General features: G+C 44.0%; 1 protein-coding gene across 1 annotated transcript; it reads right to left on the bottom strand.

Moving 5' to 3' along the window:
• Positions 1-25444: 25444 nt before the first annotated feature.
• LOC141120730 (5-hydroxytryptamine receptor 7) lies at positions 25445-139660 on the bottom strand. Its single transcript, XM_073611034.1, has 3 exons — positions 137975-139660; positions 135189-135754; positions 25445-26500 (listed from the first exon to the last, which is right to left on the bottom strand). The coding sequence occupies exons 2-3, from the start codon at positions 135695-135697 to the stop codon at positions 25729-25731; spliced, it is 1281 nt and encodes a 426-aa protein (XP_073467135.1). The 5' UTR covers positions 135698-135754; positions 137975-139660; the 3' UTR covers positions 25445-25728.
• Between the last annotated feature and the right edge of the window lie 4519 nt (positions 139661-144179).

Genomic DNA, 144179 nt, shown 5'->3' with positions numbered 1-144179 from the left:
TGGGCCGGGCCTTTTGGCTGAGACCGGAGGAATTTTTGATTCCTGGCCGAAGGGCCTGGTCATTGTTTTACACAATGACCACTTTTCACTCTCCTCCCCACTTCCTTCTCCTCACTTTTATTTAAGCCCTTGTTTGTCACTTTTTGTATTTTTATGTTTGTACACGGTTTTTGCACGTGTGACTGGTAGGGTGTAAGTCCTTGGGTTTTCAAAAAAAATAAAAAATTAATCAGAGGATCTATTTTTGGGTGTGGGGTTTGGAGTGCCTGGTACAAATGGTAATTTAGCTTGGTGATTTGTTCAAAATCTTTATTGGCTAAGAACTTCAACTCAATGAGTTTGCAGGAAATTACCCTAGCTGGTTCAGGGTAAAATGCTTATTTTGCAATTAAAAGATGTAATAGACAGGACTACCTGCCTTAACCTCCTGCCAACCATTTAACACATACATCAAATGACAAGAAAGGTAGGCTTTCACGCCCAACCACCACATGTACACTATATTGTCAAAAGTATAGGGACATCTGCCTTGACATGCACATGCCCTTTACCTAACTGTTGGTTTACAAAGATAAAATCTGTTACCAGCTTGCAGGTGGATTTTGAATATTTTTTTTCTGTGACGTTGCTGTTTATAGTAGGCTCATATCTGAATGTGTTTGGGCTGTAGACCTGAGAGTTGCACTTGAGGCGTGTAATATAGGTCTACCCTTTTACACATGGCACTAAATAATTTATTTTCTAGTAAAGCATGCTTAGGAGGGGGCCACACAAAAAGTAGCCTAGGGGTCCATGACCACCTTAATCCTCCACTGGGTGTGGCAGAATCACCACTAGTAGTATTTTGGAGGTGTGGTGGCAGAACAACCTCCAACACTACTGCACCCTGTCCTGCATCCTTCCCAGCTGCCAGCAGAGTCACCCATTGTGCGGTGAAAGATAGGTAACATCCTTGTCCATGCCTGCTGGACCATGAGTCAATGGTAATATGCATCTTACCGCTGAACGCCCTGTTCAGCGAGGCCAAGACATTGCCTTCCACATGCCGGTAGAGAACATTACCTTCTGTGAGAAAAAGTGGCGTTTGGGAACCTGCCACTGAAGAACCACACATTCCACAAACTCACGGAAGGGGGCAGAGTCTACCAAATGAAAAGGCAGCAGTTGAAGTCCTAGCAATTTAGCCAAGTTGGCATTCAACCGCTGGGCTTGTGGATGGCTGGGAGTGAACTTCTTTCGGCGGTGCAGCAGCTGGGGCAGGGAAATTTGCCTGGTACTATCTGATGTTGGTGTACTGATAGCAGATTGCCCCCAAGTACTTGGCTGTGACACACCTAATTCTATAGCTTCATTCCTCTCAGTGCAGGTCTCAGAGAGGACTGAACATATTGTGGGGTTGGAGATCCTAGCTGATGAGGAGCAAGGAGAGGTCCTCTTTATTCTTTGGTGTGGGACTTTTAGGTACGCTTGCCAACGAACTGCATGGCAGGTCAACATATGTCTGGTCAAGCATGTGGTGCCCAAGCGGGAGATGTTTTGGCCACGAGAGATACGCTTGAGACATATGTTGCAAATAGCAGTGGTGGGATCTGATGCACTCGTCTCAAAAAAGGCCCACACCAAAGAACTTTTGTAATAACACGCAGAGACAGCAGCGCCCTGCACATGCGGAGCTCTGTGGTGTGATGCAGTCGGAGTGCTGCCCTTAAGCTGGCCCCTGAAGGGCATCCTGCCTCATTGGTGATGTGCCTCCTCCTCCTCCTCTCTCCTATCAGGCACCCACGTGGAGTCAGTGACCTCATCATCCCCTCCCTCCTCATCACTGGAGCAAAGCTGTCAGTATGCTGCAGCTGGGGGAACATGACTGCCAGATTGCTGTCCTTCTTGGGCACCCCCTCTCTCTGGGCTCATGTTACTGCCTTCCTCTAGCTGGGTACCATCATCGGAGTCTTGAAAACGATGGGCATCCTCCTGGAGCATCTATCCAACACTGTGGTCAAACAGTTCAGGGGACTCCTTGGGAGGACATGGTGGGGCTAGGGAAGGAGTGACTGATGCCATTGAGCCAAGGGAAGAAGCCGTGTTGGCAGCTGCTTTGCCAGACAAAGTAGCCTGAGCCTGAGTGAGAGAGGATGAGGAGGATGAGGACGGCTTGGTCACCCACTCTACCAAGTCTTCCGCATGTTGCGGCTCAACACGGCCAGCTGCCGAAAAAAAGGACAAGTGTGTCCCACCGCCACGTGCTGATGAGGATGCACCGTCTCCACGACCAGCACTGTTGCCTCTAGACATAGAGCCTGCTTGCCCTCTTTTATTGGCTTGTGACTGTCTGCCTCTCCTTGTTGGCCTTCCAGGCATACTAATGGCCTGCAGTGAGATGTAGCTGCACAAAGCTGGGATGTATATATACTGTATACTGATACTGCAGCTAGCAGAATCAACTGCCTGCTTGTAATATTATTAGTATGAGAACACCAGCAATTGTCTTCAGGTAGCTTTAGGTGCACACTGTGCAGAGGACACAGTACACTAATGCCCCGTACACACGGTCGGATTTTCCGATGGAAAATGTCCGATCGGAGCGTGTTGTCGGAAATTCCGACCGTGTGTGGGCTCCATCGGACATTTTCCATCGGATTTTCCTACACACAAAGTTGGACAGCAGGAGATAAAATTTTCCGACAACAAAATCCGATCGCGTCAATTCCGACCGTGTGTGGCCTGTTCCGACGCACAAAGTGCCACGCATGCTCAGAAGAAATTCCGAGACGGGACAGCTCGTTCTGGTAAACTTAGCGTTTGCAATGGATACAGCACTTTCGTCACGCTGCAATGTTAAAAATGGTTTAATACAGCGCAATCTCTTCTTCTTTATAATGTGACAAGAATTAAGTAGTTTTGCTGCTCATATTCACACACACTTCTCACAAACTTATTTTGTTACAATTTATCGGGATTCCCTCAATATATTTTGATTTCTCACATCTGACAACATATTTTTGTATATTTTTTATTTATTTTTTGGCTTTAATGTAGAATCTTTTTTTGTGTTTCTATTTTTTTTTTTTTTTTTGCGATTTTGATTTGTACTCCAGAAAATATTTGTGTGTGTTTTTTGTGACAAGTTCCCACAACACCATTGATATGTTGTTCTATTTAATCTGTAGGAGATTGTTTGGTGTTGTTGTCCCTTGTTAATTTCACATTTTATGTTAGAAATGTACCTGAATCGTCACCAACAAACTGTCCTTTTTGGATGAAAACACACACAGGAGAGTAGAATTTACCCAAAAAATTTATTAAGGGGTCACAACTAAACAAAGAGGGAGGCAACGCTGGAGAAACTGCAGAAGTGGGTGAAGCCTTGTACCCCCAGGGCAGACATCAACTATTTAAAAGCCAAATTGGTGGCCTGAGGAGTCCTTATCTAAGGGAGGGCAGTGTGGTCCAGAAGTCCCAGAGATCCGGAAAGCAGCAGATGACATCTGTGTCCCCAGGCTGTGGTCATACAAGAGACTGCATCTTCTGTCAGACCAGACTGAACCCAGGGCCATCACTCTTTGGTCTTCCTTCCACGCTTCCTTCCACGCGGTGGCTCTGGTGGTGGAGTTGTGGCAGCAGGAGGAGGAGGATCGTCGATCTCAATGACATCCGTCTTGGGTGTTAGTTCCCCACTCAACCCCTTAACGTAGGACTTTATAAATCAGGTCCTCAGAGAGCCTGCGTTGACCCTCCTGCATGCCCTGCAATTTGGTGGCAGCCAGGCAGGCAAAGGCCTCTTCAGGACTGGGGAAGGCTCAGAGGGACGCAGAAGCCTCCTGGATCAGCCTGTACGCTGAATCCTGCACGGGACTCGGAGTGGCCTTCCTGGCCCTTTTGTATGGAAGGCGGAGGGGAGGGACCTGAGACTCAGTCAGGCTGCGACTGGTCCCAGGCTTCTCTTGGCTGCCACTTAGCCCCGCCTCCTCCTGGCTGCCACTAATCCCCGCCTCCTCCTGGCTGCCACTAATCCCCGCCTCCTCCTGACTGCCACATTCCACAACCTCCTCCTGGCTGAGATCTTCCTGTGTATGAAAAAGGGACATAGTTTTAGTATTTTATTCATCAATCGCACACAATTTTCACCTCCTGACTGCTGCAAATTGAATGTTAACAAATATAACAGACTATCCTTCTGAGCCCAGAATTTTTCATTCTTGTCCCAATTTTGGGTGCCCACTACTGTCTATTGATATGTAAAACACTTTTTTCAATCAGCAAATAGTGATAAATAATAACATCTAGTAAACATCATTTATTTATTGACCAGAAATCTGTAGAAGAATGCTATACCTGACTCCAGCTGGGCTCCTCCATTTCTTCCTGGCTGGAAGGCCCAGGTTGGACATCGGAAGCCTCAGCTGGGGTGGAAGGAAGCATGGAAGGAAGAGTAGAGAGGGATTCCCTGACTTCAGTGGGGTCTGACAGAAATCGCAGTCTCTCATAGTACCACATAGTACCACAGCCTGGGGACATAAACGTCATCTGCTGCAGCTCCGGACCTCTGGGAATCTGTGACCTTCTTGCGCTCCCTCCGATATGTGCTCCTCAGGCCACCAATTTTAGCTTTTAAATAGGGAATGGTTGCTGTGGGGACCACCGGCTTCACCAACTCCAGCAGTTTCTCCAGCGCTGCCTGCCTCTTCTGTTTGTGGTTATAGTGGGGGTGTCTGACCTGCCACAGACAGGGCAGCTCCCTGTACTTGTCTATGAACAGGGGCAGGAAATTGTAGGTTGAACCCATCCATTTTCTCTGCAAGACACAACACAAGACAAACCCTAATGTCAAGCCAAACTCCCCTAATCTTGTTACAATATAGGCTTCCATTTCGAAGTAGTATAGGCGCAAGTTTAGATCTTACCTTCGTTATCACGATCGGCATCTCCGATGCTCCTTCCTCCGCTCACAGATCGTACGTAAGACGCACGTGTGTTACGCTTTATACACACTGCGCATGCGTATAACTCCGCCCGCCCCTGACGTTCTTTCTAGTCTATTCCCCGCCCCTTTTCGTTCGGCGCAGTGGGGGAAGAGCACATGGCGGATAGACAGCAGGTGCGTGCTAATTGTAGCAACGAGGAGGAGGAGGGGGAGGAAAGGCCGGAGCCTGAAACGTCCCGATCCAGAAGTAGATTTAAGGACTCAAATATGTCCTTTGGGGAGATGTTGGAGATGGTGGACATCCTGAAGAAGGCCGACTATGATGGAAAGTATGGGCCTTACCCCAACCACAATCTCAGAAAGGCCAAGATCATGGCGAAAGTGGTCAGGAGTCTGCACCGGAAATTCGGGGTACGACGATCGAAAGATCAGCTCAGGAAGCGGTGGTCGGACCTGAAATTACGGGAACATGAGCAGTACAGAAAGATCCGGAGAGTGCTGCAAAAAAGTAAGTAGTTGTGCTGTGTTCCTATTCTTTTTGTGTTTATTATGTTCGTGCTGCTCCATGTGCTTTTAGGAACTGTTGTACAGTTTAAAATGGCAACTTTCATGTTCATGGGCACATTATTCGTTCGGATCAAACATTTTTCATTCCAAATATAAAATACCATTGTTTAGCCCATATGCATTTGTCCACCATTTTGACGCCCTATACTTGTCTTAAAAGAATTGGGTTGTGTAGATGGCTTTGTTACTAGAATGAAATGCAAACTAGATTGTGTGTAAGGAGAGGACACTGAGCAGCTGTTTACACATCTGGACACTGGAGCACTAGTGTGGGACACAAGAACCCCCTTTTTATTAGGAGGGGCACACAGGTGCTCCAGTGTATACTATAGGGGGGTCTCCATCTGTGAAGCTTGTACCAAACAGGTAAAGTATTGCAGCTTGACAAAGGGCATTAAAAAAGCTACATGTTGGAACTCTGCTAAAATAGATAATTGTACCCCACTTCCAAGCAATGTTTCATCTTTATAGTTCTGCCATTAAATATCTGTGTGCTAATTATACAATTTTTGTTTCACATAGGGGAGAAAAGACTCGGAGGATACCCCTCATCTGAGGAGACCAGAGCCCCCCCCCTCTGGAAGAAGGGGAAATCCACCCAACACAAGCTGAGCAGGAGGATGAAGACGTGGTGGAACTAGTCACCACAACAGGTGAGTGTCTGCAACCACAGGCTCAGATAAGAGATGGATGGCGGCATTTTTTTTAAACCAAATTTATTTTGGGGTTCCTCTCTTTTTAGGTGATCGTGAGGTTGTGGATGAAGATCCTTTCACATCCGAAAGTGCCCAGATCCTGATCGGGGAGATCATGGGGTGTAATTTACAATTGGAAATCATTAAGCAAAACATCAATGATGTTATTCCAAAATATAAAAACATCATTGATGTTTTGGGGCGAGTTTAAAACCCCTCCAAATCACTTTCTTCTTTTGTGTACTACAATGTGCTAAATGTTTTTGTGATTTTTCCAAAAGCCAAATTTGGAGGATGCACACAGTGTGTCAACATGTGCTATCTGCCATCACGGGAGATCAATGGACGCGTTTTGGGGGTGCAACCCCTTCCTCAATAATAAAGTAGCTGAGAGGAAGGGCTTGCTCCCCCAAAACACATCCCTTGATCCCCCGTGATGGCAGATAGCACATGTTGACATTGGGAAATTTGTGTGCATCTTCCAAATTTGGCTTTTCCAGGGGTGATTTCCCCCCATCTGAACGCAATATCAAACACAGTTCCTAAATACTCATGTCTGATATTGCCTTCAAGTTCTACCAAATGTGAACTTTGTAAGATCAAGATTTGTGTCTTTCTTGTTGGTTTTACACAGGCCTGTTTTCTATAAAAACATGTGATTGTGCAGGTATTAAAAAGATTGTTAATCAAGAATGTGTAGATTATTGTCTCAACGCTTCAACACTTTTGGGGTGATATAATTGTTTTATGAGAAAATGGGGGTTATTTCCTAAGGGCAAATCCACTTTGCACTACAAGTGCAGTTTCAGTGCAGTTGCAAGTGCACTTGTAGTGAAATGTGTTTTTGCATTTAGTAAATAACAGCCAACAGTGCTTTGTATAAGGTTACACAATCACGCCATTTTCTGCACTCAACACATTTCTGTCAGGGTCAGCTCAAACAAACACAAGCAGTAAATGTCCACAAAGATTTGTTTTTTTTTTTTATTTGAAAAAGGCTTCACATATTGTCTGGCATATTGATAGCCCCCCTACCCGCAAAGAACTCCAGGTAGCGTAACCGGACATCACGGGCACTCAGGGAGGGCAAGCCAGGGCGGCCACTTTCAAGCGCCGTCAGTGTGGTTTGATGTAGGATTCCGGCCTCAGGCCCAACTGAGCCAGCATAGCTGGCCGAATTTTTCCGTAAAAAGTTATGGAGAACACAGCACGCAAGTATTATATGGTTCAGTTTATACTCCGCCATATGGATAGGTGTCAGAAATAGGCGGAACTGGCTGGCCAGGATTCCAAATGTGTTCTCCACCACTCTTCGGGCTCTGGCCAGCCGGTAATAAAAAACCCTCTGTTCCAGGGTGAGGGTCCTCATCGGGAATGGCCGCATCAGGTGGTCCCCCAGCGCAAATGCTTCATCAGCAACGAACACAAATGGGAGTCCTTCCACATTGTCCTCTGGAGCTGGCAAGTCCAAGCTGCCATTCTGGAGACGCCTGTAGAACTCCGTCTGGGCGATGACTCCACCATCGGACATCCGGCCATTCTTCCCCACGTCCACATACAGGAAGTCGTAATTAGCCGACACCACCGCCAACATCACTATACTATTGAACCCCTTATAGTTGAAATAATACGACCCCGAGTTGGGTGGTGGGACGATGTGGACGTGTTTCCCATCAATTGCCCCTCCGCAGTTAGGAAAGTCCCACCGCTGGGCAAAGTGGGAGGCCACAGTCTGCCATTCCTGTGGCGTGGAAGGAAACTGTTGAGGAAAAAACAATAAACATTACTATTTTTACTCTGAAACATGGCAAGCAGATTAGACACAAACATTATGGGGCAACCTCCAGATAGCATTTAGTAAGAGGAATTTAACAACGCCAAAGTATAAGGTACACCTATCATATTCCCCCTCCCCCCCCCCTCTCATGGGCCATTTCTAACATTATAGGGGGTGTGTGTAAATCTTGGACAGGTAACCCTCTCCACTTCATTGAGAGATGAATGCCTAAATAATGGGTATTACTTTGAACAGCCCCTCCTTAGTTACACTATTGGCAGCCCACTGGACAGGTAAGAAGTGTCATAATACAAAGATATAAATACACATTGTACACATTTGAGGACATTTGGACATTCTGCTATTACCTATCAAGATAATAATAGGATACAAAAACTTTAAACAGTACCATTGGAAAGTATACAGGCAGGCCTTTGCACTACATGCTTTGGGGAATTCATCCATAAATCTCACCACTAAAGAGGTGGGTATAGTGTGTATGGGTTTGGCAAAGTCAGCAGATAGATAATTGAGGATAGATAGAGAATTGGAATCAGCTGACTTAGCAGTTGGGGGAGGTAGGGTTACTAAAAATTATTTGGGGACACCACAAAAAAAGCCTCTGGCACTCTGCCTGAATTTAAAACAAAAATAACATTACCAAACATTTTAGGGGTGTTTGGGGTAAAGCACTACTATGGAGCTGAAAAAATACATTGTTAAGTGACTACATGAGGTGAATATAGGGCAGGAGACACCATGCTGGGGAGGTTATTGAAGGGCAAATATGTATGAAGGACCTAAAATAATAATTACATAAAAATCCAGCATGCATGAGGACAAAGGGGACATTCACAGCATATTACAATCATGGTAATTAGGGAATGAGGAAAGAAATACAAGATATTATCAAACATTCAATACAATAAAATGTGATATAAAAGAATAAAAATCTTACCTTCATATACTCCTTCTGCAGGACCTGGATGATGGCAGAACAGGTCTCTGGGATAATGATCCCCAGAGCCTGGGGGGAGATGCCTGTCGAGAACTTGAGGTCCTACAGGCTTCTCCCTGTCGCCAAATACCGCAGGGTAGCGACCAACCTCTGCTCCGGAGTGATGGCTTGCCTCATGCAGGTATCCTGCCTGCTGATATAGGGGGTCAGCTGTAGCTGCCTGCCTGTGGTATTAATAGGATCTGCGGTACTGTACTAATAGGATCAGAAGAACACCACCAATTTTATTCAGGTAGCTTTAGGTGCACACTGTGCAGAGGACACAGTACACTAACTGTAAATACTGTAGCTGCCTGCCTGTGGTATAATTAGGAGCAGAACAACATCAATTTTCTTCAGGTAGCTTTAGGTGCACACTGTGCAGAGGACACAGTACACTAACTGTAAATACTGTAGCTGCCTGCCTGTGGTATTAATATAGGATCAGAAGAACAGCAATTGTCTCCAGGTAGCTTTAGGTGAACACTGTGCAGAGGACGCACTACACTAACTGTAAATACTGTAGCTGCCTGCCTGTGGTATTAATAAGATCAGAAGAACACCACTAATTTTCTTCAGGTAGCTTTAGGTGCACACTGTGCAGAGGACACAGTGCACTAACTGTAAATACTGTAGCCGCCTGCCTGTGGTATTAATAGGAGCAGAAAAACAGCAATTGTCTCCAGGTAGCTTTAGGTGCACACTGTGCAGAGGACGCACTACACTTACTGTAAATACTGTAGCTGCCTGCCTGTGGTATTAATAGGATCTGCGGTACTGTACTAATAGGATCAGAAGAACACCACCAATTTTATTCAGGTAGCTTTAGGTGCACACTGTGCAGAGGACGCACTACACTAACTGTAAATACTGTAGCTGCCTGCCTGTGGTATTAATAGGATCAGAAGAACACCACTAATTTTCTTCAGGTAGCTTTAGGTGCACACTGTGCAGAGGACACAGTGCACTAACTGTAAATACTGTATCTACCTGCCTGTGGTATTAATAGGAGCAGAACAACAGCAATTGTCTCCAGGTAGCTTTAGGTGCACACTGTGCAGAGGACGCACTACACTAACTGTAAATACTGTAGCTGCCTGCCTGTGGTATTAATAGGATCAGAAGCGCACCACAAATTTTATTCAGGTAGCTTTAGGTGCACACTGTGCAGATGACACAGTACACTAACTGTAAATACTGTAACTGCCTGCCTGTGGTATTAATAGGAGCAGAACAACAGCAATTGTCTTCAGGTAGCTTTAGGTGCACACTGTGAAGAGGACGCAGTACACTAACTGTAAATACTGTAGCTGCCTGCCTGTGGTATTAATAGGATCTGCGGTACTAAACTAATAGGATCAGAAGAACACCACCAATTTTATTCAGGTAGCTTTAGGTGCACACTGTGCAGAGGACACAGTACACTAACTGTAAATACTGTAGCTGCCTGCCTGTGGTATTAATAGGAGCAGAACAACATCAATTTTCTTCAGGTAGCTTTAGGTGCACACTGTGCAGAGGACACAGTACACTAACTGTAAATACTGTAGCTGCCTGCCTGTGGTATTAATATAGGATCAGAAGAACAGCAATTGTCTCCAGGTAGCTTTAGGTGCACACTGTGCAGATGACGCACTACACTAACTGTAAATACTGTAGCTGCCTGCCTGTGGTATTAATAAGATCAGAAGAACACCACTAATTTTCTTCAGGTAGCTTTAGGTGCACACTGTGCAGAGGACACAGTGCACTAACTGTAAATACTGTAGCTGCCTGCCTGTGGTATTAATAGGAGCAGAAAAATAGCAATTGTCTCCAGGTAGCTTTAGGTGCACACTGTGCAGAGGACGCAGTACACTAACTGTAAATACTGTAGCTTCCTGCCTGTGGTATTAATAGGATCAGAAGAACACCACTAATTTTCTTCAGGCAGCATTAGGTGCACACTGTGCAGAGGACACAGTGCACTAACTGTAAATACTGTAGCTGCCTGCCTGTGGTATTAATAGGAGCAGAACAACAGCAATTGTCTCCAGGTAGCTTTAGGTGCACACTGTGCAGAGGACGCACTACACTTACTGTAAATATTGTAGCTGCCTGCCTGTGGTATTAATAGGATCAGAAGAGCACCACTAATTTTCTTCAGGTAGCTTTAGGTGCACACTGTGCAGAGGACACAGTGCACTAACTGTAATTACTATAGTTGCCTGCCTGTGGTATTAATAGGAGCAGAACAACAGCAATTTTCTCTAGGTAGCTTTAGGTGCACACTGTGCAGAGGACGCACTATACTAATTGTAAATGCTGTAGCTGCCTGCCTGTGGTATTAATACGATCAGAAGAACACCACTAATTTTCTTCAGGTAGCTTTAGGTGCACACTGTGCAGAGGACACAGTACACTAACTGTAAATACTGTAGCTGCCTGCCAGCAGAACAACAGCAATTGTCTCCAGGTAGCTTTAGGTGCACACTGTGCAGAGGACGCACTACACTAACTGTAAATGCTGTAGCTGCCTGCCTCTGGTATTAATAGGATCAGAAGAACACCACTAATTTTCTTCAGGTAGCTTTAGGTGCACACTGTGCAGAGGACACACTACACTAACTGTAAACAATGTAGCTGCCTGCCTGTGGTATTAATAGGAGCAGAACAACAGCAATTGTCTCCAGGTAGCTTAAGGTGCACACTGTGCAGAGGACGCACTACACTAAATGTAAATACTGTAGCTGCCTGCCTCTGGTATTAATAGGATCAGAGGAACACCACTAATTTTCTTCAGGTAGCTTTAGGTGCACACTGTGCAGGGGACGCACTACACTATATTGTAAATACTGCAGCTGCCTCCGGTACTGTACTAATAGGATCAGAAGAACACCACTAATTTTCTTCAGGTAGCTTTAGGTGCACACTGTGCAGAGGACACACTACACTAACTTGTAAATACTACAGCTGCCTGTGGTACGGTACTAATAGGATCAGAAGAACACCACTAATTTTCTTCAGGTAGCTTTAGGTGCACACTGTGCAGAGGACGCACTACACTAACTTGTAAATACTGCAGCTGCCTGCGGTACTGTACTAATAGGATCAGAAGAACACTAATTTTCTTCAGGTAGTTTTAGGTGCACACTGTGCAGAGGACGCACTACACTAACTATAAATATTGTAGCTAATAGGACTAATAGGATCAGAAGAACACCAGCAATTTTCTTCAGGTAGCTGTAAATACTGTAAAAACACCTGTCTGCCTGTCAGTAGTAGGAAGAGAATAACAGGAACAGATCTAGCTAAACTGAATACAGTGTATATATATATATATATATATATATATATATATATATATATACAACACCTAGGATGTATATATATATACACAATACACTGTAAGTGCAGCTAACTGACTTGCCTGCCTACTCTATCTAACTTAAATCAAATGACACTGTCTCTCCGTCTATCTATCTCTCTCTCAACGCCGGAACACACTACACAGGGCCGCCGTGCAGGCGGCCTTATATAGTGTGGGGTGTGTACTAAACCACCTGAGCCATAATTAGCCAAAGCCAACCTGGCTTTGGCCAATTATGGCTCTCTGTACAGAAGGCGCTGTGATTGGCCAAGCATGCGGGTCATAGTGCATGCTTGGCCAATCATCAGCCAGCAATGCACTGCGATGCCGCAGTGAATTATGGGCCGTGACACGACACTCAAATTTGGCGCAAACGGCCCATATCATTCGGAATTCGGCGAATGACTGAACAGGCACGGTTCGAGTCGAACATGCGTTCGATTCGAACACAAAGCTCATCCCTAGTGTCCGCTGGTGTTCCATTGGGTAAGTGCCGATTCCGCACTTACCCCATCCACGGTCACGGCTTCCCATCTTTCTCGGTCACCCTGAAGTACATGCACAGCAGATGGACAAAGCAGTAGGAGAGCAGCCAGGTACGACATGCTCCAATGACAGACATTGCCATCTTTTTTCTCCCAGCTCAGGCTGCACTGCAACTCCGCCTCTGCTCATTGGCTGCTGCCAGCTCCCCCCACCTGCTCCTCCGCTCCTCTACTCCTCCTTTCTGCTGCGTATCCATTCCAAACTCCACCACACACATCACACAAGTGGGCGGGCTCGGATTGCAGAGCCCACCCTTTTTGAAGCCAATTAGAGCCTCAGGCTCTAATCGTGCTTCTAAAAAAAAACCAAAAAAAAAACACCCCATTGAAATCCATGAGTCCGGTGCCCTGAATGCAGATTAGGCGCCGGGCTCATGGATTAGGGGGGAGGTGCCCCTGCGTACCTAATAAGCGGGACACCACTGGTTAGAACTAAAGAATTTCTTTACAGCTGCTCTACAGAGACCTTTGCTTGTTGCATATGCTAAGAGATATCTGTCAAGGAACATTGCACCATTTTCTAGCCATCCTCCTAAAATGCACTATACATGCCTCCCAACTTTCAGAAATAGGAAAGAGGGACACCTATTAGGAAAAGTATGTAGGCATAGGACACGCCCCCTGCCAAGCCCCCCCTTAAAGGATAATTGTACAAAAAAATGATTGGTCGAACCCACAGGTGATTTTTTACCACTACTATTCACTTATAATGCTTATATGCATTGTTTATTGCTGACTTTGCTGATTCATGAGTTAATTCAACCACTCATGTAATCTAGACACCCCTTTAAGACAACATAGCTCAGGTCAAAGACGGCACTTTTCTTCAATACAACCAAACAACACAACATAACTATCTTCCCACTTCCAGGCTGTGAATGTTTAATGAAATACAAGCAGTAAACTGATAAAGTCATTCATCCCATTGCTCTATTGCATGGTCACACTGATGAATGACAACACTATTCAAAGCAGCAAAGCTCCTGGTTCTGTCCCTCCCTCTCCCAGTGTGATTGCTGCTGTACATGGGATTAAGACAGATTATAGATTATACTGTATGTAAAAGTACACTGAACTATTTATTTTTTAGTGGATACATAACTGGATTAATTTGTGTTTTAGTATAAGCATAGAGTTTAGTTTTTGAGGTTGAACTGTTGTGTATTTAATGCACATAACGCATCTGGACTGATGTTTATAATGAAGATGTAATCCCCATGTATTTATCCTTTTACTGAATTCTATATGGGTTTAGACATTGTATCCCATCAATGTGTCTGACTGCTGTACTGGTCTAGATTAGGGATTCCCGAGGACTACATTACATCACAGGGACATGACCTACATGGGCAGGCAAACAATTTCTAATCAGTTTACTACTCAAAAGCTTTGAGGAACATTTTTACTAGATATGGGTCTGGGGGTGCAGGGACCCCTGTCAATGTTATGTGCAACAGGATTCTTGGGTGGGTGAGAAGCAGGAGGAATTCTAACTCAGGTACTCTTTGGGATATTGGTCCACAACTGCAAGTCCAGGTTCCCCACACCAAACCTCCCAGTAGGTGCTGCCTTACCTGCAGAAGTAGAAGTGATTCTTCTTGCCTATTTGCAGTCCTCTTTACCTTTATGCTTCTCCTCTCCCCTCTCACAGCCTACTCAGGGTTTGACAGTTCACGTGTCTGTATCCTTGGGATGGTGGAACATACCTGCTAATGATCCTGAAACATACCTGCTAATGATCCTGAAACATACTTGCTGTTGATGCTGGAACATAACTGGTAATGACCTTTCAAGTTTTGACAGTTACTCATCTGTATTTTGATGATCATAGAACACACCTCCTGGAACATACTTGCTGGTGATCTTGGAACCTGAGCACCTAAGTGTGTTTAACACTATCAAGTAACAAAGCCCTCTAGATCAGTGGCTTTTGGGTCCTGTATGGGAAGAGGTTTCTTGAGGGGCTAGGGGAAACTGTGGGTAGAGGGTTCCCTGGAGGTTCCTGGAAATCCCTACAGGAGGCTGGGACTTTGCAGGGGCACTGTGGGAGACTGGAGGGTGCTGCAAGGGCGGGGGTACCCAGTGGGTGGTTGGGGGACATGTTTGGGACACTGTTGGAGGGGCACAATGAAGGGCTGGAAGTGGCTCTGTTCAAGGTTTGGGATCAAAAGAGAGGTTGGGGGGTACTGTAGGGGCTAGAGGACTCTGAATCCACTATGAAAGGCTGGGGAGGGGGCACTATGGGAGATAGGAGGCAGTGTGGGAGGTTAGAGGATCTGCAGTTCGCTAGAGGTCTGGTAGGAGGAAGGCCCCAGCCCGGCAGCAGGCCAAGGCCTTGTGGATGAGAACCACTGCTGTGCATGGTTATACAACTTTTAAAAAGAGGACTATGTTATTTGTTACTGTTATGCAGACTTGGCTAGCAGGAAGACAGTGGGGGAGATTTACTAAAACTGGTGCAGCTCTGCATAGAAACCAATCAGCTGCCAAAGCTTACAGTAATTTAACAAACTGAAGTTAGAAGCTGATTGGCTGCCATGCACAGCTGCACCAGATTCTGAGTGTTCCAGTTTTAGTAAATTTCCCCCAAAATGTGCTTTCCAGCTTTCAAATTTTTGTTGTCGGAAATTCCGACAACAAATGTCCGATGGAGCCTACACACGGTCGGAATTTCCGACAACAAGCTCACATCGAACATTTGTTGTCGGAAACTCCGACCGCGTGTACGCAGCATTAGGCTAGGTTCACACCTGTGTGGGTGATTGCCGGTGTGGGACCGCACCTGTTACCGCAGCTGCAACCACCCGCATGTAAAAACGTTCTGCCACTCAGGAGATGCATGGGGTGCCATTAATCCTATTGGCACCTCCACCCCCTGGAAACCACAGCGCAGCCTCCCGCACTTGGAACCACACTGCAATTGCGGTTTATGTGCGGACAGTGTTTTAACAATTGGAGCAGAGACCTTTTTGCTGCGTTTTCAGAGCCGCAAGTGTGAACCTAGCCTAAGGGCACAAGTATATTTATTTTCAAATAAAGGTTTAAAATTGACCTTGTTCCTGTAGCGAGAAGCATTTTTTCATATTACGTCCTGTGACATCATTACCAGGCCCATAAAAGTCTTGCTGGGGCAGCTGCTGGGTGGTCAGTTCCTATTATTGGAGGCATACCCCCAGAACAACATCTCTCAATAGCCTTTTCATTACATTCCTGTGAGTCAAAATATCAGTATTGATTTTTGGGGAAAGAAACCGATATCTGCACGTGAAGGACAGTGAGGGAGATCCGCAGAGTTCAGTAGTCCAGCAGGCAGGGCTGACAGTACTTGTTATGCCACGTACACACGAGCTGACTTTTCGACCGTACTGGTCTGACGGACTTTGGGCGGACATCCAACGGACTTTCCCAACGAACGCACTTGCCTACATACAATCACACCAAAGTCCGATGGATTTGTACGTGATGACGTACGACCGGACTAAAATAAAGAAGTTGATAGCCAGTAGCCAATAGTTGCCCTAGCGTTGGTTTTAGTCCGTCAGACTAGCAAACAGATGAGCAGACTTTTCTATAGGAACTGGGTCCGGTGGAGTTCCAACGTAAAGATTTGAAACATGTTCCAAATCTAAAGTCCATCAGATTGTCGACCGAAAAAGTCTGCTGCAGGTCCGATGAAGCCCACACACGGCCAAATTGTCCACCGGAGTCGGTCTGTCGGACCAGTCTGGTTGAAAAGTCCGCTCGTGTGTATGCGGCATTAGGATATCTTCCAGCAAATGCACTGTGTTGTCAGCCACAACAGGCATTTTTCTGTATTTGCAACATTTTTACAGGGATAAACTATGAGAAGACACGGGGAAATGTGCATACAGTCATGGGCAAAAATATTGGCACCGCTGCATTTCTGTCAGATAATACACCACTTCGCCCAGAAAATTGCTGCAATTACAAATGTTTAGGCATTCTCATGTTTATTTCTTTTGTTTGTTTTGGTGTGACACAAAAAAGTGGAGAAACAAAAAGCCAAATCTGACAGATTCCATGCAAAACTCCAAAAATGGACTGGACAAAATTATTGGCACCTTCTGATAATTGTAAAAAATAATCACATTCCAAGTTTGTGATGCTCCTCTAATTTGTATTTAAACTCACCTGTTAATTAGCAGGTGCTGACAATATAGAAATCACACCAGCAACCAGTTAAAATGGTGAAAAATTGACTCAACCTTTCTGTTGTGCGTCTCTGTGTACCACACAGAGCATGGAGAAAAGAAGGAGCAGCAAAAGAATTGTCTGAGGAATAGAGAACAAAAATTGTGGCAAAGCATGGACAATCTCAAAGTTACAAGTCCATCTCCAGAGATCTTAATGTTCCTGTGTCAACTGTGCACAACATTATCAAGAAGTTTACAGCCCACAGCACTGTAGCTAATCTCCCTGGACGTGGACAAAAGAGAAAATTGATCAAAGAGTTTGCCAAAACTTACCTGAGGAAGCCAAAATCGCGTTAGGAGAATGTATGGTGGACAGACGAAAAACAATTTTATAGCTTTTTGGTACAGCCCATCATTGTACTGTTTTCAGGAAAAGAAAAGAGGCCTTTAAAGAAAAAAATATAGTCCCTACAGTCAAACATGGTGGTGGTTCACTGATGTTTTGGGGTTGCTTTGCTGCTTAAGGCACTGGATGTCTTGACCGTGTTCATGGCATTATGAAATCTGAAAACGATTTTCTTCTGGGGTGTAGTGTCAGAAAGTTGGTTCTCTGTCAGAGGTCATGGGTCTTACAGCAGGACAATGACCCAAAGCACACGTCAAAAAGCACCCAGAAATTGTTTAAGACAAAGCGCTGAAGAGTACTGAACTGGCCAGCAATGAGTCCAGATCAAAATCCCATAGAGCACCTGTGGAGAAATCTCAAAACAGCAGTTGGGAAAAGGAACCCTTCCAATCTGAAAGACCTGGAGCAGTTGGTGAAAGAAGAGTGGTCCAAAATTCCAGTAGAGAGGTGTAAGAAACTCATTGATGGTTACAGAAGGAAATTGATTTCAGCTATTTTTTCCAAAGTGTGTGCTACCAAATATTAAATGAGGGTGCCAATCATTTTGTCCAGTCCATTTTTGGAGTTTTGCGTGGAATGTGTCAGTTTGGCTTTTGGCTTCTCCACTTTGTTGTGTCATACCAATACAAACAAAAAAAATAAACATGAGAATCAGTGGTGGCTGGTGGTATATTTTTTGGGGGAGGTGGCAAATTCCTCCATCGCCAGAAACCCCCGGTCAGTCGGGTCACAGACAGGCACACTCACCCCGGTCGATCACCAGCCCCACATTTATACCATCTAGTTCGCTGGCAGCGCTTCCTGTGGGCGATGGGCGGTGTCTCCTCCTCCTGGTGCTTCACAGTGGCTTCCCCTCCCTCCTCCTCCTCGGTGGCCACTTCTCCTATCGGACAATCGGGTGACGGGTCTCACGCCCCGCTTCCTGATTGGCTGGGAGGAGAATCAGGAAAACAATAGCGAATATTAATTTGCTATTGTCACATAACTGGTTGGGCTCGGGGTGCAGAGCTCACCCTTTTTTGAAGCCTATTAGAGCCTCTGGCTCTAATCACGGGCTTCTAAAAAAAAAAAATTGGAATCCTTGCACCCGGCACCCCGCATGTAGATTAGGGCCCCAGATGCATGGATTAGGGGGGGCGGCCCCCTGCACCCTGCATTACGGGACGCTACTGATGAGAATGCCTAAACATTTGTAATTGCAACAATTTTTGGGGTGAAGCTGTGTATTATCTGACAGAAATGCAGGGGTGCCAATATTTTTGGCCATGACTGTGTATTATAACGAGGTACTTAAAGCATTAGTAAACTCCACTAACATTACTTCTTTTTAGGGTGGGTTATGCCATAATATACTAGTATGCACAGCATATGAGCACATTATGGCACACTTACCTGTCAAACCGAGCCCTCCAGCGCTGTGCTCTGATTGATCCAGCAGGTCCCGGGTCTTCGCCCAGTTTTCCTTACGGGTTCCGTGCCTTTGACTGCTTGAATGGCGGGGCCGTGATGATGTCACTTCCGCGCATGCAGACGGGAGGCACATCGCAACTGTACAGATCAGGGCCATAATTGTTCGCAGAGCTGCGCATGTATGGCTCAGTGTATATGAAGGCTGACAGGCAGAAAAAAGCATTTATAAGAGAAAAGACCAATAGGGTCTCTTTTGTCATAAATATCCTGTCTGTCATAATTTTTTTAAAATACAAACTTTACTACCACTTTAGTATATTTTTTCTTTTTACCTAATTTTTGGTCTGACAGTCTCTCAAGTTATCCTCAGGCTTATTTAAAAAATGGGAAATATACAAAGTTTTTATTGGTCATTTTTGCAAAATAATAATAATAATTTTAAGAGTAAGTGCTCAGATTCTCCAACAAGCTAAGTTGTGTCCGCGTATAAAAATTAAATAGCTGAGCTCTATAGGGAATATAACGAGGAGTAGTTCCGTTTTTATTCACATATTTCTGTACTGCACCAACCTACCGAACTCCTTCTTGTCTTTAATTTGGTGATGGTAGAACATACCTGCTAATGATCCTGGAACATACTTGCTGGTTATTCTGAATAACACTGGCTGGTGATCCTGGAACCATCATAAAAGTGATACCGGAACACACTTGCTGGCAATCCTGGAACACATCTGCTGGGGATGCTGAAGCACACTAAGGTGTCTCACAGCAAACAATCAGATTTAAACCTGTTTTTGAAATTTAAATGGGATTCTTTATCACTGTGTGCCCTTATTGAGCCAAGCAGTGAGGGCTGTTGCTCAATATTTTGGTGGGGCGACAAACAAACCTCAACCCCTTACTCGCAATGCCGCCACCCCCCCCCCCCACATGTGAGATTTGCAGGAAGGCAACCTTACCTTAGGAGGTGACGAGGATCGGGGATGAGGGATAGAGGGAAGAACCGGGACTTCTCCTCCTAAACTCCCTGGCCAGTCGGGTCTCAGGACCCGCTTCCTAATTGGCCGGGAGGAGAATCAGGGAGACAATAGTGAATATTAATTTGCTTTTATCACACAACTGGGTGGGTTCAGGGCGCAGTGCTCTGCGCCCTGAGCCCACCCTTTTTTTGTAGCCAAATAGAGCCTCAGACTCTAATCATGTGCTTCCAAAAAAAAAAAAACACCCGTAAAATCCATGCGTCCCGGAATGCAGATTAGGGGCAGGGCGCATTGATTAGGGGGCGGCACCCCTGCGCCCCTTATGGAGCCCATTGTATTATGAATTGATTGTTTCCTTCACACCTAATGCTTTATCTAAGTCTTTAAATAAATAAGACTGGGGCCACATCAGAGAAGTGGGCAAAGCCTGTTTATTGAGTTCATAATGAAGGACAGACAGACAGACAGATCAATTAGATGGACCAAGTGCTCCTTCCATTAAGCAAAACACTTTGGAATAGAATACTAGCTTACCACGGTGATGGTGAATCTTGTTTTTTCGGTGACTGTGACATTTTTGCAAAATGTAATAAAAAAAATACATTTTCTGTTCAACCCAAAATGTTAAACTCCCATTATATACATCGTACCACAACTTGTCACCCACAGGACCATATAAATGGATCTTTAAAAAGTTGAGTAGCATTTCCTTTTTTTTTTTTTTTTTTCCAATTAAGCATACCTCACAAAACTGGAATATTACATGGAAACAAATATTTTTGACAGTTCTTTTTTTAGATATATAAATATGTAAATGTGATTGTAAATGTATAATGTTGACGATCTTACCAATGTGTTTTAATGTTTTAAAATGCTTTACTTGTATGGTCTTTAATTATTTATATATATACATGGGGGCAGTCATATTTGCTCATTACATTTATAAGCTTTTGTCCTCTTAGTATGGCCCAAGGACTGTACTCTGATGCTCCTCTTAGGAGTCATGTCTGACCTGTTAAAAAATAGACCATCTAGAACAGCCATTCTCAATCACGGTTGTGTGGAACCCTAGGGTACCTCCAGAGGTTGTTAGGGGTTCCTTGAGCTGTAGCTGACTGACCTCTCATTTTATGATACCTGCATAGTTCTGGGGCCAACGCCACTTGGCAGAGTCACCTGCATAACACCAATAATCCTATTAGCTGTCCTTAAGGGTGGTATTTGGACCACCACTGTAATGCCCCGTATACACGGTCGGACTTTGTTCGGACATTCCGACAACAAAATCCTAGGATTTTTTCCGACGGATGTTCGCTCAAACTTGTCTTGCATACACACGGTCACACAAAGTTGTCGGAAAATTCGATCATTCTGAACGCGGTGACGTAAAACACGTACGTCGGGACTATAAACGGGGCAGTAGCCAATAGCTTTCATCTCTTTATTTATTCTGAGCATGCGTGGCACTTTGTGCGTCCGATTTGTGTACACACGATCGGAAATTCCGACAACGGATTTTGTTGTCGGAAAATTTTATAGCCTGCTCTCAAACTTTGTGTGTCGGAAAATCCGATGGAAAATGTGTGATGGAGCCAACACACGGTCGGAATTTCCGACAACAAGGTCCTATCACACATTTTCCATCGGAAAATCCGACCGTGTGTACGGGGCATTAGAGTTTCATACTTCCAACTAACCACCAAGTCAAGGCCTTTTTTCCCCACTAACCCAAAATTAATTAGTTTTAGCCAGGGTTCACCAGGATTTTTTTAAGGGTTCCTCCATATGAAAATGGTTGATAAAGGCTGATCTACTGTATAGACTTAAAATATGAAATAAAAATATGAGTGTCTCTTTAAATATAACTTTCAGGAAAAGGTTGCATTAAGTCAAATTATGTTCTCACTTAAAATACACTGTAGTTCCCATTTAAAGCAGATCTCTAGGCATGAACACCCTTCCCCCTCCCAAAGCAATTGCTGCTATGTTAAAGTTCTAAAAGATCAAAACCTGTGCACCAGTATCTCCAGTGTTTAAATATAGTTTATTTGTACAATACAGAATAAAGACCACCACCATGTCTATTCTGTGTTCCTGGTGTCTCCAGCTATGTTCTTTTAGAACTTTATTGTGAGTGAGTGATAAATGTGGGTGAGTTCCGGACCTCAAGTGGATGCTGGACTTCAGAGCCAGGACAAGGGGTGGGCCGGAGAGGCTGCTGCCCTAGACACTGTGGTATATCCACAGGGAGATTGGGGGGAGGGGATTTGTGTTGGAAGGGGGAATTTTGGGGGTGGCAGGTGGTAAGTATTGTTCTTGGAGTGGAAATATGGGGGGGGGGATGCTAAGAGTGTTGATCTAGGAAGATGAGAGGGGTACTCAGAGAGAAAATTTTGGGGGCAGAGGATTTGTAAATCTTTTTTGGTGAATTTTTTTGGGGGGAGGCATTTGAGCTGGGAGGATTTGGGGGCAAAAATTTGAGCTGAGAGAGGGGATTTCAGCAGGGGGGCGGACTTGTACTGGGAGAAGGGAGAATTTATGCTAAAGGAGATACGCAGGCAGATTAGTGCTCACACATAATGCCCATACATCTTGGGGGGGGGGGGCAGTTTGGCATGTTCGCCCTGGGCTCTAGATGACCTAGTCCCAGGACTGCTGGGCACAACTTTGAGTGGTTCCTGTTGTTGGACTTTAGTAATCGCTATGCTAGCATGGAAAAAAATCCTAAGCTAAGAGCCTTTTTTACTTTCCTAAAACTGTGTTCATGTAACGTGCTGGATCTCAAGTCTTCCCTCGTCTTCACTGCAAAGGAGGAGAGTTCTGGAATCAGTGCTAGTTGTCCAGGGATGGGGTCCTCTCAGGCTCTAGAACAAGGGTCTCCAAACTTTCTAAACAAAGGGCCAGTTTACTGTCCTTCAGACTTTAAAGGGGGGGGGGGGGGCAGAGTGGCCAGTGGGAGTAAAAAAATGACATAGCGCCTGTAGTCAGTAGAAAGAGGAATAGTGTCCCATCATTGGTATTATTTGGGGGAATAGTGTCCCATCATTGGTATTAGTTGGGGGAATAGTGTCCCATCATTATTATTAGTTGGGGGAATAGTGTCCCATCATTGGTATTAGTTGGAAGAATAGTGTCTCATCACTGGTATTAGTTGGAGAAATAGTGTCCCATCATTGGTATTAGTTTGTGGAATAGTGTCCCATCATTGGTATTAGTTGGAGAAATAGTGTCCCATCATTGGTATTAGTTTGGGGAATAGTGTCCCATCATTGGTATTAGTTGGAGGAATAGTGTCCCATCATTGGTATTAGTTGGAGAAATAGTGCCTAACTGTTTATATCAGTGACAGGAATTATGCCCCATTGCTGGTATCAGTGGGAGGAATAGTGCCCCATCATTGGTATCAATGGAAGAAAAAATGCCCCATTGTTGGTGTCGGTGAGAGAAATGGTTCCCCAATGTTGGTGTCATTGGAAACAATGGTGTCTCCTTGCTGGTGAGAGGTGAGAGGAATGGGGCCTCGAAAACAAGATAAAGAGTAGCAAAAGGCCACATTCGGCCAACGGGCCACAGTTTGGAGACCACTGCTCTAGAAGATTGCACAGCATGATGTCATCACAAGAAGCAACCAATCGGACTGCAGTGCTGAATAAAAGATCTTCACTTGTGAAAGCAGCACTTGGTGAATAAAAACAGCTTCAGAAAGCTACTAAAACTTTTTGTGAATGGGTGGAAGGTGGGTGGGTAGAGTGGGTGGAGGGAGGATTGCATATGCTTGGAGATGGCCTTTAAAGTGTCAATAAACCCCAAAATTATCAATAAATGCTGTAATTTCCTCCCTTTTACATCTAAACAGTGAGTTACACATATGGGCGTATACACAGTGGTAAATGACAGCCCAATCCTTCCCTCCTCCTCCATGCCCACTAAACAGCTAAACACAATGGGGGGGGGATATTTCATCTGAATTGATAGAGGCTTCACCTCCTTTTTTTTTTAAGACACAGGCTGGAGGGGCGTGACACTGCCTGTGATGGGCAGAAATCCACCCACACCATTGCCAAACAATAATGAAGAATTAATTTCAAATATATATTTGTATGACAATTTAAAACAGTCTATTGATATTAATAATTTATTTTTACTCTGTATCCCAAAGGCTGTTTTTTTTTGAACATGTGACCAGCAGCTGAGGACTAGAAGCTCCTTCTGCCACTGTTTCCCTGCAGACAGGTAGGAAAAGAGCTGGGTCATGTGACAGCTGTACATCGATTAGTAAAAATGGTACTTAGATTTTTTTTAATTAAAATAATTACAGTGCCATCATCCATATACAGAAAAAGAAGGGACAATGTAAATTAACGGTTACCGACCAGTACGCGTCGATATACATCGGCACAATGGCACGGCTGCGCAAATGGGCGTACAGGTACGTCCCCTTTAAGATGTGGCAATGTGGGCGCCTCGTGTGACTCGATGTCCGTCTGTGTCTTGCGGTTGTGTCACGGAGAGGCAGAACGGGGTGATGCCTATGTAAACAAGTCATTTCCCCGTTCTGCCTAGCAACATGACAGAGATCTACTGCTCCCTGTCATCGGGAGCATTGATCGCTGTCATGTCCTAGGTAGCCCATCCCCCCCACAGTTAGAATCACTCCCTAGGACACACTTAACCCCTTGAACGCCACCTAGTGTTTGACCCCTTCCCTGCCAGTGTAATTTATACAGTAATCAGTGCATTTTTAAAGCACTGATCGCTGTATAAATGACAATGGTCCCACAATAGTGTCAAAATAGTGTCCGATGTGTCTGCCATAACCTTGCAATCACGATAAAAATTGGAGATCGTCGCCATTACTAATAAAAAAAAAAAATGAATTGAAAAAATGCCATAAATCTATCCCCTATTTTGTAGACGCTATAACTTTTGCGCAAACCAATCAATATACGCCTATTGCGATTTTTTTTTTTTTACCAAAAATATGTAGAAGAATACATATCGGCCTAAACTGAGGAAAAATTTTATTTTTTTATATATTTTTGAGGGATATTTATTATAGCAAAAAGTAAAAAAATATTGCTTTTTTTTTCAAATTGTCGCTTTTTTTGTTTATAGCGCAAAAAATAAAAACCACAGAAGTGATCAAATACCACCAAAAAAAAGCTCTCTTTGTGGGGAAAAAAGGATGTCAATTATGTTTGGGTACAACGTCGCACGACCGCGCAATTGTCAGTTAAAGCGACAAAGTGCCGATTCGCAACGAGTGCTCTGGTCGGGAAGGGGGGAAATTCTTCCGGGGCTGAAGTGGTTAAACAGTGTGTGTTTAGTATCACTTTTTCCCAAAGTCTGCCTACACTTGCCCCAAATTTCCTGTACTTGGGCTCACCACACCTACTAATATGAAGCCCCACTCCTCTAAAAAAAAAAAAAAACTGGCTCAAAACAGAGGTATGCTTTTAAATATTGATATTCAATATTTTTTTTTTTGCCATAACAACTAACACGAGGTACAAATTTTCATAAGTGCCAAACTATTACCAAAATAAATAATCTCACAATCTGGTGGCCATGGTCGAATTTGAAGCCTCAATGTGATATCGATTCTTATGTAAACCCTGGAAATTGAGGACATTGCACATTCAATATCAGTCATGTCGTCTTTCATATTTACTTAGATAATTGTGTAAATTTCTCAAATGCATTTTCCACCCAACAGTCTGTTCAAGTTTTTAGTTTTTTGTTTTTTTGTCTAATATGTTGGAAAGATGCCACAGGTCATCACAAAAGACTTAAATAAATATCCATTAAATATCACACACAATTCACAATAAAGCATCATCACTTGGAGTAGGCACTGTATAGCATGTCTTTTGGAGGTTTTCCTTCAAATGATGTCAAGTTCACCAAAAAGAAAGCCCACCAAATTGTTACAGAATGCCCTCATGTCTCTCCGTGACTTTCAGAGCTTCATGCATGCTAGCAGCTGACAGCCTCCGATTGATATTGGTGTATTTACACCTCAGCAAGTTCCAGAACGTAGTCCTTAAATCCCTGTTAAAGAAGGCATAGATCAATGGATTTATGAGCGAGTTAGTGTAGCCCAACCACAGAAGGGTCCTCTCCAGCCTGAGGGGCATGCAGCTGCAGCTAATGCCACAGATGAATGGCCGGGCTGTAGACAACAAGAAAAACGGGAGCCAGCATAACGTGAAGGCCCCAACTATGATTCCGAGAGTCCTTGCAGCTTTCTGTTCCCGCTTGAAGATGGAAATGTTCTTTCTGTCTTGACGTATTAGCTTCGACAAGGTGGCGAACTCTTCCACTGCTTTCTTTTTTTTGGAGTTCTTTTTAGGAGCCATTTTCTCCTCCAAAGTGTATATGCCTTCCTGCTCCATAAGTCTAGGGATGTTCACAAATTTGTGCTTCTCGGCACTGATTTTAGCCGCAATAAAAATCCTCTGGTACATTATGAGCATGACGGTCATAGGGATGTAGAAGGCCACTGCAGTAGAGTAGACAGTATAGCCAAAGTCTTGACTTATGAGACACGTTTTCTCCACAGTCACATTTTGGGCCCATCCAAAGAGAGGAGGGAGGGTTATGGAGGCAGAGAGGAGCCAGACGATAAACACCATCTTAGCCATGAGCTTGCCATTTTGTCGAGCAGGGTAGGTCAAGGGACGGGTTATTCCAAGGTACCTGAAAAACAAAATCAAATGTTCAGAACTTGTAGTCCTCACAGAAGAAAAATAAAGAATGAATCTCCTACATTTTTTTTTTTTTTTGGCAACGCTTGCACTTACTAACCCAACTTTTTTTATAGCATTTGTTATTTGTTTGGTATAAATAAGTACATTTTTTTTTCAGGATGTCCAGTTTCCTAAATCTATCTAAAGCCAACATTTTTAATTTTTTATTTCCATTAGAGCAGAGAATGGTTAACCACTTAGCCCCGGTTCACACAGGGGCGGCACGACTTGCAGGTCGCCTCACCGAGGCGACCTGCACACGACTTCCACGGCGACTTGCAAAACGACTCCTGTATAGAAGTCTATGCAAGTCGCCTCAAGTCGCCCCCAAAGTAGTACAGGAACCTTTTTCTAAGTCGGAGCGACTTGCGTCGCTCCTATTAGAACGGTTCCATTTTACAGAACGGGAGGCGACTTGTCAGGCAGCTAGGTCACCTGACAAGTCGCCCCTGTGTGAACCGGCACTTAAGGACCGAGCATCTTTCTGAGATTTGTTGTTTACAAGTTAAAAACAGTTTTTTTTTGCTAGAAAATTACTTAGAAGCCCCAAACATTATACATATTTTTTTCCTAACACCCTAGAGAATAAAATGGCGGTCGTTGCAATACTCTCTGTCACGCTGTATTCGCTCAGTGGTCTTACAAGCGCACTTTTTTTGGAAAAAATAATTTTTTTTTAAATTAAAAAATAAGACAACAGTAAAGTTAGCCCAATTTTTTTATATTGTGAAAGATAATGTTACGCTGAGTAAATTGATACCCAACATGTCACGCTTAAAAATTGCGCCCGCTCGTGGAATGGCGACAAACATTTACCCATAAAAATCTCCATAGGCGACGTTTAAAAAAATTCTACAAGTTGCATGTTTTGAGTTCCAGAGGAGGTCTAGGGCTAGAATTATTGCTCTCATTCTACCGATCGCGGCGATACCTCACATGTGTGGTTTGAACACAGTTTTCATATGCTGGCGCTACTCACGTATGTGTTCGCTTCTGCACGCGAGCTCGGCGGGACGGGGCGCGTTTAAAATTTTTTTTTTTCTTATTTATTTTACCTTTTATTTTTCATTTTTACATTGTTTTAAAAAAAATAAAAATTGTGTCACTTTTATTCCTATTACAAGGAATGTAAACATCCCTTGTAATAGAAAAAAGCATGACAGGACCTCCTAAATATGAGATCTGGGGCCAAAAAGACCTCAGATCTCATATTTACACTAAAATGCAATAAAAAAAAAAAAAAATTGTCATTTAAAAAAATCATATTAAAAAAATGGCCCTTTAAGTGTTGTGGGCGGAAGTGACGTTTTGACGTCGTTTCCGCCCAGCAATTGTATGGAAACGGGTGGGGGCCAACTTCCCCTCACTCATCTTCATACCAAGCAGAAGACAAGACGCGATCGCCTCCGCCGCTGCCGACGGCTCCGGTAAGTGACGGAGGGCACCTGATCGCGGCGAGAGGGGGGCCCTCTCCCGCCGCCGATAAAAGTGATCTTGCAAATGATCTGGCAAATCCACCGCAGACACCACTTTTATCTTGTAGCGGACCGCCCGCTGAAGAACACGAGACCCGGGGTTATGGTAGCTAGCTGCTGCCATAACAACAATATCCTCCTTCAAACAGCTGATGTAAAACTGCGGCGGGCGGTCCGTAAGTGGTTAAGTGCCGGTTCACACAAGGGCGAACTGTCAGACGACTTAGCCATCTGACAAATCGCGCTCCATGCATTACAATGGAACAGTTCTAATAAGAGTGACTCAAGTTGCTCCGACTTAGAAGAAGGTTCCTGTACTACTTCGGGGCGACTGTGAAAGTCGTTTTGCAAGCAGTGCTGAAGTCGCGCTGTACGGGGCAGCTTCAGAGTCGAACGTCTTTGAATCCGCCTCCCTGTGTAAGCCGGCACTAAAATGTCCAGTCAGTGTTCTGTAGACACAACAAAGTGGCAGTAAATCTCTCCAAAGTGTGGGCAAATTGCCTCCTAGACAGTAGACACACAATAGAAAATAAAGGATAGAATGGAAAGAAATAGAATAGAATAGAAAAGAATATAACAGAAAATAAAAGAATATAATATAATAGAGTAAAACAGAACAAAATAGGATAGAAAATAAAAGAACAGAATAGAATGGAATATAATAGAATAGAAAGGAATAGAATTAAATATAAGGATTATAACCATCTTCTGAAATTCGAATAGAATAGAAAAGAATAGAATTTAAAAAGACAATAGAATAGAATAGAAATAATATAACCATTTTCCAAAATTCAAATAGAATCAAATTTGAATAGAATAGAAAAGAATTGAGTAGAATAGAATAGTAAATAACACAATAGTACAGAAAAAACCCCAGAAAAGAATAGTATGAATATAACTTACTTCCTATTCTAATCTATTCTTGTCTATTCTATTCAAATGTGAGTTGATTCTATTTGAATTTTGGGAAATGGTTATATTCTATTCTATTCTTTTCTATTATATTAGTTTATTATCTATTCTATTCTAGTCTTTTCTACTCAAATTTATTCTATTCAAAATTCGAATTTCAGAAGATGGTTATATTATTTCTATGCTATTGTTTTTTCCTATACTATTCTGTTATTCTATTGTAACCTATTCTTTTCTATTCTATTTAAATTCAAATTGATTCTATTTGAATTTTGGGAAATGGTATATTCTTTCTATTCTATTGCTGTTTTTTTATTATTTTCTTTTATATTATAGTCTATGCTATTCTTTTTTTTCTATTCTATTCTATTCTATTCTTTTCTATTTAGAAAACGATTTGAATTAGAAAAGTACTGTATTTATTGGCGTATAACACTCACTTTTTCACCATGAAAATTGGGTGCAAATAGCATGTGCGTGTTATACGCCAATACTTAAATTTTAGCTGCCTCAGAGGGGACAGGGAGTGGGGCGGGACGAGCGCCGTCAGATTACATGCAGTGAGAATCTCCTGTTTACTTGGCGGCCTCTGTAATAGGAAGTCTCGTCTCCTGGGCCGCCATTGGACCACTGTTCTGTCTATCATAGGATTCTCACTGCATGTAATCTGTCAGCACTCATTCCGCCCCCCTCCCTGTCCCCTCTGGGCTGCAGATGGGCATCAATCAGGCTGCACTGATGGCAATGGTGAAGCTGCTGCATTGAAGGCAATGGTGAGGCTGCTGCATTGAAGGCAATGGTGAGGCTGCTGCATTGAAGGCAGTGGCAAGGCTGCTGCATTGATGGCAATGGCGAAGCTGTACTGATGGCACTTGTGAGGCTGCAGATGGGCATTGATCAGGCTGCATTGATGGCAATGGTGAGGCTGCAGATGGGCACTGACCCTTATTTTGCTTCAAAGTTCCTTATTTAAAATTTAAGTTTTTTTCCTGAAATTTCCCTCCTAAAATGAATGTGCGTGTTATACGCCTGTGCGTGTTATACGCCGATAAATACGGGTATTTGAAAACGATTCGAATTTCCTCCAAAAATTTTTTTCGTTATTTCGGATTTGTTTTAAATTCGGTACTATTGTCATTCGGAAATTCGTCTGAATTTCAATTTGAAACTAAACGCACATGTCTAGTCAGTAGGAGGAGGAATAGTACCCCATCATTGGTGTCAATGAGAGGAATAGTGCCCCATCATTGGTATCAGTGGGAGGAATAGTGTCCTATCGTTGTATGTGGGAGGAATAGTGCCCCATCATTGGTATCAGTGGGAGGAATAGTGCCCCATCATTGGTATCAGTGGGAGGTATAGTGCTCCATCGTTGGCATCAGTGGGAGGAATAGTGCCCCATTGTTGGTATCAGTGGAAGGAATAGTGCCCCATCATTGGTATCAGTAAAGGAATAGTGCCCCACCGTTGGTATCAGTGGGAGGAATAGTGTCCCATTATTGGTATCAGTGGGAGGAATAGTGCCCCATCATTGGTATCAGTGGGAGGAATAGTGTCCTATCGTTGCTGTATGTGGGAGGAATAGTGCCCCATCATTGGTATCAGTGGGAGGAATAGTGCCCCATCATTGGTATCAGTGGGAGGAATAGTGCCCCATCATTGGTATCAGTGGGAGGTATAGTGCTCCATCGTTGGCATCAGTGGGAGGAATAGTGCCCCATTGTTGGTATCAGTGGAAGGAATAGTGCCCCATCATTGGTATCAGTAAAGGAATAGTGCCCCACCGTTGGTATCAGTGGGAGGAATAGTGTCCCATTATTGGTATCAGTGGGAGGAATAGTGCCCCATCATTGGTATCAGTGGGAGGAATAGTGTCCTATCGTTGCTGTATGTGGGAGGAATAGTGCCCCATCATTGGTATCAGTGGGAGGAATAGTGCCCCATCATTGGTATCAGTGGGAGGAATAGTGCCCCATCATTGGTATCAGTGGGAGGAATAGTGCCTCATTATTGGTATCAGTGGGAGGTATAGTGCTCCATCGTTGGCAGCTTTGGGAGGAATAGTGCCCCATTGTTGATATCAGTGGGAGGAATAGTGCCCCATCATTGGTATCAGTAAAGGAATAGTGCCCCACTGTTGGTATCAGTGGGAGGAATAGTGCCACATTGTTGGTGTCATTGAGAGGAACAATGCGCCAAGGGCCAGATAGAAGCAAGCAAAGGGCCACATACGGTCATTAGTTTGGAGCCTACTGTTTTAAACAAATGACACTTTAGGGCTTTCTGACTTTAAGGTAGTCATAATGAATCAATATGGCGGTTAAACTTTTGGGCATTATCTGACCACATATTGATTGTTTTCCATCTTGTTCAATAGTATTAATTAAAAATGTTCAATTAACTGACAAACGATATTGAATTTTGACACATTTTTCCAAAGTACTGCACATTTGTATACAAGGAATGTATTCATATTACAATCATTAAACATGACCTAGGGGTCTAGTTATCAAAAATTTGGTGTGCAAACGCCTCAATCATTCACACAGCCAACACGAATAATCACCGTATTACCTATTAATGACCCATATGACCTTGTAATACTATAACATACAGTATTTGTGTCTGGTATTATCTGGTATATATACCAAGGATGAATGAATGGTGTAAGTGCCACCATCAATTCCTACATGATATTTAAAATACGATCTGATGGTATGGCTATTGTTGGAATGTTCGTATGGAAATCATGAAACTTAGAAAAAGCATGATTGGAGAGGTGGGTATAATCAGGATTGGCAGGCAGAGAAAAGAGATGAGGAGTAAGAGGGTGAAGGAGAAAGGGAAATAATTGTTACACTGAAAATTAATCCATTTAGATGTTGAAGAGCTAAATGGTGCTCTTGGATGAGATCTCCACACCTTCTTTGCCAAGTATGCCAAGTATGCATGCATTCTACTATCTTCCATGGGGAAAGGAGGACTCCTATACTCCCTGTATGAATTTCATCTACGGAGAATGCAGTGGGAAGTGTGGAATTATCAAAAGGTTGGTGATAATACATACAGTAAACCTACAAGGTGGACAGGCATAGAGATAGGATTCATAGTAAGGAGATCTTGCTAGAATCCCTTAAGGAAGTTATGAAGCCAGTAGAAGTTCACTAGATTTCACCAATAAAAGAGCTACCACAAAAGTAGCAACTATATGTGATGGGGCCCCATATTAAAACCACAAAGGTGTCCCCCACCTTTCTAATCTCCATCTCAAAGACCATTACTCTAGTAGTACCAGATAAAAATGGATTTCATAGCAATCAAATAGAGGTGTTTATGCATTTATTTGCCCACATGTATTTGCCTGTTACTATTGCTACTTCTATTGCATATCACCATGTAGACCTGCCCACTGGCCGTCCCACCAAATCCGCCCACTGGCCATCCCACCAAGTCCTTCAGTGCACCCACTTTTACAACTTAATGTGGTTGTAAACCCTTACAATCCACTTTTTGCTACAGGTAAGCCTATAATAAGGCTTACCTGTAGCTACCCCTGATATCTCCTAAACCTGCACGGTTCAGGAGATATCCCCTGTATCTGCATGTGCAGACATCATTGGCACATACGCACTGAAGCAATGGCACGTACGTTCCGCTGCTTCAGTGAGTGTGCCGTTACTGGCACACTCGGCGCGGGAGTGACGTCATCACGGCTCCGGCCAATCACAGCGCCGAAGCCCGCTATACCCAGAAGTAACTCTGGGAGCAATGTCTCCGTCTGGTGCTGTGTATGGACACCTCAGCAGGGGCTTTGTTGTCAGGTGAGTATTATTTAATGAGCTAGTAGGCTATGCCTACTAGCTCATTATGCCTTTGTCTTTCAGGTCTTTTTTTTTGTGGGTTTACAACCACTTTAATGTATGAAAATTAAAAGTGTATTCCAAGTCATCAGTGCTTGCATCCCCATATATTCAGCAAAGAGTTGGCCCAATCCAGCAAAGAGACATCCTCATATATTCAGCAAAGAGACAGCCCAATCCAGCAGAGAGACAGCACAATCGAGCAAAGAGACATCCCCATACAGCAAAGAGACAGCCCAGTCCAGGTAAGAGACATCCCAATCCAGCAGAGAGACATCCCCATATATTCAGCAAAGAGACAGCCCAATCCAACGAAGCGACGGCCCCATACAGCAAAGAGACAGCCAAGTCCAATGTCAGAGAAATACCAGAAGCCTGATTTGCCGCTTTCGGCGTTTCCCGCACGCATGCGTGATAGAATGGTGCTCCAGCACATGCGGGTGCGCAACCGGATGGCACGGGGGCATGCGCGGTGGAGCGCGCATTGCGTGAATCCCTTTGCTGGCCTATAAAAGGCTGCTCATTCCTCTGCTCAATTGCTGGATTCTCTTTCAGATTCCTGTGTCCCTGCTTCAGCATCCTGTTATCTAGTGTTTACCTGTTTGTGACCCGGATTGACCTTGACCTGCTCTAATCTCTCTCCAGTACTTTGACCTCGGCTTGCCTTAAGGATTCTGTTTACCCTGCCTGCTCCCTGTGTTTGACCCCGGCTTGTACTAAGGACTTTCTACTGCCTCTTCTGCCTTATCACCTGTGCATGACCTTGGCTAGTAATACGGACTTGCTTCTGCTTCTCTTACCTGATTACCAGTGTTTGATCCCAGCTCTCTCCAAGGACTCCTAGCGGCGATTTACCGCCAACGCACCCCCGCCTCAGTGTGAAAGTACCCTTAGGGCTGGTTCACACCACAATTTCTGCATTCCAGATGCGTTTCTCCATGTGCATTTTTTATGCGTTGCAATGTATTTTTTTATGCATTCCAGTGCGTTTTTTGACCGTTTTCTTCTTAATTTCAATTGAGGACAAGTGCGTTCCGGTGCGTTTTTGATGGGTTTTGCCATGATCCAGATGCGTTCCATACAGAAATAATGCAAGATGTGCTACTTTTGTTGACTGCACTGGAACACACTGCACTGGTGTGAACTAGGGCCATTGGAATCCATGCTAAACACTGTCCATGCGTTTCTTGATGCAAAAAAATGGGCTGCATTTGGTGTGAACCAACCCTTATAGAGTCCTAGATATACTGGCCATCCCCTGGTACCCCCAGGAAAGACTGCTTTGAGAAGATTAAAGATAAGCTGTCCTCTTATTTAGGGCTGTAACTAACGATTAGATTTATAATCGATTAGTTGGCCGATTATTGTTTCTATTAATCAGATAATATGGGAACGTGTCCCATAGGAAACCATGTTAAATGAACTGTAGTGTGCTTCCACAAAAAGCACCAAAAAATGCATAGGTGTGAACCAGGCCTAAGACGTTTAGTAACAGCAGCATGGTTTTTTTTGTATCACCTGTCATCATGGGGTTAAAAAAAAAACGTATATTAGCCCTTTATAGCACACAAAAAGCAGATAATCGCTACTATATGGGGTTCATTTATACTGTGAATCAGTGAAAGTAATATATATATATATATATATATATATATATATATATATATATATATATATATATATATATATATTATATACACACACACCCAGAAATAAGATATATGGGCATTTTAACTAGGAGTCAGACATGATGGGTGAAAGAAAGATATAAATCTCCCTAATTTTTTTAATGAATATGATCATTTTAAATATAATGCAAAATACTGGTAAAAGTTTACTTTAAATGTAATTGTATTGCCTTCTATTACCTTCAGTCTATCAGCCTCCACCTTCTCTGGGTTCAGATGCTGATCTTCCCTGCTCACAGTCTTTAAAGTGATTTTTTTTTTTAAACAAACATGTTATACTTACCTGCTCCATGCAATGGTTTGCACAGAGCAGCCCTGATTCTCCTCTTCTAGGGTCCCTCACCGACGCTTCTGGCTCCTCCTGCTTTCAGAGTGCCCAATAGCAAGCTGCAAATTATAGTATAGAGTGCCCCTATAGCAAGGTAAAAAAAACAACTTCTGCCTTTAGACCCACTCACTTCCTGCCCAGGACTACATGTCCCACGAGTCATTGCTCCTCACACATTCACAAGTTCTCAGGCACTTACTGACATGTACTGAGCTGTAAGTGTGCTGCACTGTATTTGCTGATATGTAAACAAGTAATGCATCCTGTATGCAGGCCAACTAATCGGCTGGCCAATTAATCGATTATGAAAATAGTTGACAACTATTTTCATGATCGATTAGTTGTCAATTAGTTGTTTCGGCCCTACTCTTATTATTTCATTTTTGGTTTGGAGTATCCTGATCCCTTCACCCCTCTCTTCTTCAAGTTATTCAGCAATAAATTCTAAAAAGCCCCCCCCCCCAGGCTAAGCCTATAACTCCCATCAGTTCATGTGCTGTGATCCCTCAATATAAAACAACATCCAAAAATGAATGGCAGACATTAGAGATGTCAGTGTGTGTTGTAGAATGTGGACGTATGTGACCTGAGATGTATGCTGGAGGAGACAGAAGTCTAAGATCGCATTTGCCTTCATTTTATGCTCTCTTGACTCCCCTCACTGATGATAAGAGACAATAATTAAATCTCATTTGCGTAATGACTTCAAAGTAAGAAATATAAGATCCATCCAAATAAGATAGCTACAGAGACATAATTAGAATTTGAAACAGAAGACTATCAAAATTGGACAAGTAAAATGAATGTAAAATAATATGGCGCAGGAAAGAAGCAGCAAATATAAGAAAAACATCAAATAGTTGATCTGAACCTTCAAGCAGTATTTTTCCATTTTACTTGGTAAATACTTCTTACTTTGTAAATGATCCTTTCTGAATATCTGTTATAAAATGTTAATAAAAGTATGCGAAGATAAAACAAAGGAGGAAATTATCCCAGCATTAATAGCTCTAAGCAATATACCTGAATATATACAGTGCAGTATATACACAGGATAAATAAATCATACATCAGTCCGTGTCAGAAAATATCCATAAGCAGTCTTTAAAGTAGAAGAGTAGAAGAGTGGCTTTGTGACCCATCAGAACCAAGAAAAAACCTTCAAAGCCTGAATACCATCACCGAGATAACACCTTGTGTACTAAAGAGCCTTGTTGGTAATGCACTCACCGGATACCGCCGATAAATGAGCCTTATATCTCCATACACCATTGAATAGATTCCTAAACTGGGATCCGATCCTTCATAAGCCAGCGCAGGTAAAAAACACTAAAAGCCTGGTGTTTCCTTAAAATGAGGGATGGACTCCCGTGCTTCCGTTCCTGCCACCGCAAACTGCAATAGAAGTGGAAAGTTGTCCTCCAACCCTGAGCTTCAGGGAGTGGCGCATGCATGGTGTGGCTTCTATTACAGTTTGCGGTGGCAGGAACAGAAGCACGGGAGTCATTCCCTCATTTTAAGGAAACACCAGGCTTTTAGCGTTTTTCACCTGCGCTGGCTTATGAAGGATCAGATCCCAGTTTAGGAATCTATTCAATGGTGTATGGAGATATAAGGCTCCTTTATCGCCGGTGTTCGGTGAGTGCAATACCAATGAGGCTCTTTAGTACACAAGGTGTTAACTCGGTGATGGTATTCAGGCTTTGAAGGTTTTTTCTTGGTTCTGATGGGTCACAAAGCAACTCTTCTACTTTAAAGACTGTTTATGGATATTTTCACACATGGAAACAGTCTTTAAAGTAGAAGAGTGGCTTTGTGACCCATTAGAACCAAGGGAAATCCCTCAAAGCCTGAATACCATCACAGAGATAACACCTTGTGTACTAAAGAGCGTCCTTGGTAATGCACTCACCAAACACCGGCGATAAATGAGCCTTATATCTCCATACACCATTGAATAGATTCCTAAACTGGGATCCGATCCTTCATAAGCCAGCGCAGGTGAAAACCACTAAAAGCCTGGTGTTTCCTTAAAATGAGGCATGGACTCCCATGCTTCCGTTCCTGCCACCGCAAACTGCAATAGAAGTGGAAAGTTGTCCTCCAACCCTGAGCTTCGGGGAGTGGCGCATGCATGGTGTGGCTTCTATTGCAGTTTGCGGTGGCAGGAACGGAAGCACGGGAGTCCATCCCTCATTTTAAGGAAACACCAGGCTTTTAGTGTTTTTCACCTGCGCTGGCTTATGAATGATCGGATCCCAGTTTCAGTCAACAAAAATATTTTTGTTAACTAAATTAACACTGCTTCCCTGATCCTCTGCTCCTTCCTGCAGCTAGACGAGGTGGGGGGGGGGGGGGGGGGGGGTAGGCGGTGGAGGTTGAAGGGGGGCGGCAAACAGTGCACCCGTCACCCTACGGTCGGGTCAGGTTGGTCGGTGCATTTATCTCTTCCATGGCGGGGAATTATGGGCGGCTTCCCCGACTCTCCTCCGCAGGCATCACGAGCAGCTTCTCCTGCCCCTGCTTGGCGGCTTCTGTCTCCTCCCTCCTCCTCGGCGGCCAATCAGAGCGCTTCTGCTTTCATCCAATGAGGAAACTTGTCTCAGACCCTCGCTTCTGGTTGGCGGAGAGGCAATTCAGTGTGAGAATAGTGAATATTCATATTCATTCGCTATTCTAACACATCTGGGTGAGCTCAGAGCGCAATGCTCTGCACCCAGAGTCCACCCTATTTTGAAGCCTCATAGAGCCTCTGGCTCTAATCGGTGCTTCAAAAAAACACCCCCCCGATTGTAATTCATGCGCCGAACATCCTGAAAGGGGCTGGACGCATTGATAAGGGGTGGCAGCAGGATAGGGGAGGCGGCGCCTGTGCACCCTTAATGGACGCGCTGCCCCTACCTAGATATGAAGATGGAGAGGAAGAGTCCACTGCTGGATCGTGCCACCAGACCCACTGATTGGCATCCCCTGTGTTCAGTCAGCGCACGATCGTGCCTCAGGCAGCATGCGCGCTCCCCCCAGTGTCTATTGCATGAAATTACGTACAGGTACGTTGTTTCGCGCAATAGAGCTGACCTGCCACAGTAAAAAGTGCGGTAGGTGGTAGGCAAGTGGTTAAGGAAAAATAGACTAAAATGAATTTATGTACACACAAACCCAATTTTTAAATATAACAGATGAGGTTGCGTTGAGTAAATAGATACCAAAACATGTCAGGATTAAAAATTGTGTGCACCCATGAAATGGCGACTAACTACGATACCTAAAATTTTCATAGGTGATGCTTTAAAAGCCTTTATAGCTTATCAGTGTAGAGTTAATCATAGATGATGACTGCTTATAATTACTGCTCTCACTCATACATTTGGCGGCAATACCTCACAGCCACTTGCTGACTGGACGTATATATCTGTATGGTGGCCAGCAAGTAGTTAACTAAATTTTAGATCCCAACTCCAGCTAAAATATTTTTCTTTTTATACCTCTGGATACAAGAAAGGAGTAAATCCTAATCCTAATACATCACTGATTACAACAAAGCCTTTAATTGCGTTGACCATGTTAAATTTAGAAATGAAGGTACATCTTGTTTTTTATGAAGAACTTCTACACCAGAGGTCTCCAAACTGTGGTCCGAGGAATGGAGGTCTCCAAACTGTGGTCCGAGGAATGTTTGATTGCATCTGGCTCTTTGGCCAGTATCTCATCCACTGACACTAATGGTGGAACACAATTCCCAGATAGCAAGCAATCAAATGGCAAGTTTAAAAATGACAGGCTTCACAAGTTTGTTGTACAATTGCAGCAAGTCCACATTGCATGAATCCAGATCAACTTTCTTTTCAAACATTCTGCAAATCTGCTACAAGTTCTGGTTCAGTTATGTTGTACAATAGTCATCCCACCACAGGGGGGTAGATTTGCAGAGTTCTTGCTGTAGGCTCACCACTGCAACTTCGCTCTTGCTAGAGACTTGCCACACAAATTTGCTTCAAATTGAAAAAGTGTCAATCAGAACTTGTGCTTCTGCAGGTGTACAACTTACCAGTGAAAATGTGCAGCAACAGGCTTACAATTTCACTGCCACAAATTTGTGGCAAGTTATCCTTGCTGTCTGGGTTCCTCCCAATGACATCAAAGAGCAAAATTCCTACTAATGACACAGTGATGGGCACGGTTCCCAAAGATGGGGCATTGTTTGCTCCAACCGATGCTGGGACATTTTTTACTCCTGATGGCCAAGGTCTGGCCCCCTAAGGTCTGAAGGACAGTAAACCCACCCTTTTTTTTTTTGAAAGTTTAGAGACCTCTGCTCTGCACCAATCAAGAACACCATGTTCATGGCAGAAAATGGAGACACAGACTGGTTTAAGCAAAGGAGACAAGGTTATGTACACCCATCCTACTTATTCAACTCATAAGCTGAATTATAAGAGAAGCAAGCATGAAGGAAGGTAGAGGTTTTGAAATATATGGAAGGTACAACAACAACCTTTGATATGCCGATGACACTACCATAGCTGCCAACTGTCCCGAATTTCCCGGGACATTCCCGGGACTTGGACTTCATTCCCGGATTTGTGGCGTCCCGGAAAATGTCCCGAAAAATTCGGTTCCGGTTTTTGAAACCGCCGCCGCCGCCGCTAGAGGTCGGCGGCCGGCGGAGACATTGTCTCCGCCGGCCGCCATTTTGTTGGAGTTCAGGAAGACGGCTGGGGGGGGGGGCTAGACGAAGCTTCTGCGTCGCCGCCCACCCCCTGCCCCGCTCCGCCTCGGCCCGCCCCGCTACGCCTCGGCCCGCCCCGCCTCGGCACGCTCCGCTCCGCCTCGCCCCGCCTCGGCCCGCCCCGCTCCGCCTCGCCCCGCCTACCCCCCGCCCCGCTGCCAGTCTGTTATGGAAAGGGGCGGGGGTTCTAGGTGGGGGCGCGCACCGCTGTGGGACACGATGTGAGTGGGGGGGGGGCACAGGGGACACCTGATGTGAGTGGGGGGGGGCATTGGGGACACCTGATGTGAGTGGGGGGGGCACTGGGGACACCTGATGTGAGGGGGGGGGCACTGGGGACACCTGATGTGAGGGGGGGACACCTGATGTGAGGGGGGGGGCACTGGGGACACCTGATGTGAGGGGGGGGGCATTGGGGACACCTGATGTGAGTGGGGGGGGCACTGGGGACATCTGATGTGAGGGGGGGGCACTGGGGACACCTGATGTGAGGGGGGGGCACTGGGGACACCTGATGTGAGGGGGGGACACCTGATGTGAGGGGGGGGCACTGGGGACACCTGATGTGAGGGGGGGGGCACTGGGGACACCTGATGTGAGGGGGGGACACCTGATGTGAGGGGGGGACACCTGATGTGAGGGGGGGGGCACTGGGGACACCTGATGTGAGGGGGGGGGGCACTGGGGACACCTGATGTGAGTGGGGGGGGCACTGGGGACACCTGATGTGAGTGGGGGGGGCACTGGGGACACCTGATGTGAGTGGGGGGGGCACTGGGGACACCTGATGTGAGTGGGGGGGGCACTGGGGACACCTGATGTGAGGGGGGGAGGGCACTGGGGACACCTGATGTGAGGGGGGGACACCTGATGTGAGTGGGGGGGGCACTGGGGACACCTGATGTGAGTGGGGGGGGCACTGGGGACACCTGATGTGAGTGGGGGACACCTGATGTGAGTGGGGGGGGCACTGGGGACACCTGATGTGAGTGGGGGGGGCACTGGGGACACCTGATGTGAGGGGGGGACACCTGATGTGAGTGGGGGGGGGCACTGGGGACACCTGATGTGAGTGGGGGGGGCATTGGGGACACCTGATGTGAGGGGGGGACACCTGATGTGAGTGGGGGGGCACTGGGGACACCTGATGTGAGGGGGGGGCACTGGGGACACCTGATGTGAGGGGGGGGGGCACTGGGGACACCTGATGTGAGGCGGGGGCACTGGGGACACCTGATGTGAGTGGGGGGGGGGCACTGGGGACACCTGATGTGAGTGGGGGGGGCACTGGGGACACCTGATGTGAGTGGGGGGGGCACTGGGGACACCTGATGTGAGGGGGAGCTCCGCCAGGGACTCCTGATGTGAGGGGGGCTCCGCCGGGGACTCCTGATGTGAGGGGGGGCTCCGCCGGGGACTCCTGATGTGAGGGGGGGCTCCGCCGGGGACTCCTGGTGTGAGGGGGGCTCCGCCGGGGACTCCTGGTGTGAGGGGGGCTCCGCTGGGGACTCCTGGTGTGAGGGGGGCTCCGCCGGGGACTCTTGATGTGAGGGGGGCTCCGCTGGGGACTCTTGATGTGAGGGGGGCTCCGCTGGGGACTCTTGATGTGAGGGGGGGCTCCGCTGGGGACTCTTGATGTGAGGGGGGGCTCCGCTGGGGACTTCTGATGTGAGGGGGGGCTCCGCCGGGGACTCCTGGTGTGAGGGGGGCTCCGCTGGGGGCACCTGATGCAAGGACGGACTCTGCTCGGACATCTGAAGCAAGGACGGACGGCTGGTGGCAGGCGACGTGGCAGGTGACACGCTCAGGGATCCCACTGATTCTGCATTATGGTGAGTTGAATGATTTCATTTTATATTACAATGTAATAATAGAAATAATGCGCTTCAATCATCCTGACACCATAACAACTATGGTGCCGGGATGATTGAAGCATTAACACCAGGTGTTTGGAGTATCTTTATCTGCTGATTGTTAAACTTTCTAGAATACACATATTTTTATTGTGTAGGATCTGGGGCTGCTGTCCCGTCATTTCCCTCTCTCTCCCCCTCTCCCCCCCTCTCCATCCCTCATTCATTTCAGACTCTAACCACACCCTCTAGAGCCACGCCCATGTAAGCCACGCCCACAATTTCGCGTAAACCACGCCCATTTTTCGGCGCGGCGCGCTTCGCGCGCCGCACTTGTCTGTTTTTGATAGGCCACGCCTGCTGGTGAATGCCCCGCCCCCTAATTATTGGACAGCTCCGCCTACAGCCACAAAAGTGTCCCACATTTTTTTTTTACAATGTTGGCAACTATGCACTACATCCATAGCTGAAAATGTGGACAACCTCAAAAGCCACCAATAATGAAAGAACAGAGTAAAAATATCAAAAATGGTTATGACAAGGAAGACATCACACTTCAGAGCTAATGGTGAAGATATAGCTGGCAGCTTCTACCTCCTTGGATCAATTATTAACAACAAAGGATCCAGCAGTCGAGAAACATGAAGTACAGTGGCTCTTGGAGGAGCAAGGATGAAAGGCCCAGAAAAGATTAAAAATATTGATGTGTCTAGAAGATCAAAGGTCGGATTTGTCCAGTCTTTGGTATTATCTGTCACTTTCTGCAGTAAAAGCTGGACAACGAAGAAGAAAATAATGGAAAAGTATAGATGCCTTTGAACGTTGGTGTTGGTGATGCATTTTATGATTTTTTTTTTTTAACAAAAAAATAAAACAAATGGATCCCTAAGTAGTTCAAGCCCAACTTTTCAGTAGAAGCCTAGGTGGCTTAGTTGAAGCTCTTATTTTGGACATTTTATTAAAATAGCCAACATACTGGAAACAACCATTATACTTGGATAAGTTGAAGAGGACAGCCAGCAACATGGTGGCTGTTTTCAGTCACAGAAAGTATGGGCATGCGCTTGCATAGACTTAAAACCCAAGCTGAAGACAGATCATGTGGTCACCAGGAGTTAATATTTCTAAAGAAAAAATTTGCGCTAGGTGTACAAACAATAACTTAGTGAATATCACCCGTGAAGGAAAATCCTGCAGCTATGCACTATACCTTGATAAGGGCACTACTAAATAGATATAACAAAAAGCACAGCGCTGGATATAAATGCAAAAATACAACAAAAATTGATATTACTATTAAAGCACCAACAACTTTCATATGTGATAAAAGAAAAAAATAGAAATGAACAATAACATGAATGCTTCACTATAGTGATATATATGCGTGACTATTCCCAGTTTTTTATCCACACATTTAGAAAAAGTCCAAAGATGCAAAAATTATGTCAAAACAAATGTCCAAAAAAGCAATTAAATGTGACTTTGAATAATAAATCCGTGACTGTCACCGTGTTGAAATCCCGTCACCTGGTATAGATTGAAGGCTTACCAGATAGCCTCTGATCAGAGGCATAGAGCTAACAGCTTGGGGTTTGCCCTCCACAGCGGCTGGAACTTTAGCTGGGATGATGGATGTAGATCCACAAACGATCGCCACAGGCTTCCAGACAGCGGTACAATCAGGGAAGAGAGCTCGCCTGATGATGTCATTTCTGACGAAACGGCCGTAGGATAGACACGCTCGTACCGACGGCGCATGCGCGGAGTTTTTGTTTTAAAGCTGTATTGGTTCCTTGCAAGGAAAAGTGTTTTTATGGATGCCAGTGAGGCGACTTTTTAATAAACAAGAGATAAAACGTTCTACACCATTGGAGTTTTCTCTTTTCTTTTAAACGCTTCCATATCGGTGAGAGCTCTCTTCCCTGATTGTACCGCTGTCTGGAAGCCTGTGGTGATCGTTTGTGGATCTACATCCATCATCCCAGCTAAAGTTCCAGCCGCTGTATATACTATAGTGAAGCATTCATGTTATTGTTTATGCATATATATCACTATAGCATTCATGTTATTGTTTATGCATATATATCACTATAGTGAAGCATTCATGTTATTGGTCACCAGGAGTTGACTGTCTTGACAGCACATATTAATAATAATAATAATAATAATAATAATAATAGTATTAAAGAGCCGGGAATGTTATAACTTGTCTGGTTTGCATTGCTGTTTATGTCATTCTATTCCACTATTTATATAGTAGTGTTGAAATACACAGCACAAAGGCCATAGACCTATCACATCAGTCCATTTTCTCCATGAGAAGCTCATAAGCTTATGACCTAACTACATAATATGTAAGGATGTCTATATGACCAGGAACCGACCTCTGTGGTACATTACCGCACACAGATTAGCATTCCTTATGTTGTGTGTTCTGCCTCAAATGCTTAATGCATTGACAAACCTCCTGTCCGTTTAGTATGGCCATTTGCTAACTTGGCACCGTCCACAGACAAGACACAGAAGTTGAATCCAGTACAATTTTACTTTAGATAATTGTTGTACAAAGGATGTTTTTTCCAGTCTTTTTGAAGTGTAAGGAAGACAGTGGCCTTCCTAAGCCCTATCCCTGTGAAGAACTAACACTGAATGATGGAACATTGAAGAAACAGGGAAGGGGATCCTATCTGCAGTAGGACAAGCCAAGTTCCAATGTACCACAATGGGCCTTTTAAAACACCTGCCCTTTTTTATTCATCACACTACAATACACAGATAGTTTACATCTGTGCACTGTAGTGTGCAAAAATGCACATCAGTTGTGGTGCATTAAGGATGTGTGTGGGGTGCCAATTAAAATATAGTTGTGAATCTGGCCATAAAGCCCAACACAGGGCAAAAAAAGGTTTTCCCTTGCAGTGGCAACCTCACGTCCAGAACAGGGCTTTGGAGACTGCTCTGGGCTTGATGACATCAGGGACAGTTCATTGCTCAAGACTGCTAGAGTGCAGGGGTACAACAGCTGTGGGGACCAGTCTTGTGTGTGAAGGATCAGAGGATCAAATAAGTATATCTCTCCTAGGCTAGGGGTCGCCAAACTTTCTAAACAAAGGGCCAGTTAAGTCGGACTGTGTCCAGTTGGAGTAAACAATGCTCCATCTTTGGTATTAGGGGGAGAAATAGTGCCCTATCGTTGGTATCAGTGAACGGAATTATGCCCCATTGTTGGTGTCAGTGGAAGGAATAATGCCACATTGCTGGTGTCTGTGGCAGGAATGATGCCTCAAGGATTGGACAAAGTTAAGCAAAGGGCCGCATCTGGCCCCTGGGCCACAGTTTGGAGATGTCTGCCTTAGACAAAAATGAGTATGATGGGGGCTGATAAGTATTGAGCCTTACCCAGAAAAAATCGAGGTAGGAAGCTGTAAATTGCAGGGTGTGGTGGCCAATTTGTTTATATTCAATGGTGCAAAAATCAACTACCTTATCTTTTTTTTCAGGTCCAAAGTGAACATGGTAGCACCTCCAGAAAAATTAAATGTAAAAGAGCATAGAACCATAATCAAGTTCCTGCTTCTCCAAGGGAAAGGTGCGAAGCAGATCCATGATGAAATGTCACAAATTTTGGGTGACAGTGGCCCTTCATATGCAACAGTTAAACGTTGGGTTGTCAATTTTAAAACTGGACATTTCGGTGTTGAAAGTGAGAAACCCAGTGGAAGGCCTGTTTCTGTCTCTGTGCCTGCAAATGTGAAGGCCATCCATGACATGATCATGGTGGACCAGCCAAAAGTATTGCTACATATCTGGGAATATCACATGAGAGAGTTGCTGCCATTACCCACGACTTGGAAATGAGAAAGCTTGCAGCAAAGTGGATCCCAAAATGTTTGACTTTTGCAGGCACAGAGACAGGAACAGGCCTTCCACTGGGTTTCTCACTTTCAACACCAAAATGACCAGTTTTAAAATTGACAACCAACTGTTGCATATGAAGGGCCACTGTCACCCAAAGTTTGTGACATTTCATCATGGATCTGCTTCGCACCTTTCCCTTGGAGAAACAGGAATTTGATCATGGTCCTATGCTCTTCCACATTGAATTTTTCTGGAGGTGCTGCCATGTTCACTTTGGACTTGAAAAAGAAAGATAAGTTAAAATCACAGGTAGTTGATTTTTGCACCATTGAATATAGACAAATTGGCCGGTACACCTTGCAATTTATTGCTTCCTAGCTCGATTTTTTCTGGGTAAGGCTCAATACTTATCCGCACCCCCTCGTAATTAACTCTTGCAGTGTGGGCACAGCACAGGGAAAACGTTCCAGCTTTAACCTTAACAAAAATAAAGCATTGCTCCAGGTCAGTCCACACAGTACCCGTTCCAAGAACCCTTACATTGAGGTGCTTGCAACCAAGGAGACTTCAATAGAACAAATTGATGGCCACATACTGTAGTAAGGACACTCCAAAAATACTTTATTGAAGCAAAATCGCAATAAGAACATCACAGCAACAGAATCCATGAAGATATGTTGATGTTTCATGCTCAAATCGCATACTTATTATGAGTAAGCACCTTTGAGCACGAAACGCGCCAACATACTTATCTCCCTGGATCCTGGGGGTGTGATGTTTCTGTTGTGAATTTGCCTCAATCCAGTATTTCAGAGTGTCCTTACTACAGGATGCGGCCATCCACTTGTTCTATTTCAGCTTTATTTTCTGGGAACAAGTTCAAACACAAGGAGAACAGGCATACAGTACTTCATGCAGGTGGGATGTAAGCCCAGAACCTCAGCACTACAAAGGTGCTCACCACTTACCACCAACATAATACCTTCATTAGTCTTTACTTGAGTCAGGCAATGAATGATAAAAGTGTTAGTTATATGAATACCTAATTGACTTCCTTCTAATTAGACACACAAGATACGCGTTTACCGGACAATATGTAAATCTTCTATGCAATTACCCATAATTATTCCCTGGATTACTATATCTGAGGATGTTATTGCTTTAGGGATAAAATATAAAGGAACAATTCATAATCATGGTCTGGGAAGAAAGAAACGTTTTACATCCATCTTTATTTAATTGGTTTTATTGAAGATATAGATTTTTCCAAAGAGTTTAAAGCAATAGAGCATAGAATGGTATTGCGTTTAAACCTGCAGTCAGAGCATTGTGTGGGAGGGGCCACTGTGGGAACAAAGTGCATTGTGTGTAACGGCTAGTGAGATGACATTGATCATGTTACCCCTCCCCGTAGAATACATTTTTCCATTGTTTTTTTTTCAATAAATTCAACTTTAAGAGATTTTGTAAAATGTAAATGCTTTTTGGTAAGCTCTTTAACCACTTGACCTCCCGAAGATTTACTCCCCCCCCCCCCCCCCCTTCATAACCTGGCCATATTTTGCTATACGGCACTGCGTTAATTTAACTGACAATTGCGCAGTCATGCAATGCTGCACATAAATAAACAGTATGTCATTTCCCCCCACAAATAGAGCTTTCTTTTGGTGGTATTTGATCACCACTGAGTTTTTAATTTTTTGTGCTATAAAAAAAAACAAACAATTTTCTCATCAATTTAGGGCAGTATGTATTCTGCTACATATTTTTGGGAAAAAAATCCCAATAAGCGCATATTAATTGGTTTTCACAAAAGTTATAGCGTCTACAAACTATTGTATATATACTGGAATTTTTTTTTTTTTTTTTACACCAGTAATGGCGGCGATCAGCGACTTATAGCGGGACTGTGATATTGCGGTGGACAGTCTGACACTAAGTGCCGGTTCACACTACTGCGCTCTACGAGATTGCATGTGATTCACACAGCACTTGGTCCTTGCGATTTCAGCCATACAAATAGTATGGCTGATATCGCATCGCATTCGGACCAAACTTGCACAGGACCCTTTTTTGGTCTACACCAGAATCGTATCGCAGGGGTGTTCACACCCAGGGGATCCGGTTCATGCCTGAAGTGACAGTTCACAGTGCGATGTGCAAGCTGAAATGGGGGTGTCATTAACCACTTCATTAACTGGCAGAATTTATCCCCTTCCTGACCAGAGCGTTTTTTGCGATTCGGATTTGCGTCACTTTAACTGACAATTGCGCGGTCGTGCGACATGGCTCCCAAACAAAATTGACATCCTTTTTTTCCCACAAATAGAGCTTTCTTTTGGTGGTATTTGATCACCTCTGCGCTTTTTATTTTTTGCGCTATAAACAAAAAAATAGCGACAATTTTGAAAAAAACGCATTATTTTTTACTTTTTGTTATAATAAATATCCCCAAAAAATATTTAAAAAAACATTTTTTCTCCTCAGTTTAGGCCGATACATATTCTTCTACATATTTTTGGTTAAAAAAAAATCTCAATAAGCATTTATTGATTGGTTTGCGCAAAAGTTATAGCGTTTACAAAATAGGGGGCATTTTTATTATAATTTTTTTTTTTTACTAGTAATGCCGGCGATCAGCGATTTTTATCGTGACTGCAACATTATGGCAGACACATCAGACATTTTTGACACATTTTTGGGACCATTGTCATTTATACAGCAATCAGTGCTATACAAATGCACTGATTCCTGTGTAAATGACACTGGCAGTGAAGGGGTTAACTACTAGGGGGCTAGGGAGGGGTTAAGTATGTCCTGGGGAGTGTTACTAACTGTGGGGGGGCGTGGCTACATGTGACACGTCACTGATCTCTGCTCCCGATGACAGGGAGCAGAGATCAGTGACACTGTTACTAGGCAGAACGGGGAGATGCTTGTTTACATCAGCATCTCCCCGTTCGTCCTCTTCGTGAGGCGATCGCGGGTATCCCCGTGGCGATCGAGTCCGAAACCCAAAACACGGAGCTCCCGGCCAGTGTGCACGCAATGGCACGCCGGCAAATTCAAAGGGACGTACAGGTACGCCCATTTGCCCAACCGTGCCATTCTGCCGACGTACATCGGCGTGCGCCGGTCGGGACATGGTTAACAATGTATTGACACTCCCGGCAGTTCACATATGGCAGTGTGAACTGCCGTGCGAGTTGGGTGCGATGCGGGAGCCCGCAGTGGATTTGCATGGTTCCCGCATTGCACAAGTGTGAACCGAGCCTTACTGACACTTTTGACACTCTGTGGCAACCAGTGACACTAATACAGTGATCAGTGCTAAAAATATGCTCCGTCACTGTACTTATGACACTGGCTGGGAAGGGGTTAAACATCTAGGGCGATCAAAAGGTTAACTGTGCGCCTAACCAGCGTTTTTGTGTACTTCGTGTTCTGTTTTTATTAACCAGTTGCCGACCGCCGCACGACGATGTACGTCGACAGAGCGGCACGGGCAGGCAAAAGGACTTACAGGTACGTCCTTGCCTGCCCGCGGGTGGGGGATCCGATCGGACCCCCCCCCCGGTGCCAGCGGCGGTCGGATCGAGGTCAGGGTCGATCAAAGGTGAGGGGGAGGCCACTCATTCGTGGCCCCCCCCTCGCGATCGCTCCTGGCCAATGACAAGCTTCCTCGGCTTCTGTGAATGTAAACAGAAGCAGAGGAAGTGATGTCATCTCTCCTCGAGCCGGTCTTTTCGTCCGGCGCCGAGGAGAGAAGACATCCAAGTAAGTGCACCAACACTACACATACAGTAGAACACGCAGGCACACTTGTCACCCCCCTGTCACCCCCGATCACCCCCTGATCACCCTCCTGTACCCCCTGTCACTCTGACACCAATAGCAGGTTTTTTTTTTTTTCTGATTTATTGCATTGGTGTCAGTTTGTGTCAGTTACAAGTGTTAGGGCAGTTAGGTTAGCCCCCTTTAGGTCTAGGGTACCCCCCTTTAGGTCCAGGGTACCCCCCTAACCCCCCTAATAAAGTTTTAACCCCGTGATCACCCCCCGTCGCCAGTGTCACTAAGCGATCGTTTTTCTGATCGCTGTATTAGTGACACAGGTGACGCTAGTTAGGGAGGTAAGTATATAGGTTCGCTGTTAGTGTTTTATAGCGACAGGGACCCCCATATACTACCTACTAAAGGTTTTAACCCCTTGATTGCCCCCTAGTTAACCCTTTCACCAGCGATCACCATATAATTGTTACAGGTGACGCTGGTTAGTTGGTTTGTTTTTTGTAGTTTATTGTAGTTTATTACAGTTTTAGGGCACCCGCCGTTTATTACCTTATAAAGGTTTAACCCCCTAATTGCCCGGCGGTGATAGAAGTTACGTTTTTAGGGTCAGATAAGGTCTGCGTCGCCCCAGGCAGCGTCAGGTTAGCGCCAGTACCGCTAAAACCCACGCACGCAGCATACACCTCCCTTAGTGCTATAGTATCTGAACGGATCGATATCTGATCCAATCAGATCTATACTCCCCAGCAGTTTAGGGTCCCCCAAAAAAACGCAGTGTTAGCGGGATCAGCCCAGATACCTGCTAGCACCTGCGTTTTGCTCCTCGGCCCAGCCCAGCCCAGCCCACCCAAGTGCAGTATCGATCGATAACTGTCACAAAACACTAAACACACATAACTGTAGCGTTTGCAGAGTCAGGCCTGATCCCTGCGATCGCTAGCAGTTTTTTGGTAGCGCTTTGAATCAGTCGCTGACAGTCAGGAGCTTTTTTGCCTGTGAGTCTCACTAGTGTACCCCTAAATTTAGAGCCCAAAATGGCAAATCGAAGGTACACTAGTGAAGAGGCCTACACGTTTCTGAGCATGACAGATAGTGAAGAGGAAGTCACTCATCTGTCAAGTTCAGGCTCAGAATACGAACCTGTAGAGGACAGCGGCTCCATGACAGATAGCTCTGACGACGGAGTTGTGGTCCCTGCTAGGGTCAGGCGTACCAGACCCCGATCTTCTTCTTCTGTCCTTGAAGTGCAAGAACCGCAGGGCTCTCGTAGGGAGCAGAGAGGTACTAGTGCCGCTACTCCTTCTGGTGAACTGGCAAGCACCAGCGGCCTAGTACACCCTGGTCGTACATCCAGCACTGCAGTATCACGTGGTGACGTGGCGAGTCCCATAAGTGCATTTCAAGCTGGCGAGGTGGCAAGCACAACTAGTGTCCCGCTGCCACCAATAAGACAAAGACAGGCCCGTCGTGCCCATAGTGCCCTTCCTGCTGCATTCGCCAATCCGAAGTGGTTGGGTACCCACCACTTCTGCAGCACCCGTACTTCCCCCTTTCACTGGCCAACCCGGAATTCAGGTGGAAACAGTTGACTTTATGCCACTGGATTTTTATTCACTGTTTTTCATCGAAGATCTCTATAGATCTATTGTGGACCAAAGCAATTTGTACGCTGGTCAACACATCGCCGCTAATCCCCAGTCCTCCCTTGCCAGAGATTGGAGACCAATTACGGTCTCCGAATTTAAGATCTTTCTGGGCCTTTCCCTCAACATGGGCATAACCAAAAAGAGTGAGTTGCGGTCATATTGGTCCACTGACCCAATTCACCATATGCCCGTGTTCTCTGCCTCCATGACCAGGGCACGATACGAGCAGATTTTGCGGTTCATGCACTTCAACGACAATGAACTCTGTCGTCCTCGTGGAGACCCTGCATACGATCGGCTCTACAAAATTCGGCCCCTCGTAAACCACTTCAACCAACGTTTTGCAGACTTGTTTACCCCCCATCAAGTTGTCTGCGTTGATGAGTCCCTGATTAAGTTTTCTGGCCGCTTGTCCTTCAAACAGTACCTTCCCAGCAAGCGTGCCAGATACGGGGTCAAGATGTATAAGCTCTGTGACAGGGCCACAGGCTATACATGTAGATTTATGGTTTACGAGGGCAAAGATAGTCACGTAGAGCCAATAAACTGCCCTGACTACATAGGAAGCGCTGGCAAGATAGTGTGGGACTTGGTGTCACCCTTATTCGGAAAGGGGTACCACTTGTACGTGGACAATTATTATACGAGCGTGCCACTTTTTAGTCACTTGTTTGATCAGCAGATTGGAGCATGTGGCACCGTGCGACCTAATCGCCGGGGCTTTCCCCAGCGGCTTGTAGAGTCCCGTCTTAGGCTGGGGGAGAGAGCCTGCTTGAAGTATAATAATTTGCTCGCTATGAAGTGGAGGGATAAGAAGAATGTTTTCGTTCTTACCTCCCTTCATGCAGACACGACGACCCAAATTACTACGGCGACTGATGTTGTGGAGAAACCCCTCTGTGTCCACGAATACAACCTTAATATGGGAGGGGTGGACCTCAACGACCAGTTGTTGGTGCCGTACCTAATTGCCCGTAAGGCCAGACGCTGGTACAAAAAAGTGTCTGTTTATTTATTTCAATTGGCTTTGCTGAACGCTCATGTGCTATACAGAGCTTCAGGACGGACTGGATCCTTCCTTAAATTCCAGGAAGAGATCGTCAGAGCCCTTCTGTTTCCAGACGGTGCTCCACCTCACCTTCCCAATCCAAATGCAGTAGGCCGGCTGCATGAGAGGCATTTTCCTTATGTCCTCCAGAGTACCCCTACCCAACGAGCCCCCCCAAAGAAAATGTCGTGTCTGCAGAAAGCGCGGATTTAGGCGTGACACCCGGTATTATTGTCCCTCCTGTCCTGGCAATCCTGGTCTTTGCATTGGTGAATGTTTTGAACGCTACCATACACTAGTTGAGTATTAGCGTAGGGTACAGCACTGCACAGACTAGGACACACTTCCACAGGGTCTCCCAAGATGCCATCGCATTTTGAGAGACCCAAACCTGGAACCGTTACAGTTTTAAAAGTTACAGTTATAAAAAAAAAAAAAGTAAAAAAAAAAAAAATACACAAAAAAAATATAAAATAAAAAAACCAAAAATAGTTGTCGTTTTATTGTTCTCTCTCTCTCTATTTTCTCTCTATTGTTCTGCTCTTTTTTACTGTATTCTATTCTGCATTGTTTTATTGTTATGTTTTATCATGTTTGCTTTTCAGGTATGTAATTTTTTTATAGTTTACTGTGATTTAAACATTTTTTTGTTTTCAGGTACGCCATTCAGCTGCAGCGCGGATTTATTTATCTTGACAGCAACAGCGTTTGCTCCCACGATACATAAAGCCGTGACTCCAGCGCTGTCGGAGGTGATTTCAGCACCACAGTTACATACTTCAGCATATATGCCGAAGCGTGGGGGCAGAAGTGGGTGGAGGAGCGATTTGCTCCTGCCTTTTGCGGGAGGATGCCCCCATGCTTCGGCATATATATATTTTAGGTAGGCACAGGTTGCGTTAAATGTTTTATTTTTTACTATGTTTTTTTTTTGTATTTGCTTTGCAGGTATGGTAAGTATTACTGTTATACTGTAATGTTACTTTGTTTTTTGTTAACCATCATTTGCTTAGCAGGTACGCCATTCAGTTGCAGCGCGGATTTATTTATCTTGACAGCAACAGCGTTTGCTCCCACGATACATAAAGCCGTGACTCCAGCGCTGTCGGAGGTGATTTCACCACCACAGTTACATACTTCAGCATATATGCCGAAGCGTGGGGGCAGTGGGTGGAGGAGCAATTTGCTCCTGCCTTTTGCGGGAGGATGCCCCCATGCTTCGGCATATATAAATGGTGCATGTATGCCCATCATTAGAAGTGGGTGGATGAAGGGAGGTATTCTAATGGTGGGCATACCCACCGATCAATATCTTTTTTTCGTTCAGCCCACAGGCTGCATGAAAAAAAAGTTTACAATATATGCCCAACAAGGACCAGCAACGTACTGGTATGTTGCTGGACTTTGAGTGGTTATACCAGAATGATGCCTGCAGGTTTAGGTATCATCTTGGTATCATTCTTTTCAGCCAGCGGTCGGCTTTCATGTAAAAGCAATCCTAGCGGCTAATTAGCCTCTAGACTGCTTTTACAAGCAGTGGGAGGAAATGCCCCCCCCCCACCGTCTTCCATGTTTTTCTCTGGCTCTCCTGTCCCAACAGGGAACCTGAGAATGCAGCCAGTGATTCGGCCAGCTGACCATAGAGCTGATCAGAGACCAGAATGGCTCCAAACATCTCTATGGCCTAAGAATCCGGAAGCTACGAGCATTTCATGACTTAGATTTCGCCAGATGTAAACAGCGCCATTGGGAAATTGGGAAAGCATTTTATCACACCGATCTTGGTGTGGTCAGATGCTTTGAGGGCAGAGGAGAGATCTAGGGTCTAATAGACCCCAATTTTTTCAAAAAAGAGTACCTGTCACTACCTATTGCTATCATAGGGGATATTTACATTCCCTGAGATAACAATAAAAATGATTTAAAAAAAATAAAAATGAAAGGAACAGTTTAAAAATAAGATAAAAAATCAAAAAATTAATTAAAAAAAAAAAAAAGCACCCCTGTCCCCCCTGCTCTCGCGCAAAGGCGAACGCAAGCGTTGGTCTGGCGTCAAATGTAAACAGCAATTGCACCATGCATGTGAGGTATCACCGCGAAGGTCAGATCGAGGGCAGTAATTTTAGCAGTAGACCTCCTCTGTAAATCTAAAGTGGTAACCTGTAAAGGCTTTTAAAGGCTTTTAAAAATGTATTTAGTTTGTCGCCACTGCACGTTTGTGCGCAATTTTAAAACATGTCATGTTTGGTATCCATGTACTCGGCCTAAGATCATCTTTTTTATTTCATCAAACATTTGGGCAATATAGTGTGTTTTAGTGCATTAAAATTTTAAAAAGTGTGTTTTTTCCCCAAAAAATGCGTTTGAAAAATCGCTGCGCAAATACTGTGTGAAAAAAAAAAATGAAACACCTACCATTTTAATCTGTAGGGCATTTGCTTTAAAAAAATATATAATGTTTGGGGGTTCAAAGTAATTTTCTTGCAAAAAAAAATAATTTTTTCATGTAAACAAAAAGTGTCAGAAAGGGCTTTGTCTTCCAGTGGTTAGAAGAGTGGGTGATGTGTGACATAAGCTTCTAAATGTTGTGCATAAAATGCCAGGACAGTTCAAAACCCCCCCAAATGACCCCATTTTGGAAAGTAGACACCCCAAGCTATTTGCTGACCCCATTTGGAAAGTAGACACCCCAAGCTATTTGCTGAGAGGCATGTCGAGTCCATGGAATATTTTATATTGTGACACAAGTTGCGGGAAAAAGACAAATTATTATTTTTTTTTTTTTTTTTTGCACAAAGTTGTCACTAAATGATATATTGCTCAAACATGCCATGGGAATATGTGAAATTACACCCCAAAATACATTCTGTTGCCTCTCCTGAGTACGGGGATACCACATGTGTGAGACTTTTTGGGAGCCTAACTGCATAGGGGACCCCGAAAACCAAGCACCGCCTTCAGGCTTTCTAAGGGCGTAAATTTTTGATTTCACTCTTCACTGCCTATCACAGTTTCGGAGGCCATGTAATGCCCAGATGGCACAAACCCCCCCCCAAATGACCCCATTTTGGAAAATAGACACCCAAAGCTATTTGCTGAGAGGTATAGTGAGTATTTTGCAGACCTCACTTTTTGTCACAAACTTTTGAAAATTGAAAAAAGAAAAAAAAAATACGTTTTTCTTGTCTTTCTTCATTTTCAAAAACAAATGAGAGCTGCAAAATACTCACCATGCCTCTCAGCAAATAGCTTGGGGTGTCTACTTTCCAAAATGGGGTCATTTTGGGGCGGTTTTGTGCTATCTTGGCATTTTATGGCCTTCAAAACTGTGATGGGTAGTAAGGAGTGAAATCAAAAATTAACGCTCTTAGAAATCCTGAAGGCGGTGATTGGATTTCGGGGGGCCCCGTATGACGTTAGGCTCCCAAAAAGTGCCACTCATGTGGTATCCCCGTACTCAGGAGAAGCAGCAGAATGTATTTTGGGGTGTAATTCCACATATGCCCATGGCATGTTTGAGCAATATATCATTTAGTGACAACTTTGTGCAAAAAAAAAAAAAAAAAAATTGTCACTTTCCCGCAACTTGTGTCAAAATATAAAATATTCCATGTACTCATCATGCCTCTCAGCAAATAGCTTGGGGTGTCTTCTTTCCAAAATGGGGTCATTTGGGGGGGTTTTGTGCCATCTGGGCATTTTATGGCCTTCAAAAATGTGATAGGTAGTGAGGAGTGAAATCACAACTTTACGCCCTTAGAAATCCTGAAGGCGGTGCTGGGTTTTCGGGGCCCCGTACGCGGCTAGGCTCCCAAAAAGTCCCACACATGTGGTATCCCCATACTCAGGAGAATCAGCAGAATGTATTTTGGGGTGCAATTCCACATAAGCCCATGGCCTGTGTGAGCAATATATCATTTAGTGACAACTTTGTGCAAAAAAAAAAAAAAAAATTGTCACTTTCCCGCAACTTGTGTCAAAAAATAAAATATTCCATGGACTCAACATGCCTCTCAGCAAATAGCTTGGGGTGTCTACTTTCCAAAATGGGGTCATTTGGGGGGGGGTTTGTGCCATCTTGGCATTTTATGGCCTTCAAAACTGTGATAGGTAGTGAGGAGTAAAATCAAAAATTTATGCCCTTAGAAATCCTGAAGGCGGTGCTTGGTTTTTGGGGCCCCGTACGCGGCTAGGCTCCCAAAAAGTCCCACACATGTGGTATCCCCGTACTCAGGAGAAGCAGCAGAATGTATTTTGGGGTGTAATTCCACATATGCCCATGGCATGTTTGAGCAGTATATCATTTAGTGACAACTTTGTGCAAAAAAAAAAAAAAAAAAATTGTCACTTTCCCGCAACTTGTGTCCAAATATAAAATATTCCATGGACTCAACATGCCTCTCAGCAAATAGCTTGGGGTGTCTACTTTCCAAAATGGGGTCATTTGGGGGGGGTTTGTGCCATCTTGGCATTTTATGGCCTTCAAAACTGTGATAGGTAGTGGGGAGTAAAATCAAAAATTTATGCCCTTTGAAATCCTGAAGGCGGTGCTTGGTTTTCGGGGCCCCGTACGCGGCTAGGCTCCCAAAAAGTCCCACACATGTGGTATCCCCGTACTCAGGAGAAGCAGCAGAATGTATTTTGGGGTGTAATTCCACATATGCCCATGGCATGTTTGAGCAATATATCATTTAGTGACAACTTTGTGAAAAAAAAAAAAAAATTGTCACTTTCCCGCAACTTGTGTCCAAATATAAAATATTCCATGGACTTAACATGCCTCTCAGCAAATAGCTTGGGGTGTCTACTTTCCAAAATGGGGTCATTTGGGGGGGGTTTGTGCCATCCTGGCATTTTATGGCCTTCAAAACTGTGATAGGTAGTGAGGAGTAAAATCAAAAATGTATGCCCTTTGAAATCCTGAAGGCGGTGCTTGGTTTTCGGGGCCCCGTACGCGGCTGGGCTCCCAAAAAGTCCCACACATTTGGTATCCCCGTACTCAGGAGAAGCAGCTGAATGTATTTTGGGGTGCAATTCCACATATGCCCATGGCCTGTGTGAGCAATATATCATTTAGTGACAACTTTTTGTAATTTTTTTTTTTTTTTTTGTCATTATTCAATCACTTGGGACAAAAAAAAAATATTCAATGGGTTCAACATGCCTCTCAGCAATTTCCTTGGGGTGTCTACTTTCCAAAATGGGGTCATTTGGGGGGGTTTTGTACTGCCCTGCCATTTTAGCACCTCATGAAATGACATAGACAGTCATAAACTAAAAGCTGTGTAAATTCCAGAAAATGTACCCTAGTTTGTAGGCGCTATAACTTTTGCGCAAACCAATAAATATACGCTTATTGACATTTTTTTTACCAAAGACATGTGGCCGAATACATTTTGGCCTAAATGTATGACTAAAATTGATTTTAATGGATTTTTTTTATAACAAAAAGTAGAAAATATCATTTTTTTCAAAATTTTCGGTCTTTTTCCGTTTATAGCGCAAAAAATAAAAGCGGCAGAGGTGATCAAATACCATTAAAATAAAGCTCTATTTGTGGGAAGAAAAGGACGCAAATTTCATTTGGGTACAGCATTGCATGACCGCGCAATTAGCAGTTAAAGCGACGCAGTGCCAAATTGTAAAAAGTGCTCTGGTCAGGAAGGGGGTAAATCCTTCCGGGGCTGAAGTGGTTAAGGAATGTAATAGATTTTCTTTCCCTGCTTTGCAGGGAAAGAAAATCTATCACATCCCCCCTTACAGAACAGAGCTCTGCCTTGTTTACATGTCTCTCCTCGCTGATCAGTGGGTGTCGGTGTTCTGTCGAAATAGCCAACTCGTCAAAATCTCCAACTACGTCACTTCCGCTAACTCTCCAGCAGCAGACTTCTATGAGTTGGCTCTACTGCCCATGCACGCGTGTGCAACCAGCAGAATAGCAGAGACCCCCAGAAGCTGTTGGAGAACTTGACGAGTTTTCAAAAAAAAGGTAAATGACGTACCTTGCAAATTCATACAGTAGCCATTGGTAGGTCAGAAGAAAACTAGTCGAGTTTTCCAACAGCTGCAGGGGGTTTCTGTTATTCTATGTAAAACTTATGTGTAGCACTAAAAGTTCAACGTAAAATTATGTCTGACCAATGATAAAGGATATCAAAGAAAACATAAAGAAAGTCCCCAGTGTATATAAAACTCATAAAAGGTTGATGTATTTCCAGTGACTTCGTGCAAGGAACATATCAAATGAGTGACATCCGGGGTGAACACAGAAGGGACGCACCACCACTAGGGATGAGCCGAACACCCCCCGGTTCGGTTCGCACCAGAACCTACGAACGGACCTAAAGTTCGCACGAACGTTAGAACCCCATTGACGTCTATGGGACTCGAACGTTCGAAATCAAAAGTGCTCACTTTAAAGGCTAATTTGCATGGTATTGTCCTAAAAAGGGTTTGGGGACCCGGGTCCTACCCCAGGGGACATGTATCAATGCAAAAAAAACTTTTAAAAATGGCCGTTTTTTCGGGAGCAGTGATTTTAATGATGCTTAAAGTAAAAAAAAAAAAAAAGTGAAATATTCCTTTAAATATCGTACCTGGGGGGTGTCTATAGTATGCCTGTAAAGTGGCGCGTGTTTCCCGTGTTTAGAACAGTCCCTGCACCAAATGTCATTTTTTAAGGAAAAAATCTCATTTAAAACTGCTTGCGGGTTTAATGTAATGTCCAGTCCTGGCAATATGGATGAAAATCAGTGAGACAAACACCATGGGTACCCCCCAGTCCATTACCAGGCCTTTTGGGTCTTGTATGGATATTAAGGGGAACCCCGCACCCAAATTAAAATAAGGAAAGGTGTGGGGCCACCAGGCCCTATATACTCTGAACAGCAGTATACAGGCGGTGCAAACAAGACAGGGACTGTAGGTTTGTTGTTAAGTAGAATCTGTTTGTCATTTTGAACGGGTACATTTTTAACGTGTTTAGCTCCAGCCAAAAAATCTTTTTTAAGCTTTTTGGAAAACATAGGGAAGGGTTATCACCCCTGTGACATTTGTTTTGCTGTCTTTCCTCCTCTTTAAAAGATTTCACCTCACTTTTTGTCCCAATGACAAATGCTTTTTGAGAATTTGGGGTTTTTTTGTGGAACAAGGATTGGAAAGCATCAGTGGAAAGGAGAAATGTTTTTCCCATATTAACTCTTACAGGAGAGAATTTCCCTTCCTAGGGGTAGATTTCATCTCACTTCCTGTTGTCTCCTTCCGTTTGCAAGTAGGAGTCGTTTGTAAGTTAGATGTTTGAAAGTAGGGGCCTGCCCTATATACTCAGCAGAAATTTGGGCCTTAGGTGTTGTTGTGGCCACAACACTGTAAGCCCTCACAGGGCCCTGCTGTGAAATATTAGATCAAGAATTGTAATTACATGCCCCTGTTGAACAGGGGCAGAAAAACTGGGCCTTTGGTGGTGGTGGTGCTGGTGCCACAACACTGTAAGTCCTCACTCGCTCTTGGTGGGTGCAGAAATGGGCCCTGCTGTGAAATATTAGATCAAGAATTGTAATTACATGCCCCTGTTGAACAGGGGCAGAAAAATTGGGCCTTTGGTGGTGGTGGTGGTGGTGGTGCTGGTGCCACAACACTGCAACCCCTCACAGACACTCTAGTTGGAACGCAGGAACGAGCCCTGCTGCAAAGTATTGCATCAAAAATTGTAATTACACGCCCCTGTTAAACAGGGGCAGAAAAATCGGGCCTTAGGCACTGGTGCTGGTTCCACAACACTGCAACCCCTCACAGACACTCTAGTTGGAACGCAGGAACGAGCCCTGCTGCAAAGTATTGCATCAAAAATTGTAATTACACGCCCCTGTTAAACAGGGGCAGAAAAATTGGGCCTTAGGCACTGGTGCTAGTGCCACAACACTGCAACCCCTCACAGACACTCTAGTTGGAACGCAGGAACGAGCCCTGCTGCAAAGTATTGCATCAAAAATTGTAATTACACGCCCCTGTTAAACAGGGGCTGAAAAATTGTTCCTTAGGCACTGGTGGTGGCGCCCAGAACCAAAAATGTTCTTACAAGCTATCAGAGTGATGATTGAGGAGGAAGAGGATAATTACTCAGGGATAGTCACTCAGCATCAGCATAGGCAGTCTTTGAAGGGATCTGAGATTTCAAAAAAAATTATTCGGTTACATCAGCATCAGGTGCTTGGTAGCTGGTGGTGATCCAAGACTGATTCATTTTTATGAAGGTCAGTCGATCGACCGAGTCGGTGGACAGACGCACCCTGTGATCGGTTACCACGCCTCCAGCAGCACTGAATGTGCGTTCCGAAAGAACGCTGGATGCAGGACAGGCCAGTAGCTCAATTGCATACTGTGCAAGCTCTGGCCAGTGATCCATCCTCAAGACCCAGTAACCCAGAGGATTTTCGGTGGAAAAGGTGTCCAAGTCTGATCTTGCCCCTAGGTATTCCTGCACCATGTAAAACAGACGCTGGCGATGGTTGCTGGAACCGATCATACCTTGGGACCAAAAAATTGTCTGAACACATCGGTCAGACGGCCACCTTCTCCACCGCTCCTTCTTTGACTGACCGAAGCCTCAGCAACACGTTGTCCAGAAACAGGAGTTTGTAACCTTCCAGTCTCTGGGAACGCATTGCACAGACCTTTCTGCAAGGCAGGAAATGGAGGTCCGAGAGCCGAGAGCCAACCGGAGGCAGGTGGGTCCCTCAGGATGATGTTGAAAAGCAAATGGCCATATGATGTAATGAGAAGGAGAGAAGCCACATAGTGTGATTCCGTAAAAAATATCAAATTTATTAAAAAATTAGGGTACACTCACATGAAGTTCTAAAATCAGCGCTGCGAAAAGAATGGCGGCCTGTTATTCTGCCGGTTCACGCGCACGCATGGGCAGTAGAGTTAACTCGTAAAAATCTGCTGCTGTAGAGTCACAGGAAGAGTTGGCTATTTCAACGGAACCCTGGCGGACATCCATTGGCCGGCACCTGCTGATAGGCTTGTGCTCTGTCTGATCACAGCACAGCCGTGACACCGGCAGCGCGCTCACCCCCTACCCGAAACTGCTGGATCACGTACTGTACCTAGTGATCTGGCAGGAGAGCCAGTCTGCCACCGTATAACTAAGTTATGCGGTCGGCAAACGGTTAAAGAACACGCATGGGCGTGCGCACGCGCATCCCTGTTGGTGCCAGGCGGGCTATTTAAACCTGCCTGTCACACTCAGTCCCCGCTGTCTGCTATACAGCGTTCTGTGTGTTTAACCTGATCTGATCTGAGACTACCTGTTATAGACCCGGCCATCTGTTTGTGACCAACCCAGCTATCTGCCTGCATCTGACCTCCGGCTTGCCCAGACTATCCTCCTGTTTGATCCCTGGTACCTCTGCTGTCCGCCTGATACCGACCACTGGCCCGTCTGATGATCCTTCTGCCTGATACCTGATATCAGCCTACCTGCCTGCTGTTGTTCCTGGTTCCAGTCCAGCATCCGGTCTCCAGTCTACTTGCCTGCTGTTGTTCCTGGCTCCAGTCAGCGTTCCAGTCTCCAGTCTACTTGCCTGCTGTGTTCCTGGTTCCAGTCCAGCATCCAGTCTCCAGTCTACTTGCCTGCTGTGTTCCTGGTTCCAGTCCAGCATCCAGTCTCCAGCCTACTTGCCTGCTGTGTTCCTGGTTCCAGTCCAGCATCCAGTCTCCATTCTACTTGCCTGCTGTGTTCCTGGTTCCAGTCCAGCACTCCAGTCTTCTGCCTGCTTGCCTGCTGTTGTTCCTGGTTCCAGTCCAGCATCCAGTCTCCAGTCTACTTGCCTGCTGTTGTTCCTGGCTCCAGTCAGCATTCCAGTCTCCAGTCTTCTCTCCAGTTCCAGTCTCCTGGTTCCTAACCCTTCCTGGACTTCTGGACGGACTGTTGATCCTGCCAGGCACTCATACCACTCCTCACTCACTCCTCGCCTGCCCTCTGTCTCCATTCCAGGGGGCTGTGAGTGGGAGCCGTAGGGGAGGCCTCTCTCTGCTGTTCGGGCTCAAACCCACCAGGTACGTGACAGATTACTACACAGACCTCCAGTCGATTGAGAGGTTTACAGAACTTGGGGCCTTCTTGCCTCATGGGCTATGCTTTTGTAATAAAGTTATTGATTTTTTTTCCAGTTTTGTGAATATGGTTGCCCGCTCCAGCCGGGGAAGTGGATGGATGGATGAACCCCTTTTTAAGATTATCGTCAATATAGTCCTTTAATGCAACAAGTTCTAGTTCAGTCAAAGGGAAGATTCTCCTGAAGGGAACTTTGACCCCTGGCAGGAGATCGTTTGGGCAGCCATAGAGGCGATGGTGAGAGAGAGTCTCTGCCTCTTTTTTGCTGAACACATCCAGGAAGTCATTATAAACTGCTGGTACAGATTGACAAGCTTCAGGGTCAGAGTCTAGGCACAGCAGGGATGGTGGATCACAAGAGGCTTCCTGTAAACAGTGTTGGAGACATTAGGGAGAGTGAAACTTGATCTTCTTGGTGGCCCAATTGATATGTGGGTTATGTGCTTTTAACCATGGCATGCCAAGTATGACTGGAAACAGAGGTGAGGTGATGGTGTCCAGGCATAGCAGTTCTTGATGGTTTCTGGCCATGGTGGTGGATAATGGAACTGTTTCCTGAGTGACTAGCCCAGATTTAATGGCACACCCGCCAGCTAAATGTACTGAAAGTCCCTGAGCTTTAGGTTGCAACAGAATATGATGTTCAGAAGCAAAGGATAAGTCTATGAAACAGCTGGAGGCTCCGGAGTCAATTATGAAGGTGACCAGGGTAGTTCTTCCTGGAAGCTGCAGCAGAATAGGAACAGCAAAATGAGACTTGCTTGGCAAGGTTGGTGTAGAAACAGAAGTGACTGAGAGGCATTTACAGAGTTTAGACATGACCTCACATAGTGTCCTGGTTCTACACATTACAGGCAGAGGTTTGCTCTTCAATAGTATGCAAGGGGCGTAGTAGGCTAAGCTGCATTGGCTCTGGTGCATCAAGAACGGATGCTGCGTGCACTTTGGTAGCAGTGTTGAAGGAACTGGGAACCTGTAGTAGCATCCATAATGGACGAGACTGTCCTGTGGTTCTTTCAGACCTTCGTTTTCTTAGGCGCAGATCAATTTGAATGGATAAGTTAATGAGAGCATCCATAGAAAGGGGAACTCCAACCCAGGTCAATTCATCTTTCAGAGGTTCAGAAAGGCCCATGCGGAACTGGTAGTGCAGGGCTACACCGTTCCAGTTGTTATCGGAACTCCAGCACCTGCACTCAGCTACATAATTTTCGGCCGCTCAGCAAAATTGCTGAAGTGAGTGTAGGGCTGCTTCTGTGGTGGCAGTTTGCTGAGGGTCTTCATACAACTGAGCCATGGCATTGAAGAAGGTGGCCAAGTCTGTTAAGGATGCAGCCTTCTGTTCTAGTAAACGGTGTGCCCAGGCTTTAGGCTCGCCTTGCAGCAGGGAGATGACAAAGCCAACCTTAGTTGCTTCCAGGGAGAAGGTGCGTGGCTGCAGCGCAAAATACAGTTCACAAGCATTGCGGACCGCTATGAATTTGCAGCTTTCTCAAAGAAACCTTTCCGGGGTCCGAACCCTGGGCTTGGGAGGTAGCATTACAACTGCAGGTGCAGTGGCAGTTCCTGGTGAGATGGAGGATGGTTGTGTAAATCCCTGAGGAACAGTAGAAGAGGATAAGGCCCGTGCACGTTCCTTCAGTCGGGTGTAGCCTTCTTGAAGGTACTTAACAACCTGCGTAAGGCCTGCTAGATGCTGGCAAAGTTCATCTATCAGAGAGGGTCTTTGCACAGGCTCAGACATGGCTGTCTGGTACTGTCACGTACCTGGTTGTAGAGCCTGATATGCAGAGGACAGCCTCTCTTACACCTCTGACTTGAGGCCCCTGATAGAGTAGACAGGAGGTGCGGCAATGCAGAGTCACACAAGTGCCTGACAGGGTTGCTAGCAGCGGTGCTGGAACTTCTGGCAGAGGTGGTTGGGTATGGTTTAGAATTTGAGAGAAACCGCATGCTGTTTTTATTTTTTTTCCATCAATACCAGACCCACATCAAGGATTCTCTCTAAACGACTCTGGAGATACCTGGGGATACAAAGGATGACATCTGCCTACAAGAGTTGGGTTTCATGTAAAATTTTTGTCTAACCCTTGATCCAGTACTCCATCAACACATCCTTTGTCATTTCCAATGCATTACAAAGAATCTTTCCTCATATGCCCTCCATATCTCTTGTTATCAGATAACAATATTTCCTGTATTTTTTGTATTTTTGTTTTACGCAAACAAACAAAACCAAAAATGTCCAATGGTACAATTAGCAAATTAAAAGGGAGCAAATAAGAGAAATTCATTGTTAGGGTGTATATACACTTTAGCCGCTTGCCGACCGACCTATAGCAGATTTACTGCTACAGGGCAGCCGACATGATCCGGCACTTCCGGGTAGGGGGCACGCCAATGGACTGGCACCCGCTGATCAGCGAGGAGAAAAGCTGGACGGATATCTGCCTATGTAATCAATGCAGAGCTCTGTCCTGTCAGCGAGGATGTGCTGGATTCTGTATCCCTGCAAAGCAGGGAAATAAATCCAGCACATCTCTTAGTGAAAGCAGCACACTGTGTACCCAAAAACACTGGTTAGGCACACATTTAACTCTTTGATGGCCCCCGATGTTTAACCCCTTCCCAGCCAGTGTCATTAGTACAGTAACAGTGCATATTTTTAGCACTGATCACTGTATTAGTGTCACTGGTTCTCACAAAGTATCAGTAAGTTTCACATTTCCCACCGCTATATCGCAGTCCCACTATAAGTCTCTGATCACCGCCATTACTAGTATAAAACAATTAATAAATACATAAAAATTCCAGTATATATCCTATAGTTTGAATATGCTGTAACTTTTATGCAAACCAATCAATATACGCTTATTGGGATTTTTTGTTACCAAAAATATGTAGCAGAATACATATTGGCCTAAATTTATAAATAAATTAGATTTATTTATTTATTGGATATGTTTTATAGCAGAAAGTTAAAAAAAAATATTTTTTTTTTCGTTTATAGTGCAAAAAATTAAAAATCCATTGGTGATCAAATACCACCAAAATAAAGCTCTATTTGTGGGGGAAAAAGGCATACGTTTCATTGATGTACAGCGTGACCATGCAATTGTCAGTTAAGGTAACGCAGTGCCGTATAGCAAAAGTGTTCTGGTCATGAAGGGGGATAAATGGTCAAGTGAATAAACCTGTCTTGAGAAAAAATAGCAGGTGCCATGGCTGACCTTCTTCTGAAAATACCATCTGCTTGACTGTTTTCTTGACCCTTTAAAATCGATATTATGAGTGGCTGACCCTCAGATCAGGAAATTCAGAAGATCTTATGTGCTTTCTGGTTCCGGATCAAAGGCTCAAACTCTCCAAGCAAAAAGGTCAGCAAGACAACCAGCAAGCTGTAATCCGCAGACGAAGGAGAGGTCATCAAAGGCAGCCTCCATGTTCTTCCTATGACATCTACCAATAGTGTCAACCAATTACTCAATAATGAGTGAAGTGTGTCATAGAGTAACATTTCTACTCCCTGGAGGACTTCTGTAGAGAACAAAGACAAATTAGAAAACTGATTTTTCCCTGAAACAACCAGTACAACTACTGCCTAAAATTCGAATTCAGCAACTGATACGGCAAAGTGAATGCTTGTAACCATAACCACCTATTTATATATAACACAGTAGTAAAAACACAACAACACCTCATGTTATTAAAGCGGGGTTCCACCCAAATTTTGAACAATATCTGTATGTATTCTCTTCCTTGCTTAGATGCTGACATGCCGTTTAAAAAAATTTAAATCGCAGTAATTACCTTTTTATTTTTCTATTCTTCTTTGCACTTCCTGGTTCTCCTTCCGTGGGAGTAGGCATGTTTCTAGCCTCTCCCAGACTCCTGGGAGCTAGTCTCAGGCTTGCCAGGATGCCACTGAGCATGTGCGGGAACGAGCGGTGAATGCTGGGAGCACAACATTCACCACATCCAGGAAATAAATGCTTGTGGGCTTCAAATGCCCACAATGAAGATGGAAACCGCCTGCAGTGAATAATATAAGTTATTCTTTCCGAATAAATCTGACACAGGCGGACATATTACACACAATATGTGAGTATGTAATGCTGAGAAGAAAAGTTTGTGAATAAACTAAAAAAAAAAAAAACGATAGATAGGTGGACCCCCGCTTTAAGCACACGGGGCTTGGCAAATGTCCATACTATATTTTTTAAAAAATTCAGAACAAATACAGTACATTTACTGCTCAACACCCTTAACTACTTACCCTCCAGAAGATTTTACCCCTTCATGACCAAGCCATTTTTTTGCTATTCAGCACTGTGCTATTTTGACTGGTAATTGCACAGTCGTGCAACGCTGTACCCAAATTCAATTTATATCAGCTTACCTATGTTATGCCCCTTCTTACCATAAAAGTATAATTGTAATGTTAAAGTATAGCCCAAAGCAAAAAAAAAAATAAGCGTAGGGCTACCATGATTGGGGGTGACCGAGGAATCAGGGACAGAGAGGGTTAACAAAAGTTCAGTATGTCAATATGTAGGCACTTACTGGTTGGTGGGTTTTCAGTGGGAAGGAGGGGCTGAATGGGGGTCTTGTGGGAGGTCTGGCATGTACGCGGCATCCGGAGAAGACACGTGGAGGAAGAACATTCCCACCCGCTGGCCCCCCTCACTGGATCGGCTCTTCTTTAAGTGGTCATGTTGGCCTGGCGGTTGGGGTCTTTGGAGGCATTGTTAATATCTGATGTGCTTACCATGTTAGGAACCCATCTAAGGTATGTAGTCCCCTGTAGAATGCCAGTTAATTGTGGGTTAACTGGAAGTTAAATGGTGAGGTATCTGGAAGGTTGTGGTTGTCTCCGAGCCGGTGTCGTGCGGCTGGGGCCCGTGTAAGTGTTACGCAGATACATAAGTGGATACGTGATACTTGGTGCCTCCAAAGATCTGCAACCTTATGTTTATTGTAATTGTATTATTATTTTGGTTCCAGTTTTAAGTAAATGTTTGTTCTATTTGGTTATTGGCTAATAAACGGCTGTTTCGGCCAATTTTACTCCAAAATGTGATCATGGTTTTATTTCAGTTTAAGTGGGGTAAAAAGGCAGGGCAAGATAACGGTCATTATTCAGGTGGGTGCTGATTACATCGGTGGTACCTTAGTCATGTGATACCTACGTAATCATGTGTTTAAAAAACCTTCAATTGCGTCGAAAAAACAGAACAGTTATTTGGAAAGATGCAGAGTGTATCTTCTGTGTCTGTTCCCTACTGCAGTAGTTATTAATTTGGAAGCATTGATCAATATGAGGATAGAAGTTACCTATCTATTAATCTACAGAACAGTCATGCAACGCTGTTCCCAAAGGAAATTTATATCATGTTGTTCACGAAATAGAGCTTTCTTTTGATGGTAGTTGATCACCACTGGGTTTTTTTTTGCTATATAAACGAAAAAAGACTGAAAATTTTGAAACAAAAAATATTTGCTACTTTATGTTATAAAACATATCCAATAAAATCAAATTTCTTCATAAATTTAGGCCAAAATGTATTCTACTACATGTCTTTGGTAAAAAACAAAACAAAAAAACAATAAGTGTATATTGATTGGTTTGTGTGAAAGTTATAGAGTCTACAAACTATGGTATATATATTTGAAAATGGATCAATCCTGATCAATCCTGAAAAATGCCTCTCATTGCTTAAAGCCTGAAAACGTCAGGACAGTATGAATATCGCCAAAATCACCCCTTTTTGGAAAGTAGACAGTCTGAGGTTTTTAGTAAGAGGCATGGCGAGTAGGGATGGGCCGAACAGACCCCTGTTCGGTTTGCACCAGAACTTCCGAACACCGCAAAAGTTCGGACCCGAATAACGAACCCCATTGAAGTCAATGGGACCCGAGCGTCAAAAATCAAAAGTTCCCAATTTGAAGGCTTATATGCAAGTAATTGGGCATACAATGGTTATAGGGGTCTGGGTCCTGCCCTGGGGGACATGTATCAATAAAAAAAAAGTTTGTGAAAAACTTCATTTTTAAATGAGCAGTGATTTTTTAATTTTTAAAGTGAAAGCCTAAAAATGAAAAATTCCTTCCAATATAGTGCCTGGAGGGGTCCCCTTAGTCTATCTGTAAAGCGGCAGCTCTGCATCATGTCTAGAATCTGCTGCAGCAATAATTGCATTTATAAAACCAAAAAAAATGACATTTTTCCTGCAAGCTGCCTTTATTTTGCTCAGCAACAGCTGGGGAGCCAGTGTGTATGATGAGGCCACAATGTAGTGCACTGGGAACAAGATAGAGATTTTTTGGATACATTCTGGTGTCAATTTGACTATGTATAGAAGTAAAAATTGGTCTTTGGGTGTCAGTGGCGCCTTCCCACCATAACCCTACAGAGGGACTCTTGATGAAAGCAAGAATTGGCCTTGCCATAAAAAATTGCAATGATATGCACCTGTCAAACAGGTGCAGAAAAATTACTCTTTGGGTGTCGGGGGCTCCTTCCCACCGTAACCCTATAGAGGTGCTCTTGATGAAGGCAAAAGAAATTGCAACGATATGCATATGGTTGGTGTTTTTGCCACGTTTGATGTGCCCGAGACATAGTTTGCAGATAGCAACAGTGCGATCTGCTGCAAAAGTGCTGAAAAAGGCCCAGACAGATGAGCTTTGGGAGTAGGCCAGGAGATAACAGCTGCAGAATGTAATGGAATAGGGTGGCTGCTCTCTACTCTTTCTTGATATCGACCTCCTTGGGGTTGTGCTGCCTCACCTTCAGTTTCCTCCTCTGCTCTATCTGGCACCCAAGTCTCATCAGTGACCTCATCATCATCATCTCCATCTCCTCCATCTTCATCATTACCACTGGAAACAACTTGGCTTGGGGAACATGAATGCCAATTTGTCTACCAGTGTTCCTCCCTCTCTCTAGGCTCATTTTCCTGTCATCCTCAACCTCAGAACCAACATCTGAATCCGGTATTGGCTGGGCATCATCAAGGCGCAAGTGGCTGACGCTGTGGTCAAATAACTCAGCTGACTCCTCAATGGCTAATGTTGGGGCTATGGCAGGAATAGATGTGGACAAGGAGGCAGGTTTATCCACTCTGGCAACTGCTGGGGACTGCACACTTGTCTCTGCTTGCGTGACGGAGGATGAGGAAGGTTTAGTAAGCCAGTCCACCACCTCCTCTGCATGCTGTGGCTGGATAGCACAGGCAAACTCACTAAACAGAGGAAATGATGCCCTGCCTAAGGACTGACCACCATGTCGACCTTTGCCTGTGGACACATTTGTTGCTGGCCCCCTTACAGTGCCAAGGGAACGTCTGCCTCTCCTTGTTGTCCTCCCAGACATTATTTAGAGGTAGGGGGCAGTGCTTATAAGCAAATGCAAAGAAGACGTTGAAATCTGTACATAAATGCACTTTAATCAATGTAAAGAGGTGTTTGGTGCACTTTAATTTGAGTACTCACACTACACAGACACACTCCACGGATACACTATAATACAATGCAATATAATGCGCCAAACGTACAGTGACAAACAGAACTATATGGCGTTAAACTGGCAGTAACACACACAAAAGTAAATGGCGTTAAATTGGCAGTAAGCACAAAACTATATGGTGTAAAACTGGCAATAACGCACAAAACTATATGACGTTAAACTGGCAGTAACGCACACAGAACAATATGGCATTAAACTAGCAGTAACGCACACAGAAGTAAATGGTGTTAAACTGGCAGTAAAGCACAAAACTATATGGCGTTAAACTGGCAGTAACGCACACATAACAATATGGTGTTAAACTGGCAGTAACGCACACAGAACTATATGGCGTTAAACTGGCAGTAATGCACACAAAACTATATGGCATTAAACTGGCAGTAACGCACACAGAAGTAAATGGCATTGAACTGGCAGTAATGCAATCAAATAGACGGTGTTCAACCGTCATTACACTGACGCTATCTGAACTGTCCCTACTCTAGCTATACACTAATGTAAAGATTACTGACACGGTCTCACTACAATACACTGAAACTAGATGAGCTGTCCCGACTCTACACTAATGTATGTATGAATGACACAGTCTCACTACACCACAGTGAAACTATCTGAGCTGTCCCTACTCTAGTTGCACACTATGCAAAGCTGAATGATGGTCCTCCTCACTACACTCACACTATCCCTAGACTGACACTAAACTAATATTCTACACTGACAATTGAAGCAAAATAGCACAGTATAGCACACTAACTTATAGCACTGAACAGAGTCCTGTTCTCTCTCCACGCCAAAATCACACTGAAAATAGCTGCCATTGAAAGAAAACTTTTATGCTGTGGGGGGGGGGGGAAATGAGCCATGATTGGATAAATCATGACTCTGACAGTGCTATGTGCCCTAATTGGCTGAAGCTTTCACTGCTTCATCCAATCAGGGCTTGCAATGCACTGTTCAGCGCTGCAATGCATTGTGGTTGGTTCGGGGGGCCGAACAAACGGTTGAACAACCCGTTTGTTCGGCTGTTCGTCGAACGTCCGAACAGCGAAGTTTGGCCCAAACTTATGCTCGGGCAGAATCGTTTGCCCATCCCTAATGGCGAGCATTTTGAAATTGTAATTTTTTGTTACAATTTTTTAGAAACTGAAGAAATTAAATAAAATGAGTTTTCTTTTCACACTTTCTTTTTTTACATACTGTCACCTGTGCAGTACAGCATCACCATATGACTGGTGTAGCGGTGATCAGGGATACTGACTGTATTTTTTAAAAAAAACATGCAGTTTTTTTTTACATTTTTTAACTTTTTTCTTTTTTTAACAGTTTGGCGTACAGTATATGTACCTGATCTAGCCTGCCCGTGCCACCTGCCTGCAGTAAATGTACTGTGGGCAGGCGGCAACTAGTTAAAGTGTATCTAAACCCAAGAACATAAATGTAATATAGTGCAGTTTAGCCATTCTCAGATGTAATGGCTGCAATAGTTTTTCTTTCTGGCCATTTTTATTTTATTTTTACCCAGTAATCCTGCCAGTAACACACTTCCTGTCCTAGAATGAGGCTCGGGTTCTTTTTTTACCATGCGCCCTTGAGATGTGCCTACTGAAGAGAGCAAAGTATGTTTGCGGGAATATTAATTGTGGTGTGTGAACGCTCTTCTCTCTCCATTGTGTCAGAGTGGTTTCTTACTAGATAACATTGTAGTTTTTATTTTCTGTTGTTGCCTACTATGTAACATTTTTATTTATTGTTTGTCTAAACATTTCTCTTTATGGTATGTTTGCTTTTATTATATCATGGGGTTCAGGCCAGAACTTAGTTCACCACCCTATACTGCGTGAGTCTATAGGCGGGTATGAGTAGAAGATCATGTATATTTATTATAACAATATCAGCTGTCATTTTAGAGATCAATGGCCATGCTAACAGATGTCTGAGTTGGAAGAACATCCTGGACCCTGGGCAGCTGGCCACGGGACATAGATGCCATGGGATAAAGTCCAAAACGGTAAAACTGTCCTGCAGGATCTGGAGCTCTTGGCAACAATGCCACCCGTGAGTAGGCATTTGATTTCTATAGCTTCAGCTTAGATGATGATGTGTGAGGTTTGAGAAAGCTCTGAAGGCAAGACTTGGATCGATTTTTTGACAATTTGTATTTTCTCTCTACAGGTGTCTGGTTTTGGCCTTTAAAAATGTAGTAACCCTGTGAAACCTCAATTATTGTTCGCTATGCCACTCTGAATGAAAGACGGAATCATATCTTTGTCCAGACACAAACAGCCTTTTACTCTGCCAAGACCTGCTGTGACTAAGCGTGCCAAATGGCTCTGAAGGTGAGAAGTGATGTCTTGCAGGTGATTCATTAGCAGGCTGGGATAGGAATGAGTCTGGGGGAGATGATGTGATTCTGAAGATGAATGGAATCATTATAAGCCCGGTCATAAAGGTCATCACTAGAACAAATAAAAGCTGCAAAATATGGGAGATGGACCATTATTGTTTTATAGACCTCAATCTGGCGTTTATTATGCCAGCTGCCTTTTCCATGTGTCCTCTGGCTTAAAAACTGAATTTACCAAAGAAAAAGTGAAACTCTTATGTCCCATTCATGGGATGTCAATGCACCAAAATGGACCAAAAATTGGATATGCTCCATTTTTTCCAACACATTGCACCACAACCCATGTCATGATGCAGTGCAACACGTGAGGCAGTGGTACATTGCATAGCAGGCCTATTCATTTTCAGTGGCACCCCAGTGGGCTTAAACAATGTACCACCGATTCACATTTGCGCCCTTAGGGTCATCTACACTATAGTACCGAATGTATTGGGACACCTGCCTTTACACACACATGAACTTTAATGGCATCCCAGTCTTAGTCCGTAGGGTTCAATATTGAGTTGGCCAACCCTTGGCAGCTATAACAGCTTCAACTCTTCTGGGAAGGCTGTCCACAAGGTTTAGGAGTGTGTCTATGGGAATGTTTGACCATTCTTCCAGATGAGCATTTGTGAGGTCAGGCACAGATGTTGGACAAGAAGGCCTGGCTCGCAGTCTCCGCTCTAATTCATGCCAAAGGGGTTCTATCGGGTTGAGGTCAGGACTCCACCCCAAACTCACTCATCCATGTCTTTATGGACCTTACTTTGTGCACTGGTGCGCAGTCATGCTGCAACAGGAAGGGTCCATCCCCAAATGTCTTGGTATGCTGACGGCTTAAGAGTTCCCTTCACTGGAACTAAGGGGCCAAGCCCAACCCTTAAAAAAACAACCCCACACCATAATCCCCCTTCCACCAAATGATTTGGACAAGTGCACAAAGCAAGGTCCATAAAAACATGGATGATCCTATGTCCCATTGAGGCGATTTCTCTTTACTTCCTGAAAATCTCTGCATTGATGGTGAATATTACAGCATTTTAATTATCTTTTGGATAGATTTCCACTTTACATGAAAAAGGAAGCTTTTAGTTAGATACGCTATAAATATTTGCCAGCTTTAGATGAGTAATAACCATGCTGCAAATGATGTGACCGCATTACATTGCTCTCTATAAATTCCTTTAAGGGAAAATAGAAAACTCTAGGCTTATGTCTCTGAATTAATGTTTTTCTTATCTTTTTGTTGTGGAATAATTAGTTATCCTAACCAATTTGTTATCTCCCTTCCATGTAAAGTAGGACGTCTCCTTGCGTTCTCCGCTCAAGGTTAGTCTTGTAAAATCTCCCAGTATGGATATACTATCCTCCCACAGTGATGGCACCTAAGATATTTGCGAGTGTAATTTTCCAGCCGTGATCTAGTGAAATAATTACAAACGATCGCAGCTTATTGTAGGTTACCATGACAATCTCGGCAGGACATTTCATCTTATAGTGCCGTACAAGGTCTATTTATGGGTAGAGACTAGCGAACCTAAATTAATTTGTTCTGTTAAGTCACTTCGTATAATTCTAACAGAACCGTATGAGGTCACAGACTTAACCACAACAGCACCTGAGAACCATTCACTGAATTAAGACGGAGCGACTCCTGCTTAAAGCACCCAGCGGGAGAGGTGACATGAAATTGCATTTAGTGACATGATTCAAATCAGCAGCTCATGCAGAAGAGCTATTCTGGGGATAAAGAAAAAAAGTGCATCAGCTCTTCGAGTCTATGATTTAGCTGAGAAAGCTTCAAAGTTCAGGTCATCCAAAACGTATATGGTACTTCAATTTAATGTAGATTTTGCAGCGATAAATCACCGACTGGTTCCTCCCATGAACTTGTGAGATCTCGAAAAACGAGACTGCACATCTGCTGTGGTTAATATGGAGGGGTCCATTTTTCTTGCTGGATTTTAATTACATTTTATACCTCAACGAATACAAAAGCCAAAGGGAGGACACCAAAAGGTAGAAGAGAACACCAAAAACTCCAAGATAAGCAAGGACTATGGGAAGGTTTGCTGATCTCCCACTAACACAGGCATTCACATACTATATATTATTCTGTAAAAGTAATGCAGTATGAAGGTTTGGTTTATTGACCTTTTTGTACTAGCTGCTGCCCTTCTCGTTTTGTTTTTTTCCTGATGAGTGCTGACTTTTTTTTACTTTTTTAGTATATATTATTCTGGTTTTGATTGATCTGTCCTCCTGGATCTTTTTAAGCATGAAAGCTCTGATGAAGGAGATAGTGGACAAAGTGCTACGCTACTACAAACTAATAAATCCAGTCTTTCAATAAATCATCCATAAGTGAAAAAATTCTGTCCAAATAAAGAACTCCCCACTTCTTCTTGTGAGCAAAAGAAAATGTGACAAACCAAGGCCTCCACCTCTTGAAACAGACCACCACCGAAAGGTGGTTTCAGTGTTTAAGAAGAAAAGTTGCAGACAGCCGTATTTCTCTGAGCTGTAGGCCTCATTCGTGTGAGACTGATCATTTTTCCAAAAAGACACTGATAAAGCCGACATTATCATTTCCAGAACAAATGACAGTTATGTGATGATATGGTCTGGAATCTATCTAATGCCGCATAGGAATGTAGAGAGCTTGGAGAACCACATGTAATTGTGGCTTGTTTGACCTTTCTTTTAACAGAAGGTCCTTGCCATTTGGTAAGCATACATCTGACTCCCTTTCAGTGGTGTTTTGTTTCAAGGGGTAGAGGCCCTGGTTTGTCACATTTCCTTTTGCTCACAAGAAGTGGGACGTTCTTTATCCTTGAGGAGGGAGTGTTTGGGCCCCTGAAACATGTTGGACATCTTTTGTTTTCCTTTTGGTCGCTTGTGGCATCAAAAAAATACTTTTGGACTCTGAGAAACAATTGTTTGGCCCTCCTTCTGGCTAAATTATGCATAGATTTTTCATTTCGGGTAACCTCTGCCCCTTCACAAGGAACCCTAATTTTCTGAAGAGCTGCAGAACCTAAGCGAATGACTTCTGTTTGAATTGGTTGAGGATCCATGTCTAGAGCCTTGCAACTACCTCTCCATTGGAATGGAGATGCCACCTTTGGAATCTTCAAGTGGTCTACAAAGCTAATGGTTAACTCATTCCACCAGGCTCCTGTTATAGCTGAAATAAAATGTTGAAAGGATTGACCATTTCATAATTTAAATCTCATTGTGCGCCGATTAATATGAATTGTGAAACAGTTGAACTTCAGGTGGGATTTTTGGCCACATGACACCAAGAAACTTCTTGTTTTAGACCACAAGCCAGCGTCAGATGTATTTAAAGCATCAGCCCATACAGTGTGATCTTTCTGATTAAAAAAATGCTGGCTGGATAAATCGTTTATTGTCCATCTATCTTGTGGATATTTTGGTACTGAAATTTAGGCCTGAGGCCTCAATCACTCTGTTGGATTTTTATTTAAAATAATAACAAGGAATACAGCTGGGAGAGCAAGAGTTCCTGTGCTTCTGCAGGTACAATGGGAGCACAATGCAACGTAAGTAGAGTTAGGAACTCTGGGGGGAAGATTTTCTCTGCAACATGCCTCCCTGAGACTTAGGCCTCATGCACACGAGACGCTGGTGCAAACTGAACACAAGATGCCCGTTTTGCCGCGTTTAGCCACGTTTTACAACGTTTGCACGTAGAAGCATCTGCAGAGCAGAGAATGACATTTTGCGACCCAACTTTGGGGCCCCGTATCTCGGGGCCACTTGGTGCTAGGAACCCCAAATTTGGTGTGCTAACACAGTGAAACTAGCACTACAACATATCCAAAGTCGGGTCGCAAAATGTCAAGCACTTCTGCAGCAGAGAATGACATTTTCCGACCTGACTTTGGGGCCCCATATCTCGGGACCACTTGGTGCTAGGAACCCCAAATTTGGATATGTTATAGTGTTAGTCCAACTTTGTTAGCATACCACATTTGGGGTTCCTAGCACCAAGTGGCCCCAAGATATGGGGCCCCAAAGTTGGGTCGTAAAATGTTCCTTTAAAAACACTTATAAACGCAAACGCGTCTAAACGCAATGCCGGCGTTTAGCCCCATTTAGCCGCGTTTGGCGTCTGAAACGTGGAAAACTTTTGTGTCTGAACCCATTTTTTAGCTTCTGGAAAAACTAGGTTAAACGCAACTGCCTAAAAACGCCAAAAAACTAGACTGTGTACATGGACACATAGGATAACATTGAATGAGTTCAGGGGCAGTTGAAAAAAGTGTCCAACTGCCTGTGAACACGAGTTTAACAGCGTCTTGTGTGCATGAGTCTTGTGTTACTAAACCCAGGACCCTGCATTCACTATATCTGGTCTCCCACAGTAGACAGAATATGTAAGTGCAATCATTTTAGTAAATATAAACTGCTAAATGCCTTTTCCCATCAGCAGTATATAGCAGGCTTGAGACTTCTGACAGTGTCGGCCGAGCACTGGTTAAAGCTTATAGGAGGAGCTTTCATTCTAATACATTCCTATGAGGCCGCATGACCCCTTATACTCTGCATGGACAGTGCTGATTGGCCCTGATCACATGCACCCTCCCAAAAAAAAAACCTCTCTAGCAATACACACCCAACTGAGCATGTGCAGTGTGTCCCCTAAGCTCTGTACTATCAGTAGATGGATTGGGGACATTAAAAGAAGGGAAGGAACAGAGAAGACAGGATCAAACAGCCTTTTTACACAATTCGGAGGATTACCCCTTAGGTTCCCCAGTGAGTATAGTAAGCTTTACTGCATATACAGACTGATTTTACTGTTGTGGGTCTAGTAACACTTTAAAGCTGAACTCCATGCAAACAACTTAAACACATTAAATACAAACAAGAGAGCTGTTTTACTTGCCAAAGAATTAGTATTTCTGTTCATCTAATTCTAAGATTTAGACAGCTCCGCCATACAGCACAGCCAATCCGACAGGGCAGAAGATGTGATTTTTGTCTGCTGCAGTTAAGTAACACCAATGCTGCGTACACACGAGCGGACTTTTCGACCGGACTGGTCCGACGGTCTATCCGACGGACTCTAGGCGGACTTCCGACGGACTTTCCGGACAAACGGACTTGCCTACACAAGATCACACCAAAGTCCGACGGATTCGTATGTGAGGACGTACACCGGACTAAAATAAGGAAGTTGATAGCCAGTAGCCAATAGCTGCTCTAGCGCCAGTTTTCGTCCGTCGAACTAGCATACAGACGAGCGGACTTTTCGATAGGAACTGGGTCCGGCGGAATTCCGACGTAAAGATTTGAAACCTGTTCCAAATCTAAAGTCCGTCAGATTTTCAACCGAAAAAGTCCGCTGCAGGTCCGATGAAGCCCACACACGGTCGAAATGTCCGCCGGACTCAGTCCGTCAGGCCAGTCCGGTCGAAAAGTCCGCTAGTGTGTATACGGCATTACAGGTCTTATCCCACCCCCAGACTGTGACTGAATGGTAAAAAAGGGGAGCAGCAGTCTGACTGGATCATTTGTCAGTATTCTTTCTCTTCCAATTACATCATCCTGCACCTGTCAATCAAGACTGTTGAAGACCAGCACCCAAAAGAAGCAAGGGAGAGGATGCCAGCGGCAGCAAAGGGCCTCATGGCGGTTGGACCGTTGCAGCAAAGGTAAGTATTGCAGACTTAAGTTCTACTTTAAGACACATTAAAGAATGAATGTCCACTACAGTTGAGCAAACCCATCCCTCTCCAACATTTACATCTCCCCTGCCTAAACACTAATAGCATAAAAAGGAATGAGTTGCTGAACTAGCCCATCTAAAAACTGAAAACCTCTATAGAAACTGCCAAGAAGCTCCTCAAGAACTTAAGCTTATAGGATATCCTCCCAGTCACTAAAGAAGTACACAGCACCTGAACCTTCAACCAGAGTCCTGATGTGTTCAGGAACTAAGTGGGTAGTAAATACACACATATACAGTACATGTACACACACACACACACACACAATAATACCAAAAGTATTGGGGTACCTGATTTTACACGCGCATGAAATTTAATGGCATCCCAGTCTCAGACCATAGGGTTCAATATTGAGTTGGCCCACCCTTTGCAGCTATAACAGCTTCAACTCTTCTGGGAAGGCTGTCCACAAGGTTTAGGAGTGTGTATATGGGAGTGTTTGACCATTCTTCCAGAAGTGCATTTGTGAGGTCAGGCACTGGTGTTGGACAAGAAGGCCTGGCTTACAGTCTCCACTCTAATTCATCCCAAAAGTGTTCTATCAGGTTGAGTTCAGGCCAGTCAAGTTCCTCCACCTCAAACTCACTCATCCATGTCTTTATGGACCTTGCTTCGTGCACTGGTCCAAATAATTTGGTAGAGGGAGGATTACGGGGTGGGGTTGTTTTTCAGGGGTTGGGCTTGGCCCCTTAGTTTCAGTGAAGGGGACTCTTAAGGCATCAGCATACCAAGACATTTTGGCCAATTTCATGCTCCCAACTTTGTGGGAACAGTTTGGGGATTGCCCCTTCCTGTTCCAAAATGACTGCGCACCAGTGCACAAAGCAAGGTCCATAAAGACATGGATGAGCGAGTTTGGGGTGGAGGAACTTGACTGTCCTGCACAGAATCCTGACCTCAACCCGATAGAACACCTTTGAGATGAATTAGAGTGGAGACTGTGAGCCAGGCCTTCTTGTCCAACATCAGTGCCTGACCTCACAAATGCACTTCTGGAAGAATGGTCAAACATTCCCATAGACACACTCCTAAATCTTGTGGACAGCCTTCCCAGAAGAGTTGAAGCTGTTATAGCTGCAAAAGGTGGGCCAACTCAATACTGAACCCTACGGACTAAGCCTGGGATACCAATAAAGTTCATGTGCGTGAAAAGGCAAGCGTCCTAATAATTTTGACAATATAGTGTATATGTATGTTATCCATGATGTTCTTTGACTGTTACACTCACGATTTTATAAGTCACAATTATATTTACATTATATTATGTTTTATTGCAGCCCTGATAAAGGGGGCGCTCCTTTGACCCCTGAAACGTGTTGGCTATTTTTTTAGTACATGTGACAGACTCACCAAGGACAGAGGCTTTTTGGAGGGTACCGCCTACTGACTATGGACCCTGGCTTGTAAGGGAACACTACTCTTTGGGAGGTGGGTGCCTGGGGGACCCTAGGAGTGGTCTTGTTTCTGATTCAAGTTCATGTCTACCCAAGAATACACATAGTCTGGAAATCTAGGCCCGGGGTCCATGTTTAAGGCCTAGATGCCCCATTATCAACAATGACTGTCTCCCTTTTATATTGTAAAGCACTGCGTAAACTGTTGGCACTATATAAATCCTGTATGATAATAATAATAATAATAACTGCTTCAGACTGTGAGACTCATAGCATATGTTCATATAATCACCAAGCCACCTGGTGCTGGTGATCTCCTGCTATAGTCCGTTTATTAAGGTGTAATGTGTTATTCTGTTAAATATGCCTCTCCCATTGTTAATTGTGTTAATTGTTCTGTCTGTCGTCTCATCCGTGTGTTTATACTTGTAATAATGTGTATTGTACAGTACTTTGTATTCAGAGTTGTAGTTGTCGGGCAGTCTGGTCACCTAGGCTGGTTGAAGTGACATGCTAATTATGTCACTGTCAGTTATTAGTTACTAGAGGTGGATTTGCATATAGTATACAGTATGTTGGTTGCCCCTTAGTTATGTTAATTATATTTCTGTATACATTTTCTTTGCATGCGATAATGTGATCAGGCTCATCTGATCGGGTGTACTATAAATTCTGTGTGAGTTTTCAATAAACAGTTCCAGTTCTCATACAAGCTATTGCCGGCTAGTCTTGTATGGTCCGCTATATTACCTGGTCCCTATGTCCAAACTGGAAGAAGATACCGTATTTATCGGCGTATAACATGCACCCCATTTTAAGAGAGAAGTTTCAGCAAAAAAAAAAAACTTTTTTTTTTAAATAAACCACTTTGAAGCAAAATAATGGTCAGTGAGCATCCATGCAGCCTAATCTGTGCCCATTTGCAGCTTCAGTGCAGCTTGATCTGTGCCCATCTGCAGCCTTGCTCCTCACTACAGTCTAATCAGTGCCCATCTGCAGCCTTGCTCCTCACTGCAGTCTAATCAGTGCCCATCTGCAGCCTAATCTGTGCCCATCTGCAGCCTTGCTCCTCACTACAGTCTAATCAGTGCCCATCTGCAGCCTTGATCCTCACTGCAGTCTAATCAGTGCCCATCTGCAACCTAATCAGTGCCCATCTGCAGCCTTGCTCCTCACTGCAGCCTGATCAGTGTCCATCTGCAGCCTTGCCGAAATAGACAGAGCCGGATCTCCTGTTGACTTGGCTCGGCGTCACGCCCAGTCCCGCCCCTTGGCCCGGATCCTATGATGGACATAACGCTGGTCCAATGCCGGGACGTCAATGCTAGGAGCCGTCCAGGGGGAGGGACTGGGCTTGACTGCGAGCCGAGTACACAGGAGATCCGGCTCTATTTCGGCGGTGCTTGTCCCCTCCTTCCCCTCAGTGGCAGCCTATATCGGCGTATAACATGCACACACGCTTTTTCCCCCTATTTTAAGGGAGGAAAATAGCGTGTTATACACCAATAAATATGGTATATATCTTGAAGGAAGCACTCAAGCTGGGTTCCTTCCTTTTATGCATGGTTTTTTTTTTTTGGTATTCCAGGCTATGGAGCTATGTGTTTCTATTGATGCACACAGTAAAGGGAGACACAACTCTAGTCCCCACGTTCAAGGGTGGCTCCATTAGATGAGGCAAAATAAAGGAGCCACCCTGAAACAGGAAACCTGGGGCAGTGGTCATAGCACCAGCTAAAACTGGAAAATAGGCAAGGATTAAAAAATAAAGAAGCTGCATACTCAGTAAGTGATCTGCTGAATTCTGCTGAAAATGCTTAATACTGAGGGTGTATTATCACTTTAAGGAATCAACGAGATTCTGGTCTTTTGCATTGCTACTGTAAGCCATGGACCATATCACTGACATCAGTACATACAGCAAATTTTGGGAAACATGGTCCTATGGTAGCATCCTAGGATTATGGATTTCACCCATACTGCCAAACAAAACCAGGCACCCACATACATCAAAAGAACAAAACGAGACGTACAAAATCTGAGAAAAAGCAAGAGAGACATTAGATTGCACGTCTCCCCAAACAGGCAGCGATCTTTTATTAGAAAATAGACTTCTGAGGGGAAAATGCAATCAATGACCTCAAGTTCCTCCAGAACCATCATAGATCATGCCGGCGGAGAGCAAGCAGCTCCAGTAAACACAGAAGATGGAACATAAGCACAGCTCAATGGTATCTTGTAGAGACCAAAACAATTATCTTTGAAAAGATAATTGTAATTTTTCTGTATTCTAACTCCAATTGCTTCACTCTGCTATTGATTTTTGCGGCACAGCCACCCACGTATCCAAGGGTTTTTTACAAAATATTATCGATTTTTCCATTCCCATCTACCTCAATTTTGTAAAATCTGATTGATTTTTAAAAAATGTTTTTATTCCTCGTTTTTTTTTTTTTTTTTTTTTTTTGTGTGTCAAACCTATTAATCATGGGCTTTGTTGCTTTGAAACATAATTACTACTTTGAAACTGAGGATGTTGACATGTTACAGTGGAGAAATGTAAACCAAAAAAATGATTACGTAGAAAGCAAAATGTAAGAAAAAAAAAAAAATATGAAACTAATATACCAACACGCACCATCTTTTAATGTGCCTTGAAAAAAAAACTGAAATTTGCAGCACAACTTTGCAATACATACATATTTTGCCATGTTTTGTCCACTTAACGACCAAGCCTTTTCTGGCACGTTTTGTTTACAAGTAAAAATATCTATTTTTTGCTAGAAGATTGCTTAGAACCCTCAAACATTATATATTCTTTTTTAGACCCTAGAGAATAAAAAGGCGATTGTTGCAATTTTAAATGTCACTCGGTATTTGCACAGTGGTTTTTCAAATGCAATTTTTGGGGAAAAAATACACTTTAATGAATTTTAATGCAAAAAAACACAATGTATATATATATATACAGTATCTCACAAAAGTGAGTATGCCCCTCACATTTTTGTAAATATTTTATTAAATCTTTTCATGTGACAACACTGAAGAAATGACACGTTGCTACAATGTAAAGTAGTGAGTGTACAGCTTGTATAACAGTGTAAATTTACTGTCCCCTCAAAATAACTCAACACACAGCCATTAATGTCTAAACCGCTGGCAACAAAAGTGAGTACACCCCTAAGTGAAAATGTCCAAATTGGGCCCAATTAGCCATTTTCCCTCCCCGGTGTCATGTGACTCATTAGTGTTACAAGGTCTCAGGTGTGAATGGGGAGCAGGTGTGTTAAATTTGGTGTTATCGCTCTCACTCTCTCATACTAGTCACTGGAAGTTCAACATGGCACCTCATGGTAAAGAACTCTCTGAGGATCTGAAAAAAAGAATTGTTGCTCTACATAAAGATGGCCTAGGCTATAAGAAGATTGTCAAGGCCCTGAAACTGAGCTGCAGCAAGGTTGCCAAACCATACAGAGGTTTAACAGGACAGGTTCCACATAGAACAGGCCTCGCCATGGTTGACCAAAGAAGTTGAGTGCACGTGCTCAGCGTCATAAGTATGAGTGCTGCCAGCATTGCTGCAGAGGTTGAAGGGGTGGGGGTTTAGCCTGTCAGTGCTTAGACCATACACCGCACACTGCATCAAATTGGTCTGCATGGCTGTTGTCCCAGAAGGAAGCCTCTTCTAAAGATGATGCACAAGAAAGCCCACAAACAGTTTGCTGAAAACAAGCAGACTAAAGACATGGATTACTGGAACCATGTCCTGTGGTCTGATGAGACCAAGATAAACTTATTTGGTTCAGATGGTGTTAAGCGTGTGGCGTCAACCAGGTGAGGAGTACAAAGACAAGTGTGTCTTGCCTACAGTCAAGCATGGTGGTGGGAGTGTCATGGTCTGGGGCTGCATGAGTGCTGTCGGCACTGGGGAGTTACAGTTCATTGAGGGAACCATGAATGCCAACATGTACTGTGACATACTGGAGCAGAGCATGATCCCCGGTCTTTGGAGACTGGGCTGCCGGGCAGTATTCCAACATGATAATTACCCCAAACATACCTCCAAGATGACCACTGCCTTGCTAAAGAAGCTGAGGCTAAAGGTGATGGACTGGCCAAGCATGTCTCCAGACCTAAACCCTATTGAGCATCTGTGGGGCATCCTCAAAACAAAGGTGGAGGAGCGCAAGGTCTCTAACATCCACCAGCTCTGTGTTGACTCCAGTTCAACCTGTGAAGCTCTGGTGAACTCCATGCCCAAGAGGGTTAAGGCAGTGCTGGAAAATAATGGTGGCCACACAAAATATTAACACTTTGGGCCCATTTTCCCTCACTTTTGTTGCCAGCGGTTTAGACATTAATGGCTGTGTGTTGAATTACTTTGAGGGGACAGCAAATTTACAGTGTTATACAAGCTGTACACTCACTACTTTACATTGTAGAAAAGTATCATTTCTTCAGTGTTGTCACATGAAAAAATAGAATAAAATATTTACAAAAATGTGAGGGGTGTACTCACTTTTGTGAGATACTGTAACCCAATTTTTTGGCAAAGTATAAAAGATGATGTTACGCCGAGTAAATAGACACCTAACATGTCATGCTTTAAAATTGCGCACGAGAAACTACGATACTTAAAAATCTCCATAGGCCAAACTTTTTTTTACAGGTTACCTGTTTAGAGTTACAGAGGAGGTCTAGCGCTAGAGTTAATGTTCTTGCTCTAATGTTATCAGTGATACCTCATATGTGTGCGCGTTTTACGTGTGCGTTCCCTTCTGCGTGGAGGGATGGGGGAGCTTTAAATATTTTTTTTCTCATTTTATTTTATTTTTACACTATCCCTTTAATTTTTTTTAACACTTTTATTCCTATTACAATAATATTCCTATTATTCCTATTTTATCATATTTATTCCTATTATGTAAACATCCCTTGTAATAGAAATAAGGATGACAGGTCTTCTTTATGGAGAGATCTGGGGTGTAAAGACCCCAAATCTACCCTCTACCTTTGAAAGCAAAAGATCAAAAAAAATTGCTTACTTCCGCCCTAGACAAGGTGTGAGTATCGTCCGGTCTTACCAGATCATAGAGATGATCAGGGACAATCTGGTCTCTGTTCACCTCTATGGCCAGCTGCACGGACTGTCGGATCGTTTCTCAGGCTCACCGGTAAGAACGGTAAGCCCAAGAAACACCGGCCAGAGGCGGGAAGGGGGAACGACCCCTCTTGCTGCTTCTGAAAGCGATCCAGCAGCTAATTAGCTGCTCGGACTGCTTTCACAAGAAAGAGAATCACCAGGATCTGTCAGATCTTTTTCTGCACTTTCAGCATTTTTAAAGAGTCATAGCATGATGAAATGTGCATGTATAGCAGAGATATACTGATATTTTTTGTTTTTTCTAGGCAAACATTTTAAATAAAAACTTGTTAGATATGAGTAAAATGGAAAACAGGATACTGAAAGGGACACTTCGATTATTTTCCTTTGTGTCTCAGTTATATAGTAAATATATTGCTGATATTTTAAGAGCTTTTTTAAAATGTATTTATTTATTGCAGGTATAAAGTGCCGTCGATTTACACAGCACTTTACATATATGGTACATTAGATGCAAAATCTATGTAACTATGTAACTTTAATGCAGGGCTTTTTTAATAATAAATAAAAGTCCTTCAACAAAGTCTGTGCAATTTCAAATGAAGTTAGGAGCAGGGAAGGCACCTCAGATGTGTATACAACATCGCAAAAGAGTGATAAGAAAAATCCTCAGCCTGCACCATAGCACACCGAGCCTCTTACCCTCATTTGTGAACCACGTAGTTATCAGGGGTCAAACAGCGCAAACAAATTAGACACCAACCACGGTCAGATTCTCAAACAGCTTCATGGAAGTTATGGATCCTCATAAATGATCACTCCAGAGATCAGGGTGCCACAACATACATGTTCAAAAAGGAGAACAAAACCACCTCATGGTGTAGTATTTAAAAGCCACTGATGACGTCTTGTGATGACGAAATGCGTTGGTGGGAGATAGGACGCCATCATCATGCACAAGAACTGTGCTCATCTTGCTGGTTAGAAACTTTTCAAGGTCTTTTGATGACATGCCTATTTAAATCTGTATGTTGTGAGTATTCTGGAGTCTTTTAATAAATGCTGAATTACTTTTAAGTACTACACAATGGGCTGGTTTTGTTCTCCTTTTTGAACATGTATGTTGTGGTGCCCTGATCTCTGGAGTAATCATTTACGAGAATCCATAATCTGACCGTGGTTGGTGTCTAATTGAGCGCTGTTTTACCGCTTATAACTAGGTGGTCTATAATTGAGGGTAAGAGGCCCGGTGTGCTGTGGTGCAGGTGGAGGATTCTTCTTATCGCTCTTTTGCGATGTTGTTTACACATCATCGACAGCCATCGGAGAGAAAAAAAAACCCTGGGACATAAGTTCCATAAAGGATTGCAGAGGTATACCCAGCAAGTCTCTGGATCTTTTATCCTGTAGGTAACCCTATTATAATATATATATATTGTCTTGCCATCTACCCTTTTTTGGCTTTTTATATACCTTACTACCCTCCTACTTTTACTGGTTTACTAGACATGTGTGTGTCTCTCTTTGTCGATGTCGGGTGATCCCAGTGCATGCCTTTGAATCGTTGATGAAGGAGGCCATCCATCTTTGCTTTACCTATTTTCCTGCCTCTGCCGGACTGGTTCCCACTATTTTTTAACTTCTGCTCATGGAGACATTGTAAGTAGTGTAGCTTTTCCCATTCCATCTCTTGGATAATGCTATATGCATACAAACAGTGATATACAGTTGTGCTCAAAAGTTTGCATACCCAGGCAGAAATTGTGACAGTTTGGCATTCATATTGAAAATATGACTGATCATGCCAAAAAACTGTCTTTTATTCAAGGATAGTGATCACATGAAGCCATTTATTATCACATAGTCTTTTGGCTCCTTTTAAAATCATAAAGATAACAGAAATCACCCAAATGGCCCTGATAAAAAGTTTACATACCCTGGAATGTTTGGCCTTGGTACAGACACAGAAGGTGGCACACACAGGTTAAAATGGCAATTGAAGGTTATTTTCTCACGTTTGTGGCTTTTTAGATCACAATTAGTGGGTGTGTATAAATAGTCAATGAGTTTGTTTGCTCTCACATGGATGCACTAAGCAGGCTAGACACTGAGCCATGAGGAGGTAGAAAAGAACAGTCAAAAGACCTGTGTAACAAAGTAATGGAACTTTATAAAGATGAAAAAGGATATAAAAAGATACCCAAAGCCTTGAATACGCCAGTCAGTACTGTTTAATCTCTTATTAAGAAGTGGAAAATTCAGGGCTCTTTTGATACCAAGCAGCATCTAACTGACACTCTGATCGAATAATTCAGGTAACTACTCCGTGCATGATGGTGGGGCTACGGAAGGAGTGACTGTGGACAAGGAGCCAGTGGAATAGGAAGCCTTGGCAGCTGCGGTGGAAGGCAAACTAGTATGCACCTGGGTGACAGAGGATGAGGAGGATGAGGACGGCTTAGTTATCCACTCCACTAACTCTTCTGCATGTTGTGGCTCAATAACACGGCCAGCAGCAGGAAAAAAAGGACAAGCGTGCCCCCCCCGGCAGAGGATGCACCATGTCCACGACCACCACTTTTCACTGTACAGAGGCTGCATGCCCTCTTTTAGTGGCCTGTGAGCGTCTGCCTTTCCTTGTTGGCCTTTCGGACATGATGGGGATTTTTTGGGGGGATTTTTATACCTTTTTATTATAGAGTGTGGGGTGGAAATATGGTGCTATGGGTGCAATATTTTTGTGCTTGGTGCATGATAAACCCTTTTATTATTGTTTTTTTAATTTTTTTTTTGGGGGGGGGGGGATTTTTATAACTTTTTATTATAGAGTGTGGGATAGGAATATAGTGCTTAGGTGCAATACTTTTGTGCTTGGTACACTATAAACCGTTTTATTATAGTTTTTTTTTTTCTAATAAAGAAAATTAAGGTGCAGTAATTGTGGAGATTTTTTTTTTACTGCCGCTGCTGCTGCAGAGAAAAACTAAAATAAAATAAATGTAAATAAAATTTAAAAAGGCCAAAAAAACAAACAAACAGTGATGACGAAGAAGAAAGACCACCTGCGACTCAGAAGAAGGAACTTTAAAGCCATAAAAAAAAAAAAAAAACAAGGAACCACTGCTGACGCAGAAAGCGGAACACCTGAGACCCAGAAGGGGGGACAGCAATTATGCCCTAAATATGCCTAGGGCTGCTGCGCCACCAAAAACAATGCTGTGCTGACGCAGAAGGAATAACTGGCAACACAGAAGGGGGAGTACTAATAATGCAGGAACAGAACCTGATACTGCAAAAAAAAAAAAAAAAAGATTAATGAAAAAAAATGGGATCAGTGGTGACACAGAAGTGTTGTACACACCAACAACTCAGTAGCACCACAACACTATGTTATTCACACGACACTACACTGTATTATATACTCTGCACCAGAGGCGGCTCTCTAATTAGGCAAAATAGGCGGTGGCCTCAGGCCTCGCAGTCATAGGGGCCTCGCACAGCTGGATTGTTTACCTAATCAGAGAGCCGCCTCATTCAGCAGCAGAGATCTCCGTCCCGAGTCCCCTCGCTCTGCTACAGGGAGAGATAACAGACGGCAAGTGAGACCTGTGATCGGAGCTCACATACATCTCCGGATCACAGACAGGGAGGGAGAGCCGCTCAGTAGAGCTCTGACAGATCTCCTCCCTCCCCCTTCTGCCGCACCGCCAGACAGAAGAGGAGAGAGAGCTTTTGCTCCTCCTCCTCCCGCCCTCTCCTCCAGTGTCTGCCCCGCCCACTCTCCTCAGCAGTGTTCTCTGTTCTGCCTCAGAGAAGGGGATGTGTGGGCGGGAAGATTCATGCTGAAGACCAGGAAAAGCAAAAGGACAAGAGGAGTCTGATCCATCCATCCATCCATCCAGTCCCTCCTGCCTCCCAGTGAGTACACTGATGTAGGGGATGCTCTTCCTTCCCTTCCGTCTCCACCCCCTTCTCTTTCTTTCTTTCCATTCTTTTTGTCTCTTTCTTTCTCTTTCCTTCATTTTTCCCCATCCCCCCCTCTTTCTTTCTTTCTTTCTTTCTTTCTTTCTTTCTTTCTTTCTTTCTTTCTTTCTTTCTTTCTTTCTTTCTTTCTTTCTTTCTTTCTTTCTTTCCCCACCCCCCTCTCTTTCTTTCTTTCTGCTTGAGGAAAATATATCTTTATTATGCCCACTTACCTACCCCCTGTACTGTCCACTCCCCTATACTGTACCCTCTTAATACAGTGGGGCCTCATGTCTAAGTTTTGCCTAAGGCCTCACAAAGTCTAGAGCCGCCTCTGCTCTGCACTGCACTATATACTCTGCACTGAACTTTATTATATACTCCATCCTGCCTTGTATCAACAGTTCAGGCTGTTGGTGGTGGTGTAATGGTGTGGGGGATATTTTATTGGCACACTTTGGGCCCCTTAGTACCAATTGAGAATAGTTTTAATGCCACGGCCTACCTGAGTATTGTTGCTGACCATGTCCATCCCTTTATGACTACAGTGTACTCATCTTCTGATGGCTCCTTCCAGCAGGATAATGCACCATGTCACAAAGCTCAAATCATATCGAACTGTTTTTTTCAACATGACATTGAGGTCACTGTACTCCAATGGTCTCCACAGTCACCAGATCTCCATCCAAAATGTCCAAAATACCAAGCAATTCACTGATTTAAAGCAGCTGTGCAAGATAAAGGAAAACCTGCAAACATGGCCTGTTGGGGGTACTTGAGGACTGAGTTTGAGAACCACTGCCCTAGACCTTACACTATGTTTCTTGCCAGTCTCTGAACCTGCTCTACTTGATTTATGTTGACTTGCTTTGTCCAAGACTGACACTAGATAAAGTGTCAGGGACATTAGCTGCCCCTCAACTGATCTTACAGTACTGTATGCACCTGATTGATGTCCATGGTTCAGTGTTCTGTATAACGCACTACAGAATATGTCAGCATTTTATACATGAGTGAAATCCATAATCCTGTGTTGCCTTTGGGTTCTCTGCATTCAATCTGTTGTAGGTCAAAAGTTAGAAGAGACAACTGCCTGTCAAGTGTAACTTCATCTTGATTCTGTGCATTTCCAAAGCAAAGGAGATCAAAGTTCCTCAGCGGTGGTCGGAAATGTCTCTATTTTGCGCTCGCCGTTGTGTTTTTGTCATGATCTTCTCGCTGCGTAGAATGGATAGGTTCTCCAGCTGTGTGAGCAATGAGCTCCGTCGGACTCATTATTTCGCTGGAGAAGAAGCAAAGTAAGTTATGTTTTGGCAAGCATGGGTCATAGATGTTCTTCCCATGGAGGCCGAAAATAAGCCGTATTGATCTTTTTGTCCATCAACACCTCCAAATCACAAACCTTTATGGATTTAAAGAAACTTCTTCAGGCTGGGTTCACACTATTCCCCGCATCCAATTCCCATAGCAGAAGATTGTGACCGGCCCTCTATGGAGCCGGTTCACACATCTCTGCAGCGGCACCGGTGCGAATTGCACAGGATCTCTGTACGTCTTTTGGTCCATTTCAGGTCCAAATTCAGCCCAAAATTCGGGCTAAAATCGGACCTGAAACGGTGAATGGAGACCCACCGTACCACTGCTGTGAGCCACTAAGATCTCTAGTGTGCACCCAGCCTCAAAGTCCGCTCTCTAAACACTACGGAGCTGATTTACTAAAACTAGAGAGTACAAAATCTGGTGCAGCTATGCATCGTAGCCAATCAACTTTTAACATAAGCTTGTTTTATTAGGCTTTGACAAAAAAAACTAGAAGTTCCAGTTCTTCACTTATCCTCCTAGTAGGGACCTTCCTCGGGTCCACATTGCTACCTTTGTTCGCCCTTTCCTAAAACAATTAATATGGCCTGCAGCATCTAAAGAAGAAGTTTGTCCAGTTCCAGCCAACACTGTGCCATTTGCATACCTGAGAACGTTTTAAACTTGCTGAGCAGGAGACTGGCAGGGAGGGATGGTACCAAAGTCATTCATACCTCCCAACTTTTTAAGATGGGAGCGAAGGACACCTATTAGCAAATGTATGCAGGCAAAGGACACGCTCCATTAAAGGAGAATTATACAAAACAATATTAGTTGAACCCACGAGTGCTTTATTTTAATCACTACTATTCCTTTATATTGGCTTTTGAAGTGTGCAAATGCTGCAATTTAGTAATTGGATGAATGATTTAGCACTGGGAAACACTTTTTAAAAGGTAAATAGTGAATTTTTTAAAATGAGGGACAAATGAGGAGGAATGAGGGACAGAGGGAATTTGTTCCAAATCAGGGACAGTACCTCAAAATAAGGGACATTTGGGAGCTATGGTCATTCCCCACAAAATATAAATGAAATGTCACTTAGTAACAATATGTTAACATTTCCATTGGAAAGCCAGGGAATTGAGCTGGGCTGATATTTTATGGAAAAAGCCAGCATTGCCAAGATATTTCTGGAACGTTCCCAGGTATGGCCATATGGATCCTTCCTTGTACGATGGATGGACTCTGGGTATATTTCAGTGCTTCTCAGAGAGGAACAAATGAGACAAAACTCCAAGCACCTCCTCCTTTCACTTATATGTAGCGCTGGTAGATTTTTTTGATCTACCGCTGATAGGTAAATCTAGTGGGTCACTTATTATAGGAAGTTAGATTTGCCTCTGTTCCAGCTTGGCTGACGTTGCGTGTAGTTCCACACTGTGCTGGTGGGTGTCGTTGTCCCCATGGGCCAGTGTTGGAAAAGCAACGTGTTGAAGCGTATGAGTGCTCCTCTGTCCCGGAGTTAACTCGGTGGAGGTGGTCCTTTGAGTTGCATTCTGGGAGAGGGTATTTATAGGACAGACGCCATGTTTAGGGGTTCGTTTTCAGCCACCTGCTGGCCCTCCTGGCCGACAGGTATGCGTTAAGAGTACCACCTCATGGTCCTCCGTTCCGAAGGCCCATGTCGCTGCGGCGTGTGGGTGGGCCCAGAAGCCTGTCTGGGGCCTAACACAGCAGCAGAGGAACGGTCCTGAGCTGTCTATCCTGAGAGAAGAAGCTGGACAACCGAGAAGATCCCAGGGGAGGACCCGTCATGGAAGGATCATGCGGAGTGCTGGTCTGGAGAGGGGCCTGGTCACTCTGTTGGAGGACGTATCCTGAAGTAATCTTACTGCATAGTACTGCCGGGTTGGCTTAAAGGTTCAAGTACTGTGTCTGATATTCATCGCAAACCAATACATCCTGTGGCAGAGGATCGTACGGGTTTTGTTCCAAACAAGTCTGTGGCAGAGACTTTTGTTCGTGCTACGTACTGGCTGCTAGGCAAGTGAGAGAGGCCTATCCAGGCGGGCAAAGATTAGGTCCCACAAGGGGGAGCGCCTTCCACCATTCAGCCACAAGTGTTCAATTCCAGAGAATGTTCTAAAGAATACTAAGGAAAGGTATTTGAGCTTCCCTGCAACTTTCCTTCTGCCTCTTTCCTGCTACTTCCTTTATTGTTTGTTCATTAAAGCATTGGAAAATCTACTCAAGTGTTAGTGTCTACATCGTCCAAAGGTAAACTCGGAACCCTAGACCCCATGCCGGTGAAACAGAGGTGTCAAGAGTGAAGGTAACAGCCCGCTTTAAACCAGCAGCTCCACCGAGAGTTAGTGCTGCATATATTTCCCAGAAGACCGCTGCAAGATCCATGCAGTGCCCCTCTTCTTCTCTTGGACTCCCAATACCTGTTCAGCAATATGAAGGTCACAGAGTTTAATACAGGCCAATAAAGGGCAGGGGTGGGTCACATTTCATCTCATTGGTGGTTGGAAGCAATTTATTGGTATCAACAGTTTGATACATACGCTTTTCTGTATGTGAGAAGCAGAAATAAAAGCTTGCACTGGGTGTGCTTAGGAATCTCTTCTGCCTTACAAAGAAGGGGTTCCTGGTGCTAAGTAATGCTAACGAAAATGGGTACGTACTGGTGCACTACAACAATGGATGAACCCTGATCAGGAAACACGAATCCTCTTATGCATTTCAAGGCTTCAATGTACTTTCCCGTAACATTCCTACTACAATGACTGTGTTGCGATCTTTGGTGCACTACTAACCTTGGAACTTTTTTTTTCTGTGGCTCCATGCCTGAAAAGTGTTCCAGAGTTGCATTAGTCAATCAACAAAACGTTACCAGGGTCTGCCATAGGAGGCTGTAGTTGGGATTTTTTAGACCTACACACATATACTAGGGCCAATTTAGACAGGAGCCAATTAACCTACCAGCATGTATTTAACCACTTGCCGACCAGCCACCGCAGTTGCACTCCGGCAGAATGGCACGGCTGGGCGAAGCGACGTTATGTGCTTCGCCCTGTGACCACTAGGGGCGCGCGCCCCCGGAGCCAATGCGAGTGCCCGGCAGTCACCATCACTGCCGGGCTCCAGCGATCGCTGCTGACACATGGAGAACCGGGATCTGTGTGTGTAAACAGATCTGAGGGGAGAACAGACAGATTGTCTGTTCATACATAGTATGAACAGCGATCTGTCATCTCCCCTACGCAGTCCCCTCCCCCCTTCAGTTAGAACACACACTAGTGTCAAAAGTGTCTGATGTGTCCGCCGCAATGTCACAGTCACGATAAAAATCGCAGATCGCCGCCATTACTAATAAAAAAAAAAAAATAATAATAAAAATGCCATAAATCCATCCCCTATTTTGTAGACGCTATAACTTTTGCGCAAACCAATCAATATATGCTTATTGCGATTTTTTTTTTTACCAAAAATATGTAGAAGAATACATATCGGCCTAAACTGAGGAAAAAAAATTTTTTTTTATATATTTTTTGGGGATATTTATTATAGCAAAAAGTAAAAAAATACTGCTTTTTTTTCAATATTGTTGGTCTTTTTTTGTTTATAGAGCAAAAAATAAAAACCGCAGAGATGATCAAATACCACCAAATGAAAGCTCTATTTGTGGGAAAAAAAGGACGTCAAATTTTGTTTGGGTGCAAGGTCGCATGGCCCCGCAATTGTCAGTTAAAACGACGCAGTGCCGAATCGCAAAAAGTGCTCTGGTCAGGAAGAGGATAAAATCTTCCGGGGCTGAAGCGGTAAAGGGGTTGTAAACCCTCATGGTTTTTAACCTTAATGCATTCTATGCATTAAGGTGAAAAACCTTCTGTGGTGCTGCAGCCCCCTCGAGCCCCCGTTTTACTTACCTGACCCCGATCCTTCTCCGGCCAGGAACGAGCACACCCGCTCTACCTGGTGTCTCGTGTCCTGATTGGATAGATTGATAGCAGTGCAGCCATTGGCTCCTGCTGCTGTCAATCAAATCCAATGATGTGGTGCCGGGGGGCGGGGCCAAGTCCTGCATTCTGTGTGAATGGACACAGATGTGGGCTTCGGGATTGCGCCCGCACCGGTGTCCACCGAGGAGAGCGCTTCTCCAACATGGACACACAATGTAGGAGGAGCCACCAGCGCCACCGAGGGACCCCAGAAGAGGTAGATCGGGGCCACTCTGTGCAAAACGAACTGCACAGTGGAGGTTTTTTTTGTTTTTTTAAAAAGAGGGTTTACAACCCCTTTAAGTGTGGAAGGAAACTTCAGTACCTGGAGGAAACTTATCCAAGCACAAGAAGATAGTGTCCTGGCCAAGATTCAAAGCGAGGACCCCAGTTCTGCAAGGTAGGGACAAAGATGGGTTTGGTCAGAACTTAGAAGCAAGCTGGCACTCCTGTCAAATCAGCGCCCAATTAGTTTGGGGCCAGGGCATTTCCTGCCTCGCAGCTGCACATAACTAAGGGGTGGGGATGCTCATGACATTGTTGACCTAATATGGCTCCAGGACCATATGGTCAATGACATTGTCCAGATATAGCCATGTAACCATATTAGGTCACTGAAAGAGGGAGCGGGTTAATGGGGGCTACTCCAAAAAAATGCCCTATAACGCCTGTGATGGTTGAGGACTATCTCGATAGCCAGTAAATTGTTTGAGTAATGGACCCATATCATTACTTCATCTATACTTCTTTATATTTTTCCAGTCCATCTAACACTCACAGCCTCCTGTGTCCGCCTAGGGGTGTGACACCCAACCAGGGTGTCTTCAATGCCGTCTGATGCCCATTTGGGCTACCATTGGTGAGTTACGTTGACTTTCTTAAAACTCCATAATTAAAGGTTTACTGGTAGCCTAGCTACAATGATGATGATTTTGCACCTGCTTTTTGATATTGTAACTATGAGATTGTATCTCCCTCTAGATGTATTGGTTGACTCCTCCTGAGGAAGTGACATGTGTCACGAAACATGTTGAGGATCACGTCTGTACCTACATCATTGTGTTCCCACTCATCTGATGGGTTCTTTGCTTCTTAAGTGCTAATTTAGTGCAACTACATACAACAAGTCTATTATTGTCTTGTTGATACTGTATTTTATGTACTTCTCCTTTAATACATGTGTAATTTTTTATCTAAACCTGTCTTATTTACTGGGTACCGAGACAGTCCTCAACCATTACAAATGTTATAGGGCATTTTTTTGAAGTAGCCCCCATTAACCCGCTCCCTCTTTCATTGTCTAAATATAGGATGATGGTACCTATCCCTACCCTCTATATATTTCAAGTGAGGCAATACCCACTTAATCCATTAGGTCAATGATGATGCCAAGGGTTGATTTGGTGGGAGTAACAGCTTGCTTCCAGCTTCGGTCCAAACCTAAGTTCAGACCAAACCCATGCTCATCCCTACCGCTAGGTACAATCCCGTACATTTGGCCTTTATTGGCTGATTCCCTATATTTTGCCTTTGAAAACATCTCAATGCTGTCCTGTTCTGTTAATAAAACATTCAGCAGTTGTACGTATTATTGAGTGTATTGCCTTTTTATGAGATGCTTTGGTTTATTATTTTTCTCTGGCCAATTTATAGAGCTCAGTATGTCTGTAAATTCTTTTTATATTCAGTCCCAGTATGGGCAGATTTATCATTTCATTTCATCTATCTTTACACTATCGGCTCGAAAAATAAAACTGCTGAGCAGCCGTAAACAACAGCAGAGAAACTTCCAGAAAGTAATTATCCAGCTGTAATAAAAATCCTCCTTATTAAGGTGTGCTTGTAGTGGAGCTACTTAACTGGCACATGATTCATTTTATTGCACTTTTTATAAGAACATTTCCCGTCTTCCTGAGACGGGGGGGAACGCCTTATAACCCCAATTTTTTGCACTTAAAGTGGTTGTAAACCTCAGACATGAAATATGAGCAAAGCATATCGCTCTACAGTGTGTACTTGTCTCAATTAAGAGCATTAAATGTAATTTCTGTCTGCTGCTTCGTTCCACTGCTATCAGCATGAATCACTTCTGACAATGTTTCCTGACACCAAGAGAAAAATGGTGACAGGGGAGGGAGCTCCAGCTGATTGACAGCCTCGGCTCTGTTCCTGTGTTCTGTATGGAGGGGGGGGGGTGTCCCTTCCCTCCAATCAGCCCCCAGAACTCTCCTCACTGAGCTCTGCAGAGATAAACTTCAGCTCTTTGCCCCCCTTTTTTTCTGACAGCTCAAACAAGCTTGATACATTCTGAACTTTGGTCGGATGTAGAGGAGAGACGACCGCAGATAAACAGGTACAACTTATGCAGGTAGATTTGTTTCATCTCCATGTATCTCCTGGGGCCAGTCACTTCACTGGGTATATGTGAGGGTATACAACCACTTTAAGGCATTTTTTGTCAATTGCTTTTCCTGCAAGGGACCACTTAAAATGCAATTCTCAGATGCTTCACATGTCTGCATGAATAAAGTCCTGACCAGTGCTGGGACAAGGTCAAATATACCAAGATGTATGATCATTATGTGTCAGCAAAAATCCCCCCCCCCCCCCCCCCCCAAAAAAAATGAGGACTAATCTGCAAGCATAAATTCCCCCTCCCTCCAGTGCAAATCTGCCCCCTGCTGAAATCCCCCCCGCACTAACGCACTAAAATATACGGCGTTAAACTTGCAGTAGCGCATTGAAATATACTACGTTAAGCGCGCACCAATGCAGAGCAATGTACTGCATTAATCGGCATGTAACGCTCTAAAATCTACACCCCCATCCCCCCTCCAAGCTAAAATCCAAAATCACCCCTCCTAGCACAAATCCACTACCCCTCAAATTTACCCTCCAAGCACAAATCCTTTCCCCCCACTCCAAATCCAGGCTCCTAGCACAAATATCCCCCAAATCTCCTAGTATAAATGCCCCCAATCATTCCTACTAGCACAAATTCCCCCCCCCCCCAAAAAAAAATCCTCTCCTAGGACAAATTCTCTGCCCCCTTTAGAGCCCTTGCACACTGGGGCGGGGGGCGGCGTCGGCGGTAAAACGCCGCTATTATTAGCGGCGTTTTACCGTCGGTATGCGGCCGCTAGCGGGGCGGTTTTACCCCCCGCTAGCGGCCGAGAAAGGGTTAAATACCACCGCAAAGCGCCTCTGCAGAGGCGCTTTGCCGGCGGTATAGCCGCGCCGTCCCATTGATTTCAATGGGCAGGAGTGGTAAGGGAGCGGTATACACACCGCTCCTTCACCGCTCCGAAGATGCTGCTAGCAGGACTTTTTTTACCGTCCTGCCAGCGCATCGCTCCAGTGTGCAAGCCCTCGGGGCTTGCACACTGGAATGAAAGTAGCGGCACTTTCGGGGCGGTTTGCAGGCGCTATTATTAGCGCAATAGCGCCTGCAAACCGCCCCAGTGTGCAAGGGCTCTTATGATATCACCTCTTCTAGCACAAACCCCACAAATCCCCATCCCCTTTCCCAACACAAATCCCCCCAAATCCCCATTCCTAGCACACACACCCCTAATTTCCCCTCCTAGAACAATTCTTATCCCCTGCCACTCTCCAAACTTCCCCTCTCAACACAAATCCCCCCCCCCATCTCTTCGAGATGCCCTCCCCACCTTACATAATTCCACAGTGCCCAGGGCAGCTGCCCCTTCTGCCTATCCTTTGTCCCAGCCCTGGTCCCGACACAATACAAAACCTCATAAAATCCTCTAGTACACTGGTGTAGCAAATCATTGTTAATTGTACTCACTTGGTATGAACTGGGGGGACCCTGTGCCATTTTTTTTTTTTTAATCATTTAATAACTATCCTAACCCTTTTGCTTACATGCCTGCACCCTTAATAACGTCCTTAAAGTGATTGTAAAGCTTCAAATATATATTTTTTAAAAATAACAAACATGTCATACTTACCTCCACTGTGCAGTTCGTTTTGCACAGAGTGGCCCCGATCCTCCTCTTCTGAGGTCCCCCAGCGGCTCCTCCCCACATCATATTACCCCCTAGGAGAAGCGCTCTCCTGAGGGGGTTACCTTGCGGGCGCGCTCCCGAGTACAGCATTTGCGGCCACTTTACAATACAATATATGCAATATACAATATAGTGTATATATGTATGCTAATTTAAAATGGTTTATTGATATTTTTTTATTTTTACTCTGTATTCCAAAATGTTTTATTTTTTTTAACATGTGCCCAGCAGTAGAGGACTAGAAGCTCCTCCTGCTTATGTTTCCCTGCAGACAGGCCTGGAGAGAGCTGGGTCATGTGACAGCTGTATATCAATTAGGAAAAAGGTATACAGATTTTTTTTTATTAAAATAACTACAATGCCATCATCCACATGCAGAAATAGAAGGGACAATGTCAATGAAGCAGTGTGTGTGTTTAGTGTCACTTTAATGATTACAGAGCTGTATTAATGAGTGTCTTTTATATCTGCCCAGTGTTCAGTTATAAGTTATACCTTAGAGCAAACACTTCCATAATAAGTCAATATGTTCACCACACTATAATTTCCCCCTGTTAGATGTGGGAGGTGGGTGATAGAGGTGAACCAAGGAGATCGGAGATTGATCCGAATAAATAAATGAATGAATGATTCTAATGAATAAAGAATGAAGTGTGTTTTTCTTGCTGGAGTTCAACATACAGCAAATGTAAGCGCCCAGTTATGACCTAGTCCTAGGCTGATGTCATTGATTATGATAATGGAATTGCTCAACAGATGAACAACTTCTGGGTGTGTGGTTAGAAGGGCATAGTACAATAGTACAGATTTCCATTTCTCTTGAAATTCATTTAAAATTGTTATTTGTTAACCACTTGCTTACCGGTTACTTAAATCCCCTTCTTACCCAGACAATTGCGCGGTCATACGACGCTGTACTCAAATGAAAAATAGAGCTTTCTTTTGGGGGTATTTGATCACCTCTGGGATTTTTATTCTTTGTAAAAAAAAGGAAAAAAGACCGAAAATTTTTAAAACAAAATGGTTTTATATTCTGTTATAACATTTTGCAAATAGTCATTTTTCTCCTTCATTGATGTACGCTGAAGAGGCTGCACTGATGGGCACTAATATGCGGCACAGATGAGTACTGATAAGGCAGCACTGATAGGTGGCACTGGTGGGCACTGATGAGGCGGCACTAGTGGGCACTGGTGGGCACTGAGAGGTGGCAGGGATGGGTGGCACTGATGGGTGGCACTGATGGGGGGCACTGATGAGTGGCACTGATGGGGGGCACTGATGGGCGGCACTGAAGGGCATTGATAGGTGGCACTGAAGGGCACTGATGGGTGGCACTGATAGCTGGCACTGACGGGTGGCACTGATGGGCACTGACGGGTGGCAGTAATGGGCACTAGTAGGGACATCGATAGGCAGCACTAGATGGCACTGATGAGGCACTGTTGGCATCACTGGTGGGCATTGATAGGTGGCACTCTTGGGCATTGATAGGTGGCACTGATATTCACTGGTGGGCACCGATTGATGGCATTGTGGGCACTGGCAGGCGGTGCTGGTTGGCACAGATGAGGTGGCTGTACCTCTTCCTCTTGGGGGACCGATGTCCCTTCAACAGAAGCCGGTGATCAGCTTTTTTTCTCCTTACGCTGTCAGCATGAGGAGAAAAAAGAAACGATTACCGAGCTTCTGTTTACATCAAGTGATCAGCTTTCATTGGCTGACAGCTGATCATGTGGTAAGGGGCCGGGATCTTTGACTCGGAACATTGACTCAGTGATCACAGAGCGCACCGCGCACGACCCGCAGGGAGCGTGCAAGGGGGAGGACATCTATTGACGGCCCCCTGGCAATATAGGTCCGCGCTGTAGCCGTCATTCAGCTATAGCGCGGACAGGAAGAGGTTAAAGCAATAGTAAACCGCAGGTGATTAAAAAAAATTAATAAATCCCTGCAAGGCAATGTCGTAATGTGCTAGTATGCATCGCATACTAGCACATTATGAGAAAGAAGCCCTCCAGCGCCGCAATGTCACTGCTGAGACGGATGACATCTTCCCCCGGTATTCCTTCCAGGTTTGCGGGCTCCAGCTACATGAATGGTCGGGGGCGCGATGATGGGAGCCGCCTTTTTTCGGCACGGTCTCTGAAGGTCCGGCACTGTGCGCCGGACCTTCAGAGCGCATGCGCCGGTGATGTCATTGGTTGCATGCACTCTGAATATCTCCTAAACTGTGCAAGGAGATATTCACAGTACCTACAGGTACGCCTTATTATAGGCTTGCCTGTAGGTACAAGTGGTAGTACAGAGTTTACTACCACTTTAAGAGCATCAGATACAACCAACATGCTCCTTCATGGCTTGAGTAACGATTTGTGAATCAATCAGGATGAAATCATATAGGGAGGCTGAAATCAAGGCTGGTTTAAAGCTATAACTGGCTATTTACATTTCTGTTGGGATGTGCTTGTAAGGGCACAAGTCCCTGCCTCACTTATCCCCTTCCAGAAAAACATCCCACCTGCTTGAGGCTTTAACCCTCTGCCATCTTGTGTCCCTCTCCAAGCCAGTGGCCTCCTCATGACATTCCTGGCCATTATCCTTTATATCCCCAAGGAAGGAAAGTCCATGCCAAAACCCCCTTTACTGATGTTACTAGAAAGATGCCATGCACAGTCAAATCACTTCGACATACTATCCGGGGTCACGTGACAGTTCATTGTCAACCAACCAATATCGTGGACGGTCTGCAGTAGTCATATGTGAAAGCGGAACGCAGCATATTTTAGTAAGCCATCTTTCCTGACTCAGTCTCTCTCCACCCAGGGTCATTAGTACTCACTCAGAGGTTTTGATTCACCTTAGCTGTCTATGTCCACTCACTGTTCCTTACAGGTAATCCTTGGGTACACCTCTCCCAGGTCCTCCAGGGAAATAACCTCAGTCCAAGGAACACTTGGCCTGACCTAAAAGGCAACCTGTCCTAGCCCCCACCACCATAAGGTTCAGGATGTCCACAGCCGTCTCTTCTGGATCCAGGTCTACCTCTCCCTATCCTCTTGCCCTGTCGAGGGCCTTCACTTGCTAACTACATCTGCTGAATGGTGGGGTCTCTGGCTCCCATGCCCCAACTGCACTAGGGCACCTACCAACCTTGCTTATATATTTTCTGCTGATTTTTGTCTTCAGATTTACCAAAACCATATAATATGAGGTCAAACCTTAAGAGTTTCAGTTTGTATGCAATCAGGCAGGCCCTTACACTACATGGTTTTTGGTACATCTGAAGAGAAAAATCTGCAGGAAATCTAAAGGCCCATACACACGATCGGACTTTTTGACAACAAACATGCAAATTAACTGTTTTAAGGCAACATCCGACCGTGTGTACGCTCCATCGGACAAACTTTTTCGGTTTTCATCGGACAAATGTTGGCTGTGCGAACAGACAAACTTTCCGGCAACAAAAGTCCTACGTCGGCTAGTCCGATCGTGTGTACACAAAACCATCGGACTTTAGTCCAAAGTACAAACACGCATGCTCAGAACCAATGCAAAAGATCAGACAACAATACAGAAGCTAACCAAAGGGTGGCGCCGGAGAATTGAACGTCCTCTTTTGAAGTGTCGTCAGTACGTTGAAACGTGACTACGTTCGTGTTTGTTGCCTAGAAAGTCCTGCTGTGTGTGTGCAATACAAGTTCACGGCCAACGCCCTTTGGACAGAAATCCACGGAAAAGCTTGTTTAAAGTCCAATCGTGTGTACGAGGCTTTAGGCTGCATTCACACCTGAGTGTATCGTTTTCAGGCAGAAAGTTACGCGATTTTTGCCGCAATTTTGCTACGATTTTTGCCGTGTTTTTGTACAGTTCAAAAGTTCACCAATGTAAAAAGCAGAAAACACCTGTAATCTGCCAAAAAAGAAGCTCCTGTACTTTTTTGAGCGACTGGCGCTTTGCTTCAGACGACAGAACGCTCAGATGTGAACAGGGGCTATTGAAATGAATGGGATTTGTCTTGTTGGGCGTTTTTATAGCTAAGGCTTACAGCAGAATTGAATTGAATTGATGTAGAGCTGTAAGTTTATGCACAAAGTTTAAGTTTATGCACATGAACAATTCATGAATAATAGAAAATAAGTATTGTAGGTGGTGATTAAGTACGGGAGTAGCGCATTCATACACACCAATTAGCATTCCTTACCCATCTTAATGAAGGTTTTTTTTTTTTTGAATGCAGCAACCCTGACACGTATGGTTGAGATATTTTTGAGATATTAGGGGTTGTTTTGCGCCGGTGACACATATACAGTTACAGCAGAAAAACACCCAAAAACGCCTAGATGTGAACAGAGCCTTAGGCTGCATTCACAGCTGAGCGTTTTTTTTAGCTCGTAAAACGCTCATTTCAAAAGTTCAAAAATGCCCAATATGCAAAATCCCATTCAAATGGCCCCATTCTGTCGCCCGAAGCAAAAACGCCTGAAGCTCAATAAAGTACATGAGCTTCTTTTTGGGCAGTTTACAGGCGTTTTTATAGGATGCATTAAGGTGGAAAAACACGAAGGTTTACAACCCCTTAATTCCTCTTATATTTTATTGTATTGTAACTGTATTGTCTCCCTTTTATATTGTAAAGCACTGCGTAAACTGTTGGCGCTGTATAAATCTTGTATAATAATAATACAAATCGCAATGACAGCAATAACTCTGTGCCCATTATTCATCATGTTTAACTCTAAACTGATGGTCTATAGGGGCTTTTAAAGTGTCAACTATGGAGAATATATCAGGGGTGGCCCATCCATTGTGGGCGCATGGGCGCCGCCTCCCCTATCCACCAAAGCCGCCCTCCCCATCCATGTGCCCGGCCCCCTTCAGGGCACTGGGTGCATGAATTCCCATTGTGGGGGTGGGCGGAGGTGGTTGTTTTTTGAAGCACCTGATTAGAGCCAGAGGCTTCAAAATAGGGTAGGCTTGGGACCCAGAACATTGCGTCTGGAGCCCACCCAGGTGTGTTGCAACCGCAAATGAATATTCACTGTTACAACACGGATCCTCCTCCTGGCCAATCGGGAAGCAGGTCTAATACTTATCACCCGATTGGCTGAAAGGACAAGCGATCCTATTGGATGCCTAGGATGAGGGGAGGAGACACACGGCGGAAGCGAGAAGAAGACACAGGAGCCGCTGCCCGATGCCCGCCGCTGCCCGATGTCCCCTCCGCTGCCCGATGTCCCCTCTGCTGCCCGATTTGCCCACCGATGCCCGATATCCCCGCCTCTGCCCGATGTGCCCACTGATGCCCCATCCCTGATGTGCCTGCTGTTGCCGATCCTCGCCGCTGCACAATGTGCCCACCTCTTAGATGGGGTAAGTGTCGGTGGACTGGCAGACAGTGTGGGGGGGGTTTGAGGTGCCGCGTGGGGGTGGTGGTTGTGTGGATTACATTTTGTTTACTAAAGCATTGTGCATCATAAAAAAAAACTGTCATGTTATTATTCCTTTTTCTTCCATTTTTGTTTCCACTCTTTCTCACCCAGCTGATCTCCTGCGGCCTCTTTCTGCTGTTTTCGGTCTACATGCACTCACTCCAGCTTCAGCGGCACATCTTTGCTCTTGATTGGCTTCTATGGGTCTCCCCATATCAGGAAATGCTTGAACGTGGTAGGATCACCATGCAGCAAATTTACAGATTGAAAATTACTTTTGAAATTACTTTAAACATGTTGCATGAATGTTTGATGGTTAGGGTTATAAGACACCAGGTTTATTGCCCAAGTTCATTGAATAAGCCCCCCGTGTTCCTCTAGTCCAGTACACGCACCCAGCACAGTAGGGGTGAGATTTATGAATGAAGAGATTGGGAGAAGGAATGAATGGAAGATCTGGTCCTCCAGGCTGCTTCCAGACACTCCCACAGTCTTCCCATCAGAGGAAAGCCTGTAATGGGGGTTTTCTGTCATGTACTCAGCAGGCATTAGAGGACGGCGCTCGGCTTTTGCCTTAATCTGCTTCATCTGCAGCTATGGAGCAGAAGAAAGGAGAAAAGCCTCTTATAATAGTAGAACGCTGTTCATTGACTTGTAACATCACTAATGTGAGGATTCAGCCTCCTGCCCGCACTTCTAAGGATTATCAGTCACTACGAGACCCCCGACTCTATGAAATATTCTTCTACCCACTAATCCAGATACAGAGCTTTCATCAGGACGGAGACATCCGGAAATATCACATGTGACCTTCTATCCGCTTCTAGTCTATTCTATCTAATTCTGTATAGTACACCCCTCATTATCTCCAATTCTATATAGTACCCCCCTTATTATCTCCAATTCTATATAGTATACCCCTCATTACCTCAAATTCTATATAGTACACCCCTCATTATCTCCAATTCTATATAGTACACCCCTCATTATCTCCAATATCTCCAATTCTGTATAATACTCCCCCCCCCCATTATCTCCAATTCTGTATAGTACACCCCTCTTTATCTCCAATTCTGTATAGTACACCCCTCATTATCTCCAATTCTGTATAGTACACCCCTCATTACCTCAAATTCTGTATAGTACACTCCTCATTGCCTCCAGTCCTGTATAGTACACCCCTAATTGTCTCCAATTCTATACAGAACACCCCTTATTACCTCGAATTCCATATAGTATGCTCCTCATTATCTCCAATTCTATATAGTACACTCCTCATTATCTCCAATTCTATATAGTACACCCTCATTATCTCCAATTCTATATAGTACGCCCCTCCTTACCTCAAATTCTGTAAAGTACACTCCTCATTGCCTCCAGTTCTGTATAGTACACCCCTAATTGTCTCCAATTCTATACAGAACACCCCTTATTACCTAAAATTCTATATAGTACGTTCCTCATTATCTCCAGTCCTATACAATTGTGTATAGGACACTCCTCAATTTCTCCAATTCTATACAGCACACCCTCCTTATTTCCAAATTGATATAGAACACCCCTCATTACCTCCAATTCTGTATAGTACACCCCTCATTACCTCCAATTCTGTATAGTACACCCCTCATTACCTCCAATTCTGTATAGTACACCCCTCATTATCTCCAGTTCTGTATAGTACACCCCTCATTATCTCCAGTTCTGTATAGTACACCCCTCATTATCTCCAGTTCTGTATAGTACACCCCTCATTATCTCCAGTTCTGTATAGTACACCCCTCATTATCTCCAGTTCTGTATAGTTCACCCCTCATTATCTCCAGTTCTGTATAGTACACCCCTCGTTATCTCCAGTTCTGTATAGTACACCCCTCGTTATCTCTAGTTCTGTATAGTACACCCCTCATTATTTCTAAGCCCATATAGTACACCCTCACCTACCTCTCCTTCCCTCTCCCCCTCTGTCTCATGCTATATAGTAAACCCATATCAACCACGCTCTCTCTATCACTCCCTCTCTTTTTTTATAGTATGCCCTCACCTACCTCTCTCCCTCCCCAAGGTAAACTAAGGATAGGAAAACAACAGCACATTAAAAAAAGTCCACGAACGCATAAATGAACAGTCCACTTAAAGCGAAGTTGCACCAAAAAAAAAAAAAAATTAAAAGCCAGCAGCTACACATACTGCAGCTGCTGACTTTTAAAATAAGGACACTCACCTGTCCAGGGCGCCAGCAATGTCCACACCCAAAGCCAATCTGTCCCTCAGCTCCAGGTGCAGTCGCTGGCATTGCTAGTAAGGGAATCTGGAAGTGAAGCCTTGCAGCTTCACAGCCTAGTTCCCTACTGTGCATGTGCAAGTCGCTCTGCGCGTTCTGAGTGGTCCTTGCTCTCTTCTGGGACCCGTGTGTATCCCAGAAGACAGCGGAGGGGGGGGGCGGACATGGCGTAGATCGCCGCAAATACTGCACCGATCTTTCACCGGAAGTGGGAGCAAATACCTGCATTATACAGGTATATGCTCCCCCCTCAAAGAGGCCAAATGTGACACCAGAGGGGGGGAGAGGGGGTGAGGAATCCGGACAGCGGAAGTTCCATTTTTGGGTGGAACTCCGCTTTAAGAGAGATCTATTATTCCTCCACATCCTTATCCTGACCATCCAGGGCTCTCTGTTATGCCAAGACCCTGAATCTTCTCAGCTTCACCCAGAATGTTATGCACCACCATCTGAACAGGGAGGACATTCTACTACTCTCTCTCTTATTCTCTGTCGTGCATTCCCTTTAACATCTTTTTATCATTATAAAGAAAGATCATCGTTAAACAAAACAAAAAACAAAACCCTCCATCTTCTATCATTGCAAAGCCGTCCTTGAACTCTTTAGCCTAGGCTGAGATGATGTCATCAGTGCCAAAGGTAGAAGGCAGCATTTCTTCAGTCTTAAGCCTCGTACACACGATCAGATTTTCCAACGGGAAATCGGACAATTGTTGTCGGATTTTCCACAGACAAATGTTGGATGGCAGGCTTTAAAATTTTCCATGGACAAATGTATGCTGTTGGATTTTTCGAGCGTGTGTACACAAGTCCGTCGGACAAAATTCCAAAGTACAAACACGCATGCTCGGAAGCAAGGACGAGCCAGAAGCGGTCGGTCTTGTAAACTAGCGCTCGTAATGGAGAATTAACATTCGTGACGCGGCAAATTATGAAATCTCCAAATGCAGTGCAAAATTCTCTTCTTCTTTAATGGGATAATAATGAAGCTGCTTTGCTGGTGATACTGATGGAGTTATTGCAAACAAATTTTCAAAGGCTTTTTTTTTTCTAGTGATATCAAGAATAGTATTATTATGCTTTTTTTTTTTTTTTTTTGGGCAAGTTACCACAACACCATTATCCCGTAGTTTTTAAGATCAAAGATACAACTATGTTGGTGTCCCTTGTCAATTTTACATTGTATTTTTTTAAATGTAACTGCCTACTCCCAAACTGTAATTTGAAGTAAAACACATAGCCGAGTATTATTCTACACAATTTTATTATTGTGCATTAAAAAAGAAAACAAATAAAATTAGACATGCTATCTGCCAATAGAACTTAACCAAAAAGTGCATTCTATGCATCCAAAAATATAGAAAATATACCAAATCAAATCATTATTCAACCCAAAAAATAATGCCAAAGCAATAACTCCAAGGCCAATAATAAATAACACGTTATCGCCTCCGATTCCGCAACATGGCTGGTTGACGAACGGCTGTTCAGAAAGGAACTGAAAAGTACAAACTGAAAAGCGCGAATCAACACTCACCAAACTTCTACTAACACGAAATTAGCAGAAGGAGCCCAAAGGGTGACGCTAAAGAGTTGAAAAAACACACAGTATGTCACTACGTTCGGGATTATTGGCCAACAATTGTGTGCCGTGTGTATACAAGACAAGTTTGGGCCAACGCCCTTCAGACAAAAGTCCACAGATTTGTTGGCGGAAAATCCGATCATGTGTACGAGGCTTAAGGTGGATCCATGTACATACCCAACAAAATTATGAAACTAAATAGGTCTAAAAAATTAAACCCTTCCAAGATGAGCTGCCCTCAGGTCCTCTCTTATTGCAAAACGCTGCTTGCACAGTGCATAGTATGGCTTATGCCGCGTACACACGGTCGGACTTTACGGCAGACTTTGCCCGACGTACTTTATGACGGACTTTCCGAATGAACGGACTTGCCTACACACAATCCACCAAAGTCTGTCGAATTCGTACGTGATGACGTACGACCGGACTAAAACAAGCAAGTTCATAGCCAGTAGCCAATAGCTGCCCTAGAGTGGCTTTTTGTCCGTCGAACTAGCGTACAGACGAGCGGACTTTTCAACCGGACTCGATTTAGACGGATTAATTTAAAACATGTTTCAAATCTAAGTCCGTCCAACTTTTGAGAAAACAAAGTCCGCTGGAGACCACACACGATCTAATTGTCTGACGAAATCCAGTCCGCCGGGCAAAGTCTGCCGTAAAGTCCGCTCGTGTGTACGCGGCATAAGTTTACACTTTCAGTTGTGGGGGTGTCGTGTATTTACCACCAGCGGCTGCTTCCCCTAGGCTAAGGTATCTACATGGGGGTATACATATGCAGCCACAATGCCAACACATTCAATTAAATGGCTATTCAGAAGGCAAAATGGGTAAACGAGCCCATGTCCATTTGAGCTACTTTATGCACAAACTACCAGCATTTCACATCCACTGAAACTACACTATATTGTCAAAAGTATTGGGACACCTGCCTTTACACTTTAATGGCATCCCAGTCTTAGTTCGTAGGGTTCAATATTGAGTTGCCCACCATTTGCAGCTATAACAGCTTCAACTCTTCCGGGAAGGCTGTCCACAAGGTTTAGGAGTGTGTCTATGGGAATGTTTGACCATTCTTCCAGAAGCGTATTTGTGAGGTCAGGCACTGATGTTGGATGGGAAGGCCTGCCTCACAGTCTCCGCTCTAATTCATCCCAAAGTTGTTCTTTTGGGGTGAGCTCAGGACTCAGGCCAGTCAAGTTACTCATACCCAATCTCGCTCATCCATGTCTTTATGGACCTTACCTTGTGCTCTGGTGCGCAGTCATGTTGGAACAGGAAGGGGCCATCCCCAAACTGTTCCCACAAAGTTGAGAGCATGAAATTGTCCAAAATGTCTTGGTATGCTGACACCTTAAGAGTGCACTTCAGTGGAACTAGGGGGCCAAGTCCAACCCCTGAAAAAGAACCCTGCACCATAATCACTGTCCACCAAATGATTTGGAAGGGTGGCCCAATACTTTTGGCAATATAGTGTGGATGAAGTTTGGGGTGGAGGAACTTGACTGGCCTGCACAGATCCTGACCTCACCCCTATAGAACATATTTGGGATGAATTAGAGCGGACACTGCAAGCCAGGACTTCGCGTCCAACATCAGTGCCTGACCTCACAAATGTGCTTCTGGAAGAATGGTCAAACATTCCCATAGACACACTCCTAAACCTTGTGGACAGCCTTCCCAGAAGAATGTGCATGTAAAGGCAGGTGACCAAATACTTTTGACAATATAGTGTAGTTTCAGTGGATGTAAAATGCTGGTAGTCTGAGCATAAAGTATCCCAAATGAACATGGGCTTGTTGACACGTTTTGCCTTCTGAAGAGCCATTTAATTCAATGCGGTTGTGGGGCAGTTGCAGCATGGCCCCATTCACTTGAATGTGTTGAAGCTGTTATAGCTGCAAAGGGCAGGCCAACTCAATATTGAACCCTACGGACTGGAATGCCATTAAAGTTCATGTGCATGTAAAGGCAGGTGTCCCAATACTTTTGACAATATAGTGTATCTTCATAGTAGTAAACTTTGTTTCCTTCTTGCAGCTAATGAATGATTTAAATCTGTCCCCCCAACCCAAGATAGGTGAGGGTGACAGACTCACCCGGAACAGAGGCTTTTGGAGGGGACTGAATGCTAGCCTCTTGCCTACCGATTATGGGCCCTGGCATTTGGTGGAACGGTGTTCTTTGTGAGCTGTATGCCTGGGGACCCTTGAGGTGGTGTTACTTTAGATTTAAGTCCATGTCCCCCAAGACACAGACTCTGGGAACCCTGTATATGCCATATTAGAAATAGTGACTGATTCATACTGTTGGGACACATACTCTTAGATGCTAATGTCATCAACTCCGGCCACCTGTCTGTTGTCTTCTATAATGTAAATGAGTCTAGTCTGGCTTTCCACAGCTACTAAGAGTATTTCACCCATTGTTGTTTGTGCTAATTAACCTTGCTATTGTATGAAGGAGTTCTGTGTTGATGTTTATGATAATGTATAATCTACTGTGTGAAGCTCGGTGACAAGTCTGACCTGTAGTGAAATCCTGATTAATCATAACAATGCTCAGGAGGGCACGGAGTCACATCGGCTGCTTTAAGGGATTAGTTAATTAGCTCTTGTTAATTCTGTTTTTGGTTACAGGTGTATTGTTAGAGTAATATGAGCAGGAGGGAGGAACCTCCTCTTTTACTGTATATAAGACTTGTATTTTGGTTCTAATAAAAGAGTCCATATTCAGCAACTAAACAAGTATCGTCTTGTTTTGTGCTTGTGAGCGGTTGGAATATCTGATATCTATATTCAGGCTGGGAAGAAGCGGTATATGACGAAAGCACTCAAGCAGAGTGTTGACGGTCTCGTTACAGTGAGTATCTGTCCTCCCCAGTCCTATACATAGGACTGGATAATAGACATGCATCCCACCTCCCTCTTCCCATTCAGAACAATAAATCCCTAATAAACCCATCCATTGCAGCCATGGATAGGTTCATTCTCTTCCCCACACCGAAGTACAGGGACTCTGGCGTCATAAGGGGGCGTGACCCCAGAGTCCCTGCGCATGCTGGGACCATGACGTCGTAAGGGGGCGGGGTTACCGCCTATATAAATGGCTCCGCAGCTCGCACACAGCATTCGAGTCGGAGAGAGCGTCGTGTCAACATCGGGGAAGAAGAAAAGAAGAGAAGAAGCGGCAAGACAGCGGCGGCGAGACAGCGGCGGCGAGACAGCGGCGACAAGACAGCGGCAGCAGACCGGGCCCCTCGCTGGCAATAGAGCTGGAAGAAGATAGCGGTGGGGCCCGGGAGAAGAGGCCGAACACCGGGAGAAGTCGGAAGGGGACCCCCCGAAGTCGGAAGAAGACCCCCGGAGCTGACTAATAAATTATTCTTAAAACCTGTGTAGTGTGTTTTTTTTTACATTGACACTTTTCCCTAGGTGAATGGGTAGGGGTACCATGTACCCCAAACTCATTCACACAGGGTGGGGGGCCGGGATCTGGGGGCCCCCTTATTAAGGGGGGCTCCCGGATTCCGATAAGCCCCCCGCCCGCAGACCCCGACAACCAACGGCCAGGGTTGTCGGGAAGAGGCCCTTGTCCTCATCAACATGGGGACAAGGTGCTTTGGGGTGGGGGGGCCGCAGGGCGCCCCCCTCCCCCAAGGCACCCACCCCCCCATGTTGAGGGCATGCGGCCTGGTACGGCTCAGGAGGGGGGGGCCGCTCGCTCGTCCCCACCCCCTTTCCTGGCCGGCCGGGCTGCATGCTCGGATAAGGGTCTGGTATGGATTTGGGGGGGACCCCCACGCCGATTTTTCGGCATAGGGGGTTCCCCTTACAATCCATGCCAGACCTAAGGGCCTGGTATGCCCCCGAGGGGGGAACCCACGCCGGTTTTTTCATTTAAAATTTGGCGCGGTGTTCCCGCCTCAGGATTCATACCAGACAGCTGTCAGCACTGCCTGTCACCCATCGCGGAAGGAAAACAAAGTTTTCCTTTCCCGATGAGCGAGCCAGCGCGACATTCACAGTACCCTGTCGCCGAGAACCAGCGCGATGGTATCGCGCTGGAAACACAATCTCGCGGTCAGGTACTGTAAGTGAATATCTGTCCTCCCCAGCCCTACACATAGGAGTGAACAAGAGTGTCCCACCTCCCCCCTTTCCATTCAAAAATGCTACTACAAATACTAAAATCCTCAAGCGAACAAATGATCTATCCATCCTACAGGAAAACCCAACTCAATAAGATATTGCCCTCTGGAAACAAAGCTTAAGAAGTCATGACAATTCTGAGGTATAAGCAACAGACAAAATGCCAATTCCACATCAGCTTTTGTTTTCCATCCCGAGGGTCCATTCACACCATTGTGATGGTTGTTGTTTTTCGCTACAGGCATAACCCAGCTCTTTACTGTCAGGTTCCCAATGGTCAAAACCCACTCAATGTGCAATACTTGGGAAAAATTTTGGAGGCCACTTACCAATAAAAAGGCAAAAATTAGGTTTATTAAAATGACTAATACGCCAACTAACGCGTTTCACTCCTACATTGGCTACAAATATTGACTCTAGGAATAAGCTCCATGTTGGAGTGAAATGAGTTAGAGTTGGTAGCGCCAGGTGGATGCATTGGTCATTTCAGTAATCCTGAATACAGTAAAACCTTGGTATGAGAGTAACTTGGTTTGAGAGCGTTTTGCAAGACAAGCAAAAAATTTTTATAAATTTTGACTTGATATACAAGCAATGTCTTGATATACAAGTAGCGTCATGTCACAACTGTGTATAAAAGAGAAGAGAGGTGCCTCTAAGTGTAGAAATATGGTTACTTTTAATGAAGGTACAACATTTAGAAACTCACACGGCTGATGATTAAAACAGGCACATCTCTGTCATCATTGATGTTGTCCCTTCCACTGCACACCACGAGTGGTTCAAGCCTCGCTCTCAGATCGCTCTACTGCAGAGTAATCTTCCTGGTCATGACTGCAGACAGCTTTACCCCGGACGCCTGCATATTTAAATGTGCCTCTTTTAATCATCAACCATGTGAGTTGCTAAATGTTGTACCCTCATTAAAAGTAACCATATTGCTACACTTAGAGGCGCCTCTCTTCTCTTTTATATTCTGGAGCTCCTGCTGGATTTTGCTTTTAATCCCCTTGTGGAGGCTTCCATTAGTGGATGGACATTTTATGGTTACACAACCTGGTCACATTGCTATAATGTTTTTATATGGACTCTAAACTGAAGGACTTATGAATTAGGGCTGCGGAAATTATCGATTAATTCCTCGATTAATCATTAATTTTTCGATCGATCGAAATGTTTTTGATCGGTAGACTGCCTGCCCTGGGGCACCTTTGGGTCAAGCTGTGGCTGCAGCACAGCGCTCCGCTCCCTCCTCCCCCTCTTCCACTATATGTCATACACAGTCTGCGGGCATCTCCCGCTGTGTGTCTCCGAGCTGAGTGTGAAAACTTTGGCCGCATTGTGAGAAAAGTCCCGCCCCCCTCCTAGATCAGCTCGTGTGATAGACGCAGTGTTCTGTCTATAGACGCAGTGTTCTGTCTATCACACGAGCTGATCTAGGAGGAGGGCGGTACTTTTCTCACAATGCGGCCAAAGTTTTCACATTCAGCTCCCAGACACAGCAGACTGTGTAATCCAGGCACAGGCACAGTGAGGCTGCGATTATGGGCATGGTGAGACAGCATTATGGGCAGGGTGACGCTGCGATTATGGGCACGGTGAGACTGCATGATGGGCACGGTAAGGCTGCGATTATGGGCACAGTAAGGCTGCGATTATGGGCACAGTAAGGCTGCGATTATGGGCACGGTAAGGCTGAGATTATGGGCACGGTGAGGCTGCAATTACTGTATGGACACGGTAAGGCTGAAATTATGGGCACGGTGAGACTGCATTATGGGCACGGTAAGGCTGAGATTATGGGCAAAGTGAGGCTGAGTTTATGACGTGTGACGTCCTAGCCATGCCCCGCTATGTCCGGCTTTGGCCATTGCCATAACAACGGTGCTAAATCAGCTAAAAGTAGTTGGATCTGTATGTGCGTTATAATTAATCGAAATTAGTCAATTAATTGATTAAAAAAAAAAAACGATTAATGAAACACGAAAATTTTAATCAGTAACAGCCCTATTATGAATAAATGGTTGTGGAACTAATCATCTGAGTTCCCATGATTTCTTATGGGGAAATTCTCTTTGATATACAAGTGCTTTGGATTACAAGCATGTTTCCGGAACGAATTATGCTTGCAATCCAAGGTTTTACTGTTCTGGCTTTTAAACGGTGAGCAGCTTCCTTCCTTTTTCCTAAGGATTTGTATGTTGCGTGTTAATGCATGCGCTTTGACAAGCATTGTATAAGACAACACATTCATTTGAATCGGCTGCCTAATGCATGAAAAAAGGGACATGTACCATTTCTTGCAGTTCAGCGCAACACAGTGCAACCGTGTGATTGGGCCCTAAAGAAGAAGGATCTGTCATTGGCTTCCCCAGGTTATAGGGTACCAATTCCAGCAATCACACCACCATCCTAAATGCTCTAAAGTGTTAGCATATAGAAATATATCGACTGCTTTTATAAAAATGTAGGCCAGCCATTTGGCTGACCGTAAAGTCCACAATGTCCATTAAAGGATTGATTTGCACTTAAGCATAAGCCAACCACACTTCCCATGTAAATCTGGTGTGCTCCTTTTATTTCAGCTGCCTCCTTATTCTATGTGCAGCTCAACAATGTAATACCAAAGTGCCTAAGTATTCCCATACATAAGGCTAGGTTTAAATGTGCGGCTAAATTGTCGCACATCGGAAGTGCGAGCCACATTCAGATTATTTTTCAGAGGCTTTTGACAGGCAGTGAGGGGGAAATATGACGTCTTCCTGCCACCTGTTTTAACCCCATAAAAGCCACACCAATTTGCTCCATTGCATGTGCTGCAACTGTGAGACAAACACTTGCAATTTCTTAGTACAAAATCCCCTTTGGTATTGAGGGCTGGTTTACATCAGATACATCAGATTTACATCAGTGTGTTTTTATTCTGCATCAAAAATGCATGGGCAGTGTTTAACCACTTACCGACTGCACTTTACCTGAATGATGGCTACAGCGCGGCCGGCTAGTTCTGGGACGCGGTCATATGACAGCGTCCCGTGATTGCACCCGTCACACATCTGGAGGTCACTGCTCACCGCAGATTGAGTTAAAGAGCCAATCAGCAGATCTTTACCACGTGATCAGCTGTGTCCAATCACAGCTGATCACAGATGTCAACAGAAACTGGTTATCAGCACTCCTTTCCTCATGCTGACAGCATGAGGAAAGGAGAAGAGAGCCGATAACCGGCTTCTCTAAAAGGGACATGTACACTGATAATCAAAGCACTAATTATCAGTGTCCTGATTATCAGTGCAGTTCCAACAGTGCCCACCAGTGCTGCCAATCAATGCCCATCAGTGCTGCCAATCAGTGCTCACCAGTGCTGCTAATCAGTGCCAACCAGTGCTGCCAAACAGTGCCCATCAGAACTGCCAATCAGTGCCTCCTCATCAGTGTCACCTATCAGTGCTGCCTACCAGTGCCCATCAGTGCCGCCTATTAGTGCTCATCAGTGCCTCCTCATCAGTGCCCATCAAAGCAGCCTCATCGCTGCCCACCAGTGACTCCTCATCAGTGCCCATGAAAACAGCCTCATCATTGCCTATCAGTGCCTCCTCATCAGTGCCCATCAAAACAGTCTCATTGTTGCCCATCAGTGCCTCCTCATCAGTGCCCATCAGTGCCTCCTCATCAGTGCCCATCAGTGCTGCCAATTGGTGCTCACCAGTGCTGCTAATCAGTGCTGCTAAACAGTGCCCATCAGAACTGCCAATCAGTGCCCATCAGTGCCTCCTCATCAGTGTCACCTATCAGTGCTGCCTACCAGTGCTCATCAATGCCGCCTGTTAGTGCCCATCAGTGCCTTCTCATCAGTGCCCATCCAAGCAGCCTCATCGCTGCCCACCAGTGCCTCCTCATCAGTGCCCATCAAAACAGCCTCATCATTGCCCATCAGTGCCTCCTCATCAGTGCCCATCAAAACAGTCTCATCGTTGCCCATCAGTGCCTCCTCATCAGTGCCCATCAGTGCTGCCTATCAGTGCTCACCAGTGCTGCTAATCAGTACTGCCAAACAGTGCCCATCTGAGCTGCCAATCAGTGCCCAGCTCATCAGGGTCACCTATCATTGCCACCTACCAGCACTCATCAGTGATGCCTATCAGTGCCCATCAGTGCCGCCTATTAGTGCCACCTATCAGTGCCTCCTCATCAGTGACCATCAAAGCGGCCTCATTGGTGCCCATCAGTGCCCATCAAAACAGCCTCATCATTGCCCATCATTGCTTCCTTGTTGGTGCCCATCAGTGCAGCCTATCAGTGCCTCCTTATCAGTGCCCATCAGTGCAGCCTATCAGTGCCTCCTTATCAGTGCCCATCAGTGCAGCCTATCAGTGCCTATGAGTGCAGCGGACATCAGTGAAGGAGAAAAACTCCCTGTTTGCAAAATTGTATAACAAACTATGAAAGTTTTTTTTTCTTCTTTTCAAAATTTTCGGTCTTTATTCATTTATTTAGCAAAAAATAAAAAAAACTGTGGTAATTAAGTAATAAGTAAAAGCAAACAGGGTCACTTATCCAGCGCTCAAGATAAGAAGTAAATTAAACTAAGCAGCTGCTATAATAAAATATAACATTAAGGAGAAAGCAAAAAAGTTCCAAAGAAATAGGTTCTTTCCAGCTGAAGCAGCACTGCTTCAGCTGGAAAGAACCTATTTCTTTGGAACTTTTTTGCTTTCTCCTTAAAGTGGTAATTAAATACCACCAAAAGAAAACTCTATTTGTGTGAAAAAAAAATGATAATAATTTTGTTTAGGTAGAGTGCTGCATGACCGCGCTATTGTCATTCAAAGTATGACAGCGCTGAAAGCTGAAAATTGGCCTGGGCAGGAAGGGGGTTAAAAGTGCCCAGTAGATAAGTGGTTAACATGGATTCCAATGGGCCTAGTTGAAGTCAGTGCGGTGCCTTCCATTACAGTCGACAAAAGGGGAACATGTTGCATTATTTCTGTATGGAACATACCGGAAGGCGCGTGTTCTCAAATAGGATGAAGAAAAAAAAGAGGGGGAAAAAACGCACTGGAATGCATCAAAAATTCATCCGGAACGCAGAAATCGCAGGCCCTTCAAAAAAAAAAAAAAAAATAATAGTAATAATAAAAGAATGGAGGCAGCAGTGTTGCTTCTTGAATATGTGTCAGCTGCTGCTACACCACCAACTGAAGACCAATCCACCGTGGATCGTTCTTCAGAGGGCGGCAGGCACTGTCACCCATGTGAAAGAGTCCTTAGATAGTACTATCTTAAAGCTTGATGCCATCTTTAAAAAAAAGAAATACATTTTAGATTTCCTAACATGTGTAGCATTAAAAAAAATACTAGATTTCACTGCAGTACTCCCCTTGCTGCTGCGTCTACCCCCCATAGACACTCCTCTCCATGCTGTCATGGCTGCTGCTTTTCCTGGGTTGGATGATGTCCAGGGTCATTTCACCTCTATCTTCCAGAGTCTTTGGTGGAAACCCTAACCCTAAAACCTGGAGTTGGGCTTCAATACATCCAATCTAAATAAATGTTACTAATGCGGCATCATTGCAGGAAACTAGATAAATATAAAATATGAGATCACTGCGGACAGTCTAAAGTTGTCATGGCAATGTGTCTGCAGAAAGTTTGATGTTAAACTCCAGGTAGATATAAAAGACACAAATTAATTCTGTAGTTACTAAAACACAATTCAGTGTATTTTGCAACTAGTGTAAGTACCGGAATTTAACTTATTATCGGCCTCTTGCAGTCCCTTGTACAGCAGAGCTCAGACTGGGAAAGGAAAAGGCATCACAAAGAGTCAGTTGTGCTGCTGTGCTCATGTGCTAACAGGGAGCGTGCAGATCAGAGGAGCGAGCAACGTGATATAGAGATTAACTCATTTATGTTTTCATTTATGTTCACTGTCCAGTCACAGGCTGGGGGAGGGACAAGACCTGTAAGTGTTACTGAACTGCAGCAGAGAAAAATCAGGTCTCCTCCACTGCCAGACAAGGCAGTGTGGGGTGGCTGAGCTGTGAAAATCTCAGTACTGGATTGACACCTTTGGCTGGTAAAAGCTTTGGGCTTGTGTTGATGATCAGTTTGACATCAGTATGAGATGCTCCTGAAATCATTCAGCATTCATTGACAGGAGCAATTGACATGCCATTGACTTCCTTCTGATCTGTATTTTACCTGCCACTGATTTCATTCTGACCTGCATTTGACCTGTCATTGACCTCCTTCTGAACTGCATTTGACCTGCCATTGATTTCCTTTTGATCTGCATTTGATCTGATATTGACCTCCTTCTGATTTGCATTTGACCTGCAATTGACCGCCTTCTAAACTGTAATTGATCTGCCATTGATTTCCTTCTGATCTGCATTTGACCTGCCATTGACCTCCTTCTGATCTGTATTTGATCTGCCATTGATTTCCTTCTGATCTGCATTTGACCTGCCATTGACCTCCTTCTGATTTGCATTTGACCTGCCATTGACCTCCTTCTGATTTGCATTTGACCTGCCATTGATTTCCTTCTGATCTGCATTTGACCTGCCATTGACTTCCTTCTGATTTGCATTTTACTTGCCATTGACTTCCTTCTGATCTGCGTTTAACCTGCCATTGACTTCCTTCTGATCTGCATTGACCACCCACTGACCTCCTTCTGATCTACATTTGACCTCCCTCTGACCTCCTTCTGATCTGCATTTGACTTGCTTTAACTGGGTTTTGCATTCTTATTGACTTGCATAGGAATGCAAAATCTGTTTGAAGTAAACAAAAGACTATCAATGCATGCCCTTTCTTTCACTTTATGGTTCTTGACAGAGGCCTAACTAGAACTTTCAGGGCCCTGGTGCAAGAAACCACGAAGGGCCCATCTAATCCCCTCTTCCACCCGAGTCCCAGGCTTCCAGTTCTGGGATGGCGTCCGTGGACATCCTCCCAGAGCCCTGCCTCCCGCGTACCCACTGGGGTGCGCATCCAGAACACTCTGTGACTGCTGTGTCCTTTGAACAGCGGCCCTTTACAATGTGAACAGCTGATCACATGTAAACAGACTTACCGGTTATCAGTAGTCCTATCCTGCCACTGTGTGAGGAAAGGCGAAAGATTAACCGGCAAGACCGTCAGTACTTTGTTTACACTGATAATCAGGGCAATGATCATCAGTGCCCTGATTATCAGTGCAGCTCCATCAGTGCCTATCATTGCAGCCTATCAGTGCTGCCTATGAGTGCCATCCTATCAGTGCCACCTATCACTGTCATGTATTCCGCCTAGCAGTGCCCATCAGTGCCGCCTATAAGTGCTGCCTATCAGTGTCACCTATCAGTGCTCATCAATGTCGTCTATCAGTGCCGCCTATCAGTGCCGTCTATTAGTCCTGCCTATCAGTGCCCATCAGTGACACCTATAAGTGCTGCCTATCAATGCCACCTATCAGTGCTCATCAATGCCACCTATCAGTGCCTACCAGTGCCGCTTATCAGTACCCACCAGTACTGCCTATCAGTGCCACCTATCAGTGCTCATCAATGCTGCCTATCAGTGCCACCTATCAGTGCTCATCAATGCTGCCTATCAGTGCCACCTATCAGTGCTCATCAATGCTGCCTATCAGTGCCCATCAGTGCCCCATCAGTGCCTCCTCATCAGTGCCTCCTCAGCAGGACTCTGAGCTGAGAACATCTCTCTCATACAGCCCAGAGCCTGCACTGACAGTTCCCTCTCCCTCCTCACTCACACGGATGGGAGAGGCGACAGCATTATCTGAGCACCATGCACTGAAAATGTTATTTAAAGAGGCGTTCCGCTCCCCCAGCAAAAAATTAAAAGTCAGCAGCTACACCTACTGTAGCATCTGACTTTTAATATAAGGTCAAAAACAGGTATCCGTTCCCCCCTCCCCCTCGAAAGGTGCCAAATGTAGCACCGGAGGGGGGGGGGGGTGGGCTGTTAAGTGAAGCTTCCACTTTTGGGTGGAACTCCACTTTAATTCATTTTTTAATATTCCTAGAAAACTCACCCATCCATCCATGTCTCCATGCTTTATTTTGTGGAAAAATCACTTTGAAAAACACCCCTGTAACATGTCTAGCTGCAGCCATCTTGAGTAAGGGCAGATGATTCATGTAGCATTTACTACCTGGAATCCATCTTCAATTAGCCTAGGCATGCACACGGGAGGGTGTACTTAGCTGAGAAAACCCCTGCTCCCCTCCTCCAGATGAAAGAGAAAAAAAATGCCCATGAAAACTTCTGGGATGTATGACATTAATTTGGCCTAGGCAAGAAAGGAGGAAGCAACTGAAGAAATATATATATATATATATATATATAAAAAAAAAGGTTTAAACAAGCAAATATAGAGTATGCCTTCCTATCTATTTACTAATGCTATACTATGTAGCCATTGCTTCCATACGGTTCTCATTTGGCTGGACTGTTCCTATATTGGAACTCAAGTCCTCTGATCCTTCTTTCCTTTTTTGTGTCCTTTTTTTTTGTCTAATGAATAGACCTCTATATAAAATGTCCTATTCTCTTAATTCAAAGATACTACCTAAAATTTACATTAAACCTTCCAAAATCTAAGTTCTTTATTATTGCAGTAGTAAATTTAGGGGGCAATCTCAACTTAGATCAGTCACATCTGCTGGTGAAGACACAGAGGCTTCGGCTATAGTCCCCACATCCCTGTGAAACATTTCACCCTGATTGGGCTTAGATGTAGAGTCTAAGCCCAATCAGGGCGAAAAGTGTCATAGGGGCGTGGCCAAGATGTGGGGACTATAGATGACGCCTCTAATTTTCACCAATAGATGTGACTGATCTAATTGAAGTGCACCCCCCCCCCCCTAAGTTTAATACTGTGGTTGTCTCATGGAGAATACCATACACCTAAAGGGATTGGAACCCACTGTGGGAGGACAGCCAGCAAAAGGACAAGTGGAAGGCTTTTAAGCAGCACTATCTTTGATATGCAGTTACTCTTTATTATTGTAAACAGAAGTAAAAGTCACTCTTTATTATTGCATTTGTTTTTTTGAAAAACAAGTATAAAAGAACCGTAACAATGCATGCTCTATTCAGCTTCTAAAATTACGACTGCTGTAAATGCTTTTACACAGGTAATAAAAAAAAGTTCAATCACAGGTCACATCCCCGGTTTGCATTCTGATTTCCAGTAATAAATTATGAGAACTGATGTAGACGGGTAACTTTGGAAACTTATACGATCAATGGTTTACACCGTGACCTTCTAAGGTTCTGGATGATATAGTATCAACAGCCGAATAAAAAGTCAGTTCTCTATTATGATGATTAAAAGTTGCCCCGACACTCGATGTGATAGTAGAGGGTCAAAGAGCACATGGCAAGCCCTAGGGCTTGGATTTGTGGTTGGATTAGGTCCAAATAACTGCTTATCGAAAAACAAGAAAACCCAAAGAATTCATTTACAGTATAGATGGTCATTAGAGTAAGGTAGTTTTGAACTTAGGACTCCTTCTTCACTGGCTCTGCATTTGAGATCAACTCCCCCCCATACATCTACAGAGGGTCCTTATACACACACAATTTATGTTCCTGCTACTTAGAAAATGGACATGTTGGGTGGCTGGAAATCCCAAGTTTGTATTCTGAATGTGATCCAGGTATAACTTGGAGTGCCTCTCTTCTCTGAGAAAAAAGCAGGCACCTATGCACCATTCAGAGGTGTAGAAGCATCATCAGAGAAAGAAAGGAACGCCGCTCACCAACCCAATGCATGAATATGTGAATGAGTGTGGCCTCAACCAATGCCACTCCAGCCACACCCTCTGACACGTTTTGCCCCACACTCCGGGGCTTGGTCACAGAGGTTGCATTCTGAATATTATAATTAGGATTTAATATTCAGTTTTTAAATTACATTTTTGTTTTAACCAAATGCAAGATACCACATGGGGCACTGGAGCAACTAAATAAATCACAGCAAGGTTACAAAAATATGATGGGTACAATTGGTTTACCGTGAATACTATGGTCGTTTGGTGCATATTTACAGAAGATACTTGGGCCGGGTGGTGGCGTCAACTGGCATACCTTTACCATACCTTTTTTTTTTTTTTTTTGAAAAAGTTGACTATCACTTGTTTAAAAAGAAAAAAAAATTACCATAAATAACTTTTATCACCCGTGCAATATTCAAAAATCACTGCTCATTAAAACTCAATATCACTCTTCGGCCTGATCCTAAACCTAATTCCTAACCTTGTCTTTAAAGGGTTAGTTCACCTTTTCACAAAAGACGAAAGATGAACTGACTTACTACATCCTCCCCACCCCTCTGGCCTCTACTGCATGTGCTTTATATGATCCTCATCTATAGCTGTCCTTCCCAGCTAGTATAATGGTTCTGCACTTTAAGACTTCACTAAGCAGCACAGGAAGTTGTACAGCAACCTACTGCTCACAATGTTGAGTGCTTGTTAGTCAACACTAGCCATGTGACCATACTGACCAGAAGAAAGGAGCCTCAAAAGAATTCTCATTGGTCAGTGAGGTCACGTAGACAGCTGTAGAACCCTCTACCAATAGGTAGGTGCTAATAAGGGTTTTTTTACTAGTGACATTTAGCACAGGCAAATTCAGGCAGGCCTATGCTGCAAGCTAGGCCTGTCTGTTTTGATCTGGGGGCTGGGAGTGGTCAGAGTAGCAGTGGGTGTGACCACCTGCACTTCAGTCCTGAGGCGCCTCCCCTGCTTCCAGGGAGAAGATTCTGGAAGAGGGGCTGGGTCTGGAACTGGAGTGGCATGCAGCTTGTGTGTGAGCCCTGACCAATCCCCAATTGGTATTGGCAGGGGGCGGGCCTCATATATAAGCGGAGGTGATATGCCACTGGGGGGAGAAGTCGGCTGAGTGAAGCGAGGAATGGCATGTTAGTAGCAGGAGGCCATCCCCATCTGGGGGGGGGTGCGCCGATCGCATGAGAAGGCCCGGGGAGAGCCGTGAGGGAACATTGCCTCTACACGGTCATTGGCAATGTCTCTGCCACCACACCGTCGGATGGCAGGGAACTCCTGAAGCAGAGGGGCAGGTGAAGCTGTCAGTACGCATGGTCCAAGCAAAGTTCCTCATCAAGGACTCAGGACTGTTGGAAGGTCGGTGAGTGTTACCACAGTGGAGGGCTGGAGGTGCCAAGGAGTCTGTGAGGGAACTCTGCTATCACTCGGTCCTTAGCGGAGTCTTCATCAAACACACGGTGAATGATGGGGAGTCCTGGATCAGAAAAGAGACTGTGGGGATCTGTGTCAAGTCGATGTGGCCTGCGGGCACATGATGTGCAAGTTGGGCTGGCTGGGAACAGTAGTTCATATTTCCTTGAAGATATGCTTTTAACCCACTAGTCCTCCGGGGAGAGGTTCTGCAGGCCTCAGGCCTAGTGGCAGCGAGAGAGGCTTATTCAGAGTGGGCCCCTACTACTTAATAGAAGAGGATGTGTCATGCTTTAATTAGTAACTACAAGTTTTGTGCAGGAGGAACCAAGTTTTGGGCAGGAGGTGAAAGGAATCTAAGAACATCATTTTGACACGGTCCAAAGTGATGTCTCTATCTAACACACGGTGATGCATGGAGAACACTTAGAGACAGTAGTCTACAGAGGTTGAGCCACAGGAGGAGCAACAGTCTGCATGGAGATGCAGGAGGAGATTCATATTTATATTCAGATTTTCAATATGCACATTACATCTTCTGCCTCTAATGTGATCAGAATGTACAAAATCCTAAAGTATGATGGCAATTACTTATTCTATGGGCATCCCATATTCCCATCCCTATCCAATTTGTACCCCCCAATAAAACAACAAGAACAAAACTCGCAAAAGACTGTTCATTGTCTCTGGAAGTGATGTATGAAGTCTGGCAGTGCGGTGATTTGGCGGATTGTTTGTTAGTAGCTGCAACACCTTAGCTACACAGCATTGACCAATGAGCGCTCACCCTTGCTCTCATCATGCCATTACACAGCCTTTGGTGCTGTGTAGTGAAGTTTTAAAGTTGTAGGCCATTATACTAGCTGAAAGGGGTGTTGGGGTTTGTATAATTTACATGCAGCAGGAACTGGAGGGATGTGTAAAGGTGAAATAACCCTTCAAAATGTATGTGCATTTTCAGGGAGTTGACTCTTATGGAGCATTATTGTGCATGGCTCATATTATATATTACCTGTCATCTCCAATGGCAGAACTTCCACTGACAAGATTTTCAGAAGAGGCTTGGAGGCACTAAGGAGGCCACAGAGCCAAGATAATACGAGAACTGGCAATAAGTTGAAGGAGAGAAGTAGGGCTTAGAAGCACATAACTTAAGACTCAGTCTCAACTAAACCCCTAAACATAATCTTTCACTTTAAGCATTAGGTAAAATTTAGACTCCCTAGATGATAAATAGTACATTTGCAACAGTAGTGCCCAAAATGTTATTGCATCAAAAACATCATGCTCTTCCTTCCTGGATGGTAAGACTTTAACGGATCTATTACAGGATTGGTGCTATATTGTACGTTTTTAAGGTAGTGATGTGGTAATCCGATCTATTAAAGGTTTGGTGCTATATTGTAAGTTTTAAATGTAATAATGGTTATCTTATCTATTACAAGGGTTTTTAATGTAGTGATGGTTATCATTAGAAAATACATATAATACAGATATTTCACTAATAAAAGTGAATCATTTAGATTGTCAGTGGAAATGACAGAAGTGTATCAACTGATCCTTTCCATATTACTATCAGGTATGTCATCTACGTAACTGAGCAACATGTTATCCTTTTATAGGAATGTGGACGACATGCTCAGACTGTGGATGGAATAAGTTGATGCCCTTTAATCATTTGTATCCCTGCTAAGATAAAACACAAAGAATAAATAAGCCATCTCTGGAATATAATTGTTACAAGTTGCTGAAGGTGGAGGTATATTTGGTACCCATTGTTGATCCCTGTACCTGGCGATAATGGGATCCATTTGAGGTTCAGTCCACCAAGACTTTTTGGTGGATGCTGGAGAGTCATCTGATCAGTTTATCGTACATCTTGAGGACTTTCTCCAGGATTGGTGAAGTCTTTACGATCCCACCATTGCTCCTTTATCTGCATTTATTTTATGTTATAAAGAATGCAACAGTACATTTATAGTAGAATTCACAAAGATGGGTGAGAACACTCAAATCTCCTAAGTGGTTAGGAACCAAGTCTGGAATTATGGCTTGGAAATCTCACTGGAGAATCTAAGACATATAAGAAGTCAGGGGTGAAGTCAGCCCACCAGGTTCAACTTTTGAGTAGGGCGACCCATTAAAAGTTATACATGAGAATTGGAAACATGAGCTGTGATTTGTTTATAAGTAATTTGGTAATCTTATTGTAGCAATACCACTTGAATTTGAGGGCAGAAGCATTGAGAAACTTGTAGATTTGTGCAATTTTTTTTAACATGCCTTACAAATCCTACCATTCAACAGGCTGGTTTATGTTGTTGCACATTTACCTGTGTAAAATAAATCCAACAGATAGCCTGGTGAATCATTGGCAGCACGTTACACCATCACAAGGAGAAACTGCCTCTACCTTCCGTGTTTGAAGGACCATTTCATGAGTATTTATGGGTTGCTAATCTTCGCAGTGTACTCAAAAAATTTCTGTGGATCGTAAATGACATCTGTGAGACAGACACTGTGTGCTGCACAAGTGATGAACAGTTCAGGTGTGGCTAAAGTCTATAATGAATACAAGGAAATGAAGTGGTATAGCTATGACCCGGGGGTTCTTAATTCTATCTGTGTTTCCTTGAATATTAGAATGACCAAGAATATATTAAATATTTGTGTATAGCCAGCTGGTGTTAGGTGCTTGGGGAAAACTGGCTGCAGTTCAAGTCAAACAATAACTTTCCTTTTTCCCTATTTGACTTCCTATAGAGATAAGGTAGCGGTTTGAAGAAACAGGTGATTTCAAGTCATGTGTTTCACAGAAACAATCCTTCTTAGATGAACACCCCCTAAAGAATTGATATGAACAGCTGGGTTTTAAAGAACAATTGAGGAAAATAATTTTTGCATATCCATCATCAGATGATTGTACACAACACGCATCTCCATTCTTTTGACAATTATCTGGTACATTGATGTATATTTTGAAATGTCCAACTGTTTTTCATAAAGGAAAAGAGTTACCGTTTATGTACAGATACACCATGGGAGGAAAGGGCTACCGATAACCAGCAAGTCTGTTTACATGTGATCAGCTGATCACATCGTAAAAAGTTTGCTGTGATTGGTCCTTTACCGTGATCTATGATCATCTGAAGGACACAGCAGTCACAAAGTGAGCTGGATGCATGCCCCAGGGGACATGCCGGAGGCAGGGTTCTGGGAGGATGTCCATGGATGCCCTCCCAAAATTGGAAGACCAGGGCTGGGATGGAAGGGGGGGGGTCCATCATTGTTTCTTGCACTGGGGCTCTGAAGGTTCTAGTTACATCTCTGCCAGAAGAATATCATTTTATCGAATGCTGAGATCATTGGTGTATGGATGATGTATGGGAAGTGTAGAAGAACTGCATCTGATGCCTACACCTGGGTCACCAATCACCAGCATCACAGAGAAAGGTTGGGAGCAGCAACCTTTTGTTCCATTTGTGGAAGTCTTTGGGTAGCCTTTCTCAGTGTTCATATCTTTTCCTCTCCCCATTTCCCTCTCAGTTCTGTTTTCCTCTGCTATCTCTACCTCTCTACCTTTGTCCTTCTCATCATCTTTTGGATTCCTCTCTTTCTTGCCTTCTCGCTATCTCCCTTACCTTTCTCACCTTCTCCCCATTTCTCTGTCTCCCTTTCCTTTCTCTCCTTCTCTCCATCTCTGTATTTCCTTTCCTTTTCTCTCCTCCTTCTCATTCTATCTCTATCCCCTTTTTCTTATTCCCTTATCTCCCTATCTATTTTCCTTACCTTTATCCATCCGTCTCTATTCCCTTCTCTCTATTTCTACACCTTTTCTCGCTCTTTCTTTTCTCTCCTCTCTCTCGCCTCTCTTTCCTCTCTCTCTATTTTCTCTCGCTCTGTCTCTTTCTCTCTCTATCTCTCTCTCTCATCACTCTTTCCTCTCTCTACCTCCCCCTTCTCTCTCTATTCTATCGCTCTGTCTCTTGTCTCTCTCCTCTCTTTCTCTCCCCCTTCTCGCTCTATTCTATCACCCGCTCTCTCTATTCTATCTCTCTCTCCTGCTCTCTCTCTTCTCTCTCTCCTCCTTCTGGTTCTATTCTATCGCCCTCTCTCTCTCTCTCTTTTCTCTCTCTCCTGCTCTCTCTCTCTCTCTCTCCTCTCTCACTCTCTCTCTCTCTCTCTCTCCTGCTTTCTCTCACCTCTCCCTCTCCCTCTCTCTCTCTCTCTCTCTCCTGCTTTCACCTCTCTCCCTCTCTCTCTCTCTCTCTTTCTCTCTCTCTCCTGCTCTCTCTCACCTCTCTCTCTCTCCCTCTCTCTCTCTCGTCTCTCCCCCTCTTCTCTCTCTATTATATTCAATCTCTTGCTCCCACTCTCTCTCTTCTATCTCTCTTCTCTTTTTCTCCTCTCTCTCCCTCTCTCCTAAACACTCTGTTACAACAACCTCACTTTATCATGCATGTCACCAGGAATTCACACAATATCTAACCCAATGGTCTCCTGAGATCAATTTGCCTCCGCAGGCAAACCTTACATAGCAATAACTGCACTGTACCTGCCGAGGCAGATGTGGCATGAATGACAGGAGAACCCAGATCTGCCTGTCTGATCCTATCAGCCCTTATAAATAACTCATGAGCAATTAATAAACAGTCAGCGCTCATGTTTTATAAGATGAACTGCCAGGAATTTGATGGGGATTGAAGTCCATCTGATTGAAGTAAACATCAGACCTTCAGGAACTACAAGTCCCAGCCTGCTCTCCACCTTTTGTGACTGTTTACTAATAAACCAAAGAACCGTATACTTTATTCTATTAAAGGTTAGGAGTACAGACCAACACAAAGTAGCACATAATTGTGAAGTGGAAGGAAAATGATAAATGTTTTTTAAAATGTTTTACAAAAAAAAAAAATCTGAAAAGTGTAGCGTGCATTTGTATTCAGCCCCCTTTACTCCGATACCCCTAACTAAAATCTAGTGGAACCAATTGCCTTCAGAAGTCACCTAATTAGTAAATAGAGTCCACCTGTGTGTAATTTAATCTCAGTAAAAAGACAGCTGTTCTGTGAAGCCCTCAGAGGTTTGTTAGAGAACCTTAGTGAATAAACAGCATCCTAAAGGCCAAGGAACACACCAGACAGGTCAGGGATAAAGTTGTGGAGAAGTTTAAAGCAGGGTTAGGTTACAAAAAATCCCAAGCTCTGAACATCTCACGGAGCACTGTTCAATCCATCATCCGAAAATGGAAAGCGTATGGCACAACTGCACACCTACCAAGACATGGCCGTCCACCTAAACTGACAGGCCGGGCAAGGAGAGCATTCATCAGAGAAGCAGCCAAGAGGCCCATGGTAACTCTGGAGGAGCTGCAGAGATCCACAGCTCAGGTGGGAGAATCTGTCCACAGGAAAACTATTATTCGTGCTCTCCACATATCTGGCCTTTATGGAAGAGTGGCAAGAAGAAAGCCATTGTTGAAAGAAAGCCATAAGAAGTCCCATTTGCAGTTTGCGAGAAGCCATGTGGGGACACAGCAAACATGTGGAAGAAGGTGCTCTGGTCAGATGAGATCAAACGTTTTGGCCTAAAAGCAAAACTTTATGTGTGGAAAAATAACACTGCACATCACCCTGAACACACCATCCCCACCGTGAAACATGGTGGTGCATCATGTTATGGGAATGCTTTTCTTCAGCAGGGACTTGGAAGATGGTCAGAGTTGATGAGAAAATGGATGGAGCCAAATACAGGGCAATCTTAGAAGAAAACCTGTTAGAGTCTGCAAAAGACTTGAGACTGGGGTGGAGGTTCACTTTCCAGCAGGGCAACGGCCCTAAACATACAGCCAGAGCTACAATGGAATGGTTTACATCAAAGCATATTCATGTGTTAGAACGGCCCAGTCAAAGTCCAGACCTAAATCCAATTGAGAATCTGTGGCAAGACCTCTAAATTGCTGTTCACAGACGCTCTCCATCCAATCTGACAGAGCTTGAACTATTTTGCAAAGAAGTATGGACAAAAATTTCACTCTCTAGATGTGCAAAGCTGGTAGAGACATACCCAAAAAGACTTGCAGCTGTAATTGCAGAGAAAGGTGGTTCTACAAAGTATTGACTCAGGGGGGCTGAATACAAATGCACGCCACACTTTTCACATATTTATTTGTAGAAAATGTTGAAAACCATTTATCATTTTCTTTCCACTTCACAATGTTGTGCCACTTTGTGTTGGTCTATCACATAAAATCCCTAAAAAAAGAATTTATGTTTTTTGGTTGTAACATGACAGAATGTGGAACATTTCAAGGGGTGTGAATACTTTTTCAAGGCACTGTACATGCACTCTTCATCAGGGCTAGAAAGAACATAAGAAGATTATCATGTCAATCTGACATCAATACAATACTCATAATTAAAACCAAGAGAGTGTCATTACTATTGACTGGTTTTAATAATCACCCAGTGGAGGAGACATTGGGGATGATTTACTAAACTGCAGTTGCTCCAGAGCTTAGTAAATGAGGTAAAACTTCACTTTACAAAGAATACCCAATCACGTGCAAGGAAAATATTAAAAAAAGTATTTTTGCTTGCACATGATTGCAGGATGAAAGTCAGCAAAGCTTCTGCTCATTTAATAAGCTCTGGAGTAACAGCACTTGCAAAGTGCACAGTCTATTTTCCTTTAGTAAACCAACCCCATTTTATTGATTTAAGATTTACATGATAATCTTCTTATGTTCTTTCTAGCCCTGATAAAGGGGGCACGTAGACCCTCAAAACGCATTGGATATTTATTGATTTGTACTCTTGACCTCTAATGGAACAAAGTTGGATCTGCACCTCTTAGCAGTGACGTGGCGCTTAAGTTTCAACTCTTCTTACATTACACTACAAAATAAATATACCAAATAATTCTGCGCTGCCCTAAAGAAGGGGGAAGTAAGCAGCTAACAACAAAAAACAAAATAAGTGTAGCGCTAAAACAACCCTAGATGTCCAATATAAAAATGGAAATTACATTATATTACACTACAAGCCAAGGAGCCTCTGGAGATACTCTGGGGTGTAGAAGGCACCTGCCCAGGAACCAGATCATTTACACCCACATTAACACCTTAAGATAACATTAACAGTAAAATAAACCTACGGGTCCAGCGCTATCTTTCCATGAGCCTCAACCACATAACAGTAAGGCCCCTTTCACACAAGGAATACAATCAGATCAGTCTGTTTTTCCAGGCAGATCTGAACAGAAGCTCCATGTCAGTCTATGGTCAAGAGGATGTAAAAGGACATGCATCTGTTTACATCTGATTACCCCTGAGTCTGTCTATGTCCGAAAAAAAGAACGTAAAAGGGCTGCTTTTCAGTGGCGGCCACTCTGTGTGCCCGGCCCCTAATCTACATGCAGGGCATCGGACACAAGGGTACCAACGGGTTTTTTTTTTTTGAAGCACGTGATTAGAGCCAGAGGCTCCAATTGGCTTCAAAAGCTCACCCACTTGTGTGACAATAGCGAATTAATAGTCGCTATTGTCTTCCTGCTTCTCCTCCCGACCAATCAGGAAGCAGGTCTTAAGACCTGATTGGCCGAGAGGAGAAGCGAGCGTATTGGCTGGGAGCGGGGGGGGGGAGGCGCCGAGAAGGAGATGCAGGGGGAAGCCGCCAAAGCTGCCCGTGGCTTGGATAGGCACAGTGGCTGCGTTTGATGGGCACAGTGGCTGTGTTTGATGGCACAGTGGCTGCGTTTGATGGGCACAGTGGCTGTGTTTGATGGGCACAGTGGCTGTGTTTGATGGGCACAGTGGCTGCGTTTGATGGGCACAGTGGCTGTGTTTGATGGCACAGTGGCTGCGTTTGATGGGCACAGTGGATCCGTTTGATGGCACAGTGGCTGTGTTTGATGGGCACAGTGGCTGCGTTTGATGGCACAGTGGCTGCGTTTGATGGGCACAGTGAATCCGTTTGATGGCACAGTGGCTGTGTTTGATGGCACAGTGGCTGCGTTTGATGGGCACAGTGGCTGTGTTTGATGGGCACAGTGGCTGCGTTTGATGGGCACAGTGGATCCGTTTGATGGCACAGTGGCGGCAATTGATGAGCACAGTGGCTACGATTGATGGCACAGTTGCTGCGATTGATGGTACAGCGAGGCTACAATTGATGGGGTTTTTTTCTGAATTTTTCAGTTTTTTTGCGCCCCCCCCAAAATTTTGAGCACCAGCCGCCACTGCCCCACATAGAGTAGGTGCATTGCAATACGGAGTGGTAACTTACAGTACATTTCCACAGCACACAAGTATGTAGAACTGACATGCTGTTTTCCTTATTGTATTAAGTGATAATGTGTAATGTACTATCAACTCATACATGAGCAGTATGGGTACGGAAGAGGAAATTGTGGCTCTTGCTGTGCAATGTGGTCTGGACTAAAAACATGTAACACAGCCTCTGGTTTACTGACTTTTACTTTTCACATTTAGGCAAAACGTTGTATTAGTTTAGATAGATATGCTGTGTATCGGTTTAGACAGATGATGTCTTCTAAATGTCAAGCACTGTTGAGTGGCTGCTACTGCAGCGATGTGCTTGCTCTACCTGAATCCTCCCATGGGTCAGAGCAAGATAAAAAGATCACGGAGGGTCGTGTAACCTCTTTTCCCTTTGCATTTGTAAGTAGAAAACTTCAGATAAATATTAATGGCATAGTCCACCATTTGCAATAAAGAAATGAATACACCCACATTGCAACCCACAACCAGTGCATGGTAGGTGCAGTGCACAGGCTCCTCCATTGTTTTCATCCCAGCCCCAGGTCCATTTGGAGGTACGGACCTTCTATTATGGGACTAGAGGAAGTAATCAATGGACTACACTTGTACTCCATTGAGATCTGAGACTCCCTCTGCCATGGTGGGAGATAAGACTTGACTTGTACTGGAGGATTTAAAATGTATCTGTGAATGAATGACGTAGCTGTACGAGTGGAGCCAAGGGGTGTTCCAGGGAGAAGCACATTGCAAATCAGTGAAGTGGAGAGGGGTGGTTTGGAGGATGGGGAGTTGAGGGATGGGACCAGGTTTCATCATACACCCTAAATATGGTGACGAAGAATACATTTCAAAGTTATATCAACGCTATTTATTATTGTATATTGTATATTATTGTATGGTTCAAGATGTCTCTCATGTACTGTAGACGTGGATCCACAAATTGACTAAATGGACTAAACCTGTCCATATGGGCCCTCTGGGTTAAAGTGAACCTATATTATACTGAGCAAAATAACATGTTCAAAGTGTCCTGGCTTGAGAGGACATTGTACTCTGCCATTGCTGAGCGCTCCTTTAGAGGGTGCAACTTGCCTGACTATCATGCTGATGTTTTGACCTCAATGCTTACTGAGCCACTGGTCTGGAATGAGATATAAATTATCCAACACCTTTCTGCCAATGAGAGCTAACCCTTTAAAGGAATGTAAGCATGGGAGGTCCGTAGGCGGACTCCTGATCATGTGATCTTTGTGATTAGCTTTCACAGTTACCATTGTACATGCATACGGCTGGTGAAAATGAGATAAGCTGTGAGAATTCACCTTCTAAGCCTTCCCCCACCAATCACTTTGCCACTGGGCTGTCCAAGAAATTCTGGTGCTTTCGGTGGCACTCTTTCTGCCTACCCACAATGCAATGCCCGGTGCCTGAGAAGCCAATCACCATGGCTGGCGAGGCCCAAGCACTCTGACATATGAGTGTCATGGGCAGTATGGAGACACATCGGGACGAAAGGGGAACACATGGAAGGTACCTTATATATAGCATGCCTAGTAGTATAAAGAAAGTAGGAAATCACTTAAAAGCTGCATGTTTAAAAGAGACATCTCAGAAATGTGTTTTTTTTAATATGCCTTTCTTTATATTTGTTGCATGTTTTTTTAAGTCACTTTTTTGTTTAAGTCATCCTTTTGAAGTAGTGGACATTATTAAGGTAGATAGGCAAAGATGTCCATATGGGATTCAACATCTAAATAACAAGGTGAATAAAAAAAATGTAGCGCATAAACGTGATGAAAGTTCTCCACAACACACCTTAGTGATAAAAAATGTGTGTGATTTATCAAGACAAAAACATGAATAAAGGAAAGTCCATATAAATGTCTCTACAAATGTGTATAAACAAACAAAAATGGCTGTGAAAAAGTTTGTGATGTGAATAAAAAGTAAGTGGGTTCAACACATGGATGCAACTTCCGTCAAGAATTCCAACAGGGCAAAACAGTAGTAAGCTGGACTCTTACCAGATCTCGTGGACTCCCCTGTCGTATGACATGGAGTCATGGGAGCGTTACACCACACCAGGCCTGTAAATCGATATCCGAATTGGCACCGGTCTTGAGTATCGATTCCCCAGGTTCTCACGGAATCATCTAACGACTTTCTGGCGACTGAAGTGTATGGTGTATAGCCAAGATGGGCTATATTTGAGCTCTCCCAGTCATATGTGGAAAGAAAAAGAGAGCTTCTCCATAGTGCAGATAAAATGGTGGTATCTTTTTATTTTAATAAAATCAGATACATAAAAACAAAGTGATCACAAAATAAAAATTATATATATGGGGCAACCTAAGAGAAGGTAAAAAAGCCCAGTTTTGCCCTGTTGGAATTCTTGACGGAAGTTGCATCCACGTGTTGAACCCACTTAGTTTTTATTCACATCACGAACTTTTTCACAGCCATTTTTGTTTGTTTATACACATTTGTAGAGACATTTATATGGACTTTCCTTTATTCATGTTTTTGTCTTGATAAATCACACACATTTTTTATCACTAAGGTGTGTTGTGGAGAACTTTCATCACGTTTATGCGCTACTTTTTTTTATTCACATTATTCATTGTTGTTTGTCACACCATATGTAGCTGCTTCATTTTAATAATTTAGTGTTTTTCTGTTTTTCTCTTATCTAAATAACAAGGCCTTTTACCTCTATGCACATACAAAAATGGTAATTTTTAACATATATTACTACATGTGTGTACATATACATTCTGCATGCTTTTAACATGCATTAATGGCCATCAGTGGTCAAGCAGGAAATGATAATCAGGTCTTCCAGGCATCATAATGACTTGGTAATTATAAGTGGCAGGGATCAGGGAATGGACCTTTCCTATTTACAAACCACAACCATTTGTCACATAAGATGAGAAGAAGACTGTGTTAGATCCTGGTGGTGTGTGATGAATCTATAAGGAGAAGACCGTCAAGTAGATGGCCAACTTATGGGACTGCAGATCTAAGGTGCTTTAGCTTTTGAATGTTGAGGTTTGAATACCATTTTATTATCAGTCTAGGTCTAAACTGTTTGCCATAATTGGTGGACCCCTAAAAAGAGGTTGTTCTTCTTAAAATGTAGTAGACTGATTGAAAGTCTTATTTAATTTAATCTTTCCCATTTATAAACCACAGCTACATTAGTTGTCACTTAAGCTGAGATGAATACTGTGCTAGATCCTGGAGGTGTGTGATGGATCTATAAGTAGAAATAGCATTTATCATGTGTCTAGGTCTAAAAACTGTTTTCTATTATTGGTGGACCCCAAAAAAAGAGGTTGTATTTCTTAAAACACAGTAGAATGAAAGCCCTAGGGACTCCAAACAAGAGAGATTGTACTGTCCAGGTATAGGATGTTCATTTGCTTGCTCGTCACCCAAACTTTTTATACTATTAGCTGTTATGTGTTCATCGATGTAGCCAGACATGCATGTTAACCAAGTTCAATTCTTACTATTTAAGTAAAACTTATCCATTAACCTTTTGCCTATCAGAGATCCTAGATGTTTAAGTTGGGAACAATGACATCCAATTTGCCTTGTCTATTTCACTGGTACCCTGAGAAGAACAGGTAACTTTTGGACTGGTCGGTAATCATGGGTGGGAGAGTTTCCTGAGGGCTAAAAAAAAAAAATGCACCAATGCTGCCGTGATGGTTGGGCATGCTGAAAGAAGGACATGGTTTATCATGATATACATGCAGTGTATGCCAAAAAAGGGATTGCAAAGGATGAATTGAAAACTTTGAGCCAAAAAGATAACTACTGCTTTGTGAAAATGACATGGACCAGCCCAACATACTGTATATTATTTGCACTGACCTGGGGGCAAATACCCCCTTGGCTCCTGGCACAGTCCTCCCCTTCTTGTAACACTACTGCCTCTATTTTATTCCTCAATCTTACCCTCTGGTTCTAGTAGTTTTGAATATTTCCAACTATCGACATGTCAATCTTGCTCATGAGATCTGAAGTAATCTAAACATTGGTGGGCGCATAAAGAAAAGGTAGATGCTAAATGCATAGTGTACAGGTAACTGGTACATACACCTGATCTTTACCCGATTCTTACCCAAGAGACTTATGGTAATATGTAAACCAGGATGATGACATATTTGGCTCCAAGAAAATTTAAAATATATTCTTTTCTGTTAGAAACCACCTTTTTCTGGGGTCCCAAACACACATTAAAGTTCAACTGAACCTTTTAAACAGTTAAAAAAAAGCAAAATATATTTCATGTCCATGAGGCTTTCACATGAAAGTCTTAAAAGTCATTTTCTATAGAAATGAGTCTCAATCTGAGTAGAAAAGCCTGTCCTCTGCCATCATGCTGCAGTGAGGGGGCTTGTTCTTTGTAAGGAACCTGTGATCTCTCTGCAGAGGTTCAACATGCCCGCTGCTGAATCAGAGCTAGAGCTCTCCAATCAACAAGGATGTGAGCTTTGCTGATTGCAGAACTAAAGATCTGACTTAGTAGGGGGAACATTGGATCTCTGCAGAGAAGCCATTTCTTCCACACAAAGAGCAATGGTCCTTCTTGGCAGCATGCTGGCAGGGGACAGACTTTTCTACTAAGGCTGTGGCTGCTTTCTAAAGAACTATAAAAATATGGATATACCTGAAATGTGTTCAGCTGATTTAAAATGAAACTTCAACTGGACTTGTTCAGTTGAGCTAAAGATGAGGTAACAAAAAAGGCATATTGTCCTCTTGGGTTCCCACTAAACAAACATTTCAGCACTGCCCTAGACTAATGGTTTTCTCAAGATATTTGAAACAATGCAACCTACAAATCTTACACATACTTCAAAAAGACCAGCCAACCATACAGTTGATGCCCCCCATCTCTTACCTGTCCACACTGATGACGCACAAGGTCATGATTGACGCTGTACAACACATGACGTCCATGGCTATAAAAACATTGCAGAACACTTTCCCAAAGAGCCATTTTCCACCAACCAGGTCAGTGATGATGACAAAGGGCATCACCGCGATGGCCACTGACAGGTCTGCTGCCGCCAAGGACACCACCAGGTAATTGGAAGGCTGCCGCAGCTTCTTCACAATGCACACTGAGATAATGACCAGGCCATTGCCAGCAATGGTGAACACAGTGATGATCGACAGAACCACACCAATGACAATCTTTTCGATGTCCCCATAGGGCAAAATTTCCTCTCCGCAATTGGTAGCGTTGGTGTGATTTGTCAGAGTGACCAAGTCTTGTTCAGTAGAAGATAAGGGTCTGTCAGTCATGAATGCAGGTGGGAGAAGGTGTTGAGGGGGACAGGGCGACTCCACGCTGTGCGAAGAATGATGGACGGATGACAGCTGAGTTGGCTGGACCTGTATCAACATCCCCTCTTCCTGAGGTCCTCACAGATGCCAAGCTTTCCAAGATGCTCCGTTGCTCTCCTGAAGAAGACAAGAGTATTGTTCTGAGTTCCGACACTCAAGGCAAAACTACAAGGTGCTCTGAGAAGCTCACACATATTTCCACCATTAATATTTAATGTACATTATCATGATTAATGAACTATCCTCCACACTATTGACATTGACTTATTTCACATGTCAGAGCATTCAGGCACACATGCCTGCATAGGATTACTTCTCCCCCCAGTGCTTTTTTTCAGACTTCGAGGCACATTTTCTTGCTCCCAATTGTCATTACAAGCGACATCCAAAATTTCTGAGCACCAGAGCACAGCTCCCTAGACTATATAGAGCAGTCAAGCGGGTTCAGCAGGTCTTAAACAGGGTTTCCTGCTTTCATGAAAAATGTAAGGGCAATCTGGAAAGCAGTGCAAGTCAGCAAGCAGAAAGCAAAGCCAGCCTGGACTAGGTTTGAACAGAAGAACGGGGTAGGACTATGGATCAGGTACTGATCCTGCCTTCTTATCAAGTCATTGGGTATTCCCACAATATGGAACTATCTTACTTTTTTAAAAATTGTCCAGACTTTGTTTGTCCTTTGTGTTTATCAACACAACATACTTTCTAAAATTCAACCTCAAATTTCATTGATGTAATGAAAGCTCTAAACCAAGATAAGCATAGACCAGCCACTCTAAACCTTTTCAACAAAGAGGAACCCTTGCAATAACTTTCCACTCTCAGGTAATCCCTGTTAAAAAAATGAATATATCTACACACATTCATTAGTGTGATGGTCAGTGGCAAGAATTCTCCTTACACTTGTGGTCATTGGGAAGAATTCCCCCCTTACAGATAGCTAAAAAGATCAATGGTGTCATTGGGAGCTTATCTGAGAGGCAGAAATTGTTCCTTGCTAAAGGAACCCCTAGCAACTTCTGGAGGAACCTTGTTTTAGAAACCCTGATCTAAACATTGGTGGGCTAAGAGCAAAGTGTACTGTTAACTTGTAGATGCGCCTGATCTTTATCCGATTCTTACCCAAAACGTTTGGGAATATGTTAACCAGGAGGATAACAATTATGGCTCTAATAATATTCAAAATCCAAGTTGTGCTAATGGTGTTAGTGGGAGCTTATCTGGGAGGAATAAATTGCCAATTGCTCAAGGAACCCCTAGCAACTCCTGGAGGAACCCTAGTTGAGAAACCCTGATCTAGACATTGGTGGAGACATAAAGAAGGAGGAAAAACAAAGTGTACCGTTAACTGGAAGATGCACCTGATCTTTACCCGATTCTTACCTAAGACACTTATGGTAATATGTAAACCAGGAGGATGACAAATATTGCTCCAATAATATTCAACATCCAAGCTGTGCCAATGGTATCATTGAGAGCTTATCTGAGAGGAATACATTGCTCATTGTTCAAAGAAACCCCTAACAACTTCTGGAGGAACCTTAGGGTTCCATGGAACCCTGGTTGAGAAACCCTGGCATTGACAATGTAATGTAAAGCTACTAAATAGCTAACTGATCTCCAGGTTGAACTTCAAATAATGGAGATCTACCCCACCAATTTTTGGTCTTGCGAATGCTCGATGAGCTTCGGATTTGGAGATCTACCCTGGCCAATATCCGGTCTTGCGTATGTTTCCAATTTTAAAACATTGATGAGCTTTAAAAAAAACAAAAAAAAACTGTTTTTGGAGTATTACATCCCATTCCTTCTATCTGTTCACATTGTCTTGAATTTTTAAGTTAATGTTTCTAACGAGAAGGCAGATAACGTGTCAAAATATTTTAGAATCAAATTACTTTTAAATGTAGTGCATTATGACACGTGAAGGTAAAATTGTAGCTAACCAAAAAAAAATTTGCTTAATTAACTAATGGTCCCTGAAGTAATTTTTAACTGTTTGCAGCCATGCAGTAAAGTGATCTTTGCTATTCTGAGACATAATTGAAATGACAAGCATATAATGCACCAGCTAAATGCCCCCCCTTAGAAATTCCTTTTAAAATATTGGCAACTATGTCTCAGCTGCAAGAACCCAAGACATGCTGCAGGGCTTTATCAGCTCAGGGGTTAACCTATGCATTAACTGTTTGTGACGCTTTTCCCCCTTCGGCCAGAATAAAGAGCCAAGCTTGCATCTTTATGTAACTTAATGTATAGATGTTATGTAAGGGGGCAGCCATGCGTGGCAAATGGACAGATAACCTACATTTGTCAGCCTACACATGCATGCCATGTTACCTTCAATGATCAGCGCTGGGTCTCGGCTGCGCTTTAGAAGTCTGGGGCACAAAGTCATCTTCCTGGGATGTGCTGATTCGGGAAGAAAATGATTGGCATCACATGAGATGTCACGGGTCTTGGTTGTTGGGGGCAAATCTTGTGGTCGCCACAACCTTAGCTGGTGCCATGAAAAAAAAATGGCATTCGTAAAAGCGTCTTCTATTTTCACAGCTGGACAGAGAACCTAAGATATCTGCATGTGGTCACAATCTCAGGCACCATGGACCACAGTGCCAAGCTGGTGGACCTCCAGAGCCCAAGATTAGTTTGTAGCCACTGTCATTGGTGGTATGTAGGACACGGTCATTTGCTTAAAGCTGCAGACTGCAGTGCTGTGGAAAGTTGTGACAGAGCAAAATATGTCTCTTGTTGTCACAGCCTGGCACAAGATTTGAATGTACTCAAGGGTGCCAGGGAGAAGCCGGTGGACCTCCAAAATTCAAAACTAGGTCATGAACACTGTCAGTGGTACCATGTAGGACATGGTCACCTAGTTACAGCTTAAGATTGTAGTGCCTTAGAAAGGTGTTCCAAAGCAAAATGTATCTCATCCAAACTAGGATGTACCCACAGATGCCAGGGAGAACTGTGCCAAGCTGGTGGACCTTCAGTATTTAAGATCAGGTTGTCTTTCTTGGTGTTATGTGGTGCCTGGTCATCTGGTTACAGCTACAGACAGCAGTGCCATAGAAAGTTGTGCCACAAAATGTGTCTCTTTTAGTAACATTCAAGATTCAGATGTATCCCCAGGTGCCAGTGCACCAAGCTGGTGGGCCTCCAGTATTCAAGAAAGGGATGTAGTCACTGTCACTGGTGTCATGAGGTTCATGGTCATCTGGCTACAGCTGAAGACCGCAGTGCCGTAGCAAGTTGCACCAAAGTAAAATGTGTCTCTTATAGTCCCATCCAGATTCAGATGTACCCGTAGAACTGTACCAGTCCTAGCAAGTCTTCTGCAGTCCTAGCTGGGCACAGATCTTATCTGACCTGGTCGTAGGTGCCGCAAATAACTAGAATGGATAGAGTCTTCTATATTCATATCAAGAATCTTTTTGCACTTTAGGTGTCATAGAATCCAAAAGAATCTTTTATAGTCACAGCCTGGCAAAGATTGAAGGTGGTAGGGCTGCAGGCACAGACTCAGGTGCTAGGGGTGCTGGGTCTTCTTCAGCATAAATAGCTGCAGCCTCTTCTGTGATAGCCCATCTCTCGAAATCTAGGGAACTTCTCCTCTAACCATCTTCTTCACCCACAGCACAGACTGTTTCCTTATCCAGCAGGCAGCGTGCAATGCTGCTCTATGTATCTGCCCACTCCAGCCGGTGAGCCCAGCCTCAGCTCTCTCCTCCTGTCACTCACGTTGTGTGTCTCACAGTTGGAAGTCTACTATGTGTAAAGTGCAGCTCGTGTTTAGCTCTGAGCTGGATTAATGACAAAAGTTACCGTCTCCCAGCCAGGGGCAGCCGCAGCTCGCACAACTTCAGATTAATTGTCAGCGTCTCCTTTCGGTGGATTCTGCTTTTTTTTTTATTGTTCTTCGCCAGGAGTAGTAAAATCTGGACTGTCGCTGTGCCTAGTCACTGTCATTTTCTGGGACGCATTGTTGCAAATTTTATTATTTTATTATTTTATTACAGGCGTTTATTATATATTGTATTATATTATATTATATTATACAATTTTCATGAGAAGGAGTAAAAAGCACTCACGTGTTCCGGCTGATAAGCCTTGTTCACATATATTCAATATATTATATATATTACATTTTATTCTGTATATTATATTATTTTATTATTATATTCTACATATTATATTATATTATATTATACTATATTATATTATATTATAGTATATATATATATTAGATTTTATTCTATATATTATATTATTTTATGATTATATTCTACATTGATTATAGTATATTATATATATTATATTTTTTATGTTATATTATATTCTTTATTATATTATATTATATTATATTATATTCTACATATTCTATTATATTATATTTTATAATAATATGTATTGCATTTATATATATATATATATATATATATATATATATATATATATATATATATATATATATTTTTTTTTTTTTTTTTTTTTATTATATAGTGTCAACAATTCACGGAGGGTTTTACATACTGTAGGTTTGAGCTGATCTCCGGGAATTAGATGAAATGTACACTTGCAGTGAAGTCCCCCAGATTGCAAGGGTTAACTGCTGGTTAAAGTGCTTGTAAACCTCAGACATGAAATATGAACAAAAGCATATACCTCTATAGTGTGTATTTGTCTCAATCCAGAGCACTAAGTGTCATTTCTGTCCGCTGCTTCGTTCCTCTGCTATCAGCACGATTCACTTCTGACGAGTTTTCCTGACACCAAGAGATTGGAGGTGACAGGGGAGGGAGCTCCAGCACACAGCCTGTGATTGACAGCCTTAGCTCTGTTCCTGTGTGGAGGTATACCTCCCAACTTTTTGAGATGGGAATGAGGGACACCTATCAGCAAAAGTATGCAAGCATAGGACACACCCCTTGCCACGCCCCCTTAAAGGAGAATTGTACAGAAAAAACAAGGTAGGTTAAACCCACAAGTGCTTTTTTTACCCCTACTATTCCTTTATATTGGCTTTTGGAATTTACAAATGCAGCAATTTAGAAATCAAATGAAAGGTTTAGCACTGGGGGAACACTTTTTATAGATAAAAAGTGCATTTTATATACAGCTATATAGATCGGACCAAAATGAGGGACAAACGAGGAGGAATGAGGGACAGAGGGACATTGCTCCAAATCAGGGACAGTTGGGAGCTATGTGGAGGGGGGGGGGGGGTGTTCATTCCCTCCAATCAGCTCTTAGTGCTCTCCTCACTGAGCTCTGCAGAGTGTAACTGCAGCTCCTGCCCCCTGCTTTCTGATAGCTCAGACAAGCTTTATAAATTCTGGAATTTGAATGGATGTAGAGAAGAGAAGACTGCAGATAAACAGGCACAACTTATGTAGGAGGATTTGTCTCATCTCTGTGTATCACCTGAGGCCAGTCACTTCACTTGGTACATGTGAGGGTTTACAACCACTTTAGGTCTAGGAGCAGTAAGGCTCCCTCCATCTGTGCGATCGGTCCCGTGCTGCAGGAAACGGTCGCAGTCTTACCTTAATAGCCCTGCATTGTATTTGATGATGATGAAGGTCCGCCCACATCGCGGGGAAAGGGGGAATTAAAGTAGAGCTAAAGGCTAAAGTTTTTTCATTATGGATGGAGTAAGGGCTCCATTACACCAGAATCCTCACGCTCACTGTGCGTTTCTGCATGGGCGTTTACATGCAATTTTGGTGCATTTGAGGTGCATTTTTTTAAAATCTTTTGTTATATTTTTGAATTTATTTTTCAGATAAGTTGCATTTACATGCGTCTGTGTGTTCACAAGCATTTGCAGTGTGCCGACACGCATTCATGTGCATTTACAATGCGTTTACGTGCGATTGCAGCGCATTCTGGTGTGGAAGAATGCAGCGTGCTGCACTTTTTTAAACACACATGAAAGCACTGCGATGCTGTAAGCTATCACTGTCAGTGATGAAATACCGGACAAATAAAGGGCAAATCTCACTAACGGGGGCAAAGACAGCAAAAAAAAAAAGCTGACGGGAGTTCTAATCCCTCTCTACTCTATCCAAAAAAAAAAAAAAAAAAGTTGAATTGCATGCATGCTAAGTAATATGGAAGTGTAACAGTTCCAGGTATTTCTTCCCTCTCACAGAGATCACAGCCCTCCTCCTGGCAATGTCTTCACCCGCTTTTCTCTGCAGAAGGGTAGAGTTATCTCAGCTCCGGCATCCTCCAGGTTAACTATCTACTTCCTGGACTGAGATGCCGGCTCAGAGACGACACGCTCTGATGTTGATGCAATTGCAATGTAAATTTTGGTGCCTGTGCAGTTTTTTTATTGTGTTCACACCTGTCTGAGACAGATCAGCCCGTGCTGTGCTGTGTGTGACTTGCTACAAAGTTACAATGTACAGTCTGATCACTGGGGGGGGGGGACTAAAAGAACAACTAAGAAAAGAACAATCACTGTGCAGCAGAGGGCAGAGCTAGCAGACGGTACAGGGCATATATATATATATATATATATATATACATTCAGCAAACATTTTTGGCCGGAGCATCTTCCAGGTTTGTGTGTTAAAAATGGATATTTAGTGGAAGTCACATTCACTGCTTTATAAACAGACCCCGATAGACAGCTACATGCAGTATAAGTATACATAAAACATGGCAAACAGAAAATTGGTGTCGCTGGTTCCCTCAAAGTGTCAGTTAGTCTCAGTTAGTGTCCGATTGTCCGCCATACTATCACAGTCTTACTATAAGTTGTTGATTGCCACCATTACTATTATTAAAAAAAATAAGTAAATAAAAAATTCCAGTATATATTTCATAGTTTGTAGACACTATAACTAGGGATGCACCAATACCATTCTTTTTTACAGCGAGTACGAGTACCGATCCTTTTTTTTTAGTACTCGCCGATACCAATTACCGATACCTACCGCAACTATTTTGCTGTCAGCAATGGTACGAAGCATTGAAAAGTTATTTACAAGTGAAATTATTTTAAGTTATTTACAAGTGAAATTATTTATTTTTTTTTTGAATTTTGCGCTTTTTTTCAATGTGAAACGTGTAAATATATGTTAAAGGTGTAAAAATATTAACAAACAAAGCAAACAAAAAAAAAAGTTTTAATCATTAATAGTATATAAAATAGAAGTGAACAAAAAAAAAAAAAGAAAATCAGTAGGTAAATAATAATTAAATGGAGAAGGAGAATAAAGAGCTAATAAGGCTGATTATAGTAAATTAGGGGTTAATAAAGGGTTATACAGAAGAACAATTTAATAAAAAACAAAAAAATAATTTTTTTTTTTTTTTTTACTTGACAGGTTGCTTTAACCATTTACCCACTGGGCATTAAAAGCGGAGTTCCAGACAAAAATGGAACTTCCGCTTTTCCGGTTCCTCCCCCCTCCGGTGTCACATTTGGCACCTTTCAGGGGGGGAGCAGATAGCTGTCTAATCCAGGTATTTGCTCCCACTTCTGGGCATAGATACCCGAGCCACCCGCGGACATCTATGCCACTTGCCCCCCCCCCCCCCCCCACGCTGATTTCTGGGAGACACACAGGTCCCAGAAGACAGCAGGGACCAGTGGGACAGAACAGCGCGAGTTGCGCATGTGCAGTAGGGAACCAGGAAGTGAAGCTGCAAGGCTTCACTTCCTGATTCCCTTACCAAAGATGGCGGCAGCAGCACCCGACACCCGAGGGATAGATCGGCTTCAGGTGCCTACATCGCGGGCACCCTGGACAGGTAAGTGTCCTTGTTTTAAAAGTCAGTATTTGTAGCTGCTGACTTAAAAAAAAAAAAAAAAATCGTCGGACTTCCGCTTTAAACCACCTTCCTAACCAGACCAATTTTCAGCTTTCAGTGCTCTCACATTTTGAATGACAATTACTCAGCCATGCAACACTGTACCTAAATTACATTTTTGTTGTTTTTTTTACACAAATAGAGCTTTCTTTTGGTTGTATTCAATCACCTCTGGGTTTTTTAACCGGTTCCCGACCGGCGCACGCTGATGTACATTGGCAGAATGGCACGGCTGGGCAAATGGGCGTACCTGTACGTCCATTTGAATTCCCCGTCGTGCCATTGCGTGCGCGCCGGCCGGGAGCTCCATGAGTCGGGTCGCGGGTCCTGCGGACTCGATCGCCGCGGGGATACCTGCGATCGCCTCACGGAGAGGACGAATGGGGAGATGCCGTTGTAAACAGCATCTCCCCGTTCTGCCTAGTGACAAGTGTCACTCAATCTCTGCTCCCTGTCATCGGAGCAGAGATCAGTACTGTCACACTTACAGCCCATCCCCCTACAGTTAGTAATCACTCCCTAGGACACACTTAACCCCTCCCCGCCCCCTAGTGGTTAACCCCTTCACTGCCAGTGCCATTTACACAGTAATCAGTGCATTTTTAATTGCACTGATCGCTGTATAAATGACAATGGTCCCAAAAATGTGTCAAAAATGTCCGACATGTCCGCCATAATGTCGCAGTCACAATAAAAATTGCTAATCGCCGCCATTACT

Source organism: Aquarana catesbeiana, linkage group LG01 (assembly GCF_042186555.1).
Source record: "Aquarana catesbeiana isolate 2022-GZ linkage group LG01, ASM4218655v1, whole genome shotgun sequence".
Taxonomy (NCBI): Eukaryota; Metazoa; Chordata; class Amphibia; order Anura; family Ranidae; genus Aquarana; species Aquarana catesbeiana.
This window is presented reverse-complemented; position numbering and strand designations above follow the sequence as displayed.

Coding starts and splice junctions, on each gene's coding strand:
- LOC141120730 (XM_073611034.1), bottom strand. CDS start 135,697: ATGTTGATACAGGTCCAGCCAACTCAGCTGTCATCCGTCCATCATTCT. Junction 26,501..135,188: donor TGCGTCATCAGTGTGGACAG/GTAAGAGATGGG, acceptor TTTGTTTTTCAG/GTACCTTGGAATAACCCGTC.